Source organism: Apodemus sylvaticus, chromosome 15 (genome assembly GCF_947179515.1).
Source record: "Apodemus sylvaticus chromosome 15, mApoSyl1.1, whole genome shotgun sequence".
Taxonomy (NCBI): domain Eukaryota; kingdom Metazoa; phylum Chordata; class Mammalia; order Rodentia; family Muridae; genus Apodemus; species Apodemus sylvaticus.
Window position 1 is genome coordinate 63,905,456 of NC_067486.1, and position 144,179 is coordinate 64,049,634.

The 144,179-nt window shown below is 42.9% G+C and overlaps 1 protein-coding gene across 4 annotated transcripts; it reads left to right on the forward strand.

The window, feature by feature from the left end:
• Positions 1–4,269: 4,269 nt before the first annotated feature.
• Positions 4,270–68,255, forward strand: Cd86 (CD86 molecule). Of its 4 annotated transcripts, none has more exons than XM_052158097.1 (8): positions 4,270–4,404; positions 38,965–39,011; positions 49,467–49,802; positions 51,828–52,124; positions 55,380–55,515; positions 64,839–64,932; positions 65,402–65,442; positions 66,681–68,255. In XM_052158097.1, exons 2-7 carry the CDS (start codon positions 38,969–38,971, stop codon positions 65,417–65,419), a joined length of 924 nt encoding a protein of 307 aa, XP_052014057.1. In that variant the 5' UTR covers positions 4,270–4,404; positions 38,965–38,968; the 3' UTR covers positions 65,420–65,442; positions 66,681–68,255. The 4 variants fall into 4 exon arrangements, 3 of the variants coding, with proteins under 3 accessions (XP_052014057.1, XP_052014059.1, XP_052014056.1); XM_052158099.1 differs by lacking the exon at positions 4,270–4,404 and adding an exon at positions 21,398–21,402; XM_052158096.1 differs by lacking the exon at positions 4,270–4,404 and adding an exon at positions 26,176–26,417.
• Positions 68,256–144,179: the final 75,924 nt, after the last annotated feature.

Genomic DNA, 144,179 nt, shown 5'->3' on the forward strand with positions numbered 1-144,179 from the left:
TGAAATAAAATTATAGATTAATGCTAAGAAACTGAAAAAAAATCCCCTCCAAGGGGTCATGACCCACTGATTGAGAACTTCTGGTCCAGCTACTGCCCAAAGAGGAACAGCCACAAATAGAAATTTTTACTAACTTATATGCACACCTTAGGCTTATGCATTCCACATATGCTGTCATCCTTAAATCTCTCTCAGGTACTGTCCCTAGTTTATTCTTTGAACAATTTAAACAGAGACAAGATGGAGCCTGGCCACTTGGGCAGACCACTTGGGCAGATGGAAGATTACACAACCAGAATGGTCTAAGTGTTTCTCTTTTTCAAGTAATTGTTACCCAGGGTCATCTTGCCCACTTAGCAGCATTATCCTTTTCTCAAGAAGAGAAATAGGGTTTTATGACAGGCCAGTACTTAATGAGGATTGCTACCCTGTGCTGCCCCATTGAGTTGTCTGTGGAAGGCTTGCTCTCAGGTAGAGAAATGGGGTTAAAGTCAAGTTGTCTCCTTTTGTTATGGGAATGGATCCTGATGGTTGGTTAGCTGGACTGCTTCTGGGGTATTTTGGATGATCATTAAGCTAAATTTTGCTTTGTGTGACTTAACATCCCTGAAGCAAATCTGCCAGTAACATCCTTTGTAACATCAATTCAATTTCTTCGAGTCTCTTCTACACTATCAGAACCATACTAAGTGGATTAAAATTTGAAAGTTTTAAGATGAAGCTGAAGCAGAACAGAAACAAAACTGAAACTCCTAAGTCTTAAAGCTGTGGGTGGGGGAATAGTTATTGTAAATTTAATCCAGAATGCTAAGAAAATGTTAAAAGTGATCTATCTATATTATTTTAATGTACATATCACTGTTAGCTGGAATAAAGGAGCTTGTTTTCTTCAAATTAATACATAGGAAAGCTATCATCTCAACTTTGGTAATTTCATCTAGCTAGATTGAACCTATTTTTTAAAAAAATACAAAGATGATGTGATAAAATACATTTCAAATAAATTAAGGAACCATATTATTATTTATTTACCTATAATTATATATATATATATGTGTGTGTGTGTGTGTGTGTATGTATACACACACACACATAATTGAAGGTATTCCACCTACACTGACAGTATTCTCCACAAGAACCATAAACTACCTGGCAAAATTCCCAATGTCAGGCATGAAAACCACATTTCTAGTTGCTCAGAGCAGTCTAAGAAAACCCTAAACAATACATGTTGTCGCTATTGCTTCTGGTTTCCTCTCAGAGGTTGAAGATAAAGTCCTTATTGCTGAAAACAAGCACTTCAGGCACAAGACTTGAAGACCCTACCTGGGTCTGACCTGAAAGCCTGCTTTCTGAGGACTAGTTTTCACGGGGTCACAGGTGCTATGCATGCTTCGAAGGAGGAAAGCAATGAATACTTTCCTGAGCTATAACACCTATGAATCACAACAGCAGCCACATGGCCAACTGACCAATGTTGCCTAGTTAAGAATCTACTTCCTAGCATTCTCAGTAGAGTAATCAGTAGAGTAATCTCTAATGGCCTAGAAATACTTAAAGAAATGTTCAACATCCTTTTTTCTTTTTTATTATTATTAGATATTTGCTTTATTTACATTTTAAATGGTATCCCCTTTCCTCATGCCCTTCTGAAAACCCCCATCCCATCCTCCCTCCCCCTCTTCACCCTCCATCCCCAATTTCCTGACTTGCATTCCCCTATTCTGGAGAATCGAGCCTTCATAGGACCAATGGCCTCTCCTCTCATTGATGTCTGAAATGGTCATCTTCTGCTACATATATAGCTGGAATCATGGGACCCTCTTTGGTTGGTAAATGTTCAACATCCTTAACCATCAGGTAAATGCTACTCAAAGCAACTTTGACATTCCATCTTGCACCTGTTCGGATGATGGCTCAAATCAATAACACAAGTAACAACTTATGCTGGTAAAGATGTGGAGCAAGGGGAACACCCCTCCATTGCTAGTGGGAATGAAAATGTGTACAGTCACTATGGAAATCAATATGGTGGTTTCTCAGAAAATTGGGAATCAGTCTACCTCAAGACCCAGCCCTACCATCCTTGGGCATATACTTCATATACCTCAAAGATGTTCCAACTCTGTTCACAGAGGCTTTATTCATATTATCCAGAAACTGGAAACAACCTAAATGTCCCTCAACTGAAGAATGGACAAAGAAAAGTGGTACATTTACAAAATGGAGTATTACTCAGCTATTAGGGAAAAATGACTTTATAAAATTGTAGATAAATGAATGGAACTAGAAAAATATCCTGAGTGAAGTAAGACCCAGAAAGACTAACAAAGTATGTCCTCACTTATAAGTGGGTATTAGCTGTTAGGTAAAGGATAATCACACTTTGATCCAGGGACCCAGAAAGGCTAAGTAACAGGAGGGCTCTAGGGGCATACATGGGTCTCCCTAGGAAGAAGGACTAGAATAGATGCTGCTGGTGGACCGGCTGTAGATGGTGGGCAGGCTGTAGATGGTGGGCCGGCTGTAGATGGTGGGCCGGCTGTAGATGGTGCGCCGGCTGTAGATGGTGGGCCGGCTGTAGATGGTGGGCCGGCTGTAGATGGTGGGCCGGCTGTAGATGGTGGGCCGGCTGTAGATGGTGGGCAGGCTGTAGATGGGCATGGGGATGGGGGGGAGGCAGGGAGAGGGATGGAGGAGGAAGGGAGAGAGTACGGGAAGAGATGACTGGAATAAAGGAGCATTTAGGTGGCCCTGTGGAAACCTAGTGCAGTGAAGACTTCCTGGAGCCCATGAGGGTGATCTGAGCAAGGACTCTGAGGAACGGAGGATACGGAGCCTGAACCAGCCATCTTCTGTAACCAGGCAAGACTTCCGGCGGTGGGCCTGGGACACCAACACAGCCACAGAACCTTCATCTGAGCGATGAAGGCTCAGAGCTTGTGAGCATGGCCAAACAATGACTGGTCTAACCTAAGGTCCAAGCTAGGAGAGGGATCCTATGCCTGGGTGGTGGGAAGCTGGAGGGAAGCTGGGTAGCGCAGTCCTAGGAGAGAGCCAGATATGACTGACAAAAAAAAGCCAGTGAAATGATTCCAAATGATTATCTGCTGTCCTCAGATTGGTGACTAGTCCAGTCCTCCAGCAGAGACCCGCTCCCACACACCAGGCAGAGCTCGGGAACCCCTTAGAGGAGGGCAATTTTAGAAGTCAGAGGAGTCAAGAACACCAGGACATAGCCCACAGAGTCAGCTAAGCCGGGCTCACGAGAGGCTCACAGAGACTTGAAGCAGCAATCCTGGAGTCTGTCTGGGTCTTTGCTAAGTGCTCTGCATACACGCTGTACTTGTTTTGCTTGGGGTTTTTGTGGGCCTCCTTAGTGTGGAAATGCAGTAGTCTCTGACTCTTGCTTACAATGGTACTTTTCCCCTTCTACTGGATTGCCTTTTCCAGCCTTGATATGAGGTTTTGTGCCTGGTTTTGTTGGGTTTTGTTATGCTATGTTCAGTTTAAATCTTGAGGTTTCTTTTTTTTTAAACCAAACAATTCAGTGCCTTGAGTTCAGGCTGGATGTTCAAAAAAAAAAAAAAAAAACCTAAGAAGCCCAAGACAAGCGATGTTGTGAAATCAATAGGTATACATGAAAGAAAAAAAAAAAAGCAGAAACCACATAAGAAGTTTCCTCGTCTGCATGAAAAGAGATGGTGTTTAGATGCTGTCGGCGTATAGATACTGTCGGTGTAGAGATATTGTCAGCGCCCGGTTATGCTAGGAGGACACTGCGGGGATATAACAAGCTTCTCGGCAGCAGGGTGGAGCAACTCTGATGAACTGAGTTCCAGAACTGCCTTGCAGAAGAAGCCTCTTTACTATTAATACAAGCCACTTTTAGCAAGTCAATTTCCGAATACCTAACTCCTCATCTGATCTAGGAGTAGTCAGAAGGAACAGTCACTTAAGCAATTCTCAGCCACACAAGGCTTCCCCGTTTGCCAGGTTATGTCTAGGGACTTTAGTAGCTCTATGAGGTGGACAAAGTTGGTCAGCTGATTTCACAACATTGCTCGTCTTGGGCTTTTTAGTTTCTTTTGAACATCGTGTCGGAACTCAAGGCACTGAACTCTTTTAAAAACAAACAACAACCAAAAAATAAAACCAAGATTTAAACGGAACTCGAATAATTTTCAAAGCTAGGAAAGGGTTAAAGGTATCTTCCTCAAGTCTAAGAAAAGAGGAACAACTCTTAAGAAAAAGTCAGCGGGGTTCACACAGTCATTGCTGAGGAAGACAGAGGAGAAGCAGACGCAGACGCAGAGTGGCTCCTGTGGGCAGAACGTACTTGAAGAAGCAGCCTCACAGTAGAGGCTCCAGTCTTACAGGAGCACCCACGATTGATCCCAGATGGTGAGTGGTTGCTTCTCCTCTTTGCACTGTGCCTTATGAATTACGACCTCAGCGGGAGGCTGAGACTGGAGACCACGCTCTCATTTCTGTCCTTCGGGCCAGCCTCCCTAGACCGCTCTCATGTGCAGTGGCTAATGACCCAAAGTGAGAGCGCCGAAGAGGAAGGGGCTACATACGTGTGAGACTGGCTCCCGCATCAGGAAGCGTTTGCTTCTCTCTCTCTTTCTCTTTCTTTCTCTTTCTCTTTTTCTCTTTTTCTCTCTCTCTTTCTCTCTTTCATTCATTCCTTCTTTTTTTTCCTACAATGACTTTTTTTTTCTTCATGGGGATAAGATTTATCTGAGGTACCAAAAGCAGCTGATAGTTGTTAAGTTTTTTCCAAAGGTGATTTGTGTTTCAGATATTAACTATCTACAGTTGTTGATTTTTAAGTCTGGAATGGGTTTTTAAGTATCTGTATAAGTATGAGAAGTGAGAGGAGCCACTTTTTTTTTTTTTTAAGATCTTCACCTTGATCTAAAGGTGAAGAAGTCAAATAGAGATTAGGCAGAAGAAGAAAGGCCAAAGAAAATGCAGAGAAAGGGCACAGACAGTTCTTTGAATGCACAGGTTCCACATCCAGGGACTCAGAGGGCTACCTGTGAGCAGCTTCCCATTTAAGACAGAAATGTAGCTCGCCTACAGGTGTGCCTATGCTGAACAGGCGTGGGGCTCCTGCTGTTACTCAGCTACGTTGTATATGTAATGATATGTAATTGTGTTGTGTGCACTGTATGTAATCTAGGGATAATTTAAAGTACATGGGAATATGCAAATTACGACCTCACTTTATACTGGGCACGTGAGCACCCAAGATTTTGGTATTTGTGCAGATTCTCAGGGGTGGCTGTATGCAAGAAAACAAACAACAACAACAAACTAAGACACAAATAGTCCATGGGAGTAACCCAGTGTCTGTGGGATGTCTGGTGTGCTATGCACTTTGCTAATGTTATTTTATTAACGTCACGCTTCACAGTGGCGTCCGGCAGGCAGTACCACTGTATTAGGTAATAGCTGAGCCAAGAGGAGGTGGAGATCACTCAGGGCTCCCGGCTCCTGAGGATGAGAGTGAAATCCTTTTCACTCTCTTTGCTGGGGCAGGTTCCCAGGGCACAGGCATCCTGGAGGCTTGGGTAGCAGGAGAAATGGTCTGTTGTCGGCGGAGAAATGGTCTGTTGTGGGCCTTTGTTATTTATTACTGCACTTTGGGATTCTCTCTTCTACCCAGTGCCAACTGGTTTGAGAAGTGCCTTTGCCGCTTTTATTTCAAAGGATTAGAGATTAATTTCCAAGTAAAAAGAAGTTCTTTCCTCTCTAGAATAAATTTAAATTTTCATATATAAAAATATATATGAAAAAAATCTCATAACTTAGTGTTTTCATAGAGCTGTGGAAGTGATAGTACTGAATTGTGCTGGCCCTGCGGTGCTTGTTTAAGATGTTCTTTGTTTCGATGCCCCAAGCCAGTTACAAGCAATAAATAGCAATAAACAATGTTGCATCTTAAAGATGAAGTGATGCAGATCATAAACAGGAAATTATCATTTTTTGTCAAGATGGCAATTGTTAAATTTCAAAAGCAAACAAGAATTTGTGGTTCTACTAAGGAGAGAAAGATGCAAACCTATATTTCCCCTTGATGGTTATGTGTTCCTTCTGAGCAAAAATCTGCTGAAATACACCAGCTATCCTCAAGGATCTATGCTGCTTAACTGAACCGATTTTCTTCTACTCCACAGTGATGTATGTTAGTAAAGGTTTGATGCCCTGGATGTTTTTCTTGCCATTTTTTTTTAATAACGTGGGAAATCTTAGAAACAATTGTTTAAAAATAGATGACTGGTTATTTATGAAACACCCATAATGGAATATTATGAAATCACTTTAAAATGGGAAACTGGGTCAAAATACAGTCTCTAATGTGCTTAGCTTACAGAAAAAGTTGGAGGCGTGGTGCTATCCCTTCTGTAAACGGTATGCATGTGCGCACAACATTCACCAGACATGTGAGGGCTTTTACTCTTCACTGTATGCTTTCGGCCTGTAGGGAAAAAAATTAAAAGTAGGCAAAAGAAAGAAAGAAAGAAAGAAAGAAAGAAAGAAAGAAAGAAAGAAAGAAAGAAAGAAAGAAAGAAAGAAAGAAAGAAAGAAAGGGAAGAAGAAAAAAAGAAACCAGCAACTACACTGACTTTCCCGTGTCTGCTTGTGATCACTCAGATTCCTGTAGGACCCCTCCCTCCGCCAAGGGCTTCGGCCTTTTGTTTTGTTTTGAATTATGCTGTTTGGGTTTTGGTGGTTGCTGTGTATTTGAATACCAGTCTCCACAGAGACACATCTTCTAGGTGTGGGCCTTAAACAAACTGCTGAGCCCGTCTAATCTTTAGTCTCCTGCCTGTCAAATGTGGTTGACAGTGGAGGTTATGTGGTTGTGAGGTTTTAATGGAATGACTTATTAAGTGCTTAGAATTTTGCTCTAGGAAGAACTTAGTAATTACTATTATTAGTCATTTTATTATTACTGTTTCATGGTTAAGAAACAGAGGGGAAATTACTTATTAAAATTAAATAACTCTATAATGGCATTCTTAGGACTAGAATTCAGGAAGTTTAATGTCCTGTGTCCTGTCTTCCCTCCCCGAAGTGCTCACTGGCCTTGGTAGAAGGATCGCAGATTAGACTCCTAGAGGGCTGACCTGAAAGAAGCTGTGTCTGAGGAGAAGAGCAGCCTCTATCGTGGGGCTGGCTCCAGTGGGAAGCTAAACACTGGGGGAAATGGTGACATAAGGAAGACTGACAGAGAAGCACGAGTAAAGGAAGACAGGAATGGTTCCAAGACCAGTTATGGTGGCATCAGAGAGGAAAAGATGCATGAACACTAGAATCCACGGCATTTTGCTATTATTTGTTTGTTGTTGTTGTTTGTGGGTTCTTTCTTTCTTTCTTTCTTTCTTTCTTTCTTTCTTTCTTTTTTCTTCTTTTTTGAGATAAGTTCTCTCTACATAGCCCTTGCTGTTCTGGAACTGACTGTGTAGACCAGGCTGGCCTTGAACTCACAGAGATCTATCTGCCTCTACCTCTGCCTCTGCCTCTGCCTCTGCCTCCTGAGTGCTAAGACTAAAAGCTTGTGCCACCATGCTGAGATTTGTTTTTTGTTTTGTCTTGCTTTTTTACCTGTGTGGGGACTGGAGATGGAAGAAGACATAAGTGTGGGGTGTCATCCTTCGTGATGAAGGGCATTGGAACTGGAATGAGTTTGGGGAATGGAGAGAGAGAACAGGTGGTGAGTTCATTTGCTCACAGGGAATTTAAACAGCAAAATGGAGATGCCCACGGAGATAGAACCCAAGCCAGTACCACGCCCAAGAAAGGCTTGGAGCAGGGAGGACATTGAGAGTCCTCAGAGTCTGGTAGTTAAAATTCTCGTGTGGGTGAGTTCTCCGGGAGCAGTGAATTGAGAAGTCTGTGATGGAACTTGGAAAACCTCGGGGCGGGGCCGAGGATGAGGAAGAGCTGTCTAGAATGAACAGGAAAGACAGGCTGGAGCGTCGGAGTGAACCAGGGCAAAAGTGTTATCATGGAAAGCAAATGTAAGAAAACAAGGGCATGTTCCTGGAGAGACAAAGCTTACTGACCAAAGTTCTGCATTGAGATAAATGCTCGGGATACACAATGGGAAAGATGATAAGAAGATTGTGTTAAGGGCCCTTCTCCCGCCTCCCACTTCACGTGCTGAAATAGATCCTGCCATTATCTCAGAATGGGACCATAGTTAGAGACAGATCTTTTTACAAAGATAAAATAAAAATGGGATCACTAGAGGGTGTCTTAATCTAAGCTTGTAAATGTGATGAGGAAATTTGGGTGGAGAAACATTTATAGAGGAAGGAAAAAAACCATTTATGAGGTAATGTGACAGGCTGGGAGCAGAGTCCTCTCTGACAGGTCTCAAAAGAGGCCAACACAGTTGTTAACCTTCATCTAGTATATTTTGGCTTCCAGAAAAGAAAGAAAGGGGAAAATATCCCTGTATTGTTTCTTTGTTTGGTCTCTGGTCCTTGGTGTCCACAGCCCTAGTTTGCAATGCCAGTGAGAGTGACGAGTGAGAGAAACCGAACAAACACATCTGAGAGACTCAAGGGAAACTGAGAAGAGATTAGGTCATCTAAGAGAACAAAAATGTTTCACAAGGGAGAAGGTACTCACGGTGTCCAATTCTCCAGAAAGGTTAAGTGGGATGACTGAAACTATCCAGAGACACTCTCTCTCTCTCTCTCTCTCTCTCTCTCTCTCTCTCTCTCTCTCTCTCCTCTCTCTCTCTCTCTCTCTCTCTCTCTCTCTCTCTCTCTCTCTCTCTCTCTGTGTGTATGTGTGTGTGTGGCCTTTTTGACACTCTCAGTTCAACAGGAGGAACTGGCCCCAGAGAGCCAAGGACAGGTGTGCAACCCAGAGGGACACCTACTTAAGAAAGTTTGATGCAAAATAACACTTGATCCCCACATCAACTCCCTTCTGCCTTTTAAAATGACACAGAGTTGGGAGCTGGAGAGATGGCTCAGCAATTAACAGCACATACTTGCAAACAACCTTTCCAGACCCACACAAGCTACTTCCAACCACCTGTAACTCCAGCTCCAGCAGGATCTAATACCTCTGGCCTCTGAGTACTCAGGTACATAAAGCCACACACAAATAAAGATAATTTAACAAAAATCTTACCGGAAAGGACAGTAAGTCAAGTCCACTGGGTTCAGAGGGCCCTCTCTCCACATTTACAAGCTAAGCAAAGAGAGAAATCAATATTTTTTTTTCCCAATCAAAACTTGTTTGGAAGGATTTCAGTAACAAACAAAACACTGTGTAGCTACCACTTGACACGGTGGATTCTGTGCCAACATAGATTCCACTCTGCATTGTGGGGTTTAGAGAAACTCGCTTATCCAAGGTTTCTTGGAGAAGGATTTATGTAGGTCAAACAAGCATCACTAGACTCTCAGGGGACATTCATACTTTATATCAATAAGCAGACAAAAAAAACCATAACATAACTCATAGAAATAGAGAACAGATGTATAAAAATATCTGCTTGAAAAATTTTGAGTCTAGAAGATTCCATGACCAGGTAAGGTAGCCTAGGCTTTTAACCCAAGCGCTCATGAGACAGAGACAGAGGTGTCTCTGTTAGTTACTGGACTCTCAGCTGTACAATGGTGAGTTCTAGGCCAACCAGAGATACACAGGGAGACCATTTCAACAAAACTTCAAAATTGGGATGAGAGATGGCTATGGGGTTAAAAGTCTAGATGTTATTTGTAGCAACTGAGTTCATGCCCAGCCCCTATACCAGGGAGCTTATAACTACCTGTTAACTCCAGTTCCAGGGAATGTAACACTCTTTTCTGGCCTCCTTAAAAGTACTTGCACACACCTGGCAGATACAGACACTCATACACATAAATAAAGTAAAATAAATCTTTTAAAAGGGAAGAGTCTGTACTATAGGAAGCCACAGGGTAAGCAACCCAATTATCATAGGTCCATATCATAGATCCATAGCAGATACAGTGCTACCAGATTTAATGAGAGAAGAGATCTAATAAAAAATAAAAATGAGTCAACAGTTAGTTTATCTGAACTAGTTAGTAAATGACAGCCTGAAACTGGTAAGCTTGGGGAAAGCTAAAATATTTAACTAACCAGAAAGTAAACCTAGTTTGCCACCCCTATCTTACACTGATTTTTAACCAACTAAACAAGTTTTCGTGGAGAGTCTGAGATTGTGAGAATTTGAAAGCACCAGAAGGAATACAAATGAAATGGATATTGTGTTATTTTATAGTGTGGTTTGGAATACAAACAATGCTCATAAAATAGCTAAGGCCAATGTGGTTAATTATTCAGTAGGCAATCTCTCTCTCTCTCTCTCTCTCTCTCTCTCTCTCTCTCTCTCTCTCTCTCTCTCTCTCTCCCCAGGCTGATATCCTTCTACCTTTACCTCTCAAAGACTGGACTCCAGGCCTGACTCACAGTGCCTCTCTCTAATTTTAAAAAATAAATAGAAATGATAAAAAGTTCTTCTTCCCAGATATTAAATGACTAGCAATCAAAAGCTGTGAACACATTTTCATTTGTCAGCCAGAACGAGAAACAGGCACAACATGTAGCAGGAGACTTCTAAACAACAACAATAATAACAAAAAAAGAGTATAAATGACAAATTATCACATTAAAGGATGATCAGTGTCACTCAATATTGTTGAGATCAAAGAGAACTATTACCAAGTCCCTATAAGAATATTTAAAAATTAATAATGTTTCCACCAGTGCTGGTAAGATGCAGATCAAAAAAGGTCATTCTCTTTTGGGAAGTGTTAAAATAGTACAGGCCCCCTGAAAAATCATTTGTGCTTTCTTACAAAGATGAATATGTTCCTATCATGTAACCGTGTGATTCCAATAGTTGCCATTTACCTCAGAGAAACAAAAACCCAACGTTCACACAAAACTAGTAGGTAAATATTCACATTAGCTTTATTTATAATAGTCAGATTTAATAAATCGACTTTTAGTGTGAGTAGTTAAACAAACTTTGGAACACCATGGAGTAATACTCAGCAATAAAAAGGGATGAGCTATTTGTACACAAAAACTCCGATGAATCGCTTAGGAATTACCCTACATGAAATGCCAGTCCCCAAAGTTACCGGTTACTTCTTCCACTTACCTGCTTTTGCAGCAGAGACAGGGACCAGACTGGGAGTTGCCATGGGTGTGGTGATGTGGGAGGTGGAAGGGAGGGGCTACAAAAAGACACAATTATAAAAAATCAGCACAGGATACACTTGGGAATACCATCAGTCTATAGTGTGTGTGTGTGTGTGTGTGTGTGTGTGTGTGTGTGTGTACATGGATAAGAGTGCAGGCACCCAAGGAGGCCAGAAGATAGAGTTGGAGCCCCTGGAGCTGGAGTTACAGACAGTTATAAGTCTCTTGCTATGGCTGCTGAAAACCTGGCTCAGATCCCCTGCAAAGAACAAGACATACCTTAACTACTGCTCCACCTTTTCAGCTCCGTGCTTTCTGTCTCAGTAACGGCACATGTCACATGGGCCTAGAGAGGTGATAGAACTTTGTAGAACTTCACACAGAGAAAGCCGAGAACATGAAACACTGGTGGAATTGGAATAGAGTTTGTAGATTGTTCATTGTTGAGTTCTTGGCTCTAAAACCGTTATGCAAGACACTACTGTTAGAAGAAATTCAAGATTTCCCTGTAATTTTTTTCTAGCTTCCTTTGAATCTACAATTATTTGAAAGTTTTATAAAAGGGTTCTTAAAAGTAATTTTTAAAAACTGAAAATGCTCACCTTCACTAAGTATTGAACTCATGACAATCCAGCCCCTTCCCAAGTAATTTCCATTTATTGAATTTTCAATTTGTGGAGTTTGCAAGAGTCTGAAAGCAAATGAGCACACATTAGCAGTGCTCTCCTGTGCTTCCAGCTGTGGAGCTACAAATGGTTCCCATGGACAGGAGTGGTGACAGGATGATGTCATCGCGTGTCAGGATGATGTCATCATGTATTCAAGGTCTCCAGTGCTCACTCACACCAGAGGATACCTGTCTGGTCACTGCCTGCCTTTCTTGTTCATAATAGCTTTCAAAATTTCCATAAGCCTGTAGTAGTTTGCATAAGAATGGTCCTCTTAGCCTCATCTATTTAAAGGCTTGGTCATCAGGAAATGGAACTGTTCCCTGATGGGTTCCCTGAAGGATTAGTAGAATGAGAAACTGTAGCCAGGGTGTCACTGGGGATGGGATTAGAGGTTATAAAGCCCAGGCCTGGCCCAGCTCCTCTCCCTCCACTTGTAGATCAGGATGTAGTTCCCAGCTACTGCTCCAGCAGGATGTCTGCCTGCCACCATGCTCCCTGCCGTCATGATAATGGACTAAACCTCTGAAACCGTAAGCCAGCCCCAATCAAATTCTTTCATTTACAAGAGTTGCTTTGGTCATGGTGTTCCCCTCCCCCCACACACACCCTCCATCCCCACCCCTAGCACCGAGCTTTATCTTTTCTGATGAGTTCTAGGAAATAGGAATCTTACCTGTGACCTTGAAGATAGGACAGTTGGCCTTCTAATTATAGCCATGAGGGCAGGCCACATGCAGAAGAAGATGCTGAGCCAAACCACGGAGCCCCCAACTTCATTTTATGTAAGGTGGAATGCCTAAAATACAGCTATAAAAGCCTGCCCTGTGATTGGCAACCTGTAAGTATCTTCCAGTACTGCTTATGAAAAATCTGCTCTTAAACCTTTTGGACTTTAGATATTTTACATCCACTTCTAAGTTTCTTTGAACCTAAGGCTTGGTGAATGTTGGGTAATCTGCTGCCAAGCTAACATCTCTAGCCCCTTTTATACATTTTGAGATAAAGTCCTGCAGAGTTGCCCAGGCTGGTCTCTAACTCACTAGCAATCCAGACAAACCTTTTAATTTCCCTGCCTTACAGTTCATGTATCTGATAGTACACTTGCAGGTGTGTGCTGCTGTGCTTAGCTCTCTAGTTCTAGGTGGTAATGACTTTTTATTTTGAGCATTAGTTTCTATGAATGACTAAATTCACAGTTGTACTTCTAATTCTAGAAGATACATGAATGACCATTTTATTTCTTATAGAATTTCTTATATATCTTGCTATAATTTTACCTCCATGGGGGCACAGATTTTTTGCACAGAAACGAATATCATATCATTATTTAACATAATGAAAACTAAGAATCAGCCTAAATGATTAATGGTGTTTAATAGTCAATGGATCAATAAATTAATCATGAAGCATAAAGTAACATTTTAATAACAGAATATGACACAAGACCTTGTGACTTTAAAGAAAATAATATACAGCCAGAAGCAGAAAGTATGGCTCCCTCTAGATTGTGAAGTTATGAAAAAAGGATTCTTTGACAGCAATTGCCAAATCCACTGTAAACTTGCATCATCCTGCAAACTCAGTGCAATGAAGTATAAATCAGTCTTGTGGTTAGACCAGAGAGTTGGCTCATCAGAGCACAAAAGCACCACGTGTTTCTCTTCCACAGTACCTGGATTTGATTTCTAGCACCCAAGGGTGGCTCCCAGCCACATATAACTACAGCTCTAAAAGATTAGAAACCCTTTTCTGCTGACCTCCTCAGCCACCAGGCACACATGATACACAGACATCCATGTGGGCAAAACACCCATACATATAAAGTAAAGTAAAAACTAAGTGTAAAGTACTCTTGTGGTGAAGTTGAGCTTCAAAATGGGACCGGCTGTCAGAGATCTGAGATGCTGCAAGGTTGGGTGTGTGCTTTCAGTCTAGCCCCTGGGGTACAGATGGTAGGAATTAATTGTACCTGCTGGTCACTAGTCTCCACACTGTCATCCTGTGTGTAAGGAGGAAGCAGGACAACCTGTCTTGTATGTCAAAGAGCCAGGAAGATGAACATTGTAAACATTTGATGAAATGCCCTAGTTTTATGTAATGTCTCGGTGTCTGGAAGGGCTTGGTTTGGCTACTGTTTTACCAGTTTTACCTGACCTCTTAACCTCTATTAGTACAACAGGGATTCACAGGGGACTGAGGCAAATGTGAGTAGAAAGGTTTAGGAAGATACTACAGTGGGACCAAGATGTGATGATCCAGAGGGAGCAAAGAGGCTGGGGCTATGTTTTATTAATTGACCCTGTGATGTTGGAGAAGTGAAGATGGATCAGAGAGGGATCCTGTGCAGAAGCTACTGTCACTGCAGGGAGGGCAAATCACCAGAGCGGGCATCTCTTACTCTCTGGCAAGAATTACACAATATTATGTCCTGTTATCGAATTTAAGCTTCATAACTGCAGATGCTGTTATTCTCAATTCTTCACAAGTAAAAAATGCATCTTGAACATTACAAAGCTGTTATCAGAGCCAGTCTAATACCAGACATTAGCTCTGAACAACTATCTATCTGTATGTTATAGAAGATGTATGTGTGTGTGTATACACGTGTGCATGTATGTCTCTGTGTATGTGCATGTGAGTCTTTGCTTGTGTGTGTGCTGGGGAGGATTACTTTTAGTAGTACAAAAGATTGCGGTTATGTGTAGAGATTTGAAATCAGAGCTCAGAAAATGGATTATTAGGTAAAATTCCTGCTGAGTAAGCATGAGGACTTAGATTTGATCCTTGATAACTTTGTAAAGCCACATGGTACACACTGGAAATCTTAGCACTGGGACGGCAAGGACAGATGGATCCTAGGGGTTCTGTGACCATTAGTCTAGTAGAATCTTTGACTTCCAGGTTCAGTAAGACACACTGTTTCAAAAATGTCTGTGGAGAGCAATGGAGGAAGACACCAGAGATGAACTTCTGGCCCCCACATGCATTCACATACATGTGTGAGATGGGCCTCTGGCTCCCATATGCATTCATATACATGTGCGAGATGGACCTCTGGCTCCCATGAACATTTATATACATGTGCAAGATGGACCTCTGGTTTCCAAGTGCATTCACATATATGTGCACACAAACACAAGTGCTCATGTACTCACATACTCACACCAGAGAAAATGACACAAAACATGCTCTGGTGACCAAGCAATAAAGGCAGGAGCTGGGAGAGAGCCTTGAACAGGAACAAACGTACAGAGGAAGTAGGGAAATTAAAGGCTATAACCTAAAAGTGGTTCCCTTTCATCGAAATAGCAGTCAAACTAAATCAATCAATCAATCAATCAATAAAACAAAAGCTTCATCAAGACTAATTGCATACATGCACATGCACATACACATACACATATACATCCCAAGAATCCACATATCCTGGATATGCAACCTGGATCCTGTTTTCCTCTGAAGAATTACAGTGCCTATTAGCAGGAGGCCACATTTCTCATGGAAAATTCAGTTAGTCAGCAGAGGCTACCTACCTTCAGTAGAAACCTGGTTCCTCCTCCATTTTGGCTGTTCCACTTGAGAATATGACCTTGCTCGGACTTTTCAGACCTGAGTCTAAGAGCCTTCATGCTGAGAGCAGGAATAAGCACTTAGCAGGGCAAAGTAAGCAGGAAGTCTGTCAGAGACAGCCCTGTGCAAATGCAAGTGAGGGTCCTGTCAGCCAGCCTCCTCAGGGAAGCTGGGCCCTTCTCTCCTGAACTCTCTGCCCTGGAAGGAAGGAAGTGTGGAAGGAAGCTTCTCTCAGGAAGAAGGGAACTAGACTGAGAAATCAATGAATGGAGAGTTCAGAAATCAGAGATCAAAAAAGTGAGCTTGCTCCTCATTGGCTGATCACTGCTTGCTCCTCATTGGCTGATCACTGCTTGCTCCTCATTGGCTGATCACTGCTTGCTCCTCATTGGCTGATCACTGCTTGCTCCTCCTTGGCTGATCACTGCTTGCTCCTCATTGGCTGATCACTGCTTGTTCCTCCATTGGCTGATCATTGCTTGTTCCTCCATTGGCTCATCATTGCTTCTGTTTCCAGGATTCTCTGGCTTCAACAGTCATGACTGTCAGGGAAACGAAAAGTCAGAAAAGAGGAGTGGGGTAGAGTGGCCAAACTCAGCCCCTTAAATGCTTACACATGTATTTGTATATGAGTTTGTACCATGGTCCCTTTATTTATTTGGCTATTTTTGAGGGCCTTATCCAGTTCTAAGAGGTCTCGGGAAAAGTATTTTCTCAGCTTAAAGGAAATTTGCACATGTCATTAATATCACAGAACTCTAGTTTTTCCAGGGTTAAGGAGTAAGTCAGCGAAAGGAGGAAGATCAAGCGTGGAGTGGAGTGGGACAGAGCACAGAGTTCCTGCGATAGCCAGGGCACGCTGAGAACTTCCTATAGCTGCCATTCCAAATCCTGGCAGCAGCCAAATGGGTTAGAGCGTTTCCACCAATGGAAAAGAATGAGGAACTGGTTCAGCAGCCAGCTCAAGGTTGCACAGATAGTAAGCAGAATAGAGAGACTCACTCTGAAAAGTGCCAAGTCATTCAGCATTCAGGTATAAAAATAATAATAATAACGTGTATCCATCTGACAACACTCATAAAACAAAATAGATTCAATTCTATACCCTACTGAAGGGTACACAGGTCGTGTCATCCTTGGAACCCAGTTTCTTCATATGTCAAACATTTTACGTACATTGTGAAGATTAGTAACAGCAAGGAGCCCACCTCATTGGTTGACGGATCCTGACTTAGTAGATACACTGAGCCATACTTGGCTCATACACTGATACCTTCAACTAGGAATCAAGTAAGAATGAATGCCAAGGGGAGAGAAATATGGCTCCACCCTAAGATATAAATGTAATTTCTTTTTTAACCTGACATAATTATCATCTCCAAGGCTTACTGCCTCATTCTTCTAACCTAAGACTAGTCCTAGTTCTGGAAGCTTCTAGCCTCTGTATAATCTTGTCTAGGCCTGACATGTTTTCAGCCTTTAAGACTTGCTGCTGAGCAAGCTCACCCCTTCCTAGTTCTCTGGCTGGCTGATTCACCCCAGCTCTTCTGGCTCAAATTCCTCTCCAAGCTGACTGATGCAATCTGGCTTCTCTCATTTTCTGACTGAATTGCTCTGTTTGGCCTTATACTAACTTTGGCAATCTGTTCTAATCTTCTGACTCCTTCTCATTCTCTGGCTTGTTCTGTCTTCACCTGTGTCTAGCTTGTTCTTTCTCTGCAACCTGTCTCTGCACAAATGTCCCAGTAAAATTGCCTCTTCTGTCTGTGTGCTGCTCTCTCTTTAGTAGTTTCCCTTTACTCTCTTTCCTCGTGACAGTTAGTCACATCCTATTCTGTCAAATCTTTCTCTGATTTATCATTTTGTCTGCCACTCAATTACACATCACATGGGTGATGGGTGCTTCCTCCTATAAACTAACTTTACCTTCATTATTTGGGATCAAAGTGTATACTAAGCGCATGTCTATATTCCAGCCAGAGGGATTGTCTTAAAGCTGAACCACACCACAACTAGAAAAAGATTTTTTTCTGGTAAAAAATACAATCTCAGGGTTTGCAGTGTGATCAAATATCCTGCAACACTAAGGCTCTCAAGCCAAGAAAATTTAATACAAGGAGGAGCCGTTGTAAGGGATGAATAAACACTGTTGTCTGATTGTGAAGAAGACACAGGCATCTGGAAAAGAATAGGTAAAGGTGACAGGAAGGTGTTAATGGTAAAATATCCTTCATGTTGAGACACATAAAGACTTGCCATTGAGAAGGCCAGGGAAGGGGTCCCAGGCATGAGGAACAGCCTATGAGTTATTCATGGAAGCAAAAAAGTCTTCCAAGAGCCTGGAGGGCAGAAAACAGTAACTGTGCACTATAACCAGTAGGTAATTTATATAGGATGAGTGATAAAAATAGAAAAGTAAAATTGGATTTAGATAGTGAACAGCATTGCTCAGAAGTGTGACCTAGCTTGTAAGGAACAAGGAACAGGTCTTTTAAGTCAGAAAGTTTCATAGCCAGGAGACTGAGATGTCATAGTCCAGCAACAGGTGACGTGACAAGAACTCCAAAACTGGCCACTAATGAACCAGAAGTCGATGATGAGTAAGAAAGGCAAGGGAAAGTGACATAAACACAAGCCCACACAGGAGCCACTACATGACAATGGCCAGCACACTTCTGCCTGGCTGCCACCATCCCAGGGGACCAAAACAAAAACAAGAGGACACCTCTTTTTAAAAATAACCTCTTTTGTTTGTATGCAAATAGGCCATGCACAGTGAAAGCCACTTAGAAGCAGTATTTATCTCCAGGCAAGACACACCGAGGGAGGTCACAAAACCTCAGCTTTTCCCATTACAAGCATAAGGCTTATTTTAGATTGTTTTCAGTCTAAAGAGAGCTCAAAAGGGAGCCCTTTTCAAAAGTGAAGATCAGGATGAGTGACTGCTGATTTCATCAAGAAAATTTCTTCTAAGGAGCATCACCCATTAGAATCTTCTAAGAAGATAGATGAGTGAGAAGGGAGTAAAAAGGAGCTGCAAATTTAATTAATTCATTAATTAAAAAATACTCAGTGGTCCTGCACCAATAACTTGAAAACTAAATCCAGGTGTGTGAACCCAAGGGTTCACCAATGTCCCATGCATTGCTTCTGGTTTTAAAGATGTCATATAGAAGTGAGTTTTTGGGTCTTCAGAGGTCCTTCTCCCACCCCCTGTGGTGAAATGGAAGCTTAAAAACAATGAGCTTTTTTTTTTTAAAGCAACAAAAACCAAAATTAGTCATTTATCTAGGCTGTGTTCTATGTGCCCGGACCTACTTCATTTTACTTTGCCATGCACGCCTTATTTGGACCCCTACCCAGATATTTTTACATAAGGTACTTTCAAAAATCCTTGGCTTCCTCAAATTTGAAATACACTGCCATTTTTTTTAAAAAACGTGTTACTTTTGTTATGTATGCCCTCCTCTGTAAAGACAGAAAAAACATGGACCGATATCGTCCAGCAACTTTGACATTTAGAATATTACCTCACTCTTGAGTTTTCTAAAAGAGGGTCGGGGGAAATGGCCATTTCTCAGAATGTGTGAGCCAACAGGGCACACTGGATTTGCAGAACCTGAGCTTCCTTAGTTCCCAGGCACGTTCACAATCACACGGCCACAGACACCTGACCTAGCTGGCTAGGTACAGGTTTCCTGCATTCAACTCCAGGCCCCAAGAGGGCAGGGACTATTCTTCACCAGCTCTACTCGAGGCCAAGGCCAGAGATCTCCAACAGTGTAATGACATCTTTCATGTGTTGTTGGGGCACAGAAAATAGAGCAGGAATACAAAGGAATAAAGAGAAATCAGGCCTGTGTGCACTTTGGTGTGTCTCTGGAGTCCGCAGTTAACCCCTGTTCCTGCATAGCTCCTTCCAAGAGAGTCTGGGTGTAAATTTGCATCAGAAGAAAGTGACTAAAGGACAGCCAAAGGCAGCTAAGGAAAAGGAGAAGCGGGTGGGGTGGGTCTGGGGTGGGGTGGGGGTGCGGGTCTCTCAGAGCTTGTGAGAAAGAGGATCCCTTCCTAAGTCAGTGACTCACTTGTACAACAAAAATAAAGACCGAAAAATATCAGAAAAGAAAACCGGAAGCCTAGAATGCTTTTAACTATATAAGATGTGCTAAGATATGCTCATGGGATAGACCAAGACAGCATCCCCTCTCAAAGAGAAAAGAAATCTACCACATTTCTAAGAATGTACCGAGAGAGAGAGAGAGAGAGAGAGAGAGAGAGAGAGAGAGAGAGAGAGAGAGAGAGAGAAGAAAGAAAGTAACTGGGAACTTTTATTTATCTTAAATTTATCTGACTCACAGAAAATGGTAGATTCTTTCTTCTTTCACTTACTTAAGGAATTGACATAAAAACCTATGGTTCTGCACCAGAAATATGCATAAATTATCAAGAGCAGCTATAAATACAACGTTGGAGATTTTTCTCAGCAACGCTGTATGCATGGCATTTTGATGACCAGCGTGGAACTTGGGGAAGTGAACCTTCAAATGCTAATTCACTTTCCCACTAGTGTAGGAGCTAAAATGTCACATCATTGATTTAGTCGTCTTGCCAGGAATCCGTGCATGTGGTTAGTGTGTGTGTGTCTTTAAATTAATAGCTTTTATTTTTAGAACAGTTTAGATCATTTTTTTCCTTTTCATTGAGCAGATAGTACAGAGAATTCCCACCTCTCTGTGTCTACCAGGCACCCAGCTTCCTCTACTTTTATCATCTTCAGTGGGAAATATGGTTGTTAGGACCAATCAGCAGCTCTTAACCCGTTGGTATTGACCAAGCTCACGCTTTACAAGACCAAGCTTCCTTCTTACCCTTTGCGAGGTTTTATCAAACGCGTACTGCCATGACTGACTTTACACTATCATACATGATGGTGTGCACCATCTCTATCCACCCACCTTTGTCCTAACTTAATGGCTGTTTTGGCAACTACCAGTCTCTTTTTATGGTCTCTATGTGTTTTCTTTTTCAGGATATCATGCTATTGGAATTGTATGGTATGTAGGCTGTTCAGATTGGCTTCTCTACTCAAGTTGAAAGCATTTAAGTTTTCTTCATGTATTTCACATCCTGGTGGCTTCTTTCCTTTTGTCATTAACCATTACATCATTTCATGGATGTATAAGTTGTTCATGCACCTATTGAAGAGCATCTTTTTTTCATGTTTATCACTTGAATGTCTTCTTTGAAGAAGTCTATTTGAGCATTTTTTTAATTTTAAGACTTATTTTAATTTTTAATTATATGCGTGTAACTGTGTGTGTGCATTTGTGCATGTGAGCGCAGGTGCCAGCAGAGGAGGGAAATGTCAGAGCCTCCTGAAGCTGGAGCTATGGACAGTTGTGAACTGCCTGACACCAGTGTTGGCAATCACTTGGGTCCTCCTGTTTTTAAGCAATTATAAACAAATCTGGCATTAATCGTTGTGAGTAGGTATTTGCGCGGGTGTTTTTAACTCTACCGAATCAATGTGCTCTGAAATGTGATTGCTGTCTCATACAGTAAAAATATGAGAAAAAAACTTTTTAAAAAGTTTTTAAGAACTTCTAAATGGTCTTCCCAGCCCCATTTGTATCATTTGCTTTCCCAATGTGAATGAGTGGATGCTCCTGTTTCTCTATATGGTCGCCAAGCTTTGATAGTCTCTGGTATTTCTCTTACCATCATTTTGACTGGCAGCTCTGTGGTGCTGGTCTCTTTGCATGAATTATTTGATTATTTGCTTCCTGTATCTTTTCTTCAGCCAGATACATTATCAGATCTTTTGTCCATTTTCACCGTGATTTGTTTCCTTGCCATTATATTTTAAAAATATTTTTAAAAATGTATTCATGTATATGAGTGCTCTATTTGCATGTATGCCTGAATGACAGAAGCCAACATTAGATCCCAGATGGTTTCCAACTACCAGGTGGGTTGCTGAGAATTGAACTCAAGACCTCTAGAAGAGCAACCTGTGCTCTTAACTACTGAGCTATCTCTCCAGCCTGTTGTCATTTTATTTTAAGTGTTCTTTGTATATTTTGGATCAGAGCCTAGGTGTTTTACAAATATTTTCCTCTCAGTCTGTGGCTTATATTTTTCCCTCTTAATGTTGTGTGTATATGCCCTAAGGAGGAAAGCTTCTGCATGTACACTTTTACAGTAACAAGTAAAGGAAAATTCACTGTGAATCTTTTGTGTGTTGTCCCAGAAGATAGGAGGGAAGCATGGACTTAACAGAAGTTCATTAAAAGGGTAGAGTTAGGTCCTAGGGATGGTGACAGCTATCCTGCTTTATTGGAACTTAGTTATCAGGCCTGAGAGCCAGAGAGAAACTCACCTCTGGGCTGCACTACTTCTCAATTAAGAGAAGGGGCTGGAGAGATGGCTCAGAACTTAAGAGCACTGCTACTCTGCCAGAGGGCCCAGGTTCAATTTCCAGCACTCTGATGGTTCACACCCATCTTTTAAAACTCCAGGCCCAGGGCATCCTACACTGTCTTCTGCCTTCTGCAGGCACTGCACAGATGGGGCTCAGACATACATTCAGGAAAAACACTCAACATGCATAGAAAAAAATCTTTAAAAAAAGAACAGTTCAGGAATTATGTTCATTAGCCTCGCATGGGTGATATTCTATACAGGATTTAAACTGTTCAGTAATATAAGCACACACAAAACACTTAGTTCCACACATGTAGTGTGTGTGTACATAGTAGGTATGTGGGTGTGGGTATACAGGAGGTGGGTGGGTGGGATACTTGGATTAGACCCAGTGTTTTGCAGATTCTGGGCAAATATTTTATCAGTATACTATACCCTTTATTTTCACTTTTTCTTTGAGGTGGTCTCACTATGTCACCCATGTTGGTCTCAAATTCATTCTGTAGCCCAGGCAGACCTTGAACTTGATATCCTCCTGCCTCCAAAGTATAGGAAGCCCAGTTCCTATGTTTCTTTTAAATCAGTGTAATCCCACTAGTGAACCAGCGTTCTGATCTGTCCTAGTTAGGGTTTTACTGCTGTGAACAGGCACCATGACCAAAGCAACTCTTACAATGACAACATTTAATTGGGCCTGGCTTACAGGTTCAGAGGTTCAGTCCATTATCATCAAGACAGGAGCATGGTAGCATCCAGGCAGGCATGGTGCAGGAGGATTTGGGAGTTCTAAATTTTGTTCTGAAGGCAAACAGGAGAAGACTGACTTCCAGGCAGCTAGGACAAGGTATCCAAGCCCTCACCTATAGTGGCACACCTACTTCAACAAGGCTACACCTTCTAATAGTGCCACTCTCTGAGCTAAGCATATACAAACATCACCTGCCCCTAGGACAGCAAATTCCATTCTGCTGGTCACCCAAGGAATTCCTTCCCTTGTTTCAAAATCCAAGAAGTTTACCTGGTGTCTGACAAAAAGCCTTGCATCCTTGTTTCTGCTGGCTGATATGGGGATATGAGAACCTGCACTAGCAGAAAGCACCCTTATCTGATGAGTCTGGCAGCTCCCTACCTTCTTATATACTGATGGTAGGAATATCTGGTGAGACTGAAAGATATTCCTGGGCTGAAGCTAGTGCCTTTCTAGTGTGAGTTATACAGCCCTTAGGAAGTCACTACCATGGAAACACAAAGGGAAGGGGTCTTGGGTCCACTGCCCCTTCTACCCACACGTCTCCCTTGTCTTCTCTTTCTCTTGCAGTTCAAAGGGAGAAAAGGATCTAGAGATGCAGGGGGACCTACAGGATCACCTATACCATGGGTGTTCATCTCTCATGTCCCCTTGCCACAGCACACATCTCTGTGTCAAGAACGCTCAGAAAACAGTGACAAACACCGCAATAAACAATCCGGTTACAAGTATTTATGGGAATCTCTTTGTTCTGTATTGAAACCATTTCTACCACCATCAAGAATCCTTTTAGACCATCTTCGATCTCTGGCTACAGAGGGTCACTAAAGTGGGAAAATGAACCTAGACATTTGTGTAGGTGTTCTAAATGTCTTCGGGTGTCTGGCTCTGTCATGCAGAATATAGGTCTCAAGTAGGTACTTCCAGAGGCCATCTCTTGGGCAACGATTGGGTGTGGCATCAGGAAGGCATGCTCCCTGCATGTGCCCAGTGCCATCTCTGCTTCTTTTCCCACTCCTGCTTTCACTGTAGCTTTGGTCTGAGCTGAGAACATCTGGGAATGAGTGGGCAGAAAGCAGCTTCCCAAGGTTCCGGTAACTTCCTCCTTGCCAAGAACAAGAAACCTATCATTCCACTCTGTTCTCCACAGCTAACCACCATCTCTGTGGCACGCTGTTTTCCCTCACCTCTGATGACAAGGATGAGAGTCAGAGAGGACTGTTGATTGACTGAGAACAGATGGGAGTCAGAGAGGACTTTTGTTTGACTGAGAGCTAGCCCTAAACACCAACACAGAGAGGAGAACAGGGAGGAGGCAGAGACACTTTTAACCCAATGTGTTAAAAGAAAATCATATTAAGCCTACTCCCCACCACTGCTTTAAGATGGCGTGAGCTTTGATTCGGGATGATGCTAATTCTACACTGCTGAGTTCACCCTGTCAGAATATATGTTACTCACTGTTGGTGGGGGTGCTGGCCAGAAAGAAGCTGTTGATTAGGGTCCTAAAGACCATAACCAGTGGGGAGTGATTGGGCCAAAATTCTGGCAACTGTCCGAGACGCAGAACTACTGAGGGATTTTGTACCTGCTTTCTGCTAATCTAAAATGGTCTAATAATATATTCTGGTGGTTCTAGGAAGTAGACACGGATGAGTATCTGAATGTTATTTACGGGTCCATCCAGCGCTGAGGAGTGGTGGACTTGGGAGCGTTCTCAAAATGACATTATCTTCCATCTCTCTTAATGGGTGCTACATTTTCTAGTGTGAAAAGCACTGGTCTAGTATGTGCAAGGCCTTGGATTTGATCCCCGGGGAGAGGGGGGGATTTAAATAGTAGCATATTAAATGTAGCTTACCTTGTATTTTAATATATATTAAAATACATTTAATATATATTTTAAAGATTTATTTGTGTGTGTGTGTGTGTGTGTGTGCCCCTGCGTGCATCTGTGTGCCTGTGTCTGTTTGTGTATATGCCTGTGTATTTAGATGCCCATAGAGACCAGAGGAAATGTCAGATCCTTTGGAGCTGGAGCTGCAAGAATTTGTGAGCTGCTTAGAATGAGTGCTGGGGTCCAAACACCAGTTCTCCAATAGAGCACTAAACGCCCTTGACCACTGAGTCATCTCTCCAGCCCCCGTCTTGTATTTTGATTGGTGAGTTCATGGAAAGAAAGAACACTTAAAAACTAAGTGACATATTAAAGAATTCCCCTTCTTTAATTGTGATAAGTGTGTGAATTTTTTAATGTGCTCCAACAAAGAAACTACCATGTACCTTTTCCGATAAATAAAAAGGTATGTTTCTAAAATCCAGAGGACACCACTGATTCCAGTACTGCTCATCCAATAAAGGATGTCTCTAAAATAAGTATGCAGAGTCACTGGTGGGAAGTGATGACCCACAGCCCAGCAGGAACCCATGGGTTTGAGCAGCCCTGGACCGAAGGTAAGCAGCTTTTTAGATCTGTCTGGGAAGAACCACCACGAGCTCTGTTCACAGCATGAGGACCTCTGTGGGAAGGCCAAAGGACTGGAAAATACTCAGAAGGAAATGGCAGAGCAATTAAAGTGAAGACCAATTAAATTTGTGGTATACCAGGCGAAGTACCTGCAAGTCTTACCATCAAACTCTCCTTTGGTTTTCATGACTTCTATCATGCACTACATTTCACAGGCCAGAAGTCAGGCTCCAGGATATCCAGTGATTTGTCCAGAGTCTAGCAGTCAAGCCAGGCTTCAATGGGGTGACCACTGAGGGACCACCCACCCCAAACCACACTCCTTCCCCTGCTCTGTGTCCTTCAACCAGAAGATAACAAATAACCTTGATGGTTTCTGCAGCCCTTTGGAGGGGGGGAAGCAGAGCGAGACTCTTAAGAAAGCTGGTAAGGCACATTCTACAGGGCTACCTCTGTCCTGAGGTCACCTCACAGATGTATGAATGCCCCATCCAACGCAGCTGACTAGAGAGCCAGAGCCTGGCAGGAGAAGGATCCAAGTATCGGAGGAAGAGTCCTATACCCGGATCTCTAAACTCTGTGGAAGACCCAGATTCAGAGAGCACACTTTGCACTCATACGACCTCACACTTCTGCATGTGACTTCCCTCCTAGCTCAGAAGAAACCCTCCCTTCTTTCCCAAGCATGGTGGACAGAAGTAATATTAATATTCTAGAGTTGGACAGTTAGGATTAGGTGAGTGTTATCTGTAGTGAAAACTGGCTTCTAGAAGGATCTATGGAAAGGTCGTTCATGTAGGACTCCTCTGTCCACTGGTCGGGAGTGAGACGCTGCTCAGAGCTTAATTGTTAGCCACAAGACTTCACAGATTTTACTCCTGGGACTCTTGCTGCATAGGGATGTGTCTGTTGTGTTTGTAGAAGGGGCTGTCTTTGGGGTTTTCCTCAGGGCTTTACACTTGCTGGCTGACCAAGGGCACAGTTCTAGTCATTCTCGTCAGTGGAAATGCCCACCTACCAGCAGAAGTTATCTGGAACCAAGCACGACACAACCCCTGTCTGTGGTGTTAGTCTCTCTACTCAGTTCCCCTTTCTGTATCTGAGTTCTTCAGTCCTCAGATTATTTCTCCTGTATAAGGACGCCCAGGAGGGCTGGGGAGCGGACGAGGCTCCTTTTACTTTTCTTCTTCTTTTTTGTTTTTTCCCACCTACTTTTTTCTTCAAGTTCCTGTGATCTTCGGGAATGCTACTGTGCTTGTGTGTGTGGTCTCTGAGCACTGCAGTGGAGAGGCACTGGTGACATGTATGTCGTCAAGACATGTGCAACCTGGTGAGCATGGGAGACAGAGGCTGCAGCTGGGGCAGATGTGCAGAGGTGGGCAGTCAGCTGGAGGGGCGTGAGGGAGAGGGCAGAGGGTGGGTGCTTAAACCTCTTGCCAATCACCACTTGAGTTTCTGACTGTCCACATCAGATGTGGGGCATTACAGAAATGAGTCTCCTCCATCCAGATATGTGCTGTCATGGAGCCAAGAGACAGGACAGGCAAGAGATAGAAACTGTCACTTACCAAATAGCTGGTAACTGCTCTTGGATTGGGGTGCTGGAAGTTCCCAGCAGTTATGCTATGGATAAAGTTTTTGGTGGACACTGGCAATTGTAGAGCTCCTATACAGGGATAATGTGGAAGAGGAAAATTCCCACAGTTCTCTCTGTAGTGGCCTCTGATGCCTGTGTGACTTCCCAGGCCCAGAATGTCTTTCTATTTTTCTCTCCTATCCAACTGCCTCATCTCAACATTACAAACAATGAACTCATTTGGGGGAAAAAATGCTCTTTGGTCAAAAAAGGAGTCCAGGCAGTGGTTTGATGTGTTCCTCATGCTGTGTACACATTTGCATTTGCAAATAGGCTTAAAATATTGCTTCCATTAATAGCAATGTAAGCTTCTGGAGAGAGAGGTGCAAAACGACTTTTGGCTAAGGGAACTTCCCACTCCTCAAATTATAATAATTAAGGAGTTGACCTGTTCTCCTTAGATGGAACTTACATTTCAGGACAAAAAAACGAGTATGTGTCCATGTTCAGATCTGGTGGCTCTGCACTGAGTCTGCTGCTACTGCGATGTACACTGTGGGTGTGACTAAGTGAGATCTGTATGAAACATCAGCTCATTTATGCATTTAGCATTTGCTTGCTGGCTTCTTAAGATGGCCTAGGTACAAGCGAGTATCAACGGCATGCAGGCGAAGTATATTCCTGCAGCTTCTAATGGGGAAGGTAGTATTAATGACGGGGATGCGGCCCTTAGATAAGGAGGAAATGGTTCTGTGTGACTACTGACTGAAACCATTTCTATTCTCATGCCTGGGTGGAGAGGAGGATCCTGTTGTATGAATTTGACCTGGTTGGGAAGAGAGGAAAATCAAGAAAAGTAAACTATTAAAATACATCAGACTCTTCAAAAGTTCTGAGGCCATCCAGTTTCAAAATGAGGTGGAAGTGGTATTTAAGGGGAGATCTCGGGGGCAGAATTGCAACTGAAAACGTACAGGAGGGCCAGGCAGAGTATTAGGGGAAGAGGGAAGAAGGAGGGAACCACAGCTCGGGCACAAAGGCTTTCAGCAGACCGGTGACCTCCTCTCCACTCTGTGGAAGAAAGTTGTTTCTGAATGGCATGCTGGGTGCCCTTAGAATGAGGCTGGGAAAGAGATGCCATTTTCCACACTAGAAGAGGAAGACGAAGCGGGCTTTGAGTGCATCATATCTCCTTGCCAAGGTCTTGAGACCTGACTCACTCGAGTGTCCTGTCCATTCCTTCTCTGTCACACCATGCAGTTCCCTTCTGAGTGTCATGTTCTGTTTAGATAGATTAATGTGAATATAATTCCTGAGAGCTAAAAGCAGATTCGTTTTTTTCTCTTCCACAAAGCAGTTGCGTCTTATGGGGGCTTTCAAACCCTGCCTTGGTCTAAGGGATGATTAATAGGGAATCCCAAAACTGGACTACACTGGAGAATATCATGATGCACAGTAGGGAGAGAAGGGGCTGTCCCATAGATTATGCCCTGATAACATTGGTTTTTCTATGTGACTTTGGTTTGAATTCTGAGACAGACAGAAAGGGGGCTCCCCTGGGCACCAGGGTGGGCAGTTGCCTTTGGGTGAATCGTATGGCTCTTATTCCTGGCAGGTAGAGCTCATGAGTAGCAGGACAGAGACCTAGGGGGAAACCTGTGTCATGAGTTCACCTTTGGGTACTTTTTGGTAAAAAGGGAAAACTGGTTTTGAAAAACCATTAATATTTTAAAAGGGGAATAATCTTCAACTCAAAGAAGCCGGATTGTAGATATAGCTAAGAGAACAGAGTATCTGTTAGTTCTCTTAGCTATATCTAATTTAGTGTTAGGGGACAGGAAAAGCTAAATGTTGTTGTCATGCTCCTTCTGGGTCAGAGAGGGGGAAGTAACCTACGTTTTAGTAGCTTAGTTATATCAGAAGGGAGTGAATGCATCCTTTTGCTATTTGTGAATCCGCTAACGTTCCTAATGTGTGGGCATACTCTGCTCCCAAACGAGTGCAGAAAACAACAGTTCAAGAACAGAAAACAAAATGTAGGCAAGAAAAGAGGACAAAGGGGATTTGTTCCAAGGGGATATGAGAGTCCCAAAGATGACTCGGCCTAGCGTAGGAGACATGGCTGGGGGTGTGGCGGGGCGAGAGGAAGCAGAGCTCAGACTGAGTGACAATTGGCCAGAGTCAATTTCTGCATCTCCAGTGCCTGTCAGACACCAAGAAGCAGGCGTTTGAGTCTCAGTGAGCATCCTGTGTGCTCAGCTCCTCCCAAAGGCCCCCGTTCCTTCTCCGGTTCTTTCCCTTATCATTCGGGTGCCTGAGCCTTTAACAGCGTGGCTCACCACCATTCTGATAGCGGCCCCCGCTCGTGCCAGGCCACAGATGGGCTATTAGCTTAAGCTTTCTGCATTGGCTTTTGTGGTTGTTGTTTGTCTTTCCTTTCTGAGACATTAATCCCAAACTTCCAATTTATTGAACCAGATGCAAATTCCTTATCTGACTTTCCAGCCTTGATAAGTTCTCCTGCACTATTTATAGAAACTAATTTCCCATTATTTGTCTAATCTTTCCCCAAATCCAGTCAGCTAAATAAACAAACAAACAAACAAATAAATAAATACAAAAAGAATTTGCTATGAAGGATTTGGTCACCCCTTCATTTCCAAATGTCCTTAAAGTTTATTCTAGGGTCTGAAAGGATTAATTTGGGGGCTCAGGGATTAAGAGCACTGTCTGCTCTTCTAGAGGACCCTAGTTCCATTCCCAGCACCGGCATGGTGGCTAACAACGGCCTGTAACTACGTTTTGGGGACTCTGATACTCCTCTGGCGTTTGAGAGTGCTGCAGACATGTGTTGCACAGGCTTATGTGCAGGTAAAACACCCAAATAGAAAACAATAAATGTTAAAAAAGATTCTAAAGTGATTCTATTTGTTTGTATCTCAGAACCTTATGAAAGCAATAGAACATTAAATATAAATGTCCCCAAGATGAAGAAATTATAAAGATTTGAGGTGATAGTTGCACTACTTCTCAGGATCTGATCAACACTGCTTGTATAAATGTTTTAAAATGCCACATTGTACTTGTAACGTACACATTGTAAAATACATACAGCCATTATATATCAATTAACAATTTGAGATTGAGCTGGAAGTGCTGCTCAATGCTAGCTTGCAGTACAAGCCCAAGGGTCCATCCCCGGCACATGTGTGTGTGTGTGTATGTGTGTGGTGTATGTGTATGTGGTATGTGTGTATGTGTTGTATGTGTGTATGTGGTATGTGTGTGGTGTATGTGTGTGGTGTGTGTGTGTGTGGTATGTGTGTAGTGTGTGTGTGTGGTGTGTGTGTGTATGTGTTTGTGTGTGTGGTGTGGGTGTGTGGTGTGTGTGGTGTGTGGTGTGTGGTGTGTGTGGTGTGTGGTGTGTGTGTGTGTGGTGCATGTGTGGTATGATATGTGTGTGTGTGTGTGTGTGTGTGTGTATGGTGTGGTGTGGCATGTGTGGTGTATGTGGTGTGGTGTGTGTGGTGTGGTATGTGTGGTGTGTGTGGTGTATGTGTGTGTTATGTGTGTGGTGTGTGTGTGGTGTGATGTGTGTGTGTATATGTGGTGTAGTGTGGTGTGTGTGTGTGTTGTGTGTGTTGTGTGTGTTGTGTGTGTGTGTTATGTCTGTGGTGTGTGTGGGGTGTGATGTGTGTGTGTGTGTGTGTGTAATGTGTGGTGTGTGTTGTGTGTTGTGTGTGGGGTGTGTGTGTGTTGTGTGTGTTGTGTGTGTGTTATGTGTGTGGTGTGTGTGGGGTGTGATGTGTGTGTGTGTAATGTGTGGTGTGTGTGTGGTGTGTGTGTGAAGACTGTAATTGTAATGTTTGATGGTGTGAAGTCATCAGCATTTAAAAGTGGCTTACTGATAGAACTTCTTTGATTCCCATTAGGCAGATGTGTAGGGTGTCTAGTGTGAGGACCATTTCATAGAGTGTCTTGGAGGGGAGAGGTATTGGAAGCTTGCAAAGCCTTTCACAGACGAAACAGTGCCAGCCACATCAAGTTCCTGGAAATGAACAGTTGTTGATGCTACAGGAGATCTTCTCTCAGAGGAGAATTCTTGAACAGTGCAGTGGCTCAGCCTGAAACCTTCATGGGCAAAAGTCTCAGAATGAGTGGCCCGAGTCAACACTATGTAGGGAGGGTTCCATCTGCCCACTGAGCTCCCTGGCTCTGAGACCGGCCACTGTCCTGGCCCAGTTCTATAACCCCCACTGTCTCTCATCTGGGGGAGTGGGGCAGGGGCAGCTACAGGTGGGAGTGCTGCGCTTGCCCTTGACTCCTGGAAGATCACTGTTAGTCAGCTCATGGCGCTCTGTAGTTGGGGACATCCTCAGAGGATATCACACTGCCCACTGTGTTAAACTAAAAGAAAAGGGCTCTGGTGGGACAGAGGGAGACAGGGTGCCAGGAGACATCTTATGCTTTTCCCAGGAATGTGATGAGATGCTTGGATGTGGGATTTTAAACTTAAAGAGGTCAACCACACAGCAATTAAGAATCTCCTCCTTAGAAGGTCTGTTCTCTACCACTGGCCTGTGTTTCACTTGAGCTGTTCTGCTGATGGAATGAGCACACCTCAGGAGAAATTCCAGACTCTGGTCATGGCTGTTAAAAGTTCTTCCCCTGGAGCTGAAATCTGGCTCCTTTCACTTCCAGCCACCGGAATTGCTTGCCCTTCCACAGCAGTGCACCCCCTTTCTTCTGGAGGAGCCCTCAATATTTGCCCTTGGCTATCACAGAGCTGCAGCCCTCTCTCCTTCAAGTTCGTTTACCTCGGTCTTTTCATTGTTTCTCGTTTGACATTTTCCCAGCATCCCCCAGTAAACCATGCTGACTTTCACTTGATGTGCTCCACTTCTGTCTTTGTCACTCAAGACTCTCGCCTTGCTGCACAAGATGCCACGGTGATGTGGTCTGATTATCACAGATGACAGTGGGCAGATGCTAGTTAAGACAGAATCAATGCGGCGTGGGGCGTGGCTCAGTGGTGGGACTCTTGGCTGGCATGCCTCTGGCCCTGAGTGCTAGCTCCATCATCCTCTGCCTCCAATGAAGAGGACTGAATTAATGTGGATGACGATTGTGTGACACTAACATGGTATAGCTTGTTGTGCACAAGGTATTTCTTAACTTGTGTTACTCCACTTAAACACAGTCATTATCTTAAAGGCCAAGTTTAGATTGCCAAGCTAACCCTTACAGGGCTGGTCGTATTCCTGTCTCTCTCTTAGGTTTCATGACTATTTGGTTGACTGGCTTGCAGTTAATTAGTATGTCATTTGCATATTTGAATTGAACGGTGTTTTCTATTGTTTTCATTCACAGTTTTACTAAATGTCTGAAAATAAAACAACAAAAAATGGAAAGTCCCATTGCACCTAGAGAACTTGTTAGGTTTTGGTCAACTTGACATAAACTGGGTCATCTGAGAAGAGGGTCCCTCAATTAAGAAAATGCGTTCCTCAAATTGGCCTGTACGCAAGTCTGTGGGAGTGCTTTCTAGACTAATGACTGATGTGGGAGGGGAGGTGGTGCTGGGGAGTAAGAAATGTGAACCTGGGGAGCAAGCCAGGAAGTAGTGTCCTCCCATGCCCCTGCCTTAGGTTTGCCTCGCTCGCTCACTCGCTCGGGGTTCCCGTTTCTGCCCTCACTTCCCTCTATGACGGCCTGTGATGGCGACATGTAAGCCAAATAAACCCTTTCCTTCCTAAGTTGCTTTGTGCCTTTTATCACATCAGTAAAAGACAAACTGGGTCACCCAGACAGATATGCTAAGAATGATCCAACTGTTCAATGAATGAATGAATCAACTAACCCTTGGTCGTTAAGATGTTAATCCATCAGCATTGATTGTAGTCCTATCTCTTGATTAATCTACTTCTACGTTTTTTTTTTCCCCCATCTCAGACCAACTAGCCATCAGTTTCACTCAAACACACTTTCACTCAAACAATCACCATGAGGCAGGCTTTTCGCATCTTTCTGGCTTCTCCGATACTCATATGTTATAACAACAACAACAAACAAAACATAAAACAAAACAAAACACCCTTTTTTGATGTAGAATTTTGACTATGTCACTCTGCTATAAATTCTTTAGTTTTAATAAAGAACAAAATCTTTAACCCACAAGGCAAGCATATTCTGGCCTGTGCTGAGCTCTTCTGCCTTGCCTCCCACCTGCTGCACTTCAACCACAGACACTCTCGCATCTCCATCCACCCCCTGCCCCAGTGCCTTTGTATGTGATCTCACTTTGGCTCAGAATCCTTTGTAGCTTGCCACCCCACCCAGCCCTTCGCCTGGTCAGTACCTCTGGATCTATTTCCTTTAGATGTATATCACAAACTTTCCTAGAGGGAGGGCTGGACTATTTCACTCATATAGTTCTGGGGGTCAGAATTAGGCCTCAGGGGATCCTCCAGTTCTCTGTGCTCACAAGGGCCTGATTTGACTGCAAGGAGTGTATGGCATTTGATTTGTTTATCTGGTAGCTAAACTTATGCATGGGATCTGGCACTGTGACGTCAGGGTAGAGGAGTATCTTTCCTGGTGGGTTCAACCCCTAGAAAATACATTTTTAAAAGGCCGTGTAGGGTGGGAAGGCTTTTCGTGACCTGATTTCAGAAGTTCCAGAACATCTTTTAATGCTTCATTCTAATAATGGATCAAGTCAACTGTGGGCCGACCTTGGGGGTCAGGAGAAGTGATTGGACTCCATCTCTTTGTGGGAAGGTGTTAGAACACAGCCGGCAGTACTGAATCTGCTACTCCAACCTTCAAATAGCACTTTAGACAAGTCTTATGAAAACTTTCTTCAGAACCATGCACATTTCTTTGGTAGCACTTCTCATAGTAAAATGTTATATTTGTTTATGTTTAATTGCCAATCATCTTGCTCCGTTGCCAGACTGAGCAACTGTGCTAAGAAAAGCCATTTCTGGCTTTGTTCATCACTCCGTCCCCAGCACTGAGCACGGTGTCTAGCTCAATACATGCTTGTCAGAGCGTGAAAGAACGTAGAACCAGCCAAATCTTGACAGCAGTGATCCCACCCTGTTCTCAAACACGTCACTGGGCCAGAGCCTTGTTAATGGTCAAAAGCACGGGATCCCAAGCAATGTCCCTTCCTCACAGTTCAAAAACTTCAAAGGAGAGGAAATGACTCCACCCTCTTCCTCTCAGAGCCTCAACAGCAACACTGTCCGCTGTTAGCAGGAGGCTTTAGCTTGGGGACTCTGTGAAGAACCTCAGTACATTATGACACAGTAGAGGCCAACAGAGGCGCCAGCAATGGGTGTTGTTGGCATCTGTGTCCGAATCCACCCACAGTCAGCTTATTCAGCCATAAGTGTTCACTGGCGTAGAACAGCGGTCAGGCCCTAGTGTGCTTGCGCCATCCAATAGGGTCCTTCCTGTAGTGGCTGTGCCGTCGGCTGTTTTGCTCATAGCAAGAACTCTGTACATTCCTGGAGGAGCTAAATGCTGCGGCTCTCCACAGTGTGTTTCAGCCTGACTTGTTCCTGGCCATTCTGCCTTTCTTTTTAGTGATATATGAGGGACTCAGGCCTACATACCTTTACCTCTCCCTAAACCTTTAGAAGAACTCTAATGCTGAAAATACTCAGTAAATATTTGCCTTTAAGAATGTGAATGAGCAACCTAGTCTAGACAATGCCCCTCCTAGTAACATTTCTCTAGTACCTGATTACGGCTGTGTTTCAGAACAAAGTCTTTTCCATTGCTGGCTTCCTGATTTCTGTCAGGGAACGCCTTTCCCACTGCCTTTTTCAGAACAGCATAGTCCTTTGTATCACCTCATCTCCCCTCTTCTGCCTCAACTAGATCCCAGTGCCTGCGCTACAGCCTGTTGCCTGTGACGAGCGGAACAGAGTAGAGTTCTCTACTTGACACAGAGTTGTAACTGTAATTTTGGCTCTGTTACGAATTGTAAATATCTGATATTTCTGATGTGAAAGGGTCATTTGTTCCATGAAGGCCACCCACAGGTTGAAAACCCCATCATAATGGTTCCATGTGATGATCTGAGTGAAACTAATCAATTAAGCTTATAGCATAGGGTTATTTGATTTTATGTCCCTGTATGATTGACATGTCAGGTGGGGGAAAGTTCTTTGATTAGATTCGGTGTCTTGAGTTTTCAGGTATTACACAGACTGTTATAGTTAGGTAGGAATTCAGACCTTAAGAGGCCCCAGCTTTCAGACCCATGATAAACAGGATACTGTGAGTGACTCAGTGTGATGAGATGGACACCCATCCTCAGGCTCCGCCTGCATGCCTTGTCGGCAACAGCTCAACAGACAATGCTAAACCCTAACATCCCTTACAGTTTCTGGGAGAGAGGGAGAAAGCTGCCGGGAACCAGACATTCTGTTCGTACACACATCTAATATTTTGGCAGCTGAACTTACTTGTAACATTATCACACACTGCTGATTTTCTATATGGGGAAAAAAAACCTTCAACAGTTTAACAAGAGAAAGACTCAAAACAGGATGCAGGGAGGGGTTGGGGGAGAGGGCTACTTGACGTATGCGTGGTGTAAGAAATACCAATGTCTTAATCATTTGGCGGGATACTCCGATTCATAAGAGAATTTTGTTTTGAAATAACAGCGGAAACCACCCAACAGACATGGCTTAGACGCTGAAAACCAAATCAGAAAAAAATGTCACCAAGGATTTAGAGAACTCAGTTATTGGGTGCCTTTGATGGGAATGTGAAGTACTGCTGGACAGTGGTTCCTCAGGGGGTTTAAAATAGAATCTCCATATGACCCACTCTCCCACTTCTCAGTTTATATCTAAAAGAAGTGAAAGCAGAAAACTGGGGAGAAGTTCGTACATCTCATGCTCACAGCAGCATTCTTCACGGCACTAAACGATATTCATAATCCAAGCAGCCCTCTGTAGATGGGTGCAGATGCTGAACCCAGAGCGAGCATCCTCAGAAGTACAGAAATTCCAGTAGGTGCTGCAATATATGGATGGGTCTCTAAGGCCGCACTAAGAGAAGCAAACTGCTGTAAGATTCCACTTACGCCCAAAGAAGTCAGGTACATGGAGACAGAAGGGGCTTTCTGAGACAGAGGCAGGGGGGAAGGAGGAGGAACGATCTCTGTTTACTGAGTCCAGAGTTTCCATCTTGCAAAATGAAAAGACTTTGAGATATGATGATGTTGATGGTTGCGCAATGTGAATCTTTTATGTTTGCTGCAAGTTTGAAAATGATCAGTCTAGTATGTATTTTACCACATTAAACAACAACAACAACAACTGACAATGAGAGGGCTGAGGAATTCAGTCGGTGGGGCACTTGCCTGGCAAGCACAAGGCCCTGGGTTCAATTCTAAGCACTGTCAAAAATGTATAATGAAGTGTCGTTTTAACCTTTAAATGGTACAGATCAAAAATTCACAAGTTAGGAAACATTCCCAAAAATGTATGTCATAGTAAATAGTCTCCTGTTGGTAGAAGTTTTAATGTACAATTGTGGAGGAAAATTTGTATCTGTGAAAATTAAAATTCCATTACTCCCTCGGTCAAGAGATTCTCCTTCTGGGCAGTAGCCAGCTCTTGCAGGTATGAGATGGAATATAACTGGGATTTTTCTTTACAACAGAAGATTAGGAACAACTTATCTGGCTATTTTTATTAAGTAGATTACAGTAGAATAGTGTGCAGCTGCTAATATCATAGTGCTAATTATTACAGATATAAAATAATCCCCAAGCTGGTAGTATGTATGTAAAAGTATGTATTGAATGCTTCTATTTGTGTTTTAAAATAAAATACTGATACGTATGGATCTGAGTTATTTATTTTATTTTGTCTAAAATAACTCTAAGTGAAGGCAAGAAACTGAAATAGGTATCTGGTCATTCCAGGCACATCTTTGGAAGAACATTAGATGTCCAGGGACCAGAGTTCATAGGGACCCTTACTTTCAACCGTTTGTCACTCTGATAGCTAATAATGGCTACCAATTTGAATCACCAATCTAGAATCCTGGGATGTTGTGAGTTTCTAGACTGGGTTAATTCAAGCAAGGCAAACCATCTTGCCTGCAGCCTGCACCATTGCATGGGCTGGGGTCTCAGGCTTAATAAAGATGGAGAAGACAACATAAGGAGGGTACAAGAAGATCAGGGGCCTCCTACTCCCACCCCATCACCTCCCTGCTATGACAGGCTACACCCCAAACCTGTAAGCCAAAAAAAAAAAAAAAAACCCACCACCACCAACAACAACAAAACTCCCTTCCTTCCTTACATTGCTTTTATCATAATTTTGTTACAACAACAGGAAAATTAACTAATACCTCTCCTTTACTTTAAAAAAACAAACAAAAACAAAAAACAAAAACCAAGATCTTACTATGTACCCCAATTGGTTTAAAGCTCACTGGGTGGGCCAACCTGGCCTAGTACTCACTGAGATAGATGATTATTTACCTCTGCCCCCCCAAGTTCTGGGACTAACATGCATGTGCTATCATGTCCAAGACTCAGCTTAGCTTTGCTTTAATATTTTCTTGTTATGTACAGACATAATCTCTAAAAATTCTTAATTAAAAAATTACCGTCTCGAAGGAATAAAACACACATGAGCAGTGGTGGCACACGCCTTTAATCCCAGCACTTGGGAGGCAGAGGCAGGTGAATTTCTGAGTTCAAGGCCAGCCTGGTCTACAGAGTGAGTTCCAGGACAGCCAGGGCTACACAGGGAAACCCTGTCTTGAAAAACCAAAGCAAACAAAGAACACACATACACACACACACATACTGTTTTAGCCCACTGCCTTGTGCCAAGCACGTAAGAGAGGAAGGAAGGGTACCGACACAACCTGAAGGATGGAGAACAGCTGTAGACAGTCCACCTTCAAGGAAGAAATGACTGCTATTGAATGAATAATATTTGTGTGTCTTCCCAAAGCACTGCTTTCCTTTTATATACAAAGCTGTGTGGCAATCCACCTGCTAGGTTTCCCCTTTTACATCAGTCATTAAAAAGCTACAAGCCACACCAGGCAATGGTGGCACACACCTTTAATCCCAGCATGTGGGAGGAACAGACAGGTGGATTTCTGAGTCCAAGGCCAGCCTGGTCTACAGAGTGAGTTCCAGGGGAGCCAGGACTACACAGAGAAACCCTGTCTCAAAACACCACTACCACCACCACCAAAAAAAAAGCTACAAGCCAAATTTGAGTGCCACTCAATACCAGGTGGTTTATTCCTATGGTAAGCAGTTAGCATTGGCCTTATCTTGGGATCTGCTCCAAACTTTGGTAATTGGTTTGTTTCCCCGCCAGCCCAGTGTTGGGCCTTATTCTGTGCTTCCAGTAAGCTTTAACATCCTTTTGGTCTTTACTGAGTGGTTGACTAGAGAAGTAGAGAGAAAGCAAGAGAAGAGGCTAGACTTTATAAAGCCTTGCCTGACGTTTTCTTTAGTACGTCGTACAGATAAGTATGTCAGGCAGTTATTCTCAAAGTGTGGCCCTGGTAATTGCTAAACATAAGCTTCATCTCAACTTATGGTCAAATTCTCTGTGCACAAGGCCTAGGAAAGTGTTTCGCATGCTCTCCCAGTGACGTCCGTGCACGCTAAACTTTGAAAACCATGGGAAAATCAAAGGAAGTTTGATTTAACTCAAGTGTCGCAGTGTTCTCATATTCCCTACATTGATTTCGAAAAAAGTAATGCCTTGCTCTACAACAGAATATCGCACAGCCGCGTGGCCTAACAGTAAATACATCTGGCAAATGTCACAGTCCTCGATCAGCGTGGGAGGGGTGTGGAGGGTTGGAGAACACTTTTTAATACTACCGCAGTCTGGAAACTAAGTCTTTAGCTTTGTGAGAAGTGAGCATCGTATCGGCCCTTGGACTTCTCCTTAGGAGCTCCTGAGTCTGGGAAGGAAAAGGAGAGAGGAGTGGGGAGGGAGGACGGAGGAGGGAGGAGGGAGAAAAGAAGAGGGAGGAGGAAAGAGGCCTCTGTTACCATGTTTAGAAGCCCTTAGTAACATGGCCTGCCTCACTGCAAAGGAGGCTGGGAAATACGGCCTGTGTGTGGAGCTAAGCGGGAGAAATGACTTCAGTGAATGTGGGAACCTCCATGAATTTCTAGGTGATATTATATCACCTAGGTACTATTTCTAGGTGATGTTTCAGTGAACAACTGTTTTCAGTCTCACTTTCTAACTAAGTTTTGTCTTGTCTTTTTAAACTCCAGCACCATGGACTGGGCAATCCTCTTTGTGACAATCTTCGTGCTCTCAGGTAAGAACCGTTTTCTGTGTAAAATCCTGGATTCCTTCTGCTGTCTTCCAGTGAGTCAGGCCTGAGAGTGGCTGATGGCACGGTTTGCTCATGTTTGACTTGAGTTGCCTAAAACTCCATAGCAAATAGCTTTCCTAGAGAGTACGGAAGCATCAGAACCGTGACCTGGTGTCTCCAATCTGGGCATCTTCCTCCTCTGCAAACAAACCCCCAGGATCTTGACACACAGGGCAAGGTAGAGTGTCCTGTCCAGGACTCCTATAGAGGCAAAGAGGGCCACGATAATAAATCCTCCGATTTGACTCCACACATACACGTCTGGTCTCCCCAGTCCCCATTTCAGTATTCTCAAGCCCTTAGGAAACAGCTGACAGCTTTCAAAGGCTTCTTCTTGCAGTACGGGTTCACCACCATGCCCCTTCTTCCTTAGCTTGTGTCCTAGTTCATACTGGTCATGCTTTGTGACTCTGGACCTCCAGTTAATCACCCCAGCCAATTTACCCTAAAGCTAACGAAGCTAAGGCTTCAGGGTTTCCCCTTACACAGCCTCCCCCTCTCTAACCCCTAAAGACCCCAGCAAGGCCCTGGTAAGATTTGGATAAGATAACCACAATTAATTAAGATTGCTTTTCCCTCCCCCCCCATCAGTCTCCTGCTGGGTGACATTTTGCATTTGAATTGTGTGTTGTTGTTTTTTTTCTGAAAAGCTCCCTAAAGTTTGGAAGTGTGAGACCTGGAGAATTAGCCCTTCTTGGCTAACTGCTCTCCGGGATATACCTATATGCAGCTGGCCTGAGGCCCTGCCATGCATCCCGCAACTGAATGTCATTTTGTTTCTGCTGGCCAAACTTTCTTGTACTCACTATGTCCACCTCAGCACTGACAGAGAATTCATCTAAGTCTTGGTGACCAGCAGTGGGGGCAGGTGAGCTTGTGGTGTGCCTGCAGCAGCTGCAGGCCACCCCTGACCACCCAGTCTCTGACTAACCAGCTCAGCCACAAAACCACCTCCTCCATAATTGTCACACAACAGTCCCTTGGCCACTGTCCCTAGTCCTGGCAGGTAAAGAGGAGGAGTTGAGTATTGTGAAGAAATATTCCCTTAGATCTCAGCAGACAGAGACAGGCCTTTTGTGATGTGTGTTTTCTGCCTAGTACTCAAGGCTTGCAGAGGCCACCAGTTGTGATGTCTACAGGTACTCAACTACCTACCGTCAATGTAGATGAGAATGGCAGTTTTCACTTGGCAGGGCCAATGACCCAGAGTCTCAGCTCCTAGGGAGATGTGTACACACACAAATATCAGAGGTGAGGGAGATAAAGATAATTTGTATGTGTGTATGCATTTGTGTGTGTGCATGTTCCCCCCCTCTCTCTGTATATCTATGTACCTGTACGTGTCTCAATGTATGTGTGTGCATGCATGTCTTTGTGGGTATCTGTGTGTGTGTGTGTGTGTGTGTGTGTGTCTGTGTGTGTGGTATTTGTGTTTCATGTGTATATGTGTATGCATACATGTTTGCCTGTATGTGCATGTGTGTGCTTTTGTGTATATGTCTATGTGTGTATGTGGTGTTTACATGTGTGTGCATGCACATTTGTGTCTGTGTGTATGTGTGTACATGTGTGTGTGTGTTTGTGTGTACATGTGTGTGTGTTTGTGTGTCTGTGTGTTTAGTTCAGGTACTGTTCTGAGCACTTTATAAATAGCAATTCATTTAAAAACCACAATAACTTGCTGCAATTAGATCTCGTCATTATTCCTCATTTTAAAACAAGGTCCCTAAAGTGCAGAGAAAGCTAAGTAATTGACTCAAGATCAACACAGCTCCTAATGAGAGAGGCCGGGTTCATGCAGGGCAGACTGAACACCACTGATGTGAGATACCAGGCTATTTCTCCTAGCTCTGCTCCTGAGGCAATTACCAGTGGCAGGCTCTGCTTTTGGGGTGACTCAAATAGCTTTGGTGGGTGATACTGCTTCAGTTTGGGCCTTCCTTGTTGACGTGTTGCCTCCTTTGCTTCCTAATTCTATCTTAAGCCACACCCCAGCTGTCATTAAATCTTAGGCCTTAGCACTGCCGGTTAGAATGCTTAACTTAGCTTAGCTTTTATGATCTGGAAGACAAATGCCCTGGCAACAAATATTCAGTAGCAGCTTAACTGAGATATCTTCCCTGTCCCCAAACATTCGGGCTCAGCCCTTTGAAAGTGAGTAGGTAAAGCTGAGAAACCCATCAAAACCAAGGACAGGTGTCACTTTTCTTTTGACCTGCTCTGAAACCACGTGGAAATTCCTAGCTCCTGAAAAGGGGGTCAATGAAACCATAAGAAAAAAATCTTGAGTGATAACTGATTAGGTTTCATTATAGCAAGGGGATATATGTGAAGAGGATACAGCTAGGGACAAAGAGATGTAAAGACGACAGGCAATTGGCATCAGCCACTAGAAAACAAACTTGTCAATCGTTCACCAATAAACACAACAATAATAAAACTGTCAGCATCCATTTCCAACATTTTATTACTTTTACTATCTTAACCACATTTAATCATTGATGAATATACTTGTTTAGCTTATTTTTTTTTTAAATTTCAAAGATGCATACACAAGTATCTTGGTTATATCCATCCCCTTCCTTCCCTTCAACTTCTCAGTCCCCCCAAAATAGCTCCCATCTGCCTTATAACTTTGAAAACACATATATGGAACCACTATGTCCACAACCCCAATCCCAGAGGCTCATCAAACTTACCAGAGACAAGAAGGGTAGAAAGAATTTAAGAGCCAGAGAATGGGGAGCAGTTCTGTGACCACTGGCCACTGGACAGGACATGTCTGTTTCACATGTGAATTCCCAGAAGCTGTGGTTATCTGCATAAGACAACTATAAGATTAAGAGAGTTAAAAGTTTCAGCAGGAAATAGGGAGGAAGGTCTACTCCCAATCCCTAGCTCCAGAGCTAATAGCAGTTGATTGCTACTGAGGGAGAGATACTTTGCTTGGGGTAGGGACATCCGTATCTATGCCTAGTAGATGACCCGCACAGATGTAGCACACATATAGCAACACTATATGGCCTTAGAGTGTATTATTAAATTAAAAACCACCCACTTTTAAACACAGTACATCTATCTATTTGATTAGAATCTGTCTCTCCTTGAGCTATGGAGTAGAGACCTACCCCAGGGTATGCATCCAAAGAGAGAAAGGGCACTAATAATCCACAAGGGAAAAATTGCAAGGCTGATAACTTATGATGACACATAAGACAGAGCAAAATAGTTCTGCCCTGCCCTCTTTCCCTCTCACGTGCTTTGCCTGGAAATTAGAAACCTTTGTTGCTGCCCCTGATCAATTTCTACGAGTGTGGCAGACAAAGGACAACCTTGTGGGGTCAGTTCTCTTCTTCCACCTTTACGTGAGTCCTGAAGGTTAAACTTAGGTTACCAGGCTTGGACAGCACCCTTCTGGACCATCGCATGGGCCCTTCGCTCTGGGGATCCTCCAGCCCAGCCTTCGAGTAGCTATGACCATAGGTGAATCCACCATGCCTAGTCTGATTGGACAGTTGGCAGCTGCTTTCTTCTTGTCTGAGCCTCCAGGTTCTAGGGTCCTCACTTCACCTGACCAACACCACTGATCATCAATAACCCTGGAGAGGGAGAGTCTTTCTTTATTTAATGATGTACCTAAAACAGCTTTAGACTCTTGTTTTATGGTGAGGCCAACTGTCTTCCTCCAGATTCTGTAGATTCTGGCTTGGATGGTAGATGAAAATAGCATTCTTTCTGTTCTCTCTCTCTCTCTCTCTCTCTCTCTCTCTCTCTCTCTCTCTCTCTCTCTCTGAAAAGCATGTTATTTTATTGAAAAAAGAAGTAAAAACATTTTATGATAAAAATTGAAGATTTACATGGAAAATATTTCTGATAAAATAGAAGAGATATATGGAAAAACATATTAAAATTGACAATGTTCATGGAAAATTAAAGAGTAAAGTGGTAGACATAAAAAAATTGCTAATTAATTGAAAAATGAAGTGGAAACATTTTATAGAATAAATAGAATAGAATAGAATAGAATTGAAGATTTATGTGGAAAATATTTCTGATAAAATTGTAGAAAAATATAGAGATACATGTTAAAATTGAAGATTACCATGGAAAATTTTATATAGATGTAATAATGGTAAGCATAAAAGTATTCCTAAGTTGATTAAAAGTGGAATTATAAACATTTTCCGATAAAGGTGAAGATTTACATGAAAAATATTTCTGATGAAATTGAAGAAATATATAGAAAAACATATTAAAATTGAAGATTATCATGGAAAATTATATAGATAAAATGGTAGGCATAAAATTAATTCTAAGTTGATTGAAAGTGGAATTATAAACATTTTCAGGTAAAATTGAAGATTTACAAGGAAAATATTTCTGATAAAATTCAAGAAATATGTAGAAAAACATGTTATAATGGACTATTTCATGGAAAAATGGTAGACATAAAAAACCTTTCTAAATTAATTGAAGGTGGAATTAAAACCATTTTGTGATAAAATCAGAGATTTACATGTAAAACATTTCTGATAAAACAGAAGAAAATATAGAAAAACATATTAAAATTGAAGATTATCATGAAAAATAATGCAGATAAACTGGTAGACATAAAAAACATTACTAGATTAATTAAAAGAGGAATTAAAAACATTTTCTGATAAAATTGAAGATTTACATGAAAAATATTTCTGTTAGTCTATGTCTTTTTGGGGGGGAATTGAGTCCATTGATATTAAGAAATAGTAAGGAATAACGATTGTTGCTTCCTGTTATTTTTGATGTTATTTTGATGTTTGTGTGGCTATATTCTTTGGGGTTTATTGGAAAATTACCTTTTTCTTGCTTTTTCTAGGGTGTAGTTTCCTTCCTTGTGTTGGCGTTTTCCATTAATTATCCTTTGCAGGACTGGATTTGTGGATAGATATTATGTAAATTTGGTTTTATCGTGGAATATCTTCGTTTCTCCATCTATGGTAATTGAGAGTTTTGCTGGGTATAGTAGTCTGGGCTGGCATTTGTGTTCTCTTAGGGTCTGTAAGAGATCTTCCCAGAATCTTCTAGCTTTCATCATCTCTAGTGAGAAGTCTTGTGTAATTCTGATAGGTCTGCCTTTATAAGTTACTTGTCTTTTTTCCCTTACTTCTTTTAATATTCTTTCTTTGTTTAGTGAATTTGGTGTTTTGATTATTATATGCCAGGAGGACTTTATGTTCTTGTCCAGTCTGTTTGGAGTTCTGTAGACTTCTTGTATATTCATGGGCATCTCTTTCTCTAGGTTAGGGAAGTTTTCTTCTACAATTTTGTTGAAGATATTTACTGGGCCTTTAAGATGTAAATCCTCGCTCTCATCTATACCTATAATCCTTAAGTTTGGTCTTCTCATTGTGTCCTGGATTTCCTGGATGTTTTGGGTTACAAGCTTTATGCATTTTGCATTTTCTTTGACTGTTGAGTCAATGTTTTCTATGGTATCTTCAGCACCTGAGATCCTTTCTTCTTTCTATCTCTTGTATTCTGTTGTTGACATTTGTATCTATGATTCGTGAATTCTTTCCAAGGTTTTCTATCTCCAGAGATGTCTCACTTTGTGATTTCTTTATTGTTTCTACTTCTACTTTTAGATCCTGGATGGCTTTGTTCAGTTCCTTAACTTGATTATGTTTTCCTGTAATTCTTTAAGGGATTTTTGTGTTTCCTCTTTAAGGACTTTTGTCTGTCGACCCATGTTCTCCTGTATTTCTTTAATTGTTTAAGTCTTTCCTGAAGCCCTCTATCAGCATCATGAGATACGATTTTAAATCCAACTCTTGCTTTTCTGGTATGTTGGGGTATCTGGGACTTGCTATGGTCGGAGAACTGGGTTCTGGTGTTGCCAAGTAGCCTTGGTTTCTGTTGGTAGGGTTCTTGTGATTGCCTTTCGCCATCTGGTTATCTCTGGTGTTAGTTGGTCTTGCTGTCTCTGTCTGGAGCTTTTCCCTCCTGTGGGCCTGTAAGCCTGTTTCTGTACTCCTGGAAGACCAACTCTCTTCTGGTAGGGTTTGTGCACAGAAGGCTGTGGAGCCACCTGGCTCCCTGGTACAAATGATGGCAAGAATACTTCAGTCCCAGCTGTTCCACTGATTGTAAGCTCCATGTACTCCTAGCTATTTCCTTCTAGAGAGAAGGTGGAGATCTCACCTCCTCGGAAGTGAAAGTGCTGCTGAGAGATCTCTTTCTCCTGGCAGGCTGTGCACAGAAGGCTGTGGAGATGCCTGGCTCCCTGGTGCAAAATCAGAGCACTTGTTTCTTGGTGCAAGTTTAATTCATCTCTGTTCTATCTCTTGTCATTGTCTACCATCACTAAATCAAGTACCTGGGGTAAACTAACAATTCAAACTTAATCTACCCAAAGTCATTAGTTCAACCGCTATCTTAGTGTCTTTTCAGATTTAAGAGTAAGTATAGTGTATCCTTGCTAGCTACATGAAAACATCCAACAAGCCATCAGGACTCTACTGATGGCTGTGGACTGGAGATACACACCTCGTCGTAACTTATCCCTGAGAGTTCAATCAATGGGTATACAGAATAAATCCCAGAGTGAACAGACACATGGACCAGGAAGTCAGACTGAGGAAGTTAATTCCAAGTAAGCTAGAGTTCAAAACCTTGCTACATTTGGTACAATGGCCAGATGGGGTGAGGTCAAAAAGAGCATGGAGTTGCACTGATGGAAGCTGGTAACGCCTTTTGTCAGAAAAGCTTCAGGAGAGAGGAGTGAGGCACGTAGAGAGGAGAAAGCTATCTCTACTCAATGGCGAATCTAACAGAAAAGAAAAGCAAGGGCAGAGGAGAGCTGTTTGAGAAAGGATGAGACTCCGCCATGTTTAGAGAAGTAGAATATCACAAATTTCAAATGTTACCTATCTGTTCAATTAAATTCTTTCCTATAAGGGTGCTTATCTACCATCTGATCGTAAAATCAGATTTGTAGATTCAAAAGCAGTTTCTTTAATATAACTTCTATCAGGGCCAAGAGGCATATTTACTGGCTTTTTACTGTTGAGAAATGGTTAAAAAGCTGTATTATTTTGCTTGTGCTTTCCAATATAATAGCCACTATCCATATGTGATTCATTAAGCTTTAATTAATTGAGATTAAATGAGATGAAAAAAATCAATTTCTCTCTCCAACACTGTAAAAAAATGAGCCAGTTTCTTGGTCATATTTACTACTTGTTGAGGATGCACATTGCTCAAAACCAGTTAAGAATTCTCTCCTCTCAAAGAATTCTTTTGGAGGGATAATAGACTGAGGTAAGAGAGCTAACATCTCAATGAAGTTGAAGAACAGCTATGAAGAAAATGAGAGTGAAAACTGGGGGTATGGGCTGAGGGAGGGGGTGAATTGCAGGCTATGGGCCAGATCTAAGGTATTAAGGCTCCCAGGACACTGCTCAGGATTGAGCCATGGGAAACAGAGAGTTGAAGAAAAGGTCTGGGGGTGAAGGTCTCTGTGGTTGATGAAGTAAGGAATGTTGACACGAGGTTGTTGGCAGGCTTTTTATGGATGAATAAACTGTTAGTTTATCTCTGCACTTATGTTAAGAATTGGTTAGAAAGAACAGCCTTGAATATAATGCCAAAACCCTCCTTGAATGAGGACATAGTGATCAATAATTAGTGGTTCATAACTATGAGATAAGAGATACCTCTGAGTGGAGAGGGGCTGCTCCAGGCCCATGATGAGGAAGCCAGGAGTGTCTCGTGGGCCACGTGGAGTCCTTTGGGTAGAACCAGATGCCATGGAAAGGACATTTAGGGTAGTATTTATTGAAGAATTGAAGAGAGTCAGCTATAGCAGGATCTACTAGAATGGAACGGGGCATTCAGTGGGCCTAGAAAGGCTTCAGGCAAAGTTTCCAGAAAGAACAAACCCCCTGGAGTGTGATAAGCATATTGAATGCATAAGAGATGCTGAGTTGGGGATACTGACCAGACATTCTGGTGAGGTCATAGACTCTCAAGGTGGGACACTCTGATGGTTTCTTTCTGCAGAGGTCCTTTAGTATTCTTGATCACTGTTTCCTGACTGGGGAGATCTATGGCTGAATTCTTGTGTCCTTGGCTCCTGGCTGTATCATAACAACCAGTCACAGCTAAATCTAAACCATTTCTTTAGCCCACATGTTAGAAGAGGGAGGATTTCTCAGTGCTTTCCACCAATGGAATTCCAGGGAGTTCACTTGCAGATTCTGGGGACCATAGCCTAAAGCCACTGGGAAAGAACAGACCATCAGTCAAATCTTCCCCCTATGTCACAGTTAAGATGTGTCTGCCTGGTTCAGAGTACATCAAGACAACCAGAGTCTGATGACAAGCCAAAGCATGTGGAATGTGAAATACTTTCAGTTCCACTCAGGATGGCGACAGAGTAGTTTCCACCACGTGGGGAGGAGAAGAGGATTGAAGAGGGCAGAAGTGAATATACTCAGATATCAGCTCTGATTCCCTCAGCTTCCCAAATAGGAGTTCTTGGTAAAATGCAGGTTCTGACTCAGATCTTGCGTGGAACCAGAGAGTCTATGTTTCCGACCAGCCCCCATGTGAAGCCAAAGGCTTTGGCCTACTGTTTATTGGTAGGTAAAAAGGTTGTTGAGGGAAGATGACGTCCCTGTTATCTTTGAGAGGGGGGGCTGAGTCAGAGAAGTTGAACGGGGAATGAATGGAAAGGAAAGTAAGTTCTTCATCTCCACAAAAGAGAGAGAAAACCTGTGTGCCAAGCCGATGTAAGAAACTCAGAGTGAGTTCACTTCTAGACCCAGAAAGTACAACTGATAACTGAGCAGAAGCATCAATCACACCAACCAATAGCTGGCCAGTGCTTCAGCTGCCTGATTGGTTTGTTCTGCCTTCCACAGTCCATCAGCCCTCACCAAACCACAAACACTTACAGTAGGTGGCACTCTTGCCTCTCACTCAAGAGATTAGCAGAGGTGTAACGGAAAGCCAAATGCAATACATTTTCCTTAGGTCCCATTTTGCTATTGTGGGAACTCAGTGATCTCCCTCTTTCCTCTGATGCAGATGTGCATGCTGTACTTCACCAACGCCTGGAGTATCCTCCCGGACGATAGGTTCTCATGGGTTGGTCTGCAGGTAGTTGAGCTTTGCCAAATCCACGCCATTGTACCTGCCTATCTATTTCCTGTTTAAAGGGAAGCCAATTTAAAGGTCAGGCCAATTTAACTTCTCCCGACCCACCACCACTTTGAGTGGGACTCATCTCTCATCTCCCTCGCTCACCACTGGCCCTCCCTTTCCTCCCTTCTTGAAGTCTTGAAGGACAAATGGTTTATACAAAAACTCTACTCCAATCTTCTCCCCACGGCAGCTTCCAGTTTCATATGAACCAAAAAACGGCTCACATAAAGGCACACCCACCTCACCTCTCACCTCTCACCTCTCACCTTTCATCTCCCTACATTTATTTTCTTTGCCGAGTCTCCAGCAATTCTGTGGTCCAGAAAAAGTCCCAAAAGTTGTCTTATGCCTGTGTGTCCTCTCTCTGAACTTTTACATCATGCTTCTTTTGGGTTCTAAAGGTTTCCAGGGCAGTGCAGCTTGGGAGAGGCCATTGGTTTCTCTGGGGTTTCTGCAATATGGCAAGGCACATCCTTACCTTTCCACATAGAGTTCCCTCCCAGCAGCTTACTCATGTTCTTTAAATATCCTGACCACCCTAATATCCCAAGAGCCATTACATTTACCTGGCTTCCTTTCTGGTCCCTGAAAGATCCTAGAGAGGTCCCTGAGAATAGGGACATTGCTTGACACTTGAGTCACTTCAAAACCCCTTTTCTGGCTCTGGGAGTAGCAGTCATGAGAACAGGAACGAGTTGAATGTCAATGAGGCGACTCAGTGGAGGTCCCAACTTAATGAAGACCAATCAAAAGTGGTAGCAAGGGTGTGACCATCATCAACAATCTTTTTTTCTAAAACCATAGCAGACCAAAAAATAAGGGGATCTCATGGAGCAAGCAGGGTTTAGAGGGACGGCATGGCAGTTATAGAGGCCTGTAGCAACTGTGGTGATAGTGGTTGATGCTCTGGTTTAGAAATTCACAGAAGCACAGTACCAGGAAGAATCCCAGAACATTACTTCAGATTACCTCCTTAATTAGATGAGAGAACCGAGATTCACAAAGGTTGCAGCCTGCACACATGAACAAAGAGGAGCAAAACCAAAGGTGTACACTGCAGACGGCCAGCATGGATGCCCGCTTCCAGATCCGAGCATCCAGCTCTCCAGTACTGCCCTTGCCTGACAAGCTGGAGGCTGGGTGCTGTGTCAGAGCAAGAGCACTTCCCCCTTCTTGTTTCCTCTTTCCTAATTCTCAGTTTTTCTTTTTTAGATGCTGTTCCCATGAAGAGGCAAGCTTATTCCAATGGGACTGCATACCTGCCGTGCCCATCTACGAAGGCTCAAAACATGAGCCTGAATGAGCTGGTAGTATTTTGGCAGGACCAGCAAAACTTGGTTCTGTATGAGCACTTTCTGGGCACAGAGAAACTTGATAACGTGAATGCCAAATACTTGGGCCGCACAAGCTTTGATGGGGATAACTGGACTCTGCGACTTCACAACGTTCAGATCAAAGACATGGGCTCATATACTTGTTTTATACAAAAAAAGACACCCACAGGATCAATTATCCTCCAGCAGACATTAACAGAGCTATCAGTGATTGGTATGTGGACAGTTCTGTGTTTAGATCGTTGGCTGCTCAGATGAAACTATGACTGAGCAAAGAAACATTGACAGTGTGGTTATTTAAACAGACTGGAAAAGAAGGCAGAAGAGAGCCACTTCTAGGAAGTCCATTTGGAGGGAATGTGGGGTGTGAGAGTGGGGAACTGAGAGTCCTTTGTACCTTGACAGTTTGTTTCTTGGGAATCAGTGAGAATTTTTTTTTTAAGAGACAAGATAGAGCTAACTGAACAAAAAGCAACACAGACAGATTAAGACAACAGGCAGTGTGGCCATGGCTTCTGTTTTCTCCTTTTAGTCCAAGATTTTTTCACCCATGGTAGCCTGGCTCTTGCTTTCACTCTTGGGGTTCTGTCATTCTGAGAATAGCATATAAAATGGAGATAAACGTGTCTGTTTAGCCTTGAAGATGAACTTCTTCTTTTCAGCAAAATGCCTTTTGTGTTTGATCTAAGTTGAGCATATCAAAAATTTGGAAGTTTTTTTTTTTAATTGATGAATTCCATTATACTGTCGATCCCTGAAAGACACTGGGTTGTTTCCACTTTGAAGCAGTGACAAGCTGAGCCTCGACACACGTGTCGACCTCCGTGTGGATGCTGCATTTCTCTAGTGTACATTCATTCCGAGGCATGATATCGTTCTTCATGAACTTGGAAAAGGCAGACTGACACCTTTTGAGAAATAATCCTCCTAGAATGAGCCTTTTCTAAAACCACAGGATGAAGCAGGCAAAACCAGACGGAGCATGGAGTGGTGCTCTCCTTGAGTTTGACTTGATTTAACCGTGCCTACAGGGCTTCCATTTGACAAGGTGCTAAGTCTGGGTTCTCAGTGTGTGGCTGGCACCTCTGGAGAAACAGTATGTTTCAGGAGGGGCACGAGGGGCACAGACCAGCCTTTCAAATAGGTTGTGTATTTATTATAATGTGTATTAGTACTACAACTTAACTCATGGCTGCAAAAGGTATTGTTGATGAAGCTGAATAGACTCTAGTAATTCTTACCAAGCATCAGCAGAATGTTCGAGGAGTTTAACAATATTGCAAAACTCAGGAGAGGATGACATGCAAATGATTTCCATTGTTAGGAAGAATACATGGTACTATCGTTTTGCTCATGAGTCAAGCCTTTAGTAGTTGAGTCATCTCTCCAGTTTCATACTCAATTATCAATTAATATGTAGAATACACACATGTGTCAGGTCCAGGATCTTTGTGTCAGCATTTTAGCTCTCAAGTGGAAAACAAAGAGGAGAGAGCTTTGAATTTGCCCCCATATGAATGAATTTTCTCAGCACAGTGGTCCTCAACCTTCCTAATTCTTCAACCTTTCGATATACTTCTTATGTTGTGGTGACCCCCAACCATACAATTATTTAATTTCTCCTTCATAATGGAAATTTTGCTACTGTTATGAATCATAATGCAAACATCTGATATGTAGAATATCTAGTACATGAATCCCCCAAAGAGGTCGTAACCTACAGGTTGAGAACTACCACTGTTCTAGCACATAAAGTTAGACTAGGATAGTCATGTCAAAAACCAACATTCTGAGTCTGTAAACACAAAGACCTCTCTTATTACTCTTATGCATAGGTTCTTAAAGATGAGACCCGGAACATGCAAGGATCATAAACCCTGTGAGTTCTCGATGGAAATTTACCTCATCCCTGAATGGGAAAGTGAAATGTTTCCCTATGGGAATGTAGGCCAGATAGTTAGAGCAAGTCTCCATTGAGACCCCAGTTCTTAGAGTACTGGTAAGATAATTTTGGCTAGCCTGTCTCTCAGAGAGCACTCTCTAGAGGAGCAAGTAGATGTCTTGAAAGATAAATATAGGCTTACTATGTAGCCCTCACTACGGGCTGAGGCCCACGCAGTATACACCTTGAGATGGCCAGGTCAACTCCAATCAGGGAACTGGATGTCAGCCATTTGCCATTCCTTTGCAGAGATGTCTACACTTAGGTGGACTGATTCCATCCCTATTCTGCTTCCAGCTAACTTCAGTGAACCTGAAATAGAACTGTCTCAGAATGTAACAAGAAATTCTCCCATAAATTTGACCTGCTCGTCTAAGGATGGTTACCCGAAACCTACGAAGATGTATTTTCTGATAACTAATTCAACTAATGAGCGTGGTGATAACATGCAGATATCACAAGACAATGTCACAGAACTGTTCAGTGTCTCCATCCGCCTTTTTCTTCGATTCCCGGATGGTGTGTTCAATATGACTGTTGTGTGCATTCTGGAAACGGAGTCAATGAATATTTCCTCCAAACCTTACAATTTAGGTAAGGCTGCTTCCTAAGATTATTTATTTCACAAGGTGCTATATTCAAATCTTTTATTCCAATTATCCAGTGTTCACTGCTTGCTGAAAAACCTTCCAGTAGGCTACTAGGAAGGAGCCAAATAGAAGGCTCTTTTTACATTTGCATGACCCAAGGTCAAAGAGTCTATGAACCTGAGTTATTCTTGAAGAAACATGGTCTTAGCCCTGAAACTGATCCAGTCTTTGGGGTTATCCTTGGATGGACACAAAATAGATATCTTCTAGCAAGAAGCTTTCAACTGACTAAACACTAAAACACGTACTTGTGCATGCACACAAGCACGCACACACTATATATATACACATATATACATACATATATATATGTATATATGTATATGTATGTATGTATATATATGTGTGTGTGTGTGTGTGTGTGTGTGTGTGTGTGTGTGTGTGTGTGTGTATGTATACCTGCCTCCCAATGGTACTTATTATGCATATGGACTCACTGTCATTGTTGGCTGTAAAGCTGAAAACTCAGATAGAAGATATCTTCTCATTCTTGAGACTTTGCCAGGAAAATAAGAAATCCATGACATACATATATGAGGAACTGAGTTTCTTTTAAAGATGAAATGCAAGTCTAAATTATAGCTCATGGAAACAATTGCCTAAATTTAAAAGAAGTTGATAATCAGTTCTGTGAGCATTCAGAGGCAGGAAAGATCTTTGAAAGTCAGGTAAGTCTTTCTAAAGGCACTGGAGCCTTATCCTACTGTAAAAAGGACTATTGGACCTAGTCAAAATGGCAAAAAATAGAAGGGAGGAGGAGATAGAGTTCTGTATGAAAGACCCTCACATTTGCAGTGACTTTCTGCACGCTCAACTTGTGAGAGAACCACAGCGAATCAGCTGTACCCAAAAAGGAGCAGGAAATATGTTCAAGGCAGACTCCGTGAAGGCACGATTGCAGCATCGTCCTCATGTGCTTCCAGTGCCAGCTTTACCCCAGAGAGAGATAACCTACACCTGTACCCCATCTGTGACAAGCAAGCATTCCTCCTAGAATGAAGGCCCTCTCTTCCCACTTGACACTCATCGCTGCTTATTCTGAGGCTCGTCCCCTCCCACACCCCACCTCCAAACCCAGAGCCACCTGACGTCTGCTTCTAAGGCCCCTTCACCAGCCCTTCAACTATGATTTGCTCCTTCTGATGGCACCCACCTATCTCTTTCTGCCTCCCCTGGCTTTGCCTCATTCTTGATCCTAGTCCCTCCCCAGTAACTTGGCCTATGGACCTACTCTGAGAAACATCCCCATGGCTAGCACCCACAACCCATTTTACAACTGAACCTACCACCCTTGGTAGTACTTATTTTCTTTTGGTCAGATATCTCAGCCACTGAGAATGTAGTAAAAGATGTGGACACCCAACTGTCCTAGTTGTTTCTACTGCAGCATTTCCTAGAAATATGGACGGCACTTCAAGCCATGCCTGAAGCTTATCACCTTCAGGTAACCACCAGCATCAGCTCCCCATCCTTATCTGTAAGTGAGCAGGCATTGGTCAACACCATAAGCTCATCATGACTCACCTCTACTAGTTTACTATTTTAGAACTTGCCCAGGTACAACCTTGAGAAATGCCTCGGTCCTGGGTACCTCATCCAAAGGGCTTGCATATCTGTGTCCCTAAATCTATGCCCTGACCAGAGATAGGTTAGCTACTATCTTAGTTAGGGTTTTATTGCTGTGAAAAAACACCATGACCACAGAAATTCTTATAAAGAAAAACATTTAATTGGTTTAGTCCATGATCACTATAGCAAGAAATATAGTGGCACGCAGGCAGACATGGTGCTAGAAAAGGAGCTGAGAGTTCTACATCTTGATCCACAGGCAGCAGAGGAGACTGTATGTCACACAGGTAATAACTTCAACATAGGAGACCTCAAATGCCTCCCCAGTGACACATTTTGTTCAACAACGTGATACCTACTTCAACAAGGCCACTCTTTCTAACAGTGCCACTCTTCATGGCCAAGCTTTCAAACACACGATCTATGGAGACCATTACTATTCAAATCACCATCACCACTGGATCTTTTTATGTATCAAAAGGCAGAAGTCTCCATATAAGAGCTATAACCTCCTTTATTAGAAATCTCAAATAGATTCAAGTGAGACAAATAGGGACACACTCAAAAGGTATTAAATATGGTCCACAGTGCCAATCATTATTTTCCTTACTATTCTAGGAAGAGAGCATGCACTGAAAATTTGTATCTAAACTATGGTATATTTTGATCCTAATTTTCCTATAATTTAGGATTAAACATAAGGACTGTTTCTTTAAGTGTCTGTGAACTAAACTATTCAATTTTCTATTAATTTCTGAGACTGCTGTTTAGACTTTCCTATTCTAGGAAGTAATTGCTGACCTTCAGGAATCTGATTCTCCAGGAAATGAAGAAATAGCAAAGGTTTCCTAACAGAGAAGGCAAACTAAAAGGCAGGGTGAGGAAGCATGAGGTTACCTCAGTAAAAATAATAATCAAATACTTTGAAGTAGTTGTTCTATTTTTCCAAATGAGAGGTGATCTAGAGGGTGACTTCAAGATGATGGTGGATGGAGGAACCATTACCAAAGTCCCTCTAGGTTTCCTGTTGTTGATTTCAGTTTCCTATGGCCCTAGAAGCCAGGAGGAGATGAGAGAGAGAGAGAGAGAGAGAGAGAGAGAGAGAGAGAGAGAGAGAGAGAGAGAGAGAGAGAGAGAGAGAGAGAGAGAGACATAGAAAGAGCAGTGGTGGCCCATGCCTTTAATCCCAGCACTTGGGAGGCAGAGGCAGGCAGATTTCTGAGATTGAGGCCAGCCTGGTCTACAGAGTGAGTTCCAAGACAGCCAGGGCTACCCAGAGAAACCCTGTCTTGAAAAGCCAGAGAGAGAGAGAGAGAGAGAGAGAGAGAGAGAGAGAGAGAGAGAGAGAGAGAGAGAGAGAGAGACAGAGACAGAGACAGAGAGAGACAGAGAGAGACAGAGACAGAGAGAGACAGAGAGACAGAGAGAGAGAGAGAAAACAGAGGGAAGGAGAGAGGGAAGAAGGAAGGAAGGATCGAAAAAGGGAGAGAGGGATGAAGGCAAAGAGAGAAAGAAGGAAGGAGGAAAGGGACAGATGGAGAGAGGGGAGGGAGGGCAGGCAGGCAAGCTGTAAATTTAAACCTTTCATAAATGAGTTTCTTCCTAATGGAAAACTTGTCATTTCTTGCAGTCCCAGAGTCCCAATTTGTTCGAGAGAATCAGATCCAGAGTGTAGCTTCCATTTCAGTTATGTGCTGCTCCGTTCTGCTGCTGTTTGTCTTCTTGGTGGCAAAAAAATGTTGCAAGAAGCAGAACCAGCCTGGCAGGTGATGAGTGTCTTTGTTCTGTCTGATGATCACCACGTAAAATGTGTTTTTAATGAGCATACAAGATAAGGAGGCAGCTTGGTGTTACATAGCACGTACAAGCCAAGTGTCTCCAACACTGAAGAAAGTGTTTTTACATTAGAATATGAAACAATAGGGTTTCTTGTGATATTCACACATGCTAGTGCTGAACTTTGCACACATTCAGTTCCCCATTGTCATCTCTTGTCCCCCCAACACACACACACATACCACACCAGTTACCCTCTTTCTTCTTGATAATTCCTCTACTCTCAGGAGATAGATTGCTAGATCTAGACTCTGCATGACAGAAAACACATTACAGTTGCTGAGTCTGGATTAGTTTGTTAGCAGGATCATCTCTGTTCATTTTACTTTAAGGTGACATAATTATGTTCTTAACAATGGCTCAACAAAACTGTATAGTATACACACACATGTATCTCATGTTCTTTTTACTCATTTATCTGTCGATAGTTCTGTATTTTGTCTACTGTGAATAGTGGCATAATAAATACGGTCAATATGTCATTATCTTTGTGGTGTGCTGACTTAGAATTCTTTATAGACACAGGGATAGTATAGCTGTGTCAGATGGAAGTTCTATTTTTAGTCTTTTGAGTTACCTCCATAGTAGTGGGTACCCTAATTTGCATTTCCACAGTGTATAAACTTCCTTTTTCTTGTATCTTTTCTGTCATTTTTCCCCTCTGATGACAACCATTGTTGACTGAGATGCCACAGTAGTTTGCTGTAGTTTTGACCTAACGGGTAAGGATGTTAAGTAGTGTGGGGGATGTTTATTTATTGGCCATTAGTTCTTTTAAAAATGACTGTCCAATTCATTTATTAATTGGGTGCTTTGGGGGTTTCTTTTGGGTTTAGATTTTTAAATTTTATTTATTTTTTAAAAATCTCCTACATGGCTGCAACACAATGTTTCTTAATCCTACTCACTCTTCAGACCTTAACTTCAATTCTCCTTGCCTCCTCCTATTGCCCCCACAAAGGTTTGTCCTTTTTAGCATGTATTTACTTATTTAACCCACTGAGTCCAATTAGCGATACCCATATACACAGAGTCACGGCTCATCCACTGGAACATGGATGACCATGCAGTGCCACATATATAAAAATAAGTAACTCTCCCTCCCCAGCAGCCAGCAAATGCCAGTAGCTTCTCAAGTAGTGGTGTGGACTCCCAAGCTCCTCCCCTATCAATGATGGAGATTTTGACTGGTTTGATATTGTACAGATCTTGTGTAGGTCATCACAGCTGCAACAGCCATGCCACGTGCAGAAGGCAGAATTTTACATGGCTCCTCTCCATGGCCAGGCTCTTACATTCTTTCTGCCCCATCTTCTGTGAAGGTCCCTGAGCCTTGGGGTAGGGATACAGTGGTAGTTATAGGTGTCCCATTGATGACTAAACAAAGTCACTTATTTTCAGCACTTTGAACAACAACATGTCTCTGCACTAATCACTATCCAGTCCAATAACAAACCTCTCTGCCAACGTTAGGAGCAATATAAGTCTGTGGATATAAATGTAAATATTTAGAGGGCAGTCTGATAACAACCACTTAACAGAGCAAGATTAGTAGATTTCCTCCTAGGGTCTACCACTTCCTCCATCCAGTTCACTGCACTAGACATGAATTCACCCCTGCAAAGCAGACCTCAAATCCCATCAATAGACCAGTTGGTAATTAAAATGTCTTGTTACAGTTTATGCTAGTGAGCATATTTGGTCTGGAAAGAAGGTGTTGCAGAGTGCAGGGACCAGTGCTGGATGAGGCCATTGATGGTTTTTCTCTCTGAGCAGCTTTTCCGGAAACTTCTAGAGCTATGGAAGCTATCTGGCAGGGAGAGAATTTCCTGGGCAGTTCAAGATTTATTCCTCCGTGACTTGAAACCACTTGTGTTATGTCTTCAGCAATAGAATCTGACTATCCAGTTCAGATGACCAACTATGAACAACAGCAATACCCTGTATTGTTTGGGATGTTCCTGGTACTCTCTGATGAATTTTACTTCATTCAGATTTTTGCTTGTTTTTTCCTCCTAAAGTTTATTCACACCCTCTATGACTTGCCTGAACATAATCACTGGAATTCTGTATGTGGAAGTTCTTTAAGCTGTTTTCATTAGAGGTATATCTATTAGGGGATTGGGAATTTGGTAATAAGATATGTTGTCTTGAGTCTCTCTCTCTCTCTCTCTCTCTCTTTCTCTCTCTCTCTCTCTCTCTTTGTGTGTGTGTGTGTGTGTGTGTGTGTTGCTTTCTCTTTTTCTGTACTGGGTGGGTCTTATATATGCAAAGTGGTATGTTGATTGACATGCCCTCCTCCTTTCTTTATTTCCTTCTTGTTTTTGTTGGGTTTTTTTGGGGGGGGGTTGTTGTTGTTGTTGTTGTTGTTGCTGAAGTCACCCTTCTCTTTCAATGGAGGTGTTCACAGTGTTCCAGGAAACCCAGGATTCTCTACTCCGTTCAGGTGGCTGTGAAGCCTGTGTTACTGGAGGGAAAACCCCAAACCAGGTCTTTGTGTATTTTCTATGTAACTGTCCTGTCCCAGAACAGTTGGTGAGGATTTTCTCCATGCAGTAGACTGTCTCCCCACCCTGCTGTTGGCTTTACTCTTCAGCGGCCGTTTAGCTTTGTGCATGTCCACTTATCAAGTCGTGCTGTTATTTCCTGAGTTAAGGGAGTCCTTTCCAAAAGTCCTTGCCTGACCCTATTTTGAGTGTTCATCCTGTGCTTTCTTCTAAAGTGTCAAAGAAGGCAGTTTGTTTTCATTAAGATCTTTAAAACTCCATTTTAAATAGAGTTTTCTTTATAATGTGCAAAATAGCGATCTAGTTGTGGTCAGTACATGGATATCTAGTTCTCTGGGCATCATTTATTCTCTTCTTCTCTAATATATATTTTTGAGACATTTGTTTAAAAAAAATTAGCCTATAGCTGCACGGGCTAATTTCTGAGTCCTTTATTCTATCCCATTGGCCTACCTGTCTAGTTTTGCACCAGTATCACACTGGTTCTGTAACTATGCCTACATAATATAATTTGAGGTCAGATACTGTGATGTGTTTCAGCTATGTGGGGTCTTTTCTGTATCAATTTTATGGATTTCTTCCTATATATATGAGAATGTCATTAGAAATTTGGTGAGATGGAGTGAAATCTGTATAGTGCTTTTGGTAATATATCCATTTTCTATCCTTTTCCAGCCTGCCTGTGAGCACGGAGTCTCCACTTCTTCTTGTACTTCCTTTCATTTCTTTTTTTCTTCGGTGCTTTGGTGTTCTCATTGAGGTCCTTCACCTTCTGAGCTAGGCACACACCTAGGTTTGTTGTTGTTTGGTTTGGGGTTTTATTGTTTGTTTGTCTGTTTGTTTGTTGTTTATGCTAGTGCTAATTGAACTCAATATGTAGACCAGGCTGGCCTCAAAGCCATAGAGGTCTTCTTGCCTCTGCCTTCCAAATTCTGGGATTAAAGGCGTGCACTACCAGGCCCTGCAAGACAGTGTGCTTTGTCATTGTTTCTCCACAGTGTATGCCATGCTAGAGGGCTCATGAAGCTGTGAGGATTCTCCTGTCTCTGGCTCCCATCTCCCCATAGAAGCACCAGGGTTGCAGATTCTCCTACTACTCATCTGTGTTTTTACATTGGTTCAAGAATTTGAACCTGGGTCCTGGTGCTTGTGCGGCAAGTGTTTTTACCCACTGAGCCCTCTCCTGAGCCCCTGATGCTCCTCCTCAAGCCTTACCTACATTGTCTAGTCTAGTGGCTTTCCAAGGGACTTTTAAAATTCAGTTCATTGGGTTTTCATTTCCAGCATTTCTGTTCATTTTCTTTCTCAATTTTTTTGTTGTTGAGGTTTTTTTGTATGCTGTTGATTTTCTTATTCATGTCCTGAATTCATTTCCTTAAATAATTTTAGTTTAGTTGTTTATGCCTTCTTAGAGGTCATTAATCATTTTTATAAATAGGCTTTTCAATTATTTGCCCAAAATATCTTCGTGTTTACAAGTTAAGGAGTTATGATCTTTTAGAGGTACCATGCTATCTCGTTTTAATTTATTTCTTTTGCTTCTGGGTATGGTGTAGTATCCATTGGGATATATGTCACTTCTGCTTTTCTTTGGATGTCTACTTGGCGGGTAGCCTTCTCTCGATGGCTCAGTCTCCAGTATCACTTAAAGAATTAGCCGTAGAAGTAGAAACAATTTCTAGATGTGAATGAGTAGTTCCCCAAGTTTCCTTTCTCAGTGTAATGAACAATTTACAACAGCAACAAAGGAGAGATGGAGCAAAAGAAAAAAATGTTTCTTTCCTCATAAGGTAACCAGAAATATTTAAAACTAGATTAAGAAAGTCAAGGATGATGTGTGTACATGCAAGAGAGAAGCTGGAGGGGGATGTAGAGAAGCAAAATGTGTGTGTAAGATGGTCACACTAAACTATGTTATCAGAAGGCAGAAAATGAGAGCACAGCACACAGATGTCCCCCAGAAGAATGGGGTACAGTTACTGATAGCAAAAAGTTATGTGTGCTGACACTTAGACGTGACAGTGAGTTTGGTCAAAGAAAGGATCCTTGACAGCTCCAAGAAGGAGACAGTCCATGAATAACCAAGCCATGTGGATATAAGACGCTCATGAACTTGGGTTCCGGAATAACTTTCTTTGCTTTGTGGATTCTTCCAATCTTGACTGCAATAAGTAAATTAGTATCCCTTTCAAAGCTTCTATTTCCTATACCTAAAACTATGTTAGCTTTAAAATATGTATTTGTTTTTTTCTATGTGTATGTGCATTTTGCACTTATGTGTATGTGTACTGTATACCAGAAGGGTACCAGAAGAGGATGCCAGACAGTTATAGGTAACTATCAGCTACCATGTGAGTGCTGGGAACTGAACCAGGGTCCTCTGTAAAAACATCAAGTGTTCTTAGCCACTAAGTCACCTCTCCAGACCCTCTATATATTATCTTATAAGGCAAAAATTTGTATGAGCCACAGAAACTTACCGGGGTAGGTTAGAAAGCTATGCTAAAAGAAGAGGAAGGTGTCTGAGATTTGGAGAAAGCTCAGTCATCATTGTTGGCTTTGAACTTGGGGGAAAAGGCCATAAACAAGGAGTGTGAATCACTTCTAGAAGTTGGAAATGGTCCTCACTTGACAGCTAAGAACCGAGAAGTCCATTCAGCTCTACAACCTCAGAGAGCTGAATTCTGCCAACAGACAAATCAGGAGTGAGCATGACGCATCCACGAAGACCTCAGCTCATTGACAACCAGTAGGAATATATCCCTGAATGGAACTTCCTCCAAACATGACATAAATCCACTTCTCAGAAGAGAGAGCCTTCAAAACAAGTAACTTGGCATTAAAAGCCCTGTCCAGGGTTCATCTGTTAATTCTGCTATGTTTAATAGCTATAAATTGGCTATACACATTTATCCTATTTAGAACATTTAAATGAGTTAAAGGGAAATACCAAGTCCATTCTAGGTGATTTCTTACCCCAGTCCTAGATTCATAAGAAAGAAAAAGGAGGAGATGTGTAACTATGAATTATTGCCTTCATCTACTCTGAAGTTATCCTATCAGTTTGTCCATTTCGGGAACTGGCTTGACTAAAATAATGTATATACCAGTGCTCATGGAGCTAATAGTTTTTACAATTTGCCTCCATTACAGCAAAGTTAGAAGACTCTCAGTTTTTGTAGTAACTTTTTGTCTTTTGGAGACAAGGTCTCACTACATAGCTCTAGCTAGCTAACAGGGACCTTACTCTGTAGGCTGGGCTGGGCTTGGGCTCACAAATGTCTGCATCACTCATTCCCAGCTGTTTCCTCTGTATCTCTTGCCTCTGCCCCTTGAGTTCCAAGGCTGAAGGTTTATGCCACCGTATCTGGCTACTTAAAATTTCTTAAAGAACAAGTGTCCTTTCCAAAGTGACTAATTTTCATCATAATTTAAACAGAAACCTCCACAGAGTTTAAAAACTGAAAGTTGGGGATCTCATCATATTTCTACATCAAAATACTGATGTTAACATCCATTCCAAAAGTGTGTGTCACACTTTGTATCTTTTTGCCTGCTTTCATTTTTAAACTGAGGCTTTTTGTAATTATTCTGCCTTTGCCATGGGTATGAAAGGATCATTTGATTATTTTCTGTTCTATATTAATGTGGGACACCACACCTAGCTATAAAGCACCATGCCCTTAAAGAGGAATCTAGGCAAGTATAAAAATCTTATCAGATTTATAAAGAATCCAAGAGCTCAAATAAGAAACAGCTCAAATGGCTCAGTTCCTTTGTGTGACTAAAACAATATACCAAAGACTGGATACCTTAAAGGAAGGTTTATCAGGGTTTATGGTTTGGGGCAGAGAGGGGTCAGGCAGCTATGTTGTGCTGCATTGTGACATACAGGTGATAGGGTAAGAACAGTGTGTGCGAATGTTATGTGGGTACAGAACTGATACCAAGGTGAGGAGGGAGACATTATAATAACCTGCTTCTATAGTTCCAGTCCCTATGGAGTTAGAGACCTAACTCACTCCCATGGGGTGCATTGTAATTCTTCCAAGTATGGCCCCCGTGACCAAATTCCATCCAATCAGGACCCACCTTCAAAGGTTACTAAACTTGTCTTTGCCCCTACAATGTGCTTCAAAGTACATGAAGCCTCTAAGGCTAGACCACATTGTAAACAGGGCATCAAATAACCAAAGAATGCCCAACCTGAGAAAAAAACTAAGGAAGAGAGAGCCTGCTCTCAAACATCAGAAGGAGTATCTGTCTCCAACCACAAAGATCATACTCAAAACTGTAGTCCAAAAATGTATCTCAGAACCTGAGACTATATAATATGAGGATATAAGAGCAGACTGTCTAACTACTAATTCTCTCTTGAAATTGTATGGAAGAAACAGACTTTTGCTTCCTCTCAATTGTTTCATGAATTGCTCCCTGACACAAACATCTAAATGCCAGACAAAATGTGAGTGAAACTATTGTTTCCAGACATTGGACATTAGCAACAGAAAACATATATGTAACTATGAGCAGAGAAATAGTAACATCATGATTGCTCACAATATAATCAATGGCCAAGCTGCTCCAAAGGCAAGGAAGGAATCCTATAAAAATCCCATATGATACACAGAACACAGATGTCAAAAATCAACAAAATTAGAAATTAAAATCTAGTAACACATTACAAGTACGCTACACCATGTCAAATAGAGCATAGTCTAGGAAAATAAGAGAATTGAACACTCAAAACCCCAAGGAGTGACAGTTACAAACAGACTGAAAGAAACCCAATGTGCTCCTATCAATCATTAACACCCATTCATAATTTTAAAGAAGAAAGGAAAATGCTCACAAATGAGGAATTCAAGGAGGAATTTCTCAAACTGACAAAGGATGTCTACCAGAATCATTCTGATAGTATGGTAGTGATAAAGGAAAATTGCTCTTCCCCTAAGACTGGGAAGAAGGCATGGATGCTGTGTTTACTGTTTTTGTTTAGCATTGCGCTGCAAAGTCCTAGCCAGTGTGATAAGACTCAAAGGAGGGCGTACAGATTGGAAAAGAAAGGGGAAAAATATTTCTATCTTTGAGGCAAATAATATGATCACGTTTGTAGAAAAGCCCTTAAAAGGTATTAGACAGCTGTTAGAATGAATAGTGAGAGTAACAGAGTCTTATGTTGCAAGGTCAAAAGAATCAAGGTCAAGTATAGTCTATCTAATAACAATAAACAAACACTGAGATGATGAGGTTTTGTTTGTTTTTCAAGAAAAGCTGTGGTGAACTCGCAGAGCTCTGCTTCCCAAGTGCTGAGATTACAGGCATTCACTGCCACCACCACAACCAGGCCAGATGAAATGTTTAAATCCAGTTTCTAGGATCATCAAATAATAAAGTTTTGGCTATACATTTAACAAGACAAATGCAAACATTACAATGGACAGAAATTGAAGTAGACCTAATTAAATGGAAGCGTATGCTGGGTTCATGGATTAGGAGATAAAATATTGTTAAGATACCAATTTTTTTCCAAATTAATTAATGGATTGAAGTAATCTAAATCAAAAGCCTGGAAGGCTCATTAGTAAAAATTAAAAAAAAACAAATCTATAAAGATAGGGAGGAATGCAAATAAACCACAGCTGGTAAAATGATTTTGAAAATTAAGAACAAATGGGGAGTCAATCATGGTGATACAGAGCCATAATCCTAGCAGTCAGGAGATGGAAGCAGGAAGACCGAGTTTAAGGCCAGCCTGGCCTGTATGGTAAGACCTGTTTCTCAAAAAATAAAAACTAAACAGTTCCAAAAGAGTGATTATAAACCAGGTGACATTGATAAAAGGACAGAGATATCAGTCAATGAGGGAAAAGGGGCGAAAAAGAAGATAAAATCAAATGGTTAATTGCTTTCGATTAGAAAAAAATACCAGGTCATTCCATGCTGAAAGAGCAATATTTTCAACTATTTGTATTGGAATAATTAGAATTCAGATGGGAAAATATGATTTACACAAAATAAGATAAATTATAGACTAAATAAAGGAGCTAAAGTTAAACATATCTGAAAGAAAAATGACTTTGTATCTTTAGGTTAATTAAGCAAGTATTTTTCGGTAGGATACATTTACAAACAGAAAAGGGTAAATGGATATAGTAGACCTCATCAAAATTAAAATATTTGTCCATTGATTTTTTGTCAAGAAAACAAAAAGTCACAAACTTGGAGAATATATAAATATTTCTACATATACATTTGACAAAGGAAATATATAGAGAAAATATACAGTTACATGTTGCTAATCAGAGACAATCCATCTGCAAAAACAAGGTACAGTCATGTAGTAAAAACCCACGTAGCCATAGAAACAAATTTCCAAAGTTGTATGCTGAATGAAGGCAAGAGAAGACTTCATTGTGTAATCCTTTTGTGTGAAGTTCAAGATAAAGAAAAGCTAAACAAATCAATGATCAGGAACAACAGGAAGGGATAAAGGGGTTGGCTGACCAGATACAGAAAGGAAACCACATAATGCTTTTGATCTTGATTGTGCCAGAGTTCTATACCATAATCACTTGGTAAACTCATCAAATCCTTTTCATGGCTATACCTTCATGAGGATGATCATTCTTGAATACAGAAGAGAACACCAGAGACAGGAAGGGTTCTGGAAGACTCTATGTGGTAAAGGCTGTATCACAAAACCACTGGGGTATTGTTGAGTGGTCCCTATGTTTTCATTGCAGACCCAGAGGCACGACATATACATTGGAACAGGATGGCAGTGCTGACAGAAAGTCAATCAACCTGAAGGAACTTGAACCCCAAATTACATCAGCAGTAAGTTCATTCAAAGAGCAACTCAGCCTTTGGCCAGAGGTTTCCTACTTTAGTCTGTGCAACCAACACAGATGGTATTTGGCAGCACCATCTGCCTAACCTATCTAGGCATCACACTTGGGATTGATTTTTCTCCTCTACCTTCTAAATCCACTTAAACCCACTTAGATTTTTTTTTTAAAAAGGAAACTCTTTCCTGGTCATTAAATGACTGGTAAAACTGAATGTGTTACCCTGATGCCTCACCATTTCAATAAGGATATCAGTATATGAGGGTAGAATTAGGTCCAGCAATAGAACTTAAGATACAGTTATCAAAATAATACTGTTATCCTGGGGATGCAAAGAACTTCCCAGCCTGCACTTGTAATTTTTCTCCGAGATCCAAGAGTCTAATGCCTCCTCACATCCCCTCTTTCTCTCTCTGAGGGCTTTCCTGGCTTCTGAAGTTGTTTTTTATCTCTTTCAGAAACCAAATGCAGAGTGAAGGCAGTGAGTGACCGAGGAAAGGTGAGTCTTGACTGCATCTCTGTTGAACTAGGTTTGATCCCCCCCAGTGCCTATAACTTGCATAGGCTTTAAACTGAGACATGGTGTGACTTACGATGAAGCTAGTGAGGATGGGGAGAGAAAGCCAGGGAGAGCAGGAAGGAAAGTGGCCATAAACAGGTGGTGGTGTCCACTGCACAGTGCCCAAGGGCATGCTGAGTCAGTCAAGGTCAGGGAATAAGCAGTATACAGGGAAGTGATTTGGCAAGCATATAGCCTGATTCTCATTCACCAAGGCAACTTCAGCACCTAAAAATGACTCAACGAGACCACCCCTGGTATAAGTAGAATGAATAAAACAAAGAAATGGGGAGTGATAATATGTTCCCTTCAGCCCCAGTGCCTTTGCACCTGCTGTGCTCAGTACTTGGGAGTATATTCTACCATTTCTCCCTGTCATTTTTCTGTTCTTGTCCTTATTAGCATTAGCACTTTAAAAAAACCTTTCCCCAAACTTACTCATGACCACTTGCTACAGTATTCTGTGGATCCTTGCTCACATACCTGCAATGACCCTAGGAAACACTATAACTCACTGCACTCTATAGATGGCAAAAGCCACAGCAACTGAGAGCTGTGTTGTGCTGCAGACCCCAGAAGCCATTACAATGCTGGGCATATCTAAAGGTTTGTGGTGACCGACAGGCTTCTGACAGCATGACACAATCGGGTTTTCTGTTCCCCCATCTCCACTGAGGAGCTGGGGGTTCAAGAACACCAAGACATTGACTATCTGGCTATGGGACGGGAGCTGCCTATTGTCCAGAGCCTGATGGAAGAGACAGGTTATAACTCCAGGATGAAAGGGCCATAAAGAGCCAGGCACTTACCAGACACTAGCAATGAGACTCACTCTTGGAGGTTTGCATAGAGCCACTGTTGAGGTGCAGCTGACTGTAAGACTGGGTTCAGAAATGATCTGGAAGGACAGCAGAGGGAAGAAATAGAGGAATCGGCACAAGGGCAGAGTGGGGACCAGCAAACATCAGGCCAAAGCAGAGGGTAGTTGTTGAGGGAAGCTTGGCTAACAGTGTATCAGGGCTGGATTTCCTCTGACTTTCTTTTCCTGTCTTGCAATACTTTGTTTCTATTGTTGTGTGGTATCCTACTTGTGTCTTATCTTTGAAATCTACCAAAAGAAAGCCACCCAATTGTGAAATCTCACTCAACCTCTCCTCCTCTTTGTCTTTTTTTTTCAGAGTTAAAATCTGTGTGCCTGAAATAAGAAGTCCAGAGTTGTTCACAATCCAAAATGTCCTCAGATGACTGGAGTACTGCACTTCATTAATTAAAGAACAAAATCCACAATGGTCTCCATATTTTATCCTGTTTCCTTTCCAAGTTTTTGGGCAACCTCTTTGATTTCCCAGAAGACAAGAGAATATAATTATTAGGTTAGAAGATGCACTGAGACTCCCTCAAGGTAAAATAGTCCCCTGTGATGCCAGCTCTGTCCCCTATGCCATAAACAGACATTTATTTTGTCTTGCTTTGTTTAACTCAGTACACACTCATGGGCCAAGTGCACTGAAATGGCTTCTTTCCCAGGAATAACATTTTGGATCAACCTCTCCTACTTTAGATCAGATTCCTCTCCTAATTTTGCAGTGTGTTTTTATATGGAACTCCTTGTAGGAATACTGGCTTTTATCAGTCTTGTACACTTGCATATACAAGTATACTTGTATAGTTGCACCTGGACAACTACCTCTTCAGTCAGGATGGGAGTGGTGTACTTGATGATATTATTTGATGTGTTTGTGTTGATATCTTAAAATAGCAAGGAGTATATACTCTAGTAGCTCAACTACAATGATCTAGAGAAAGATCCGGGACTTATAAGGACACTGTTCCTCCATCAGGATCAGTAACAAATGCAATAACCTAGATCATATGCAGGTGACAGCATAGAGTTCTCAATGCTGGGAAATTGAGAAACACATATATGGAACCATCTCTGGATTCAAGAGCTGATCCTACACAGGCTGCCACAGATACTGGGAGAATTCACCTGCCCAGCCAGCAAGTCACAAACTTTAGCAGGCAGCACTGAAGAGAGCAAGACATACTACATGCCCCGACTCTTATTTCTCCTCTTGAGAAAATGGGCTGCTGGGAACAGTCTGGAGACAGCTGTGCAAGAATGAGACAGCCACACACTCAAAACCAGGGGAAAGCAACAGAATCCAACCAACAAATGTTTGCAGAGGGATTGATCTGTGTAGTCCATTGAAAAGTCAAGAAGCCAGAGATAGACTGGTGTGTCTCAATGGATGTAGCCACCAGCCACCTCAGTGCTCAACAGGTGTTTTACGATCTCCGTGTTTCAAATTCATCTGGACATAGAGCTAGAGAGAGAGCAGTCACATTGGTAAAAAGCTAGGACTCTTCTCAGCTCATGGTTTGTGTAGAAGGAGGAAAATCACAACACTCTGAGGCTACCTTAGTCTGCAGATACTCCAGTGGGCGTGGCTTGGCCCTTCAAAGAAGAACAAAGAGCAACTGATGCTGAAAGCACAGGGTGTGTCTATAAAGCTTGGAGTAGTCACCACCCAGACTTAAGGAGAACTTTGGCAGGTCTGAGCATCAAAACACTGCTCTTTACATTTTATATAAAGGACCATGGAGGGTTGTAACTGTTTCCATAGCAGGGCTCATGCTTGTAATGTTTCCTTGTATACATCTTGACCCAGCCTGTGCAGACTCTTAGGATCTGGCCAGAAACTAACATGTTCTGTATGGAGTAGATTTCAATAAAGTTTTCTTGAATTTTTTTTCAAGTACATTTTTTTTGGTTCCATCTCAGTAGCAACCTTATGGGATAATGTTCCTGTTCATCTCCCTTATCTCTTCAGTGTAAAGTCTCTGACTCCTCCTAAATCCTTTCTTTCCATCTTCTCTATCTACCGTATAAGAAATGGGGCTTGTGTTTGTCTAAATATATATCTCAATAATGAGACATCTCTAAAAATTGAGTAATATTTATTTTCTAAGCATTAGTAGGAACCCTCAGAATAAGGAAGCAACACTTTTCAGCTGGTTATTTTTCAAGTTGAGCAATTTTAAAATTATGTGCATATATGTATGAGAAGCAAAAGCTTAATGATTGCCCGAAAACACACCCTTGATAAGTTTATAATCTAATAATAAATGTCACACAAAAATACATGAGAAAAGCCAACAATATTCTGGAACAGAGAACCTGTGTGGAGTATAGGGACAGAGCTGTGTCTAAGTTCTTCACCAGAGGAAACCCAGGTACTGGGTTTGTATGTTTGTTTGAAGACTGGATGAAACATTAACAGTCCCTTTAGTGAAAACATCTTCTTTGCATATTACATTTTCTAGACTTCTTGTGCTCCAAGTCTGAGGGCTAAGCAAAGCATAGGAGAGCTGCCGCAGGCCATCAGAGAGCACACTAGCCAACACTGACTGCTTGTCACGGGCTCAACTCTTTGATACTACTCTTCCACCCAAGCCTCCCCATGACTATGAGTTGTAGCTCATAAAGTACTGTGCCCATTTTGCTCATGAAGAAATCTAAGCAGAGAGTGCCAGAGGAGTCTGGTGTCTGTTGTGAACCCTCTTGTTTAGTGCCCCTGCCCCATGCACAGACACCCCACTTTCTATTCTCTCCGGGCATAGAAAAAACAGCATTTTGCTGACCCAGGTTGACTACATTAGTCCATGTCCTGTGCTACCCACTCCCAGTCCCCAGAGGAGGTGGCTACGGAAGTCAGAGGCTGTGGCTAAGGAGGCACGTGGGGAGATGACTATTAGATTCTGTCAAAGGGAAAGTGAAAGAGAGAGGAGTCAGCACATCTTATTCATGACTGATCCTGAAGGCCTCCCACTGCTCCCTCTGCCTGCTATTCGTCATCCTCCAGTTGACATCATCCCTTCCCACCCACCCACCCACCCCACTCCACCCCACCCCTGCCTTCTGAGACAGCTCCTCCCATGCCCTGGCTTCACATTTTCTAATTTAAGTCTGAAAGCCAAGAGTCATCTTTGACACCAACCCTCTGACCTTTCCTCAGAACCCACTTCAAAGCCTACCCTCCTTCCGGCTCATAACCAGGTTGGGGAAAGCATTTCTCCATTGTGGGCCCTGCCCTCTGTCTACTCATTCCAGCTGATCAGTCTGTTTCTCTCACTGTACTCTGACCAAAATGCCCAAAGAAAGGGAATTATCCCTCTCTCCCTCTCATTCCTTTTTCCCTACACATGTCATTCTGATGTTACAAACCTTACCATAAACACATGCAATATCTATCTATCATTTATCATCTATCATCTATCTATCTATCTATCTATCTATCTATCTATCTATCTATCTATCTATCTATCTATCTTTCTTTCTTTCTTTCTTTCTATCTATCTATCTATCTATCTATCTATCTATCTATCTATCTATCTATCTATCTATCTATCTATCAATCTTTCCATCTATCTATCTATCTATCTATCTATCTATCTATCTTTCTTTCTATCTATCTATCTATCTATCTATCTATCTATCTATCAGTCTTTCCATCTATCTATCTATCTATCTATCATCTATCTGTGTGCACACATGTGCAGCCTTTTTGGGGGGCAGATCATTCTTGCTAGGATGATTAAGAAAAGGATCAGTCTCACATGTGCCCTGACAGCAGCTTTGGTGTGGTTATTTGCACAAAACTTCAGCATGTATGAGGAGGACCTACTGAGGCCCCACCCTTGGTTGAGGAGCTATTGGCTGTTGCTGTGGTTGCTGGAAGAGGAAAAGTTGCTTTTCTCTCTTGAGGCTGAGCATTGGTAGGTTCCCCATGTCCCAGTGGATGATTCTACATCCATGTGTATATAAGGAGCATTAGACTCAGGGTGCTAAAAAATAAATGTATATACGAATAAAATCAAAAGACAAATGACAATAAAAATATCAAGATAATATAATTTCCTGATTCAAACAGATCTGGGTTTGAATCACCTTGGATAAATTACTTATTTATCTATAAAATGGAATAATGGCAAAATCCTGTACATCTTTATTGTATTTGTGTTCAATTTTACCAATATTGTTAGTATAATGCTTAGCTTCAGCTATTAAATTAATGTGACTTAGAGTCACCTGGGAAGCGTCTGAATAAGAGATTGTCCACATTAGCGTGGCCTATGGGTATGTCTGTTTGGAACTGTCTTAAGTTAAGGGCACCACTTTGACCTATTCACCCCAGGAGAAAAAATATGGAGTCCCATGCTGTCCCTAGACACCTTTCTTTTTATTTATTTATTTTTTTATTCTATATATTTTTTATATACATTTCAAATGATTTCCCCTTTTCTGCTCCCCCCACTCCCTGAAAGTCACATAAGCCCCCTTCCCTCCCCCTGTTCTCCCACCCACCCCTTCCCACTTCCCTGTTCTGGTTTTGCCCTATACTGCTACCCTGAGTCTTTCCAGAAGCAGGGGCCACTCCTCTGTTCTTCTTGTACCTCATTTGATGTGTGGATTATGTTTTGGGTATTCCAGTTTTCTAGGCTAATATCCACTTATTAGTGAGTGCATACCATGATTGATCTTTTGAGACTGGGTTACCTCACTTAGTATGATGTTCTCCAGCTCCATCCATTTGCCTAAGAATTTCATGAATTCATTGTTTCTAATGGCTGAATAGTACTCCATTGTGTATATATACCACATTTTTTTGCATCCATTCTTCTGTTGAGGGATACCTGGGTTCTTTCCAGCTTCTGGCTATTATAAATAAGGCTGCTATGAACATAGTGGAGCATATATCCTTATTACATGCTGGGGAATCCTCTGGGTATATGCCCAGGAGTGGTATAGCAGGATCTTTCAGAAGTGACATGCCCAGTTTTCTGAGGAACCGCCAGACTGATTTCCAGAGTGGTTGTACCAATTTGCAACCCCACCAGCAGTGGAGGAGTGTTCCTCTTTTTCCACATCCTTGCCAACACCTGCTGTCTCCTAAGTTTTTAATCTTAGCCATTCTGACTGGTGTAAGGTGAAATCTCAGGGTTGTTTTGATTTGCATTTCCCTGATGACTATTGAAGTTGAGCATTTTTTAAGATGTTTCTCTGCCATCCGAAGTTCTTCAGGTGAGAATTCTTTGTTTAACTCTGTACCCTATTTTTAAATAGGGTTATTTCGTTTTCTGGGGTCTAACTTCTTGGGTTCTTTGTATATATTGGATATTAGCCCTCTATCTGATGTAGGGTTGGTAAAGATCTTTTCCCAATTTGTTGGTTGCTGATTTGTCCTTTTGATGGTGTCCTTTGCTTTACAGAAACTTTGTAATTTTATGAGGCCTAGACACCTTTCTAAGCCTTCAATCTTGTATCCAATGTCATTAACAATATGACTTTAAATCTAATTTTTTCAAACCTTATTTTCCCCTCTCATTCTATTAGGAAACCATGATGCTACAAGATTTATTTGGCTTATATTATCTGAGTTATCAACCACCTATGTCATCCCTTCATTCTGAAATACTTCTCATCATCTGTCTCTGTTTATTACAGTCTCACACCAATATTCACACCAGACCTGCTCTTCCCAGCCAGTAGTAGCATCAGGATAATAGAGTAGATAACCCTCTACTCAGGAGGAAAAACTGTACTGTGTATCTACCATTCCCTTTTGGTAAAATCTTAAGTAAAGAAAAAGACTTTCATATCATGGTATCATATATTTTTAGGAGTCAAAAAGGGGAGTCCAGTTGTGCTTTGTCCTCTTGGGAGATGTAAGCAAGGCACTACAGGGATTGAGAAGCAGGGTCTAAAGAGAAAAGACACAAAAAACAAATATCCAGAGACAAGCATGTGCAAGGATATGTGTGGTTTGGCAAGGATGAAACAGAAAAGAAAAACCACCCATTTACAGCAAGAGCTCTGGACCAGACTGGACTGGTTTACAGCTCCTTGTAAAGACAGTCATTTCTGAATGTTCCCTGTGAATTTTTAAGAAGGTATTTTCTTGTGACCAGAGCATTAAAGATATAAGGTGTGAATGATGAAGAAGACAGCAAAGAGAGCCAAACCAGTAGGTTTCACATATTACTAATCAGCACTTAAAAGAGTCCCCACTTTTCAAAGTGTTTCCTAGTCATCTACAATTTCAATTACAGTAATTGATAAACTCTTACTAGCATTTGTGAAAACTCACACCTGACATACCTTTTAGTATTCTTAAGTACACTCTATACATGAAGTGTCTAATTCAGAATGGTGAGGTTCAGGCAACCATAGACACTGTGTCTACTAATGATGTTTCCAGGACAAACAAAATGCCTTCCAAATTCCTCACTCTAGAACCCCCACCCATCTTCCCTGTTTATATATACACAAACACAATGGAGTATTTTTATAAACAAATGTTATATGATAAAAATTATTTTGTTATTATTGCGAAAACATTCCTTTGAAGCATAGACATGATCCTGGCTTAGAACATGGCCCTCTACCCTAGCCATGGTGCTGGCTCGAATGTGGCTGTGATTTCTCTTCTTAGGATGTGATTGTGTGTGTTCCATTGATCCCATAATTACACATTGTGAATTCATGAAGTCACTAAATGCCAGAATTAAGAGGAAAAAAAGCATTACATTGTTCCTACAGTCTATCACAAATGGAAGAAATGTGCAGAGCATCCGGACAGCCATCCTATTCAAGAAGCAAAGAATACAAAGTGATCGCCCGACAGCAGAGGAATACATGAACAGGACTCCATTTTTATCTATGTAGGGCCCTTTGCACCCTACTGTGTCTGACCCTCCAGGCTTCCTATTAGCTAGAAAGTGAACATCAACATGTACATACATATCTAATCTAGCAAGGGCCTGGCCTTTCATCCAGACATGGCAGTGTCATGTGACCTGGCTGTGAACTTCATCTCTCCGACTCTGGTCCCTTGTTTGTAAAACAGAGTCAATAATGCCTGCTCACCTCGTGTAATCAAAGGGAATCCTAAAGATGTAACGATCAGGTCACAGGTAGCAGAGTGATTTCCTAGCTTAAGCAAGGCTCTGGGCTCCATCTTCAGGTCTGCCAGGGACAACAACAAAGGCAATGACTGTAGTTCAACTAGTGAGAAGAGAAAGTAAAAGGAGGGGAGAGAAAGTGAAACAGAAAGAGCCTTATCCATGAAGCAGTTAGATCATTTGTTTCCACAGGGTGGGGCTGGGGGTGCCGATTGAGCATCAGATAAAAAGAGAAGAGCCCATCCCACACTGCAGAGCCATTCATATTACTCAAAGCCCAGAAAGTCTGAGCATCCTTTTTGTTTTAAAAGAATTACTTAGTTTATATATATGAATACACCGTAGCTGTCTTCAGACCTACCAGAAGAGAACACTGGATCCCATTACAGATGGTTGTAAGCCACCATGTTGCTGGGAATTGAACTCAGGAGCTCTGGAAGAGGAGTCAGTGTTCTTAACCTCTGAACCATCTATCCTTTTGAAAGTCAGAAATATTCCCACAATTCCTCCTACAAGTCTCAAGGCAGGTCTGTCTCTCAGCCCCTCAATCAGACACAGCACTCCGGACTCCCCTGTCCCCTCTGACTGAGGCCACCTTTCCAGAATCTCTTTATCTTCCTTGTTATTTCCTCCCTGACCTCCAAGACTATCAACTTCTCTGTTAAAGTGACAAGAGGCTCTGTCCTTACCGAATGGAACACACAGTTATATTTAGTAACTAAGTGGTCAGGCTGAAGTAAAAGGAGAAGGGTCCAAAGCTCAGAGGCTCCCGGGGAAGATTTTCGAAGACCATTGTTCTCAACTTTCCTAATGCTGAGACCCTTTAACCCAGTTCCTCTTGTTGACCAGCACTGCCCCCATCATAAAATTACTTCTGTTGCTACTTTGTCTATAATTGTTCTACCGTTGTGGATTTTAATGTAGATATCTGTGCTTTCCTAGGGTCTTGGGCGGCCCCTGTAAAAGAGTCAACCCACAGGCTGAGAGCCACTGGCCTATGGGGAAGTCATGTCTGGGGGCAGGTAACCCAGCAAGGAAGCTGGCAAGGCTAGGCTAACAAGATCAGAATCCCTGCTAATGAGCTAGGTCAGGCCACCTGACCCTTACACATGGATCTGGTGGCAGCGTTTGCCAGGCCAGAGAAGAGTCAGGATGAACTTCAAAACAGATGTAAATAGGGGGCAGTAGAAACTGGGGAGCCACCAAGCTTTCTGTATGAAATCAGAACAGGAAGGATGAAATCCTAAAACCAGACATTGGAAAGTCTGGATAATCCAGGTGGAGTCGGCAAACTGGAGATAGAGTTAGAAACCATACTCTTTGGTTTAGTCACATGGAGAAAAGATCTTTTGTCATTCACAGATCCAGCCCAGGACCAGGGCAGGGGTTAACTTTGGGTATGGACCATCGGACACAAAGCACAGAGCAGAGCATGGGACCTGACTTCTTCAGATCGCTGCCAACCACAAGTACAGCTGAAGCTTATTATTAGAACATGTCAGGCTATGCTCCTGTGTTGACTGTTATGCAAACTAGTTCCATGCTGTTTCCACCAGTTCACCTGCCACTTTTTAACCACACATTTCAAATATTCGCCCCCCAGGCTTCAGACCTTCCAACCTCATCAAGAATAGTCAAGCTGTGTCCATTTAGTGGGAAAACATCAAGTCTGTCCTACTGAGAGAAAAGAAGGGAGGGGACCCGAACAAATGAGTTCACACACTTCATAGTTATCTAATTACTCGGTTTTCTGTCCTCCAGTCTTCAATATAGTTGTCAAAAAGAGACTCCAAGACTCTTAGTGTAAGGGTTATAGTTAAGACCATTGCTAGGTAATTACAAAGAAAAAGAGGAAAAGGAATGCCACCTTTAATGTTAAAAATACACCCCCCCCCCAGTCCAACCTGGCCATGCATATTAACAGGCACGAATGTCCCCAGGGCTTAAAGAATTCTAGTTGGCAAGAGTAACAGGGAGTGTCGTAGAATTATTAAACAGGGGGCAAAGCCATGAGCCTTGAGAATTTTCAATGTCCCCAAGGAAGCATCATGTGTAGAAAGTATTAATGTGGTTTATTTTCAGCAGGAAATACACATAAGAGATAATGGAAATCTTGGTCTTTGGGAGAAAGCACTGGAAACGGTTGTCAAGTCTTTCCCAATCTGGGTCAAGAGACAGCAGAGAGCCACTGACGATCACGGTCAACACCAGCAGCAGCAGCAGCACCACCACCACCACCACCACCACCACTACCACCAGCAGCAGCAGCAGCAGCACCAGCACCAACACCAGCAGTACCAGCAGCAGCACCAGCAGCGCTGAGCGCAGAGCTGAGCACTGTGTGTGGAAACAGCTGTGTGGGAAGCTAGAGAAATGGCAGTTTCTTAGCCTTGACCACACTTGCGGCTCTTGCAGAGGATCTGGGCTTGTTTCTAGTATCCACATAGCAGTTTATAACCATCTGTAACTCAAATTCCGGGGGACCCAATGCCCTCTTCTGGCCTCCATGGAATCCTACACATATGTGGTGCTCACATTGCATACACATATACAAATAAAATTACATAAATCTTAAATCTGTAGACATCATCTTGGTGGAAAAAGAAGAAAGCCTAAAGTGGTCTTCAGAATCTTTCAAAGTCATTTAAGAAGAGTAGGTGACTTAGTCAGGGTGGAGAGGGTTTGTTTCACTTTACAGTTCTTGGGTCATACTCCATCACACAGGAAGTCGGGACAGGAGATGATGCAGAGGCCACAGAAGATTGCTGCTTATTGGCGTACTTCTCAAACCTGGCTCCTGCTTCTCTGAGCAGTGTGTGTGTGTGTGTGTTTGCTCCAACATAGTTCTCCTTAAGGGAGAGCTGTTTGAGGCTGCTTGGATTACAAGTTCTAGAAGTAATATGGAGATTTTAACATTATTAAACAGCTGGAATGTCATTCTTCCCAGCTATCTCCAAAAAGTCCTGGGGGAAGCTTGTGAATCCTGCTTTTTTATAGCATCCAGGACCACTGCTGGGTGGCACCACCCACAGTGAGCTAGAACCCCAATCACCCATCAAGGAAATGTGCCCCAGACTTACCTACAGGCTAATCTGGAGGGTGGAGCATTTTCTCAACTGAGATTTCATCTTCCCAAATGTGTCAAGTTGACATAAAGCTAGCCAGGCCAGCACAAGCAAGAGAAGCAAAGGGGACTAAGGGGCACTGGACAGGAGGGGACAGGAAGAAACGCAAGGAAGGCTGGGTGTGGCTCGCCACTCAGGAGCCTGGCTTGTTTGCCTGGCTTGTATCAGCTCCTAAACCTGGTGCTACCCTGAAAGGGCTTTCCTTTTACTTTCACTAAGAACAGAAGGAAACTTCTGAGTGTGGTGGAACACGGAGGGGACGATGTTTATTGTGTTTGTTGTCTGGGCAGGATGAGGAAGACCAATTGGTTCTACTTTAAGAGAGTTTTAAATGATTATGATGTGAGAAATTGACCTGGTTAGGGTGTGAAAAAACACCATGACTGGAAGCAACATAGGGTAAAGGGGTTTATTTATCTCACAGTTCCATATAACATTTCATCATCAAAAGCAGTGAAGGCGGGAACCTGGAGGCTGATACAGAGACCACGGAGGGTCTCTGCTTACTGCCTTGGACCCCAGAAGCTGATGCAGAGGCCATGGAGGCACGCTGCTTACTGGATTGCTCCCCATGGCTTGCTCAGCCTGCTTTCTTATAGAACCCAGAACTACTAGTCCAGGGGTGACCTCACCTGTAATGGGCTGGGCCTGCCCCCATCAATCCCTATTTAGGAAAATGCCCTACAGTGGGAATCTTATGAAGTTTTTCTCATTCAAGGTTCCTTCCTTTTAGACAACTCTAGCTTGTGGCAAGTTGACATAAAACTAGCCATCATAGAAGTGGTGTCAGAAAAATATGGAGTCGGGAGGGGTCCTGAAAAGAATTCATCCTAAAGGAAGGGAGAATTGTGTATAGGTATTTGACTTTGGAATCTGGAGCTCTTGTCAAGGAGGAGTGGACTTTTTTTTTTTTTAAGTGACTAATAGCTGTCACTAGGCTGGGAAGAATGACTCCAGAAACCTGGCATCTGCTTCTCTGAGCAGTGTGTGTGTGTGTGTTTGCTCCAACATAGTTCTCCTTAAAAGAGAGCTGTTTGAGACTGCTTGGATTAAAAGTTATAGAAGTAATCTTCAGACATGGAGATTTTAACATTATTAAACAGCTGGAATGTCGTTCTTCCCAGTTATCTCCAAAGAATCCTGGGGGAATGGGGTCAAGCCAAACATATGGAATTGGGGGACAGTACCTAAAAGAAATGTTGCTGGTACTGACCCAGACTCACTTCACTGGACCAACACAGCTGTCCCCCTGAGGCTGAGAGTGTTCACTGATAACCCATAGCTCCCTCCTCTCTGAGAACTGGCCTTGGTCAAACAGGAAACTTCCCCCTTAGGCCTTTCTTTAGTCCAGCTTTAAAATTTGATTTTGTTCATCATAATTTTTTGGATTTATTTGATTTATTCAAAATATTGCTTTAAAATAACATCATCTTCATTTCTGGGTTTGGAGAACTCCCTCAAGCCGTATGCTGTTCCCCTCACCTTAGGCCCGGGCCTGCTAAGGAGTTGTGCTCCCAGCTCCCATCACACCTCTAAGGGCAGACCACAGACAGTGATTAACTAATGTAGGGTACAAAAGTTACCCCCTCTGCCTCAAGGCAGGATTAACTCTGGTGGGATTGCTGTACCATGGCTCCCCATCCCTCAGTGAGGTGCTAACCTCACTGGGATCAGCTAACCTCAGCTGGGATCACATTCTTGATGAGTTTTTTCCCTGCATTATGACTGCCTCCCTTACTTCTTCTTCCTTCGATGGCTCTGCAGAGATCACTGGGATAGCACTCCCCATAGGAGAGCCTACCAAAGAAAGCTGGTCCCAGGAGGATTTCTACAAAAGAGATGGTAAGGGGGCAACTTTGCCATTGGCTTTTGAGATAGACGGCAGAACAACCAGCTGCTGTTACCTGGATGCTATGTGCCTTGAATGGACCTGTTCTCTGAAAACACATATGTTGGAACCTACTATCCATAGCGACTCTGTCTGAGGTGGGGATTTGGGAGACAAGATAACACTGTGGGTGTTCTCCCATCAGGTACAGGGTCAGTGCTCTAGAAAGGAGGTTGAAGGCAGTGCTGTAACTTCCTTTGTCTTTCTGTCTTCTCCCATGTGGGGACATGACCAGAAAGCACTGCCTTAGGAAAAAGAGCGCAAGCTTTCACCTGCAGTGTTCCTGTATCCTGAACTGTAAGCAACGAGTTTCTGTTGTTATCCAGTCTAAGGTGTTTCATTGTAGCAGCAGGAAAAGACTAAGACATGAGCTGTGATGGGATGCAGTGTGATGGGATACAGTGTGATGGGATGCAGTGTGATGGGATGCAGTGTGATGGGAGGCAGTGTGATGGGATGCAGTGTGATGGGATGCAGTGTGATGGGATGCAGTGTGATGGGATGCAGTGTGATGGGATGCAGTGTGATGGGATGCAGTGTGATGGGGTGCAGTGTGATGGGGTGCAGTGTGATGGGGTGCAGTGTGATGGGGTGCAGTGTGATGGGGTGCAGTGTGATGGGGTGCAGTGTGATGGGATGCAGTGTGATGGGATGCAGTGTGATGGGGTGCAGTGTGATGGGGTGCAGTGTGATATGATGCAGTGTGATGGGATGCAGTGTGATGGGATGCAGTGTGATGGGATGCAGTGTGATGGGATGCAGTGTGATGGGAAGCTGTAATTGTTGCATTACCCTGGGCCCATGGCTCAGATGACTACCACAAAAGTCACCTGAGATGCTGTTAAAACTGCCTAAGCCCATCCACACATATGGCCAGCTATATTACCTTTCCTGGAGCAGGTCTGGGCTCTGAGCATAGTAGGAGCTCCTGGGTGGTTGCTTTATGTTGATCAGTTTAGGAGCGATGATCTAGTCACCATGTATTTGAGGAGTAGCAGGGAAAGTGTCTAAGGGAGGACCGTGGAAGTGGATCACTGTCATTTATTACTACTAACACTTTCTAGACAGAAAAAAGAGAGAAGACAAATGAGAGGATTTGAACATCTTCACAGCACTAAGGACATTGCTTTCCTTCAGAGGGAAAGCAAGCACAATTGAACACGGGTCTGAGAAGCTGATGGGCATTTTATTTACTTGTGTGAGAGAGAGAGGTCTGTGTGCATGGCTGTGTGTATGTGTATGTGCCATTAAAGATAGTGATCGCATTACATCTTCTTTCCCAATCCTTGCTCAGGGCATTGTCTAAGATTTCCACTACAGTCATGATTAGACATAATGGGAAGCATTAGTTTCTCTTTGTTTCTAAACAAAAATGTTTCCAATGTTCACCATCATGTATGGGGTAGTGGTCCTTAAGATGCTATTTATCATATTAAATTTGTTCTAGTTTTTGTGTGGTTATTATAAATGGATATTAAATGTGAATATAGGTTTTTTGTATTTCTAAATATGATTTTCTATATTATTCTGAAAATGTGATAAATCATGCTGTGTTCCTGAAGTTCTTCAACTTCATGAGATAAAGTCAACTTGGTCTTCATGCTTTTTTCTGTTTGGGGACTTGGTTTCAGGCTTTTGCATCCACTTTAAAAGACATTATTTGGTGCTTCCCCTTCTTCAGTATTGTTTTAGTCCAGTTTTATATCAATGGTGCATTTGCTTCTGGAAGTGAGCTGTGGGCACTGACATCTCCTTGTACTTTCAGGAAACGTTTGAGTCATTCTGGATTCTGCATTGAACAGTTGTCACACCTCTGATGAAGCTCCCTCCACTTGGGTTTTTTGATGAAGAGAGTTTTTGAATACTGATTCAATTCTTCTGTAGCATAAAGTTATTCAAATTTTTTCCTCTCTTTGAATCATTTTTTAGTTGTGGTTTTCTAAGAATGTTTCTATTTTATCTGAATTTTCAAGTATATTGACTTAAAATTGTTCCTACAATCTTGTTATCATGTCAATGCATGCAAGACATGTAATAGCTCCTTTTTCATGCACGACATCAATTATTTTTATCTTCCTTTCCTCTCTCCCTAATCTTTCTCTTGTGTGTCCTTAATCCCAACAAAATTTTCTCGATGCATTGGTCTTTTCAAACTATGAACCTTTGGTTTTGTTGTTCTCTCTCCATTGTGTATCTGTTTCCTACTTCATTAATGTCTGCTTGTATATTTATTATTTCTTTCCATATTGTTTACTTTCTCATCACTATGGAAAAATACCTCCCAAGGCAACTCAAGGAAGCAAAGAAGGGAAGAAGAAAAGAATGAAGGAGAGAATGAAGGAAGAAAGGAGAGAAGGAAGGAAAGAACAAAGGAAGGGAGGAGAGAAGTAAGGAAAGAATGAAGAAGAGAACAAAGGCAGGAAGGAAGGAAAGAAAGAAGGAAAGAAGGAAGGAAGGGTCTATTTCAAAGGCCATACTTTGTCAGTACAGTCCATAGTTACAGGAAAGGCACAGCAGCAGGAGCACTAGGCAACTGGCTGCATTGCATCTGTAGTCAAGAAGCAGAGAGAGATGGCCTAGTGCTCAGCTTGCCTTCTCTCCCTACTTAGTCAGGAACTCTACCCCATGGGATGGATCCGTGATCCAATTTAGAGAGCCTCTCATGAGGCTCTCGTACATAGAAATTCATCACCAAGTGATAATACTAGATCTTGTCAGGCTGACAGTCAACACTAACAACAGTCATTCACCTTCCTGATGCTCAAGCTTATCACTTTTAAACCCTGACTGTCCACCCCTCGTCCCAATAGGCTTATGGCTATAATGTAAAAATGTATTCAAGTCCAAATTCAAAAGTCCCCATATTCTTTACCAGTTCCAGCAATGTTTAACCATCCAAAGTCCAAGTCTTATTATCTGAGACTCAAGGCAACCCCTCAACTGGGATGTCCTATGAGATAAATAATTTACACACTTCCAATATACCATGTCAATAAATAAAATCCCAATTCAAAAAATAAAATAAAGTAAAATAAAATAAAACAAAACAAAATAAAATAAAATAAAATAAAATAAAATAAAATAAAATAAAACAGGGGCCTAGGAAGAAAAGGTCAGCCCAAACCCAGCATGACAAACACCAAATCAATCGTACAGGTCCATGATTGTCATCTGGGGCTTGTGATGGGATTATCTGGAACCCAAAGGGTTTGGGGAGCCCTGCCTTTCTAGTTCTGACTCCTGCACCACACACAATCTCTCTCTTGGGCTAGCTCTGCTCCATGCCTACAGCTTTCTGCAGCAGATATCCCATGGCCCTGGCATCTCTGACATTGTGGAGTCTCTATTTAAACTTAAACCTCATCTTCCCAGATTTATACAATATCCCTTTAGGGCGTCCTTATAGAAAGGAAGCCAACAAACATTGCCTGGCCCCAGTGACCTTCAGGAATGTTGGTACAAACTATCGTGACCCCTTCATCCTTAACTCTTTCATGCCTGTGAAGCTAGGAATGACGTGAACAATATTTTCAAGTTCTGCTGCCAGTTTGAGATCTAGTCTGACCCCTTTGGATTACATCGCCTTTGTGTGCTGGTCCCCAGAGAATATTTACCAAATTTCTTGTTTCTTAGAGGGTTGTAGAGGAAGTTCCTCCAGCAGCTCTGTTCCCATAAACTCTTCCTTTCAAAGGCATTTGCAGCTGCACAAGAAGGAAACTTTAATGGGTGGGATCTTGCCCTCAAGGCCCCTTGTCTATGGCCCCAGTGCAAAATGAGACCTTCTGTTCCCTGGGGAGCAGGTCTTGAGCAATTGCAACTTCGTTCTCAGTTCCTGTATGAAATGGAACTTTAAACTCACTCCCCTCAACCCACAAACCGTGTTTTTCCTCTTTCTGCTCCCTCCATTGTTCCTCTCGCTATAAACTAAGAGCAGCGAGCAGAAACCACGACACAACCTTAGTGTTATTTGTCTAGATATCTCCTCTGCCAAACAAATCAGCTCACTCAGGTCCTTAGAATACAGGCAGATCGCAGCCAGAGTCTCTGTCATAATATACCATGAATTTCCTCTAACCCTTGTCCCTTGTTCCTCTCTGAAATCTTATGAACTGGACCTCTCTTTTAGGCATTTTCTCTCTGAAAGGGTCTTTTCTAGCTGAAGTTCCAAGCTATTCCACCATATCCAAAGGCCTAAGATCCACGAGTCTATCACAGCAACAAGCAGCAGCTGCACTCCTTAGTAACAAGTCTTTTGCCTTCTGCTTTCTCTTGCTTACATTGTTTCTGCCTTTGTAAAAATCATTTGGGGGAGTTGGTTTTTGAGACAGGGTTTCTTTGGGTAGCCCTGGGATATCCTGGAACTCACTCTGTAGACAAGGCTGGACTTGAACTTAGTGATTCACCTGCCTCTGCCTCCCGTGTGCTGAAATTAAAGATGTGTGCCACCACTGCCTGTCTAACAATTTAGATTGATGAATCTGTTTTCAGACATTCTTTACTGCTCTACTTAAGGTTATCATTTCCCCTCCCCTAAAAACTGCCTTGACTGTATATAAATACCACACAGTATTTCCCTTATTACTCACTTCAAAATATTTTCTAAAGTTCCTTGTGATTTCTTCTATTAACCATGGGCTTTTTAAAACTATATCTTGCATAATGTAAAGATTTAGAGATTTCAAACTGTTGTGCTTAGTTTTCCAAGGTTTAGCTTAACCACCCTGTGATCAGAGACACATTTGCATGAGACCCAGCCTTTGGTTTTGTTTTGACTTCTTTGTGATTCAACATATGATCAAAAGTTTTCATCTATTCTTTATGAGCTTGGAATGGAAATGCACACTACAGTCACTGGAAAGTGTGCTCTCCATGTGTCCATATGATACCACACAAGCCACATAGTAATTATATCAGTCAAGTGTCTGTATTATTACTGGGATTTGATATTGTTATCTATACATATCTAAGAGAATTTTCTTTATTACAAAATATTTTTAATTAAAATATGTTTACATCACTTTCTCCCTTTCTTTTCCCTCTTACAACCCTTCTTTCCCACCTTACCTCATCTCTTTCTGTCAAATTCATGGCCTATATTTCTTTAATTGTTGTTTCTCTCTCTCTCTCTCTCTCTCTCTCTCTCTCTCTCTCTCCCTCTCTCTCACACACACACACACTCACACACATATTAATTCCTAAATATATAATTATAATCTGCTTTGTCCATATAATGTTAACATATACATATATGCATATATATTATGTATGCCTATATATATATAGTGGGCTAGCTCTGCTCCTTCCTATACCTTTCTGCAACAAATGTCCCATGGCCCTGGCATCTCTGATATCCTGGAGCCTCTATTTAAACTTAATCTTCATCTTCCCAATTTTATACACACATACACACACACATACGTGTATATATATATATATATATATATATATATATATATATATTCCTACTTTGTGATGTTCATTAACACTACATCTTTAATTGGATTGCTTTTGTATGCTATAGACAAAAATACCAGCACCAAGTAGGGAAAATGGAAACAAAATTCCACCCTTGATCAAGAAGCTAGTCACAACTGATAACTTCTGAGGAAAGGAAAATCAGTTTTCTTCAGTGCAGTATCTCTGGGCATATCAATCACAATCCAGGGCAGGCCCCCTGCCCAGGAATACTTGACCAGCACAAGACAGACTCCATATTTCATGAACTTTATTTAATTTTTTATTTGTTTTTTTTATTTTGATTTTTATTTCTTGTTTGGGGGAGTCGATTTTTGGTGGTGGTGGTGGTGATTGTTTTTGGTTTGGGTTTTAGGTTTTTGGGGGTGGGGAGAAAGTGAAAGAACATAAAGTTGGTGTAGACAGTGAGGTGGAGAGGGCCTAGGAGAGGGGAAAGACTGTGATCAAAATACATGACATGAAATTGTTCTTAATTAAAATATATGACATGAAATTGTTCTTAGTTAAAATATATGACATGAAATTGTTCTTAATTAAAAAGCATTTGGATGCTGTGTCCTTTTTATTTTTTAGACTTTTACTTTAACTTACCAGTATCTTTATGTTTTAGATATATCTAACACTTAGTCTTGGTTTTTATAAATCTGGTGATCAATTTTACTATATTCATGTAATTACTGGTATATTTCTGATTAAATCTATCATTTTAATTAGAACTTATTTGTCCCACCTTTATATACATAGTTTTCTCTTCCTTCTTCCCTTCTTTTAGATTGATTTCCAGACTTCCAGATTTCTTTTGTCCTTTATTATGTGTAAAATAAAGCATTCTGCTTCTATTAAAGGCTGCTGTGCACATTAAAACATGCAAAGTCAAACCTTAAATACCCTCAGTTAATGAGTGTGTCTTTTATAAAGCACACAGCCCAAAGAACAGTTTAATACTATTTATGCCACTCTCTTACAGATTCTTTTGCCATGTATTTCATTTTTCAACACATGCATGTTATTATTTTAGATTGCCTTCACCTTAAGCCACCCTGTTTCTTTCTACACTGTAAATTTGTCTCTGACACCACTGCTTTCTGAAACATATGCAGAAGAATTCCACTTGATGAAGGCCAGCTGTAGGAAGATAACCTCTGTTTTAACACATCTGACTTTGTCTGTAGATGACAAAAGTTCATGTTAGCAATTATTTCACCTGTATTAAAGGTATCCCACTGGCTTCTAGCTTCTTGTGATATCTGGAACTCAACTGACAGATTATTGCCGTTTCTCTCTGGCTCCTTTTCAAATTGTTCTTTGTCTTTGGAGTCCTAAACTTTTCAGTATTATATATCTGTGTAGATTTCTCTTTGTTTGTGGTATAAACAGCTCATCCACCTTCTTGAGTCAACACATGGTGTATCTTTTCTGTTGTCGGTAAGGAATTTTCAATGTCTCTTAGATGATATTCTTTGTCTTTCTACTAAAACATTTAAAATGATTTAGAACTTCCCATATCACCCTCCTTTATAAATTTTAAAGATTTATCTGCTATGTGTGTGTATGTGCATGCGTGCATGCTTCCTATTCCTGTTGATATTTGTTAGTCCATTTGATGTACTATAACAAAATGCCATTGTGGTGATTTGAATAGGCTTGGTCCCCCATAGATTCATATGTTGACTGCCCATGGAGAATGGCACTATCAGGAGTTGTGGCCTTGTTGGAGTAGGTTTAGCTTTGTTGGAAGAAGTATGTCACTGTGGAGTAGGTTTTGAAGTCTCCAATGTCAAGCTATGTCCAATGTGCCACAAAGTCTCCTTCTGATGCCTTCAGATCAAGATGTAGAACTCTCAGCTCCTTCTCTAGTACCATGTCGGCCTGGATGCTGTCATGCTTCCCATCATGATAATAGACTAAACCTCTGAAACTGTAAGCCAGCCCCAACTAAATGTTAGCCTTTATAAGAATTGCCTTGGTCATGGTGCCTTTTCACAGTAATAGAAATCCTAAGACAGATATAAACTAGATGGCTTACAAACAATAGAGATATATCTTTCACTTTTCTAGAAGGTAGAACACCTAAGAGCAAGGTCTTCATTCAACATCTGATGTCAGCCTCCTCATGGTTCACACCAGCCTATCTGTCTCTTAAAAGGTAATGTCTCTGGGACAGTGTTTGACAGAGAGAGAAATTAACATCTAGGACCATATAACTCAGTTCTGTCTTTGGCTCCTGGAAGTCTTAACTCACTTCTGACACATATAAGGTCAGTCTTGTCAGGGTTCCAGAGGAAAAAGATGAATCAACCTCTATAAGGCCAGTGCTTTTACTTAAAAAGCAAAAGCAAATTTATCCTTCACTAAATACAAATGCCGGACTTTTTGTATCAACTATTGTATTAATTTCCACAAAATTGGTGGCTTAATACAACAGAAATTTACTCTCTGACATTTCTAAAGGACAGCAGTCCCTTTAAATGTTTTTAAAGATATATGTGCAGTGTGTGTGTGTATGTGTGTGTGTGTGTGTGTGTGTGTGTGTGTGCATGTGCCCACATGTGTCCCACAGCATGCATGTGGAGGTCAGAAGGTAACTATGGCAGCAGGGCCATGCTCCTCGTAAGGCTCTAAGAGACAATCCTCCTTGTTTGGTCAAGCTTCCTGTGCCTCCAGACGTTCATTGGCTTCTGGTTCCTTCAGTCAGCATCTACAGTCCTCCCTTGGCCTTTTTTCTTAGGTCTGATTGCTAGAATGTATATGTGTATGTGTATGTGTATGTGTGTGTGTGTGTGTGTGTGTGTGTGTGTGTGTGTGTAGCTATTTTATTGGGTTCTTATACCTCCACCTTCCTTCCAACCCTTATTCTACCCTAATCCCTTTCACACCCCACCCAACACTAGGTAGGCGAGAAAGAAGGCTAGAGAGGAAATTGGGTGTAGCCCTCTATAGACTACTTCCTGCTGATTAGGAATGTATTTCTAAGGGCAAGTCCAATCTTTGTTTTCAGAATACCAAAAAAACCCAGCAAAACAATAACAGCAAACACAGCAGCAAGATGAACCACCAGCAGGAGGAGAAACAGCAGCCTCTCCAGGCCCTCTCAGGGCTCTCCCATTTTTATCCTCTCCAGAGTCCCCAAAACTAAACTATCTGCAGCTGGCAAAAAATCATGCCCCTGCTAATGCATGAGGCAAATCATAATCACCTTCTGGGAAGCAGCCTCTTATTCTACACCTGGGATTAAAGCAGAGACATATTCACTTAACATAACTGGGTTTTTTAAGAAACCCAAACCCTTACTACATGTGACTTCTTCCCTTCTGTTGCTTGCTGGGGCTCTCCTTGTTGGTCTTACATTACCTACAATAATGCAGGTCTATCTCTTCTCCTGAGGATCTCACTCCTTAATTATGCTTACAAACATCATTTTCTAGATTGGGCTGAGTCCAATCATTTTGGGGACTAGACTCTCCCTCAAATTTTTAGAAGTCACCTCAATCTACTTTTAAAGTTTGTTTTTGAGGAATGGAAATACACCTATTGAAAGCCAGCTGTTTCCATAGAGGCCAAGCATGCCTTAGGCATCAACATTGTTCTTTAGTCTACAGAAGGATGCCTGTTTTTTTAGAGTATGGTCCAAACAATGAGATAAATTTGATTTTATTATTCATTTTATGTTTTCATTTAAAAAATACACAGACTTGAAATAAATTATTGAAATACATTGAAAATACTGTTAATGGCTGTCCTTGTGTATGTCTCTGCAGCATACAAGCAAGTTTTTCTCTACACTGTTGATAAGAAGGATTACTAGATAAGACTTTAGGGTTTTTAATGAGAATTGCCAAATTGCCTTCTATGTTAATCAGTTGTATACACCTCTAACAAAATAACGGAAATAATCAACTTAAGAAGAAATGTTTATTCCAGAATCATGTTTTCAGAGATTCAGTCTACTGCTGCTTGTCCCTATGGCTTTGGGCCTGTGCTGAGGCAGGAGAGCATAAGAAAATGTGGTGAGCCACACTGTTCACCTCATGGCCCAGAACTGAAATAGAGAGTCAAGGGAGGCATGGAGTCCCACTATCACCTTAAGAACAACCCCACAGATATCACAAGTCTCTAACTATGTGTCACCTCTTAAAGCTTTCAACTCCCCCATGTAGGCCTTTGGGGGTCCAACTAACTCTTCTCTGAGTAGGATATGACAGCAGCTCTCCTCTCAGGCCCCCCAGCAGCTAGACACTATCTATCATTTACATTGCACAGGATGGAAATAGATGTTGTCTGAGCATGATAGCCAGTGAATTCCAGTTCCATTTTTATGTCATAGAACCCTGATGTTTCTTCTACCTCCCATTTCCCTAACTGATTCTGTCTTATGTACTCACTTGTAAGAATTATTCTTACTTATATATGCTGTAAGTCATCTGCCTATTACATGTGCTTTAATTGCTTTCTTTCACATTGTTGCCTCTTAGCTTTGTTTATGGACCTGTATAACGGTCTCTTTGTTTTTTATTTTTAATGAAATGTAAAGATTTTTGTCTACAATAGCATGACATAAATGAAAGAATAATGTCTATGCTCGTGGCATGGTCTCAGTTTCTATGGAAACAGCTTGTATTCAACAGCTATGTTTCTACTCCTGAAAAATAAACTTTAAAAAGAAAAGGGAGCCAATTACTGGAAGGGAAAGGTGGCATGTAGAGATTTTAAGTTTTCATTTCTAATGTAGCCAAATTTAGCAATGTTTCTTTTACCTAGTGTGGTGGTTTGAATGAGAATTGTTCCCATAGCCTCATACATTTAAACACTTACTTGGGCCCTAGTTAATAGAACTGTTCAGGAAGGATTAAGAGGTATGGTTTTAGGAGAACCCCACAGAAGAGGGGGAAGAAGGATTATAGGAGAAAGAGGGGTGGACGACACCATGAGAACATGGGCCACAGGATCTACTAAGCGGGGCTCATAGGGGCTCATAGCAACTGAATTGACAATCACGGTGGATCATGTATGGGTCTGAGCTAGGTCCTCTGCATATACCTTATAGTTATAGCTTGGTGTTCTTGTGGGTCTCCTGCCAATGGAAGTGGGGATGTTTCTGATTCTTTTGCCTGTACTTGGATCCCCCACATGCAGCTGTGTGATGTGCCTAGTCTCATTGTATCTTGTTATGAAGTGTTTCGTGAATCTCCCTAGGCTCTCCTTCCTTCTTTCTTTCCTTCCTTCCTTTTTTCATTTCTTTTTTCTTTCTTTTTCTTTTCTGAAGGGAAATAAAGGACTTAGTCTAGAGGAGAAGGGAGGTAGGAAGAGAGACTGGGAGGAATAGAGGGAGGGGAAACTGTAGTCAGGATGCAATGTGTGAGAGAAGAATACAGTTTAAAAAGGATGTGCGGTCTTGTTGGAGGAGGTGTGTTACTGAGTGAGGGCTTTGAGGTTTCAAAATACTCATATTCTCAGTCTCCATCCCCCTCCTCCTCGTCGTCCTCCTCCTCCTCCTCTTCTTCTTCTTCTCCTCTCTCTCTCTCTCTCTCTCTCTCTCTCTCTCTCTCTCTCTCTGTCTCTCTCTCTCTCTCTCTCTCATTCTGTGTCTCTGTCTTTCTCTTTCTCTCTGCTTCATGGTTGTGTCTCAGGCTGTGAACTCTCAGCTCCTGCTCCAGTGCCACGCCTGGTCATCTGCGGCCATTGTGGCCATGGACTCTAACTCTCTGAAACCATAGCCCCAATAAACTTCTATAAGTTGCCTTGGTCATTATGTCTTATAACTAGAATAGAAAAGTAATTAAGATACTTTCTTTCAGTATCTTATTGGAAAAGGCTTTCTCTAAAAAATATGAATGTACTGTACTAGGTTCACAAGTCACCCAAGGGCTGCCTTTGCCTATAATTCCTTTGCTGAGACTCTCCCACAGCTTGTGCGATGCAGTCCTTGGTTACTTTCAGGGAGAAAGAGTTGGCATATGTTTATGTATTCAATTAACATTTACTGCACACGTGTGAGACCCAGTACTGCTGGCATCTGTGGAGATGCAGTGGGGAGTGAAAGAGAACAGGCCCTGTGTTTCTGGCCTCATGGAGTCTATTGGACCGAGCATACATCAAACATGTATATCCCTGACACAGCCTGCCTATTCCTGACTCACCACAACAAGCACGAAAAAGGCCAGAGCACCTTCTGAGAGACTGATGCAAGGTTACCTCTGTGACAACTCTCTCCGGTCTACATTCTACTCCCTGACTGACCTCTCTTGCTTTGAAATGGTAGCCACCAACACACTGTTTGTTTTCAGAGCCATCCTACCTGACAGGGTCAGCACTCCAGGCTTGACTGCACCCCTTCTCTCCCAGGGTGGCTGACTAAGCACAGAGTGAGTCGCTTTCTCAGAGAGAAACCAAGTTCTGAGAAACTAAGACGATGACCAGATGACAGAAACAGCAAACTCCTGGCGTAAGGGATTTGGAACATGTAGGGGTGGAAAAAAAAGCACTCTGGACTTGTCAGATGAACCTGATCCAGGTAAAACACGGGCGCCAGATGAACTACAGATAACGAAGTAAATAAAAGTGCATTTTGACTGCAGCAAGGAACAGTGGCATGCAAATGCCTTCAGGAGCCCCTTCTAGTAGTTATGGTGACCTTGTTACAAAACAAAACTTAATGCCTGAGTTCTCAGTGAAACCAGACACAGAATCTATGAGCCCACACTTTCTGTTTTATGAAGGGCAAGTCACCAGCTGCTACAAGATTCATGACCCTGGAAGAAAGTTTAAACTGGCAAGTGAAGACTCTCTCACATCTTCCTCATGCTGCCTTGAGAGGCTCTTTAACCTCACTTACTCTGCCTGTTTCTCCACATGGGACAGTGGTGATAACAAGGGTCTCCTTGATTCTTTTGAATGTTTAACACACTATATGTATTATTTTACAAACTTTTGGCCCCCAGCCTAGCACAAGTGTAAATGGTGAACAGTAGCTTGATTCTTTGATTAGCTATGCTTTCATCATCGGGGGCTTTCTCAAGTACTGGGGGTACAACTCCCCAGTGCATGTGTAGCTCGTCTCTGCAACCTCACAGAGGCTCCCTGAAGCCTGAGATATATTCCACAGTCTGCAGTCCCGAACTTAAAGGAACCTGAGTGGAAAGAGATCTCTGACTCAGTTGACCCCTGTTAACCTTCCACCTTCTAAGTAATGAGCAAACAGAATATGGATTATTAAACTAACTAAATATAAAGCAATGGTAAGACCTGCACATAAGCCTCCTCAGTCAGGCTTAGGAAAAAAGAGAAGAAAGCTCAAGCCAGCCACACTATTTCATCACCCAGCTCATGGTACGAAAGAGTGCCTGGTGCAGGTTTTCCCCAATACAGTGTCAGGCCTCACATTCAAACCCAAGGCTCTGTCCTACAACCTGGAGGGCTTGAGTCCACTCTAATATTTTGACTCTTCTATTTGTCAGTCTGCCTTCTCTCCTCTAGGTATGAAACACCAAACTGTCTGATGATGTGTGACACCACCTCTGAATCCTTCCCTGGGTATTCAGTGATGACCTTAGCTTCGCTGCCAAAGTAACATAGCACACTGCTATGCAAGACTGGCACCCACAGTAGAGAGGGACTCTGTCAGAACTACATAAAGCCAGCCCTCAACCAGCCAGGGCATGGAATACCAAGGGATTCTTATACAAGTAAATCCTGCAAGTTTTTCAACCTGAAGGGATAAAGTTCATTCTAGAAAAAAATAAAATAAAATGTTTTGGTGACTTCAATTAACAGCTCATTTATAAAACCCAAGGAGAGTTGCTCAGAAAAAAGGATAAAGTTGGAATGTTTCTTCTCCAAAAAAGTGTCTTCAACCAAAGCATCTTGGCAGTTGTTTGGGAAGGGAGTGTGCTATTTCCAATTGCAATTTTCTTAGCAATCATTCAGAAGCAACTTTAAAAACCAAGGGCTGGGTCAAATGCATATTGCTCACAGTTAAGGTCAGGCCTGTGACAGTAAGGTGGTTAATCCTTGGTTCACAACTGTGAGGCCAGATGGAAAAAAACATAGTTTATAGAAATAGTCCTGGAAAATAAAAGCTACTTTCTCTCTCTAAACCTAGAATACATTACTCTGATAAATAAGGAAGCTGTGCTTATTATCAGAAGCTTAATAAGATTGTACCCTCAGATACCCTGGAGACACTGCTGCTCTCTTCCTCAGAAGCCAAGGGTGGTGGGCAGCTCGGGGTCACTTCCTGCCCTCTCCAGAGTGCTGGCCACAGCCTGTGGACATGGCTGACCGGGGCACAGAGCCACATGACTCATCTTTCTTCCATCATTTGGATGTGAGGGCAGCTCTGTCTCAGGAAGACATAGTTCTATTTCATTTCTCCTAATGTGGCCATAGACAGCATGAAATTGAGACTGGGGGTTCTGATTTCCTGTCTTACCTGTGACAATGGACTCACCACACAGTCCCCAGTCAGTCTCAAGATGCTAACTCTGAACTGACTGAGATGATTCAACCTGAGACCCTCCTGAACACAGCAGACAGCAGAAATCGATGCCCTAAAACCAGGCCTAAGCTCAGAGACACTTTCTTCACAGTTGGCACCAGCATCCCACTGAGGGAAGGCAACAGCTAGTTTGATCAATAGTAGCATACCTTCATTTCAATGGTTCTTTTCAATCCTCCTCTCTTCTGTGCCCTGCCCCTTCCTAAGTGCTCTGTAAGAATTTAGTGCAGCCACATGATTAATGATGGTTGATGGTCTGAGAAATATGTGGGCGGATGATTTTGTAAATGTATGAAGCAGAGTGTATCATGTTTACATAAACCTAGACAGTATAGCCTGCTATACCCTGAGGCTTATAACCTGTTGCTCCAGGTTGCAAATAGATGATACTGTACTGGGCATAGGCAATTGTAAAGTAATAATAACTATCTGTGTATCTAAACATAGGAAAGGCACAGTAAAAACCATTGGTGACAGGAATTTTTCAGCCCTGTTATAATCTTATAGGTTCACAGACGTATGCGGTGTGTTCTTCAGTAAAATATTGCTATGCCTCATATAACTGTGGCAAGACGAGACTGTATCCTTTAAGTCTTAGAGAAGAGGTAAGAATGGTGGTCCCTGTGAAGATGGAGAAGAAGGCAGAGTCATCTGCAGATGCTGAGAGAAATAGCAGAAGCCAGGGATGAGCAGAGAGGGAGTCTGCAGCAGAGCCAGACTGAGAGGAGCTGACTAGTGAGCAGAGTGGCCCCACGCCCTGCAGCAGGAGACAGAGAATGGGGAAACAGGCAGACCTGAGTAGGCAGCCTTGGAGTCTTTTCATGGACAGGGGCTTTCCAAGTGGCCACCATCTTAGTTCAATAGTCTGAGACAATAACCCATGGATGGCCCACTCGGTGACTTTTCAGAGTATGATCCCCAAAGAAAGATGTGCTATCTTCCTAAGCATCAGCCTCAGTGTTACAGTGACAGTCTATTGTACAGATTTCCCATTGTTCGGTAGATGTTTCCACTAGACTCTTTGTGAAATCCCTGTGTTTTGCTAATAAGGAGAATGAGCTCAGAACATTTCTGGTAAGAAGCTTTTTTTTAAAATCAATATTATGGTAATTTTATCACAATAAAAATTGGCAGTAAGGAATTTGCCGTGTCAAAAGATACAGAAGTTTTACATCTTTGGTAAATATTGATAAATGGGTTTCTATTGCTATTGGCAGGAATAGGAACCCCATTTTTCTGTCCAAGGAAAGTTCTCTACAAAATACATCACAGAAAGATGTTCCTATGGATGAAGTATTTTAGACATTCTTAAAGATCAAATTATTAAACGAGAAATATGAAAATTTGGGCTTTGGGATGATAATGTCACTGTGGCAGTTACTCTTGATTATTGTTTTGATGATATCAAGAGTTACCTGGGAGGAGAACCTCTGCGCATGCCTGTCAGGGATGATCCTGGCCAAGGGAATCCAAGATGATCCCAAAGAAGAAAAAAATTAGAAAATTTGATATACTAGATTTCAAGATTCACTATAAAGCTACAAAAAAGAGAAGAGTGTGATATTGTTGTTGTTTTCTTTAAAAAAAATAACAGCCAATAGACCAGTGAAAAGCAATAGAAAATGTGTGGATGTGGGGGTTTCATAACAGAAGTGACACAGAACAGTAGGAAAAGAGCGTCCTTCGTAACCAGTGCTGAGTCCATTGGATATTCTCTTGAGGAAAAGTAGAAAAAGAAAGTTGGCCAGGCAGTGGTGGCACATGCCTTTAATCCCAGCACTTGGGAGGCAGAGGCAGGTGAATTTCTGAGTTCAAGGCCAGCCTGGTCTACAGAGTGAGTTCCAGAACAGCCAGGGCTACCCAGAGAAACCCTGTCTCAAAAATACAAAAAAGAAAAGAAAAAGAAAGTTGTCCCACAAAAAACAATTCCAGGTGTATCACAGATCTTAAAAGGAAAACAACAGGTTCCTGGAATATAATAAAAGAGAAAATATTCCTGACTTATGAAGGTTTCTTAAGCAGAAAAACAGAGTGAACATCAAGGAAAAGATGGATAAGTTGAGCTACAGTAAAAATGGAAAGGTCTGCTCATGAGAGGGTACCAAGAGTACCCAGGTCTGAGGGTGATGGGCCCAAGGCATGAGGACTAGGTTTCAGTCTGAGGCTAACCTACTGAGTGGGGACCTTGTGATCTAAGAGGTTGCTGACAACATTGCCCTTTGGGTAAAATGATTCTCCTGGCTAAACTTTTAGTAGAAAAATAAGGGTCTGATTACAGTAAGTCCCAACATTCTTGAGGTTGAAGCCTCCAGGTAATATCTAATTCCCAAGGATTTACCTATAGATTAAGTAATTCAGGAAATAAAGGAAAGGCCATTACCACTTTAAAGAGATCTTGGGAGGCCAAATCCAGGGAAAATTTTAATGACCAAAAACTTGGGTGTTGCAAGGTGACAGCAGGGGAATTTAAAAGTCCCTTACAGAAGAATTTACCGAGGACGGAAGGCTTTCTGAGGCAAAATCATTGTTCACAGTTAGGAAAAGTCCTTTAACCTGGCATGTCTGTATGGAGGTTAGTAGGGATACATATATATGAGGACTGAACCAATTTTGTCCTTTTTAAAAACCACAGTCCAGCCATTTTGTTGGGTTTCATTCTCTTTTCTTACCAGTTGTTTTGTTCTTTGTTGTACTTTCTTGCTGGGTATTGAAGACCATGTAGGTGACCAAAATCTAACCTTACAGTTTTTTATTGTTAAGGTCAGTTGGGATACACCCTAGGGGAGACTTATCACTTAGGAGGCCCAAACCTGTGGTACCTTTGGGTTTTCCTTTACCAGTTGAGCCATCTGCAGGGATGGGTCAATATCTTGCAGATGTGTGGCTTCCTTTGGAAGAGCTGAGGCATTTTCCTCTCTGAAGAATTCACGCTGGTTAGAGGGCGGCTTCGTAGATTGCATGGCCTCTCTAATCAAGAGAATGGGGAACTGTAGGCTCCTTTTAGAAGTGTCCCATCATCCTCTGGGACCTGGGTTACAACAGCATAAAGGGTAAAATATTGGCTGTTTCTTACGTTTATACTCATTGGCCTCCAAGTAGGCTGTAGAGCACTCAGAAGGTCAGTTATACCAGTTTTAAGGAAGGAATAACTAACCTGGTGTATGAGGAGCATGCATGTGTGTGCATGTGCATGTATGAATGCTCCAAGGTCTGTGAGAATCAGAGACAACTTTGGGGGTCAGTCCTTATCTCTCACCTTGGTTGAGATGGGGTCTCTCCTGTCTCACCTCTCATCTCACAATAGGAGCACTGGCAGTCCAGATGTGTGCTACTGGACTCAGCCTTACGAGAGCTCTAGAATTTAAACTCAGATTGTCATGCTTGTGTGCCAAGTGTGTCCACTGAGTCATCGCCACAGCCTGACTCTGGAAAGACATTTCTAACGCAGAGAGTTTCCTGACAGCTGGGCACACTTTCCTTGGATGCAGCTAATTAATCTCGGCCAGTGGAAGGAAGCTGCAAACCCTTCCATGGGGTTGTGGAAATGTTCTGTCCATTCACTCGCCAAATAACCTCCTACAGGGCCAATTTTTGGCAGCTGGTAGTGGTGTTTAGCAAAAATAAAGTCTTTTGCTCTCACACAATAATCCACAAAGAAAATTTCTGTGACCCCTCAAAAGGTGTCAGGATCTCTCTCATCAGTAAGCAAGCATCCTTGGGCAGATTCCAGCTGAGCGTCCTCTAACTCAATTCAGTTCCGATACTGTTCTAGTTTTCTATTGTGATAAAACTCTGACCAGAAAGCAACTTGAGGAGGAAAGAGTTAATTTGGCTCAAAGGTTACCATCTATCATTGAGGGAAACTGAGGCAGGAACTGAAGCAAGGTTATGGAGAAAAACACTGCTTACTGGCTTTCTCCATTCTCATATAGCCCAGGCTAACCTGCTCTGAGATGCTACCACCCACAGTGGGCTGGAGCAATTAAGTAAATGCCCCCCACAGACAGGCGTGCCTACAGACCAATCAGAGGGAAGCAATTCCTCAGGTAAGATTCTCTCTCCCCGGGTCTATCATGGTTTGTGTTAAGTTGACCAAAACTAACCAGTACAGGTCCCATGTACACAGAGATAACACCGGACCCCACAGGATAAGGACCAAGTCCTCAAGGTTAACCTCACTTTAAATGTCACTCCGACATCCTAGGCAGTCTCCTTTTAACTGTTGACTGCTCTGCTATAAATCAAGGTTCTTAGAATCCCCTCCTTTCATTCAATTAACTTGCCACAGCAGATCACAAACTCAAGAAAAGAATTGTCTGCCAGGGTGTAACAAAGGCTCTTACAGATTCCAGACAAAGATACATGGGTGAGCTGTGGGAGACCCATGGGCGAGCTGTGGCAAATGTGTGAGTGAGATGTGTGAGACCCATGGGTGAGCTGAGGGAGGTGTGTGGGTGCTGTGACAGATGTGTGGGTGAGCTGTGGGAGACCCATGGGTGAGCTGAGGGAGGTGTGTGGGTACTGTGACAGATGTGTGGGTGAGCTGTGGCAGATGTGTGGGTGAGCTGTGGGAGACCCATGGGTGAACTGAGGGAGAAGGATCACTTTACACCCACATCTTTTCTAGGTACACAGGCTCTTCCATTGAGAAACCTTTACCCAGAAGATCTCTGAGCTCTGACCTTTCAGCTTTCCGTGGAGAACTTATTACATAGCAGGATTGCTAATGGGCTGGGTGGGGACCAGCAAGGCCTGTCCAGATTCTTAAGATGTACTTTCAGATGAAAGAAGTTAGAAAGTTTCCTTGCAGTCAATTAAAGCTAGGAAAATATTAGAATATTTTTATGACTTGCCTTAAGGAGGGAGTTACAAGCCAGGAACTGTGGTGGCAAAGCAAAATGTATCATAAATAAGACCCGGGTGATGCTCAGGCTACCCTAAGCATCCAAGCATACAGAACCAATGGGCAACTACAGGGTACCTCGTGAGTTTTCAAATCACTCAGTTGTACCGGAAATATACCATAACTATTTGGAGTGCTGAGAGTTCTATGTTCCTTTTTTATTATTATTTTATAAATTGCACATAGAGGGATCCAAAGGATTAAAGGGACAGCCGTGGAAGCTGCCTTGGAGACCACAGAAGCCTCCTGAAGTACAGCTTGAAGACCAGATGTGTGAAAGAAAGGAGATGCTGGTCCTGGGTTTCCTATGAGGTGGTTGTAAATAGGAATGAACAGAATAGGGTGCAATTAGGGCCTAAACGATTGGAATACAACCAAGCACCCCAGGATTTCTAAACCCTGCCAAATGTTTCTTAGCAAAGTTACCTCAGGAAGCAACTGCAGGCACTCTGTTAACTGTGCCGTGGTCACACTGTGATTCTGCAGCTGTGGGCACTCAGATTTCTGGGAACTTTCCTCCCGGCTTTGTTCCTCCAAGGGAGCTACCAGAAGTGACTCTACAGTCTGTCTTTCTAGAGCCAGGCTCCTGGATAGCTCTGCTGTCCAGACTTGCTGGCAGGAACTTAAAGCCTCTACCTATCATGTAAATTCTCCCCACAAAAACGTTATTGAGCAGCATTGGAAATCTTTTCTTCAACTCTTCTGGAGTAAAGAGCATGTGGTACAACCAGGTGGTGGTGGTGCATGCCTTTAATCCCAGCATCTCAGGAGACAGAAGCAGGTAGATCTTTGTTAGTTTGAGGCCAGCCTGGTCTACAGAGAGAGTGAGTTCCAGGACCCTATCTCAGATAAACAAAACAAACAAAAAACAACTAGAGAGAGAGAGGGAGAGAGAAAGAGAGAGAGAGAGAGAGAACACGCACATGTGCACGCTCCTGTGCACAGCAGCCCTTTAGCATCTTCCCCGCAATTCTGGTTGTTAGAAAATACCATTCATTATGGCTGCTTCAAACAAAGCTATGTATACTGGGCTTAGTGGAATGTAGGAAGCTGTTTTCCAAATTTCAAGTATCAGTTTCCATAGGTCATTTCAATGGCCCTTTCTCCTACTTACATAAACTTAGCTCAAAATTAACCACATAAGATTGAAGATTGAGGAAAAAGTGATGATATTAAATTCTACTTAGGAGCTGTTGCCTAGCAAAGGCTCTGAGGGAGAGGCAAGCTCTGTTGTTAAAACAAAAGATTAGCAAACATTGGGGAGGTGCAAAGATAAATAGCACAAAAATCATCCTTCCTCCTTGACCTAATCCACAGGTACAGGAGAATTAGAAAAGACTGGTAAGACACTCACTGTCCACACTACTCAAAAGCAAGCCCAAGTGGGAGACGCATATTCATGCACACTGTCCAGGTGGCCACGCCCCACACGCGTTCACGCTGACCGAGGGTCAGCCTCAACTCTATAGCTTCCCAGCTCTTCCATCCTCCACATGTCACCTCCCTGTGATCCAGTCTCACCTGTAAAATGGGACTAGCAATTGCTCCAGGGAGCGAAACTCGGCCAAACCCCAGTTCAAACATCATTGGAGAGTATTCGTACTACCTAAGATCTGGGGTCTCTCTCAGCGGCGAGGTTGAATTATGCTGTCTAGTCCAAGCAACCATAGTGTTGAGATTCCATGGGTGATTTCTCCCTTTCGAGTCTAGGAAACACGATCTCATATCAAGCATCATGAGCCTCTGACTCTTACAATCTTCCCCATCTTTCATGATTTCCCATGAGCCTTAGGTGCAGTGGTTTTATGGCAGATGTATCAGTTGGGGTAGGGTGCCCCATACTCTCCTATTTTCTGTATCATGTAATAAATAGTCTATCTGTTGAAATAAAACTTCCTTTTTTTATTTTCTATAAAGAACTACACTTATCTGTAGAAACGTGTAAGCCCTGAGTTCTCCTCTCAAGTCTATGACTTCTCTAAACACACGTGGTTAGGTTTACAGTACCAGGCAGGACTCCATCCCTATTGAGGGAGTCTTAAGTTCACTGAGACAACTGATGTTTATACCCATGATAAAAGCACCATTATTGCACCACGGTGGATGTCTGCCTGAAACACTCATTGTGGATCAGAGGAATAAACACTATCTGTTCTAAGAAGACTGGGAAGCAGCAAAGTCTCCATGTCTGCATTATAATTGTTGTGTAGTGTAGCTGTAAGTCACACTACCTTATGTTCTTCGGCCTATTTCCTATTGGTAGGTTTGGAGTCGTTAGCTTCTTATTTTTATCTTGGCGCGCGCGCGTGTGTGTGTGTATGTGTGTGTGTGTGTGTGTGTGTGTGTGTGTGTGTGTGTGTCTGTCTGTCTGTGCACTCTGTGTGTGTACATGCACGTGCACACACACATTCATATGTGCTGGCCTATCACATTTTTTCAGAACAGTGTCTGTGGCGTTGTAAACATGCTAGCTGCCTTAAGGTTCCCCATCTTGACGTAGGAGCCCTGAGATGGCAGACACACTACCCAGTGGGTTCACGTGGATTCCAGGAACTTGAATGCAGGCCTCTCTGCATGCATGAGCAAAGCATTTTACCCACTAAATCATAACTGTAACACTATTGCTTAAATATTATTATTTTATGTTAAAAATGAACCCGTTATGTATATTTGCATCTAAACGTTATTTTATTCTGGAAATTACTACAAATTACTGCAAAAAAAAAAAACCCACTTTGACTGTTTCTATTTGTTTGTTTAGTTAGTTGTGTTTGTGTGGTGTGTGTGTTTGTGTATGTATGTATGTTGGCTATCAAATTGCCTACACCAAGGAGTTAATAGGCTTTAGGGCAGAAAAGCAAATGCTGGGTTTCTACCAAATAAATTGATTTTCCACTTCATTCAAGTATCAGGATGAGTGGCAGCGCTGTGCCAGAGCCTGAGAGCAGCTATGAGCCAGGCTGGGCTCCCCTGCCTTCCAGGAGGACAGCCCGATGCTGGGCAAGGCTTACCAGATCTCTGGGACGGTGAAGGGAGGGAGCTGTTTGTGTGCAGCTGACTGAAGCAACACTGGAGTCTAGCAGAACGCCTAGAGTGTTTATTATTCTGTGAGTTCTGGATCTTTATTAGGAAAAAAGTGCCCCATCCTCTGGCACAGTTGCCTTGTGATCCCCTTTCCATCTCCAGGGAGGAACTGGAAGTGTGTGTGTGCGTGTGTGTGTGTGTGTGTGTGTGTGTGTGTGTGTAGGGGGGGTGTCTTCCAGACCAACAGCAGGAGCAGGAGCAGAAGCCAGGGAATGGCTAGAGCCTCATCGCAGACAGGAGGACTCCAGCGCTGGACCTCGGTCTCCCAGGTACCAAACCCGACGGGTGGCCTAGGGGGAGGGACATCGCGCCCGCAGAGCCCAGCTCTGGAGCGCGCAGCTCAAAGGCTGACCTGAGAGATTGGATCAAGGGAGCCTGGGAGGCTCCAGGAGGGCGAGGGCGCCGACTGTAAGTGTATTTGGAGGGATTTGGGGGCCTGGAGACCCCTGGAAGCAGGCAGGCGGGAGCAGGCAAGGGGCGGAGCCCCGGGGCCGGGTCACGGTGGCCATCAGAGGGTCTGCGGGGTGGGGGTGGGGGGCAGTGGCTTGACCTAAGGCGAGCAGGGAACTTCAGACGCCACTCAAACAACTTAACTAGACATCGCAAGCCTGGCGGGCTGGTAAGAAATCCTGAGCTCCGCATCCAGCTGGTCCTGGGGAGATAGAGGGCCAGCAGGTGTTCCTGTGGAAGGAGCCAGGACAGGACGACAAGGACTCCAGGTAGGACTTGGGGACACCAGAAGGGCGGGCACAGCGAACCTGGGTAGCAGAGGGGGGCAGACCTGAGAGCCCTGAATGCTGGGCTTCAGGGACAGTGGGATCTGACACCTGTGAGGATGAAGAGTTCACACTGAAACAAGGCTGTGGGGTGTGTCTTGTGCCTCCGGTTCATTTATCCCTGTGACACAGTCAAAGAGAACTTTCTCCAGTGTCAAGGAGAGAAGTAGCTTTCTGGAGTGTGTGTGTGTGTGTGTGTGTGTGTGTGTGTGTGTGTGTGTTACCAGCTCCCTACCAACTGCCCTACCAAGGTATTTGCCTCACTGGCACCAAATTAGGGTGTCTGGTTACCAGCCTCCATATTCTGTGGAAGTTTTAAAAAAAAAAAGTACATTGACGGAGTTATCATTTTGACATTGTAGTTTACGATTGATAATATGCGCATTAAACTAGGAAATAACGCCCTGCATATAGAGAGAGCAGTTTCCTTTCTAACTCGAGTTTGTTTACTCATTGTGCCTGCTCTGTTTCTGATTCTTTTTTTTTTTTTTCTGTTTCTGATTCTTTAATCTCCCTCCTCCATGATCAAGGAACTTACAGGGAAGCATGACGTCAACCCGCCTCCCTCAGTCTCCCCATTACCCACTTCCCTCCGTCTCCAGTATTCTTCCTCAGAATACTGAGGAAAAGGGAGCCAGCTCAAGGCAAGCCTGATTCCCTTGCCTTCCAGAGACTGAGAAAGAGGCACGTTGGGGAAGAGCCCTTGACAAGTTCCCACCCGTTCTTCTCCAGGATTTCTCAGTGCAGTAAAATAGTGCAGTTCATTGTTGAGGGAGGCTAAGGAGGGGTGTCTCCCCAAACTCTCTGCCACCTAGAATTTATTTCCCCTAGAACTCATTCCCCCTCCCATCTGGACTCCAGGCTCCCAAAGTGGTACGCTTGGGGGTTTTCCCTCTGGAGGACCTGGAAAAGGGAATTGACCCCATGAATGGGGTGAAGCTTTGTGATAGATAGGCAGGGGAAAGAGAACACACAAAGGGAGAAATTGAGGAGACCAGGAAACAATGAGGGAGCAGCAGGCCAGCATCTTTGAGAGCAGAGGAATCCCCTACCAGGCCCTGTCATTCAGGAGCTGACCCTGAGGAGTTTTGTTAAGGGAACACACATGTGATCTTCATGCCAACAACTCATGTCACGAGCTCTTTCCCAGGATCAACAAATCAAACCATGTTTGTATGTTAAGACAGAGTAATCGGTCTTATTTTTCACTGATTTGAGGGGTTCTTTAGAAGCTGTGTAAACTGTTTAAAGTAACCTCAAGCTACACGAGCTTCCCTTGTTTTCCTCATTTTTCCTTCATATGCCGCCATCTTGAACTGGATCCCTCAAAGTTCAGGCATCAGCTGCTCCCTCTTCTGCAGACCTAAGGATGATGTTGGAACTAGAGAATGAATTGGGCAGAGTGCAGGTGCAAGGCTGGTGAGGGGCAGTGCATGACTTATAAACAGAGATACAGGTGGATAAAAGGTGGAAAACATCAGGATTCACTTAACATGTTTGTAGAGCCTAGCTACACACCAGCTCCTGGGAACAGGATGGTAAATAAGACCAGACAAGGACCCTGCCCTCCTGGGGCTTACAGATGCTTGGGGGAGGGCAGCTGTCAATAAAATGATTATTGACTAAGTGATTGTAAGCTAAAATAAACCCTCTGAGGGAAAAACACAAAGTCCTCTGCAGGTGTCCACAAATGGGTCTATGAGACCTCGGAGGGCTTTCTCGGTGCTCACTGATAGTGAGGTTCTAGGGTGATCAGGATGTTGAAGAAATCTGAGTTTTGAGGTGAGGTCAGACTGTTTCGGTTAGGAATAGTGTTTGGCTTCTGGTCACTAAACAGACTGGTTGCTGAGGAGCATTTGGCCCTTGGTGTGTGTCCACGTGCTGTCAGTGTTACCGGCATGAAGGGAAAGAGTGTCTTGTCATCATGGGCTGGATGTGCTGTCTGTTGGCCATGTTTTCCATTGCTATAATTCTTGCTTTTAAATGAAATGTTCAGGGGATTAACTTAATTCCTATGATTTCATTTTATTGTGTACCATAAAATGTGCACTGCAGTATAAATGTGAATTATCCACTTTCACGTTGAGAAGGTAAATAGAGAGATAACTCGGATGCTGCTTATGTGGTGACAGTTCGGTGTTATCACTGAATAGCATCCCAGGTAAAAATAACTGTGGCAGGTGGACTGCAAATATCACCCTTCTATCCCTAGCTACTGCTCTCATTGGAAGGATGTATCTCCTCTGCACACACATACACATGCACCACACACACACACACACATACACCACACACACGTACACACACACCACACACACACACACACACACACACACACACACACACACACGGAACTAATTCCTAGCCTTGTACACTAGAAGCTCCAACTCTGCCCTGAGCCACGACCCCAACTTATATTTTTCAGAAGAGATGGGTATTTAAAGATTTGTGTTTTAGTTACTGTAGATTTTCATAATTAGCCTTTTAGTAAAGACAAATATAATATATTAACAATTGCAATGATGCTGTAATGAATAAAAAGCTCACAATGTAAGGTCACAGCACAGATACTCTAGAAAGCAATATTCTCCACGTTCATCGAACACAAACTTTCATTCATTGAACATTATCTGCAGTAAGATTTCTATGTGTACATAACTATGCTAACCTTTGTGGTAAGGAGGCTTAGAAAGCCATAGTCCCAGCATTTAAGAACTCCATCCCTCCTCTTAGGGACAGAACTCATATACAGAGAGAGTAATTTGTTTGACAGGTGGAGGTATCATTAGCAGGCAAAAGGGAAGAGAAAAGTCAGTTATACCAACCAGGGAAGAAGGTTCAGTTCATAAAGAGGCACCACTTGAGCTGAACCTTGAAGGATGATGTACTCCACCAGTTAAAGAAAGAGGAGAAGGTGCTAGAGGGGTGAGAGTCCTACAGGAAAACCAAACCCATTGCTAACAAAACCTGAGGTCTGCAATGGCCAGTTCTAGGATTTTTAAGTGGTTTTAAGCAAGGTACAAAGAATAAAAGAGTGCTTACATAGGGATTTAGATGATTTCATTTAAAAGTATCAAAACCACTCTGATTATGATGACTGTATCCCAAACGTGGGGGTGGGGTGGGCCCTGTAGTAGTGGCACTGAAAAATAACTATTCAAATGCTCCTTCCGTGCAGACTGAGGCACAGTACTCAGTGACTCATTGCAAGTGGGAGCTGAGAGAAAGAGGGTGGGGAGACGGTGACCCCCACAAAGTCCAAGTCATCTTGCCTTAAACAAAGGGAAAGTAGACATCATGCAGGACTGGGAAACAGGAATCTGAGTGGTGCTTATATAAGAGAACTCCTTGACTGAGCTCCAGAAAACTGCCTTCCTAACTTAGAAGATCTGGCAACTCCTGTGCCAATGTATAGCATGGTATAGAGGGGCTGGAGAGAATGGCTCTGTAGTTAAGAGCACTTGGTGCTCTAGCAGAGGACCAGATTCCATTCCTAGCATCCATGCAGAGGCTCACAACTGCCTGTAACTCCATTTCCAGGGCATCCAGGGCTCTCTTCTGGCCCATGAGGTACCAGACATGCACATGGTACACATACAAGCACTTATACCTATACATAAGATGAAAGTGAATCCTAAAAAAAATAAGATCAAGAAATCCTATTGATCCCTAATAAATATAATCTCCTCCCCTCCCGCACCCCTGACTTTCGTTCAAGTGAGTGAACATGAGCTCTTTGCCATGAATCGCATAGCCCTCAGTCACGCCTGGGCTGTTCTCACACTTACACACCAATCTGACTGCCTTTTCTTCTCCCCTTATGTCTTCTTTTCTTATTTAATTAATTTATTTCTTTATTTTAATGAGAAGGGTCTCTGCATAGCTCTGATCATCCTGGAACTCACTATGCAGAACAGGCTGGCCTCAGACTCACAGAGCTGTACCTACCTCTGCTTCCTGAGTGTTGGGATTAAAGGTGTGTTCCACAACACCCAGCCCCCTTTTTTCTTAAGTGACTCCACAGTCTAACAAGCATGGGCTAAGATACTGACATGAACTTGTTAAAACCAGGGAAAAGCTGGGTATGGTGCTCACATCTGCAATCCCAGCACTTGGGAAGCTGCAACAAAAGAATTGTCACTTGTCAGAAGTCAGGCCTGGGCTTCAGTGAGAGACAATAGATAGACGGATGGATGGGTGGATAGATAGGTAGATAGATACATAGATGGATGGATATATGGATGGATGGAATGATGGGTAGATAGGTAGATAGATATATAGATGATGGATGGATGGGTAGATAGATAGATATATAGATGGATGGATGGATAGATAGATAATGGATGGATAGATGGATGGATAGATAAATAGATGATAGATGGATGGATAGATGGATTGATAGATGATAGATGATAGATGGATGGATAGGTAGATGATAGATGGGTAGATGGATAGATGGATAGATAGATGATAGATTAATTGATGGGTGATAGACAATAGATGGATAGATAGGTAATGGATAGATAGATGATAGATAGATAATTCATGGATAGATGTATGGATAGATAAATAGATGGTAGATGGATGGATAGATGGATGATAGATGGATAGATAGGTAATAGATGGATAGATGGATAGATAGATAGATAGACAGATGTGTTGTTGGATTGAGTTGCTCAAACAGCTGTATTACTGCCTGAGCCACATTAATGAGTAAACATTGTCATCAGGCAAAACCGACTGAGGGAGGAGTCTTAAATGGAACTAAGGAAAAAAAGGAAAACCAGCCAGCCTCAGCTATGGATGGTCTAGGATAAAAGTAGATTTTCCAGGCTGGAGGTGGAGCTCAGTAGTAGAGTCCTTGCTTATTGTGTATGGGATGCTGGGTTCCGCTCCCAGTGTAGCACCACTCCCCACAAAATCTATTTTATCAGGTGAGGTGGATCATGAGTTCAAGGCCAGCCTGGGCTGTGTGATGACATGCTTTTACCTTGGGAAAATATTAACCTAACTGACCCTGGTGGTACTGGTGACATCCCTTTGGTATCTGAAATATGATTTTATAAATTCTTAAAAATATGTACTTTAGCCGGGCAGTGGTGGCGCACGCCTGTAATCCCAGCACTCTGGGAGGCAGAGGCAGGCGGCTTTCTAAGTTCGAGGCCAGCCTGGTCTACAGAGTGAGTTCCAGGACAGCCAAGGCTACACAGAGAAACCCTGTCTCGAAAAAAAAAAAAGAAAAAGAAAAAAAAATATGTACTTTGGTGTGTGTGTGTGTGTGTGAGAGAGAGAGAGAGAGAGAGAGAGAGAGAGAGGTCATATATATGTCACAGTACATGTATGGAGGTCATAACTTTCTGGGGTTCAATCTCAACTTCCACATAGCTAAGGCAGAGTCCATTTCAGCTGCTTCTCTGCGTCCTTCAGGGCAGCTGGTCTGCTAACTTAAGGAAATTCCCTAGCGTCGACGGCGTCTGTTCCATCTTGCTGTAGGGATGCTGGGATGAAGGGAGTACTGCGCTACAACATCCAGCTTTTGACGTGCATTCTGGGATGGAAGTTGGCACCTCAGGTTTATGCTGTAAGGCTTTTACCATGAGGCTGTCTCCCCAGCCCTGGGACTGTAGTGAGCTATAATCACAGAAAGAGTTCAACGCGTTGCCTGTGGCTAAGAGGCACCTGCCCCATCCCTTTGCCTCTCCCAGGCTTTTCAGTCATGACTTTCTTTTCATTGAAAAAGCAGGACGAGTGAAGATATCTTAAGTTAAATAACTTGAATTAATTTTCCCTTATGTGTCTCAATTCTACAATTGGCAACAACCCCCGCCCTCCCCCCCCACACACACACACTCTGGAAAACCTGGGTAGAAACCTGTTTTCTTCCAGTGCTTATCAGGGATGATGGAAGCAACCGTAATCCGATGCCTGCAGAAAGGAGACTAATTTTAGCTACTCTTCTGTCAACACGTCTCTCACACACTAAGCAAAATCGCCACCAAAGAGAAAAATAAGGTCATTTGACTTCTTGCTTCCATGTTGACTGCTGGTAACACTGGTCCGCGACCCATGTTCCCTGGTGCTCTTTGTATTTCTCACACAAAAAGAAAAAGCACTCAGGAGCAAGGAGAGTGTAGTGCCCCACCCCCATCGCGGTGACCTATTTGTCCTTAGAAAAGCATTTGGTTTTCCTCTTCTTACCGTAATCTGGCGGTTGGAAGTATTTTGATTCCTCACTTGGTCCTCCCTAATGTTCTATGGCATAAGCTCTTTCTTAGCTTAGTTCATCTTTTCTGTGTGTCAAACACAGAGTTGGTGCTGCTGGCACAGCGGCAGAGCCTTGCTGCTCTGGAAAAGCAAGGGCAGGGTAAGGAATCCCTGTTCTGTAGTCCAGAGCCACAGCATTACACCCCCACCCCCACCCCGAGTCAACTCGATTGAGAATTCCTTTCCATCAGTATCTGGGGATTGGGGCTGCCTGTGCCCCAAACCACCGCCCCGGAAGCCCTTTGGCGCTGCCTATGGATGAGAGAAAAGGTGGTGACTCTTACTCAGCACTGCAGCTCTAGGATCCCACATGGTGCCTGGAACCTTGGAGGAGCCAGAGGAATCAGTAAAGCAGAAAGTGAATGTCTAACTTGCCAATGACTGAATCTCAATGTGTAGACTTTAATGCTGAGATGTCAGGACCGTGACAGACAGGTTTCTTGTCAACTCACTGAGCAGCAGAGCACCAGCGTCCTGGGAGTTTGACAAAAACAAAAAAACAAAAACAAAACAACAACAACAACAACAACAACAAACAAAACAAACAAACGAAAAAAAACCCGATACCATCGTCTTCATTTTACACACTAGGTCACCAGGTCTCTGGAAGGTACGAAAGCTTGCCGAAACCTGTCTGATGCGGCAGACTCCATGCCAGCCTAAGAGTCTGTCTCCTCACGCCCGGTTGCCTCTTCATCTTACACAAATTTGTTGGAACACAAAGAATATTCACATTCAAGAAGGGTGTTTCTGTAGCATTGAAGACACAAGCTTCTTGCTGTAAATAGACTCAGATTGCTTATCCAAATTAATAATAGCATTTGATTGTTTGGGAAGTTACTCCCTTATAGAAAGATGAGCAACAGACACTGTATAAGGATGAAGACATTTCCAGAATGAACATAATAGAATTTTGAAAGAAATATTGATATATTTTATTACATAAATATTTTAGCTACTTACAAGTAATAAGTTGTATTTTTTAAAAGGGAAATAGGTTAACTTTTGTAATGTATGGGCTGAGGATATGGCTCAGTTGACAGAGGCTAGCCTCCTATGCACAAGGTTTTATCCCCAGCACCGTATAAACCACATGGTAGGACACACTTACAACCCATGCCTCTGAGATAGCAACAGGAGGATCAAGAGTTCAAGATGATTCTTGACTATATCACAAATTCAAGACCAGCCTGTGGTATGAGACTTTCTCAAAAAATAATAATGTGTAAGGAACACAAAGAATTTAACAAAAAAAACATGATTTTTCAAAGGTAAACAAATGACTTAACAGTTTTCAGATGAAGAAACACTGGGTAGCAGAATATAAGAAAATATGTTAATTATGAAGGGAAATAGGACAGGGGAGAGAGTAATCAGAATAAACTATGCACATGGATAAAATAATAGAATTATAAAAGTAATTTTAAAATTCCAGTAAATAAAACTAAAAAAGAATGTTAAGACTAGATCTAATGTTAAACAGTCTTGCTCCAATAAAATACAATTTTGGAAGTGTTTTTAGGTGCATTAACTTTATTTCAATGAAAATAGTAAACGTTTTAACATTTGTTTTTATTTTTTGTGTATGGGTGTTTTGCCTGCACCGCGTGCCTGCAGTACCCTTTAAAGCCAGAAGAGGGCATCTGATCCTCTGAGACTGGAGTTGCCATCAGTTGTGTGCCATTGTGTGGGTGCTGGGAACCCAAGCCAGGTTTCCCTGGAAGAGCAACAAGTGCCCTTAACAGCTGAGCCATGCTCCCTCCAGCCCCAGAAATAAGCAGACATTTTAAAGTGAAGATACCAGTCAGCCTACCAAGTAAACTAAGATGAAAGACAGTGCTGATCAAATGGGGCAACTTAATTAATCTCAGAACAGACTATCTAGAAAGCATCTGCCTTGGAACTTCTCATCGTTGCTTATATCACCCCAAAGGATCAGAGCTCTCTCAAGGAAGAAGGGACAGATACAAGTGAAGAAGGTAGAAGGGGCCATTGTGGACTGCTGACTTCTCACTATGATATGGCTGTTAGGCACACAGCAGCTGTGATTTTCTGCACAAAGCATAACTTAGCAAAGCTCTTACAAATGAAAGACGCAGGAGATCATGGGTCCTAGCTCTCCCTGAGGATTTGAAAAAGGGGTGTGTTTGAGAGACATATCTTTAAGTGCTGTAAACACTGTTAAAGTACCCATGCTCCCTTAAGGAGCCCTAATGAAACTCACTGAATAGGGAGAAAATAAAAATAAATAAAAGATACAAAAGTAGGAGAAGGACAGGTGTGCAGAGTTGTTTGCTCAGTGGTTAAGAGCACTGGCGGCTCTTACAGAGGACCTGGGTTTGGTTCCCAGCACCTACTTGGTAATTCCCTACTGTCTGTAATTCCAGTTCCAGAGGATCTGGTTTCTTCTGGCCTGCATGGCTCTGATGCACACGGTGCCCAGACGTACATGCAGGCAAACCTCCTCTCATACACATAAGATAAAAATAAATAACATGTATTTTAAAAAGACAGTAGAAAGTGGCTAGTTGGAAAGGGGATCAGCAACAGTAGGAAGGTAACGAAAAAGGAATAAGGGATGGATATAATCAAAATACGAGATGCACATGCATGGCAATATAGTGAAATCCATCATTATAGATAATCAAGATATAGCAACAAAAATCTCAAAATTATTCATCACTTTTGACCAAGGCTTCTATTTCTGAGATCTTATCATAGAGAAATCATCAGAAATTTCCTTAGGCTTACGACCAGAGGTTCTCTCCACAGGGTGTTATCTGAAAGGGAAACACACCAGGTAACCTATGCTCCCAGAGTAGATGTGATGGCTAACTAAGTTATAGTGGGTGCAAAAGAGCATTAGCTAGCAACTTAAGACGAGTGTTACCCTGTAACCATAGTGATCTCTCTATGCAGACTCCACTTTCCTTACAACCTGGGCATGCCAGACATATTCGTTATATGGGACTGATATGTAAGTTTAACGGATCAATGTAAGTCTACAACTTCAAATTCTCAAAGTTCTAAAATTGTAAAGAACGTTTTGTGACTTAGCTCCCAAGTAGATGGGACTTGCACAAATACACATGCTCCACTCCCTGTGGCTAGACTCAGGTGGAATCAACTGTGATTCTCTCTCATGCCATTGCATGGAGAACCCCCAAAGCTTCTTTCGTAAATAGATGACTCTTCTCATACGGTGCGAAGATGGATTTTGCAGTCGCAGATGAGTGGAGAGATTTGGGATTAATCTCTTTACCAAGAAACTTTCTAAATCATCTCCCCCAGTGCTTTCTAATTTTAAAGTGACATGGGCGGGGTTATTATAACAAATAGATTTCTGATATCCACTCCTAGAAATGCTAATTGAGACAACCAATTGCCTCAATTGGAGTGGGGCCAAATGTCTGTCTTTCCTACAGTTTTTGTGAGAAACTGGTGATGCTGGTCTGTGGACTACCGGCTCACAATCCTGCTCTAATTGTTTTGTCTTTTAGTGGTTCTAACACTGTCCATTGTTTATTTCAAAAATTTCATCCCTGAAATTTTTAATTTTTCAGGGTTCTCGCTTCCTGTTGTCCAATTTCTAGCCGGTGCCTTTAGAGCTAACAGTAGTGCTATAAGTAGCACTTGGGCTCTGGGCATTTATTACATATTAGGTACCGGTTTTTCAGTTTATTTTGTTCATCCCCTCGACAGCCTTGGAGGGGAGGAGTTGCGGTGAGAGACTGGGATTCTGCTGCATGCCATGTGCAGGTGATGTCGGACCCAGAGCCCTCGCACGCGTGCACTCTTCCACCCTTCCGGTTTCAGTAGTGGCTATGTCCCCACATCTGCATTCGGCAAGCCTTCCCAGCCTGACTCATTCACAGCCTGGAACCTCCGCTCACAGCACCATTTGTCCAGAGGCCTCACAAACCATCTTCAACCAGGAAGCTGTTCTGAGCAACACCTGCTCAGCCTGCTCTCCAGCTGCACTATTTTTCCTACACGGCAATTCATCACGTTTGTGTTTTTCATGATGAGGGACTCAGTTTTCATAATTGGAATCGAGCTGCCCCTAGGCAGGGCTCATCTCCGGCATCTGCCGGAGCCATGGGGGACCTCTCCATGCTCCCTTCACCCTCAGCCCTCGCTTCTTCTTCTCCCTCCCTTCCTCCCATCCACCCCCATCTTGGTGCAATCAAGACACAGAAAAGAAAGACCAGGTTTCTCGGTGTTGAGCCCCTCCCTGTGTCCAGCCCCGTTTTGGATGTTGGCATGTGCCCCCTTGTTCCACGGCTTCATGGGGGGAACTCTTTCTTTCGCTCCCCGGAACTTAACCACCTTACACAGAAGCTTGTAACGCAGCACCCTTCCTTGTGGATATGACATCTTTGGAACTCCATCTTGATCCTTCTCTTGGTGAAATAGCAATTCCACCGCCTTGTAGATTCTCTTCTCCACTGCCCTAGCAGGCAGTTTGGGAAAGAATAATTTACGCTGAAAATATTTGCACAGAGCTAAGTTCCGGTCTGGCAGTGTGTCTGTGGCTCCTCGTTGGTTAGATCAAAATCCTCTTTGTGATCTAACCGGTCCTCTCTGCCTCCTCCCGCTAATGTGATTTGGATCAGTGGACCTAATCTTTTCCTCTTGAGTAAGAGCTGTTTTTCTGTTCCCAGTGGGGGGAAGAATCCGTGCTTTTAAATTTTAAAACAGCCATGGTAGTATACAATCAGGAGGCTAAAGTAAGAGGCTTGAGTTTGCAGACAGCCTGGGCTACGATGAAAGTACGCTCTTGATCAGCTGAGGCTACACATTCAGAGCCTGTAACAACAAGCAACAGAAGACACAGGAAGGAAGGAAGGAAGGAAGGAAGGAAGGAAGGAAGGAAGGAAGGAAGGAAGGAAGGAAGGAAGGAAGGAAGGAAGGAAGGAAGAAGGAGGGAGAGAGGGAGGGAGGGAGGGAAGAAGAAAAGAAAGAAAGAAAGAAAGAAAGAAAGAAAGAAAGAAAGAAAGAAAGAAAGAAAGAAAGAAAGAAAGAAAGAAAGAAAGAGGAAGAAAGGAAGAAAGAAAGGAAGAAGGAGGGAGAGAGGAAGGGAGGAAGGAAGGAGGAAGAAAGGAAGAAGGAAAGAAGGAGGAAGGAAGAAAGAAAGAAAGAGAGAGAGAGAGAAAGAAAGAAAGAAAGAAAGAAAGAAAGAAAAAGAAAGAAAGAGGGGGAGGGACAAAGGAGGGCAGGAGGGGCGGAGACACAGCTAGTACAGGTCTTTGTACACTGTTGCTATTCACCTGTCCCCACCCCCCCCCATTTTATGCTCATGATGCTCCCACAAACAACCAAGCTCATACCTAGACATTGGATGTCAGTTCCTCTGTGTCCTTAGGGCCCTCTATTTTCCTGATGAAGGCTTTGCATAGCTTTGCCCTGTTGTCTCTGTTCTGTCACTTCCCTACCACCTGGTGTCCTTGGCTGGGAATCTCCACCTGCAGGCTGGCTCCCTTTCCTCCAGCTCTAGTGAGGAGGTCTTTGGAAAGTACTGTCATCCTCCTCCACTCTTTCTCCAGCTGTACCTTCTTCTCTCTTCACTTTGAGTCTGTCTCTGATGGCATCCTTCACTGATCTCACTTCTGCCATTTCTGAATCTAGAAAGCCACTCCTGTGCCTCCTCCCTGATTGATTCCTCTGTGGCTGCTTCCCTCTGCGACCCCTTGCCCAGCCATTTAAGCCTTTGACTCATATGTCCCTAAAGTACACTCCCATCCCCCATCTCTTTCTACAAGCCTCACTATTCAGCCCCCTCAGGAGTGGGATAGAGTATTTGAGGCCAGCCTTCTTTAGAGTGCAGTCAGTCACAGGAGGGCCAGGCTAACCTCAGGAGGAGTGGGCTAGCCTGGGAAAACAAAAAACAGATCAGTAGTTCTTCACCAAACAAAGTGTTGGTTTAAAAGAAACACAATTTATGAGAGTTGTGAGAGTTGTATATTGTCTCTGATACTACCATCCACAACCCCCGATGAATTTATGACACAGTTTTTTTTCAACACTTGAAGTGAATCCTAGCATTAGACAAATATTTGAAACCAGAATTGTGGTGTGTGCCTGCAATCCTAGCACGTGAGAGGCTAAAGCCAGAGGCTTGGGATCGGGAGTTTGAGATCATCCTGAGATGCACATCTAGACAGTCTCAAAGACAAACTTGAAAATAGGCTAACTGAGATGTTGTGTATAACTGTAACAATAAAAATTTAAATTTCCCAAGTAGGCAGATGGCTTGCTATGATTTCCAGTCATGCCTACTGGGACCCATTGTGAAGTCATTAAACATGACCATTATGCAGTGATAATAAATACACATTGATTGTGAAATGAAATAGTCTTATAGGCTGGCATGCATAACATGATCCAAGCTCTGCAGGATCCTGTGTGTAAGTAGAGTCACTGAAATAAGGTCTCTTCATGATAGTCTTTTAAGAAGATTCGACCTTTTTACCTTCCTCTTTTTTTTTCTTCATTATTGTATGGTTTTTCTCTTTAAAAGATTATTTTTAATCCAGAAATATCCTATTTTTCTTTCTCAGTAATTTACTTAGCTAAGTTTAATTTTCGATCATTCATTTTTATCTTAACATTTTTACTGTGAAAATACTCACTTTGTCTTAGTTTTTAACCATTGAAATAAGCTATTCAGGTTGGTCTGTCTGTCTGTCAATCTAAAGGAAAACAACAAAAATGGATGCTTGGGTTTCCCAATCAAGTCTTCCTGTTTCTTCCTAGAAAAGGGTAGCCAGCCCCTCCTGAATTTCTCACTGTCCCTTTTCTGCAGTCATGTGACATCTACATGCTGAATTCCATAAGCTGCAGTTTATGCGGCTGTTATGCACATTAATTCACATGCAATTGGCAAAGGAGGGACTGTCAACACACCCAGCGGCCACCGCTTGCTAAAGATGGTCTTCAGCACATAAATGTGCTAAGCCACCACGGAAGTGCAGCTGGTGTGGAAGCTGAGACTGTCAAGTCCTCTCTGTAGCGAAGCCCATCCCCTCTGCTTGTCACCACAGTTCACGGTTCACTTTGGCCTTGTGCTCTGTTCCGGAAAGTGCTTTTAGCCTCCAGAGTTCCAGGGTGCTTTTAGCATCCAGTCTGTCTAGCTCTTCAGTCCCTTGGTCCTAAGCTTCAGAAATTCGAAGAGGCTATCTTTTGAGATGCAAATATGGCTCTTGGGGAAATGCTTTGTTTTGCATGTGCACGCCCTTGGGTTCAGTTCCCAGCACCACACACACACACACACACACACACACACACACACACACACACACACGGTGGAGGGAGGTATATTTTTCCCTTGTCTAAAAGAAGATTTTTTTATCTTGTTAGAAATTTAGTGCCAAAAAGAAAAAAGAAGAAATTTAGTGTCTTGAGGCTGGGGTGGAGGTGTAGCTCACTTGGTAGAAAACTCATCTAGCTAAATGGATATTAGCCCAGAAGCTCTGAATTAACATATCAAATGATTCCCAAGAAGAAGGAAGGAGAGGGCCCTGGAAAGGCTTGATGCAGCAATGTAGGGGATTACCAGGACAGAGAAGTGGGAGGGGATTGATTGGGGAATGGGTGGAGGGAAGAGGATTTATGGGACTTGTGGAGAAGGGGGAACCAGGAAAGGGGAAGTCATTTGGAATGTAAACAAAAAATGTAGAAAATAATAACAGTAGTAATAATAATAATAATAACAACAACAACAACAACAATAATAATAAAAGGATAACAACACCGAACACGCCAAAGTAATCAGAGGAAAGGTAGAAAGGTCTCAGTTCTACAAAAAGAACTACAACAATTGTGGAAAGCCAGGTACAGAACTGGTCTTCCTTGAATAAACACCTAGGACTCAAAATATGCTGAGTGCAAATTTCATAAGTTATGTTATGATTTCAGTTATATGACATTCAAGAACTGACACAATTTAGAAAATATAAATCAAAAGGAGCAGCTATATAGTAAATAAATATTTTCTGTACAAAAAAAAGAAAACTCATCTAGCATGAGCAAAGCCTTAGGTTCAAGATTGTTCAGGACTACGTAAGGAAGGCTCCGTATGCCAGTACTCATGGTGCTCAGGAGGCAGATCAGAAATAAGGGTATCTTGGCTACTTAGACAGTCCAAGGTCAGCCTAGATGAGATTTAATGTCTTGAATTATTGTTTATAGGTATGATTGTTATTGGTTTTATTAATATTCTAATAGAAAAGTTACATAGACTTTTCTTCCTATCTTTTTCATAGAAAACAATAAATCTGTTATTTTATTCTTTTTAAAGATTTTATGTATACAGGTATTTTGCCTGTGTGTATGTATGTATACCATGTACATTTCTGGTGACCATGAAGCCCAGAAAAGGGCATTGGATCCCCTAGAACTGGAGTTACATACAGCATTGCCAGCCACCTTGTGGGTTCTGGGAATTGAACCTAAGTCCTCTAGTTTAGCAGCCAGAGCGCTTAACTGTTGAGCTACCCGTCTGGCCCCAGCTTCAGCTATTTTTATTACTTCTATTGTTGTTTTGTGATTATAATATAATTATATGGGAGAGTTTGGAGGAAGGAAAAGGGAGTCAGCAACAATTTATCTTTCATGTCCATGGCCTCTTCTGTCATTAACTATAGTTACAGTCGTAGATTATATATACATATATGCTCCTAAATACATTTTTTTTAGTGTAGCTCCTCAAGATCTTTAGAGAACTGGAGTAAAGGTGTAAAACATAGAATCTGAACATCTTCGTGTTTGAGGATGATGCAAAATGAATATCCACAAATAAGTTCACTAGTGTCAACTCCCTCCACTAGTGTACCAGAGTGCACATGTAAGCACATCTTTGTCTACCACTAAATTACTGCAAGATGGGGAAGGGGGCGTCTGGCTGCCTAAGAGCCTGTGTGTCTTTCTATTCACGTATTTTCTCTCTCGAAGACCTGTTGATGTCCAGCAACAACCCGCTGCTGTCTATCTGTCTGCCTTTCAGCAGAATTCCTTCTCTTCTGCTGATGTGATGTGTCTTCTTCCATCACATTGCACTGGCCCGCCCAGCTCGCCGCCTGTCACCTTCACTTCAAAGCGACAGCAGTTCTGTGCCCAGAAGGTCTTAGTTGACTACAGCTGAGTTCATTGTGTCTTTTGTTACGATTTTTACCTTTTTTCTTTTAAAAACAGTGTATCCATAATTGTAATCATCACCACATTCTGTATTTTCTTCTAAAGCACTCCAAATCTTGCCTGTCACGGTCCATGCTTGAGCTCCTTGATATTTGTGTATAATCTGCACACAGGCCACCAGCACTCCGCATCAACTGTCAAGTGCTGACATTCTGTGTATGAAAACAGCCTGTGTGTGCTGTCTGCTGGTCTGTGGGGTCTGCCTGTCTGTCTGTGCTGTCTGCCCGTGTGTGCTGTCTGCCTGTGTGTGTGGTCTGCCTGTCTGCTGCTTCTAGAAGACCCAGGTTCAGTTTCCAGCACCCATGTGGCGTGGCTCACGACCGCCTGTGACTGAAGTTCTAAAGGATCCAAGCCCTCCTCTGGACTCTGCAGACACTGCGTGCACTTGGTGCACAGACACACTCAAATAAATAAATATTTTTTAAAGAGAAGTTCCAGATGGTTCCCCATGCTGTGGGGCTTTGACTTCACCCTTTGAAAGACATTGTCCAGCTGCTATCTCCTTAGGGAACCGCCATGGTGTACTGTTCAGAGTCAAGGAACCAAAATGATTCCAGTGACTGAGAAGGAAGAGGAGTGTTACACAGAGTGACAGTAAGCCCCGCCCTCACAGGATGACAGGTGACATCTAGCATGGTAGAAGAAAGAGGGGAAGCCAAGAAACCCCAGAGAAGCTAGGATAATGAAATAAACACGTGAGCAAGTACAGAGGCAACCAGACAGAAGCCAAGGCGTCAGGAGGGCTGACTATTGAGTCTACATTCCACCGCGGTCTGAGATGGTCCTCTGTTAAGAAAGGCACTAAGTGCTGGACATGCCAGGAAGCCACACCCCAGAACGTAAAAAACAAGTTCCCCCTTAAGGGGATCAACTAGATTTGTTCTAAAAGTTCTTTGAAGAGAGGTGCTGTGAGCTAGAGGGGCAGAAAGCCTCTTATCCCAGGAGCCACAGTGCTTGCCAGAGGCCCTTAGATGGGGAGTCAGGCAGTTGGCGTAAGGCCTAGGGCAGGTCCTAGGGGAAAGGAACAGGGGACCGTTGCCTCAGTGCATGGAGAGCAGAACCCCAGGCACCTAGAACAGCCAAAGCCTGACACCACACACGAGGGTCTTTCATCCAGCAGCAGAGTGCACAAACAATAGAAACAGGAAGGGCGTGTCCTTTTCCACTCGTCCTTCACACCTGCTGGGGGCCACTCTCTGACAAGGGCTGCTCTACTCTCGGAGACCCGCACACCCGGAATGCTACCTCTGGCTTTGTTAGTTAGCACACAGGACAGAGCTGGAGCAAGCTATATACATAACCTGCACAGGTCCAGCTAAGCCAAGACAGCAGCTGTGACTTGACAAAGTAATGATGTTCATTTACCTTTTTTAAAAATGTATTGGTCATTAGGATAACTTGGGTTTATGATCTCATATTAAAACATTTAAGTCTTCCCATTAAGAAAAATTGAAGCCGGTCAGTGGTGGCGCACGCCTGTAATCCCAGCACTTGGGAGGCAGACGCAGGCGGATTTCTGAGTTCGAGACCAGCCTGAGTGAGTTCCAGGACAGCCAGGGCTACACAGAGAAATCCTGTCATGAAAAAACCAAAACAAAAACAAACAAAAGAAAATTTGAGGCATTTGCCCTGGATTTATGTTGGTCTTGTCTCTGGAAAGATGCAAGTGTCTTCATACATATAGATATAGATAGAAACCAATTTAAATCACAGCAATAGGAAGAATCTGATCCCATATTTAATACAGACAGTTCTTAAACAAGTTGTTTCATTCTTCTCTGGTGCACTGAATCACTCAAGGAAAAAATGCTTTAAGTTCAATAAAGAAAAGTGTGATGCAGATTCAATAGAGTTCTTGGAACTGCAGTTTCCTCTCTGGGACAGGTAAATCCATACTTTCCCCAGGCAGTTGCCTCTAGACACCCTCACACCCACTCATCCAGCCTGCTTGTGAACATAACTACACCCCATGTGTATCTCCACTATTGCCTGCTCCTAATGATTGTCCTAGGAATTTCTCTCATGCTGTGTTTGAAGCACCATGCATTAGTAGACATTTAAAACAATGCTTTTGAGAATTTGATACATGGTTCCTGTATTTATATCACTTCCATCCCTCATTCCCCCCCCCCCTCGACTCCCTCTGTGATCTCAACTCCCTTTCAAATTCATGACCTGTCCTTCTCTAATTATTACTGTTGCATAGATACATATACACATACACATAAGCATACACATACACACACACAAACACACATACACACATGGGCACTCTTGAACAGTGTTGATGGTTAAAAGAGTCCTCTTCACACCAGAACAGAATGTATCATCCTGAAAGTTCTGCATTTTGTTTCTGTTGCTGTTTTTGAGATAGGGTCTTACCATACAGACCCATGGAGCCCGAACTGGCCTCAAATTCCCAATCCTTCTGGGCCCCCCTGTTGGGTAGCCATGATTCCAGGCCTGCACGGTCACAGTCATCTTCTAGTTGGCAACGCCATCTACACTCACCTAGAAAAGACTCAAAGCCTCCTCCAGCATTCTGAAGCTTCTAGAGATTCACTGGCACAGCTCTTTTCTCCAGGCGAAAGGCCAGGCTGGCTCTACAGTGGACCCCTTCTGCTGACATCATTTCTCAACTCTCATTATTCTGTTTGCCTGAATCCTCTCTTGAAGACAATACCTAGGTGATACAATACCCCACGTGCAATCTGGGCCAAGCCTGACCGTGCCGTAGTTCTTGGTCCTCCTGGTCTTTTGGAATAGCACACTTCTTCTGGGGTCCCCTGACCCGATGGCTCACACATCACCTATAAGCAATCCAGGCCTTACTATCTATTTTCTTGCAATTAAGCTACAGTTGATTAAACATGTGTTTGGAATGCTGAAATAAGAGCTCATTTCTATCATATATTTTTGTGATCACAGCATGAAGGAGTGGTGGGTAACCTGTGGTAACTGCTCAGATGCAGGCTGGCTCCACCCTAGGATTGGTTTTAAGAAGTAAAGTCCTTCTAGCTTCTTCCCTGGAGTTATTTGTCCAGACCAGGGCTGGCCTATTTCTGAAGCTGCTATCAATGCCTTGTTCCAAACCATAAGCCCAACACTTGATCCTGAGGCCTGTTTTCTTGAAAAGGGCTAGGGATTTTTGTTATTGTTTTATACTGCTTTCCTGGCTCTTCGTTCTGCTCCATGTGCCACTAATGTTTGGTCCATTTAGGTTTGATTCTACTTTATGGCTCTGTTTCCCCCGAATCCATTTAGAGATTTGTTAATGGAGACTGTTCATTTATCATTAAAGCCTCTTATTTGTGATAGCCTCTAATAGCAATAAAAGTGTATTTATAAGAACAAGCATACAGATTAGCTAGATGGATAGATAGAAAGAAAGATAGATAGATAGATAGATAGATAGATAGATAGATAAAAGAGGTAGACATCATATACAAATTCCTATTCCTATTCATCATATACATAACACATATACTAACATATATTTGTATGGCTCAGGGCTTAGACAAGAGGATAAAGACAAGCAGAGTCACAGCCTGTCTTAATGCAAATGTTAACAAGGCCCAGGGTGGGATCTGTGGTGGATGTGGAGGGCAGATCACTGGAGGTCATGAAACATCGCAAACTGACTAGAGCGGGGTCCCAACTCTGACCCCAGGGAAAAGTATCCCTGCCATACAGATGGACTCTGCTACCGCTCACTTTATACACAGCCTAAATAGAAACTCTAATAACTAGAATTTAGTCAAATAAATCTTGAGTTTTTGCAAAGAAGATCATAGCATAGGGCTACTAAGAATAGTTTGTGTCCTCTGACCAGACACGTGGCAGTACAGTAGTGAAGCAAATTCCTGTTTGAAAGCTCACAGAGCACAGTATTGTTTTTCATTGACTGGACTAAGGGTCACACAAGGCCCATGATAAATGACTTGCTTTCTCTGGTCATTTATTAACTTTGAAGGTGTGAAATGGCTCACCAAGAGACTAGCCTAGGCCACACACTCGACAGCTAGAGTTCTCTGGACTGGTATTTCAGGGGATGGAAAAAAAGTAGTAGGCTTAAGCTATAGCTAGAGTTTTCTGGACTGGCATGTGGGAAAATAGGTTTATTTTTGTCTTTGTTGCTATTAAAAACATGGCCACCTCAAGCACCTTGGCTGGCCTGTTAATCAGCTTTCAGTAACAATAACGACATGCCCGAGAACATCAGCTTACAAAGAGGTAGAGTTTATGTCTATATCAGGTGATAATTTTTATTATTTTTCATTAGTCATAGAAAACAGTGAGCTTCCTTAACATCATTTGTATTTGCCTCCATCACCCTCCCAAATGACACCCTTTCTGGGGTCCACCACAGCTCCCCTCAGAGAGTTTCCCCTCTTTCATCTGTTTCCATGGTGCAGGCATACCCAACCCATGGCCCATAGGCATCAAACATCTAAAGATAGCTAAGAATGTGCCCAACACAACATCATAAGCTTACCTAAAATATTGGAGTTTTTATTTAAGAACATTTATTCTTTCATAACATTCATTACACATTCACTTAGTATACTTTGATGACCTCTCCCTTATTAAATATCTTATTCCCTCCCTCCTCCTGCAAAATCTATCTCCTTCCTGACAAGTGTGTGTATGAGTGTGTATGTGTGTGTGCGCATGTCTGAGAGTGTATTACCTGAGTGTATATGAGTGTATATGAGAATATGTGTGAGACTGTGTGTGCATATGTGAGTGTACGTGTTAGAGTGTGTGTATGTGTGTGGGGGGAGGGAGAGAGTAATCTGATTGCATGGTTCTTGAGTATAAACTTTATACATGGCATGGCATATCTCAGTGTCTAAAGGATGATGAGCTTGGTTATAGTTTGGGGGTTTTTGCTCTTGACTTTGGAGGTTCCCATAATAATTTGGGGGTTCATAATAAATCGACCCTGTCACTTTAGACCCATTGAGAGGTAACACATCGTAGTGGGAGTATGTGACAGAGTGAACCACTAGAAAGCAACAAAGAGGAAGAAAGGCCCCGGGGTAAGATATACCTCCAGTGACCTAAAGGCATTTTCATGCTCCACCATTTCCTGAGAGTGCCAGGGTGACAGTCTTTTCCTGTGGGCCTTTGGGAGACATTCAAGATTTAGACTACAGCAGGTTGATAATGAGGCGTCACCTACACAGTTGGGAAAGCGCTGTGTGCACGCTCTGACTTCAGGAGTGAGCCAGGAGCATAGCTTGGCCATGGCCGAGCAAAGAAAACTACACAAAGGAAGTGCCTGTCCTCAACTCAGAACCAACCGTGCTCCTCACAGTCTGGTGCTTCTGGTTTCAATGTTTTTAATCTTTCTGCTGGGTGTGGAAGGACTTGCTTTTAATCCCAGGAGGCAGAAGCAGGTGGATCTTTGTGAGATGGAGGCTGGTCTATACAGTGAATTCTAGGCCAGCTAGAGCTACAAAGTGAGTACCCCATCTCAAAAGAAAAAAAATTTAAAAATCTTTCTATTGCTTCTCATTTAGATAACTTAGGATGGATAAGGATAAGGCACACAATTGTGAAGAAAAGAACAAAGCTCAAAAGGCTTTTTTTTTTTTTTGAAGCTGGTAGGAGCCCATCACTAATATTTGCTGAATGTTGTTCTATTCATCCTGTTCTTTTCAAATCATTGCTTTGGGCAAAGCTTTTACTCTAGGGAGGGGATTTGAATTTTTGAAATAGTCCAGGGTTGCCGGGAGGCATTTAGGTCTGGTGAATGGGTAATGATTAAGCTGAGGCACCAGGTTCCAGTGCCAAGTCAGGTATAATTGGTTTTCTTGGACAGCTCAGAGACTGTCATGAGGGGACCCATGTCGGAAGTGACCAAGGAGCACTGCCCTCAGAGAGACTCTTTGAAGGACATGTGTTAGAAGCCTTGAGGTCCACAACCTCTGGAAAAGAGCCAGAGCTGAGTTACTTGAGGGCTGTGGCCTCTGTCAAGCCCCTCCCCCACAGAGCCCGTGCTGTTTACCCATCTCTAATGGGATGTTCATAATGTCTGCTTTTCATAACCTGTTATGAGAGTCAAATTAGGTCAGGCCATGAAAGCTCTTTTGCAAACTGTCAAGCACTATACAAATGTCAGGCTCAATTCTTTAAGCATATTTGTCAAATTAATCTTGTTTCTTGATGGGCACACAGTTCACAGACAGAATCAGTCAGATAGGTCATTGAAGCTTTGCCGGGTGCGGCTGCTCTCCCCCTTTCCGTTCTGTGCAGGCTGCTTTGCCCTTGACCTGACATCAGTTTACCCGGTTTATTCCAAGTACTGAAGTGTGGGCAAGAAGGGGTAAGAATAGATTGGTGAACACAGTGTGAGAGGAAGGACCACTTACTATTTCTGGCTTCCTAGAGCCTGCGAAGTTAATGGGATCCACCTGGAAAATCCACTTTGCCAGAAGGACTGAGGCAGTTTCCTATTTTCCTGGGAGTTCTTTGAGGATTAGAAATTCATCCAGATGTTGATCATGAGCTTGGCTTGGTGGCATGTGCCCAAACCAGCACTCAGGAGGTAACGGCAGGCAAGTCAGGGATTTAAGTTTCACTTGGGCTATTTAAGAAGAACTGATTTGCTTGCATGTGTTTTTGTCTTCAATTTTTAAAACTCAGCCACCCAGAAGTATAAGATTGCTGTGAGTAGTGCCCTCTGAACCCTTAGAGCAGAGGGAAACCACTGAGGTGATTTAAATACAACTGTCTGTATTCAAAAGCCATGCCACTGTGAGGAGAATGGGTTGAGGGGAGCTGAGGAGGGGAGCAGGCAGTGACTGTAAGAAGCTCGTGGGCTGATGGTGCTTTAACCTAGAGTGCGATGGTGAAGCTAGAAATAAGTGCAAAGACCCCTGGGGTTACCTCAGAGACACCACCTACAGGATCTGTCAGAAGTAAGAAGGGCAGGGGTGTGGCTCCAGGGGAAGAGGCACTTGTGGCCAAGACTGATGACCTCAGTTCAACCCCCCAGGACCCACATGGTAGAAGAAGAGAGAATAACTAGCAATCTCTTCTCTAGCCTCTACATGTACTCTGTAGCACGCACACACACACACACACACACACACACACACGGGTATGCACACAATAAATAAATGCAATTTTAAAAAACGTTCTAAAAAGATCCAGAAATGTGAAAAATCGTTTATTCACTTATTGATCCCCTACTAAATTCTACACCTGTAATGAGGATTCAGTTGTGGACAAGATGGACAGTCCTCCCCACCCCTGACTCCCTTAAGGTCATAGTTTGGGTTTGGAACTGGAAATTTGATAATAAACTACTAAATAGAGAAATTAGTTGTCTTAGCTATAAGTTAAATATTATGGAGCATGTGAATACAGATAAGTGTTATTAAAAAATAAAGAGGGTTATACTAGAAATACTATCTTGAGAAAAGATGGCACTTAATGGAAAACATGAGGGCAAGGGGAACAGCCTGAGAAGCCAGTGGAAGGGTCTTCCAGGTAGAAGAAAGAGCAAGGTTAAAGAGGCCACTGTGTTTCAGAAGTGGGTAGGAAGCCACTGTGGCTGGACACAGTGACGCACGAGAAAGAGAGTTGTTCCAACCTGGCCTGGCACTCACTTGGGTCATAGCTCAACATCTGGAAACTTCTCTCTCTTCATACAGCCCCTGAATGATCTGACCGATACCTCAAAGACTGCTCTGTTACATGCAAGTGGGCAGAATGGATTATTTCAGAGTAAGAATAAAAGCAGAGACCAGTTAAGAGGCAGCCATTCAAGATAGGATAGCGGAGGGCAGCTCACCACCGCTATGGCGGTGAATCAGAGGTGGGCCGATATCAGGTGTGCTTTGCAGATAAAGTCAAGTGTCCTCCAGGAAGGTCAAGGGGGGAAAGTGGTGGCATGATTCATTTTTAGAGATTGAGAGCCTGCGTTGCCTGTCTGGAGAAACAGAATGTGTGATGCATCTCATGAGCCCGGGCAAGGGTGTGGCTGTAAGTTTCTGAAGATCCAAAAGATCCAGTCTTTAATATTGATGAGACACAGCCCAGCTCAGGAATCAGTAATAATCTTGGTGCCTGGAGTAGTAGATTAGATCATGGGCCACAAGACTGGGTTCATCAATGTCACATGAGGGAAGGATCTGTGGAGCCAACAGAAACTGTTTTTGAAACCTGGGTCTGGGAAGGGCTGGACCATTGGAAGGTCAAAGTGACAAAAGTCCTGCAACCTGGGATGCTGGTTGGAAGAGATTTATCCATAGAACAGAACACAGTAGGAGCTCAATGTCCTTTAGCATTTTGCGGGCTAGGACGAAGGAGTCCTTGCTTTGCAGTTTGGCTTAAGTGGCACATTTGGAGGAAGTCTTTGTAGAACTTTACTGGTTCTTATTCTCACTTTTTTCTACAAGCTCCACATTATCCTGCACATGGGGTCAAGCACATAGCATCCGGTGGCAAGCATCAGGCTAGTGCACCTACATGTTCATGTAGATATGAAGGCGTACCTACGATGGTGTATCTTCCTATCTATGATGTGCACTAGACTGTTAAAGACTCCGATAAAGGGGCTGTGGATGCAATTCATGTGAACACATGTAGAATCTGAGCCACAAGCAATGGCTGCCTCTGGGTACAACATGTTAACCACAGAGCAACAGGTGCCTCCATGCTACGAGTTACGTATGAAGCTAAGGGATTTCCCAACGCTATCTAAGACCCAAAGGTTGGCAGCAATTGAGGATATGCTTGAGTGGGAGGGTTACTGGGGAGCTTTCTGGAAATGTTCATGGTTTCAATCTGGATCTTTGTAACATGGATCTAATCTAGACAAAAAAAAAAGAGTCGCAACCACAAACTTGATTGAAGTAAATTATCAGTTAATAAAAATCATCTTCAGCAAGACTAGAAACAGACAGGACAAAGAAGAAAGGTTTGTCCTCCAAGAATCTGTTCATAGCTGACCACTCTTTGCTGTTCTTTCTCCAACCTCCATCCCCAGCCAATGCTGCATTCTACCCAGTGTCATCTAGGGGATGTTGTCAGCAAGAAGCCATGAAGGGTCATGGAGTACTGATTCTTTTGGGAATCCAGCGTGGCATGAACTGAAGTTTTCTAGAAAAATACAGAGCAACATTGCACATTGTTGGCATCCTTGGTGATCATAACCAGCCACAAATGACTCAAGCAAGCCACAGAATTCCACCCACTTAATACTTTAAGGGAAAAGTGGGGGGAGGGGGAAGACCTAACAGGATGGCCCTTGCTTTCTTGTTAACTCTCTGATTTGCTTGCTAGAGCCTCCTCTTAAAGATTTTATAATATGCAGTAGACTGTTAAAGACTCTAATAAAGGAGGTGGGTATACGGATCAGTTGGTAGCAGCACTAGCATACAGGATTGAATGCCTGGCTTCAATCCCCAGCCGGCATAGACCAAGCATGGTGCCACATGACTGTAATCCTAGCATTTGGGAGATGGAGAATGAGGACCAGAAGTTCAGGGTTATCTTCAGCGGCATAGTGAATCCGATGCCAGACTGGACTGCACGGAACCCTGTCTCAATGAAAGAGAAAATCTGATAAGTTTAGATGTATTTAACACGGGTTGGAATATGTGCTTGGCCCAAGGCTCTCATCCACTCTCGCCACTCGTGCCCTGCCTGTTGAAGTGCCAATCCCTAGTCTTCTAGCTGTCTTGATGCTACTCCCTCACTCAGTCCCTGCCCCCATAGCCTGACTCCCAATCCTCACTGCCCATAGTCTTCACCCGGCTGGTCCACAGTGGGGCCGAGTGGAGATCTACAGACGTTAAGAAGTTCTGAATTCTTCAGACTTGAAAAAAACAAACTCAACGGTCTTTGAGCATTAAAGATGCAGAATCTTTAGGGATCTATTGTCAGAAAAGACAGGGATAGAAATAATATACACGAAACTCTCTGGTGTGCCTGCCAGGTCTCCTGGGAGCAGCAGCATCTAGTTTAAACCTGTTCTTCAGCATTATTAGTGAGTCTTGCCCAAGTCTCTTCACCTCTCTGAGACTCCCCCAGTTCATCCATTTAAAACTAGGGACAGTGTATCTGTGAGATCACTGGAGTCCTCAACCAACAAAGCTAGCAAACACATGGTACCTTTTAGCTACTGCTTAACCCCTTTGCTTTATTTATCCATTAAACACTCATCTTCTCCCCTTCCTCTTACATCCATTAAGCTAGCACAGTCTCCACGCAAACACTTGACTCCACATCTATTTGCTCTGCTCTCTCCCAAATAAGCCCATTCACAGAGAATTCTCCAGAAAGGAAGAACTGGCTCCTGGCTTTCATCTCTTTGTGCAATAGCTTTTCCAAGACAATAGCCTTATATCAAAGGAGATGCTAAAAAATGAGATCACTCGTCCCGGAAAGAAGCTCTTTCCCTTCTGACTTGGTTTTCTCTTCCACTAAACAGTGGTACCTACCAACATCTCTTACTCAGTGAACATAGAGGCTTCTTATCACATTGCTTTGCCCAAGAAAGGTTTAGGAAGAAGGGGAGAATGTCCACAACATCTCACAAAGCAGAAACCATGTACACAATGACAGCTGTGACAGTGGGCAGGGACCACTGGAGTCTGCACCTCTGCCCAAACTAGGTAGCAGCTAATGAATATGTTAGCTAAATGACTTCCAGTTCCTTTTCAAATATAAAATTGTCTCATCTGGACACATCCTAATATTCCCAAGAGTGGGCATTTTCCACTGTGGCTTGTTTCCTTCCGTGTAAAGTTTGCGCTGCTCTGATAATTCGTAATAAGATGGCTTCTATCCATTACCACTCATTCCACTCAGAATACTGCCCCACCCCCACCCTACCCCCTATCATCGCTACAAGTCTCTTCCCTCTTGGAATCTCATTCCACCACTCGTAAAATGGGACACCGACACTGAACTATTCTGAGACAGCTTCCAGGCACTAACTTGGACCCTAAGCATTCATTTGGTGAGAAGTGTCTCCGTTCTAGAGGTGTCTAGGAAACAAACACTGAAGCTCAGCCTCTGTGGGCTGAAGAAGACTCAGGAGAGAGGGTTGAGGTTGTGTCCGCTAGCCAGAGCGCCACTGCTCCAGACAGATGCCTTACAAACCAAACGGACCTCTCCAGCCAAAGCCAAGCCAAGCCGGGCAAAGCTGCAAACTGAGCTGAGATCTTTCTGCTCTGGTGAGGCAGGTGCAGGCGGATGCGGGCTGCTGATGTGGGGAAAGGAGCTACGGGGAGAGGAACTGCCAGGCCCTGGGGAGAGGGCAGCCCAGGGTTGGTGCTGGGAAGCACGCAGAAGGAAGACCCTCACTTGGACAGGCCATCTGAGGGGACAGAGCAGCTTCTAATTCAGCCTCTACTGAGGCCCATGCATCAGGCCTAGCCAAATCATTATCCTACCAAGAGACCCAGAGCCCAGAGCCAGCCACTGCCACAGACCCCTTACCCTTCTCGTTCTGGTACGCCCTCCAGGCCTTCTCAGCCAAGGCTCTCTTTTTAGAAGAGCATGCTTCCAAGGTGTTCCACAGTCCCGTTGAATGGAGAATCATTAAAGGATGGGAAAACACACCTTTGGAACCTGGAATTCGCCCCCTGCTCCCAATCTCTACCTCCATCCCCACTCACCCCTGCACACCTTCAGACTTTCTCTACTGTCCCACTTCCCATAAGTTCGACCCTTCATAGCTCTCTGAGTGGCATCAGCCAGCTGCAGATATTTTAAAGACACCAGAAAATGTCCTTTTGGATCATGACCCTGTGGTAGGGAAGTGTCGCATTGTTAGACCTTCCATGCATGCCTCACAACACTGGACACATGTTTCTGATCCAGTGGTGTGGTTTTCATGGCTTTCTGCCCCTCCTGTCTTGTCGTCATGGAAGTTGGCTCCTCTAGGAAGGACTAAATCAATAGCATCCTGTCATCTGTGGGGAGCTATTGAGTCCTTTCCCTAGGGGATCAGCTCACCTAGTAAGGACTCTCGGAAGCCCTGGGGAAGGTCACTGTCACATCCTCACATTAAGACATAAGATCCTCATTTTTAACAGTAAGTACTGTTTACTGAGTACTTTTCTGTGTTGGGACCCATGCTAAATGTTCACAAGTGCCATTTTAATATAACCCTGCCACTATTACTCCTGTGTTACAGAATGGGAAACTGAGGTACAAAGACTGAACAATTTAGACCCATGCTGCCAGCGAATCATTGCTAAAACAGAGGGTTGAACCCTATCGCCTGTGCCTTGTGCCCCGTTGTGCCTCAAGGTGGAAGTGACATTTGGTATATGAGATAAGAAGCTTGCCTTCCGTTCTTTATCATTTATTCCTGTGTGTGTGTGTATGTGTGTGTGTAAGTGTTTTGCCTGCACGTATGTCTGTGTACCACGTGGAATGCAATGCCCATGAAAGCAGGAAGAGAGACGGCATCAGATCCCCTGGAATTGGAGCTACAGACTGTTGTGAGCTCTCCTGTGGGTGACGGGAATTGAACCCAGTTCCTCTAGAAGTCAGTCCATGATATCACCAGCAAACACCCATCCCCATTGTTGCTCTGCCTGTGTGACTTTGGGCAAGTCACTTCATCTTGTTTTTCAAATACATGAAACACCCAAATTGGATCAACTATGCATATGAGCATTTTTTTCTGATAAGAGCAGGCTTAGTTTTCATTAACACTGAGGAGACCACTGCCTGCTTCCACAAGTAGACTCGTGACTGCTCAGGGCTGTATCACCCTTCCACCCTGTTCTGCTGCATGGCCAACCCCAGATTCTCTCTAACAGGGGCTTGAGCATACCAGCTGCAGGCTGCTGCTACCTTGAGCCAGAATCCCCTAGTCATGGCCAGTTCTTCCAGCATACCCGCATGTCCAGATAGCCATCACAGGAAGGGAAGGGTGGCCCAGAGATCATCAGATTCACCCTGCACCTGTAACACCTCAGCATTTTTACTGGGCCTTTTGTGTTCTTTACTCTGTTTACTCTATGTTTATTTTATTTTATTTTATTTTTAGTTATACTAAGAAAAGGATGGTCTAAGCACCTCCTCCATCCAGTCTTGGGATGAAGCAGGTGTGCATTATTACAGTTATTACAGGATTGCTAGGAGGACATTGTATAGATTTAAGACAGACCAGGACCTGACTGCAAGGCAAGGACAAGAGACTCTGAAATAGAAATGCCAGGCAGAGGCTCAGAACACTGAGAATTGGGAAGGGCATTGTACACGAGATGTGGATTCTGAGCCCTTCCTAAAGGGTGAGGAGGAACTGATAGACCCCAGAAAGTTACCCAAACTTTCCTTTCAGGCTCTGACTGCTTCCCTTTCTTTGACTTCACAAAAACTCAAATGGATAATGGTGTGAGGAAAGACTTTGAAAATCATCTAGTTCCAACTCTTTAGGTTCAAGGAAATGGAAGGTCAGAGATGTTATGTGGCTTCCAATGTCACACAGCCAACGAGTTTCACCACTCGTGACCTGGAATCCCCACCAGCATGGGTCTGGCTCCATCAGGGCTTCTTTCCTATCTCTTGACTCCAGCCCACATAGCCTTTAGTTCTCAATTAGCTCCAAATCGTCAGGTCCTTCTCACCAGTTGCTTTTTTTTTTTTTTAATAACAAGAAGATAACTTTATTCAGAACAATGCAATAGGAATGATCAGAAAAGAGCACAAGAGAGCAGTAAGCCAAGAGATACACAAACAAGGGCCTGCTCAAGGCTTTGTCTGTTGTTTGGGATGCCCTTTTAGCCCGCTGACCCACAGTTCACCTAGGACAAGCCCAGTCCTTTATCAGGATGCTTGACCTGCAGCTCCTAGGCCATATACATCCCAGAATATCTAGAAACATATTTGTAGATGACAACATATCTCCATATTGATGAGTTGGACTCCCCTGCAAACCCTTTCTAGAATCTTCTTCATGTGCTAACCTACAGTGGTCCTCCTCTGCCATGAATAAGAATCTAATTGGTCCAAGCTCAGCAGTAGGACAGGACATGACTGAGGGTGTGTCAGCATGGGGCTGGCTGGGCCAAGCTGTACAACCCTTCATCTCCCACCTCTTGTCTAAACCTGGTTCCCACCCGTCCAGGAAGGTTCTATGTGAAGGACATTGATTGCTCTCCTCAGTTCTCTCCAAAGGGACCCTGCTCTGTACCTCAGGGTGTTACTAAGAAGAAAATGAGGAAGAGAAACACTCAGTGAGAGGATTCTCTCCCCTCTCTGTAGATGTGGCTTATTTATGTGTTTATCTCCCTCCCCCCGGCCAGTTTTAGGTCAGCCTGGGCTGCTTGATAGGTGGCATTTCTACTTACCAGTCAAGTCCCAGCAAGCAAACTATCCCTTTAGGTCATTTCACTGGAAGGCAACCGTATACTGCAGAACTGGCTCTCTGGGCAATCTCCAAGGGGGTAAACTCTGTGCCTTGTTGCTGAGTCAGAACCACAGCTTGATTTCCCTCTTTTAGCTGAAGGTTTCCCAGTGATGGGGTTGGGGAGGTCCCATCTCGGGCCTCTGTTCCGTTCCTGTCAACAGCCCAGCTCCAGGTGATTGGGGTCAGATGACAGCCAGCAGAAAGAGCTGACATCCATCCCTAACCACAGTCAGACCACCAGTCATTCCTGGTAAAATCAACTCCTTTTAAATGGCAGAAGGTGCAGCTCTCTCTAGGTGCATCAGCTGTCAGAGCTGGGTTGTCTGGTGATGGGAAAGAGTAAGGGTTTTGTGCTCAGTCGCATGCAGGCCTCTGCAGATTTTTCTATAAGGGGCCAGACTGTAAACATTTTAGACTTGGCGGGTAAATCAGTCTTTGCTATAACTAGTCAAACTACCCTTGCAACACAAAAACAACCATAGACATTACTAGTGTAAGCTGGGGCAGCGTGCTTGTATTTTAATGGAAAGTGTGTTTACACAAACAAGCCACCCATGAGCTGAATTGGGTCCTGGTTTAATGAAATCAACATAAAGTGACCCAAAACTCAGAAAACATATGGTGGCCTTTGTACTTGACCTTTAGACAACTTACAGAGAGATTAGAAGACTTAGAATCCGTTTGGAAACTTCTGGAAGATAGAAGAGGGATGGAGGAAAGCAAGAGTGAGGAGATCAAATCTTATTTCAAAGGGGAGTGGAATCAAACCTCGGTGGCAGGGCTTCTGAGTAGCAAGGCCACCTTGTGACTTTGGAAGGCTGGTCATCTGTTCTCAAGCTGGCCAGTTGTGACCAGAAACTGTGCCTCACGGAGGCCAGGTGCAGGCAAGGCAGAGAGGCAGAGCGCACTGGGTAAACAGAGCACAGACTGTTAGCAGGGAGCCCTGGAAGGGCCCTACGGACTCCTGGGAGAGCAGACGGGCAGGGAGTGATGGACAGGGCTTTGCAAAAGGGTCTTCTAAAAGCCTGCTTAGAGAGTCTCAGGCCATCCCATTTGGGACCAGTGGATAAATTGTGAAGAAAAAAAAAGAAATGTAGTTATTTTGCATATCAGAGAAAGGGACTAAATAGTGAGATTCAATTTGCAACTAGATCTCATGAGGCATCTTCTGGGAAAGGGTGGAGGAATGTGACAACCCCACAGGTAAGTCCCTCCTTTTCTCTTCTGGTAGAGCTTCCCTTCAGCTGTCTGCGATGTGTGTGGGGGTGGGGGAGCTCCTGTGGGTGGGGGTGGGGAGTTCCTGTGGATAGTGACTGTGTTTCTTTAGCTCACAGAAATTCATAAGGCTGTAGCGTCATGTTTCCTGAGACATGTCCTAGAATGCAGTGTCACTATACTGCTGCTTGTTGCATGAGAGATTTTAGGGAAACTATTTTGGTGTTGGCAGGGACCGGAAATTCTTTTGTCTCTTCAAGGTGCGTATTTTTGGAGGAGATTGGTTTTTGTTTTGTTTTTGTTTGCTGGTTACATTGAAAAATTATAATGCTGAAAGAAAAAGATTCACTTAAAAGAAAAAGAAATCACTCTTGGATTCAGGGGGCTGTTGGAACAGACTAAGACCTGGTACAAATGCAGAAAGGAGATACTTTGGCTGTGATGCTCAGACTTGAACGTCCACCAGTTACACACAGAGGGCTTGTTAAAGCTCGGGCTTCCGGTTCTGTGGATGGAAGGACCAGGAAGCCTCAGTTCTAACCAGTCTCCATGCTCATACTGCTGCAGGCTCAGGAACTGCATGCTAAGATCCAGTATCCTGCCCAGCCTGTGGACCGCGGCTCTTTAACATCAGGTTTCTGAAAGATGATGCGCTGCGCCTGAAGTCGGGGGCCCTGGCTTGGCAACAGAGGGTTTACTGTTATGGCTAACGCCCTAGATTAAATTCCTAGTGCTGGGGGGGAAATGCTTCTCCATTTACATTAAAGTCAGCTTTGTCTAGGGAAGGGACAGTCAGGACTGTCCCCCCTCAGGACAATTTCAGGTGCTGTCACTAATGGAGACTTCATGCAGGCAATTGATGTACTCCAGGATTTGTTTTAAAGGGTTACCCTGGGTACTCCTGGGAAAATCTGGAGAGGCCAGCTAATAAGCCTATAAATATTTCCTGAGGGAGAGACATGTTCCTTTAAATCAGGGAACAACATTCAAAATGAATTTAACCAAGAGACATGGTTCCTCAAAAGTAAAATCAAACTGTTTTACCGGTTGCAGTGTGGTTATATTTGGAGATTAAAACACTGACAAAGATTCCAAAAGGACTTCCCCAAAAGGCATACAATGCACAGCTAGGAGGACCTGGGTGACAGGGATGTGGGAAGTGGTCGGCCACATAATGACATCATTGGGAACAGGCACACACACGCCCAGAGATTAGCTAGGCTGTTCCTCTCAGACTGAGGTCAGTTAAAAACGCATGGCACCCATGTTTATTAGCATGCCCTGAAAGATGATGGATGGGTCTATAGGATATTAATAGAAATCTCTAGAAAAAATATAAAATAATTTAAAGTTTTTGAAAATAAAGTTCCTTGAGTTGTTAGGCTTGGAACAAGAAGATTGACTTAATTCTACCTCTACAAGAAATGAGCATTTTGTCTGTTGTTTCACGGCAGTGGTGACCAAGCAAGAGAAACAGACCTAATTTTAAAAGACATGTGGTTTTCAGTTAACATTTCAGGCAATTTTTATTTATTATTACATAATTTCAAACACATATAAAATGTACTTTGGACCTGTTCCTGGAGTCCTTAAAAGTTTGCAAAAAGTTAATAGCATTTGTGTTTCATAGAGGTGGTACGTGGAAGTGATGCTTGAAAAATCTTAAATAGCCTTTAGAGAAAACATGAATGGGTGGACTACGATCTAGTCACACAGTGAAATACTATATAGCAAGCAAAATCATGACTTAAAATGGAAACTTACAGGTGAGTCTTATGAAGTTTCAGAAGATGGTGTAAATATGGTATTCTTTTATAAAGTTTGAAATAATTAAAATGTTCACATGCTTTTAGGAATACAGGTAAACACAATATAGAATATGAAAAGAAGACAAATAAATTAAAAGGAAATCTAGAGGAAAGTGGGTGGAGCTAGAAGACACTACCTGAAGCAAGGTAACCCAGGCTCAGGAAGACTAAGGGAACCTGACACCCCCATCTGACCTCTGAGGGCACCGGGCCACACATTGTACACAAACAATCACATGGGTGGTACATCATACACATAAAATAAGTGACAGACTTAAGCCTCTGTGCATGTGTGAGTGCAAAGTGACTGTCGTATCCTCCCAGCATGAGACCATGCCCCACTGCTGACTGACACCATGTGTTACTCAATGGAGAAGAGCTAACAGGTTCCACAATACCACATGGCTGGGTTCTGCAAACGTATGACAAAAGAAGCCAGGCACAGAAGAAAAAACTTAAAGCTGGAGAGAGTTTACTGTTGGAGACCTGGCTTCGTGTGTGTGTGTGTGTGTGTGTGTGTGAGAGAGAGAGAGAGAGAGAGAGAGAGAGAATGAGAGAGAGAGAATACATAGTTCTGGGGAGACCTGGGTCAGCCTCTGAGGTTCCAATTCTCTCTTAGCTTGGAAGCCAATTCCAAGGCTGTTTTCAGTCTGAGAATTCACTTGTAGTTTGTGGGCGTGTCTTGATGTCTGCCACATTTCAAACAAAAGTTTACCTTAACAGGGAATGAAAGATAAAGAAGAGAGGTGGGCAGTAAGGGAACTGGGCCAGATACTCAATGCATAATCCATAAGCCTAGACCGCCAATATCCAGTGCAATATCCATGTAATAGACCCCAAAATACACCTGAGGACTGTGCCATGTGACTAGCACAAGACCCTTTGGCTTTTTGTGGTTAATATTTGTGTTCATTTCTACAGCCATTTTTAATGATGTAAAATTGCATCCCTCAATTTTTGAGAGGGATGCAAGAATGTACCTACAGAGGGTGTTGGGTCCTGTGGAGCTACAGTTATGGGTATTCATGAGCCACCTATTCTTGGGTGCTGGGGACTACACTCAAGGCCTCTGGAAGGATGCCTCTTAGTCCTGGAGTCAGCTCTCCCTGTTGCCAGACCTTTAGTAACATTTTACAGGACATCACTTCTGTGTAAAGGTAACACAGGCTGGTGGAACATTTAGCAAAGAAAAGGCCATGGGTCCAAGCCTTGGCAGCTCACAAAAGGTAGCGCATATTATTTCTCATAATTTCATAACCAAAGTCCAGAAGTTCATCGCCCGGGTCTAACAGCTCTTTGATGTAATAAACTCTTCTTAGAATGTTTTAGAGGAAGCCTGTAATCCCAGCACTTGGGAGGCAGAGGCAGGTGGATTTCTGAGTTAGAGGCCAGCCTGGTCTACAGAGTGAGTTCCAGGACAGCCAGGACTATACAGAGAAACCCTGTCTCGAAAAAACCAAATCCAAAAAACAAAACAAATAAAAAAACAAAAAAAAGAATGTTTTTGAGGATTTTTAAAGACGTTCATAGCACAAGATGAGAGGGAAGCAAGGTGTGGTGAATCTACAGTTTTGGGTTCACTGCCTTCTAGTTGGAAAGAAACAGGAGAACTCTTTCTTCAGGGCAGTAGATTCATTATAAAAATAACAAAGAAATACAAACAGGAGGCAGAGATTAGTAGGCTCTGACTATTCATAATCCAATACTGTACACCAATTAAAATGGAATTCGTCCAATTAAAATGGAAAGTAATCCCATGCTGAGTAGATTTTATGCTGCAACTGAAAAGAACTTCTTTTAAGACCCAAACCAGCATTTTTAAGAAATGCTATACTGACAAATGTTGGGGCGGTAGCGAGGGGGTGGGGGAGGGGTGGTTGGTTGGGGAGAGCATTGTGTAGTGACAGCCCTGTTGGCTCAGCAGAAAACACTCTTTCATCACTAAACCTAGATGTTTTGAGCCCCGACTCCTGATTCTGGTGGGATTGGCCACTGTGATTTTTGACATGATAAACCAGTTCCCAGGAAGGTAGATAAGCTGCCCCTGTCTCTTTTGCATGTAAACTTTTACATCTTAGATTAATGATAGGACAAGATAGTCTGCTTAAATCTGTTCCTTCAGCTAATGAGGCCAGAATGGCTCCTGTAGCCCCTGCCTGCTCATGGCACACACGTTTCACCTGATTTCTTCTCATTGCCCTGGTCAACACTCCAGATTTGCACAGTGATTTGTGTTTATGTCTCTATCACTGAACAATGAAGTGTAAAAATGGGGGTCTAACACAGCAGGAAGAGATAATGGGTTTGTTGTGGTCTTTGGTTGGGTTGGGTTGGGTTGAATTGGGTTGGGTTGAGTGTTTGTTTGCTTGCTTGCCTGTTTCGTTATTGCTTTTGATTCATAGTAAACTCCACAGTGGCTGGGCAGTGATGGTGCATGCCTTGAATCCGAACACTTGGGAGGCAGAAGCAGGCAGATTTCTGAGTTTGAAGCCAGCCTGGTCTACAGAGTGAATTCCAGGACAGTCAGGGTTATACAGAGAAGCCCTGTCTCAAAAAAAAAAACAAAACAAAAAAGAAAAAACAAAACAACTCCACAGTGCATTTTTCAATCTCTGTCTTAATGATAGGCAAAACAAAGAGAAACTGAGGAGTTCGTGGTACCTGTAAAATACTTCAGGTCATTTAAAAAACAAAACAAAAACAAACCCTAGTGATTGCATAAGCCACCAGGTCTCTGAAGGCCCTTGCATGGGTGAGCCACCAGGTCTCTGAAGGCCCTTGCATGGGTGTGCATACACAAGGTACAGCCCAGCTGAACCCAGGATCTCTGTATACTCCAAATCCTGCACCTCCTAAGGGCTAGTGATGCAATGCACAGGATTTTTGCAAATTGGTTATTATACCATTAGCAGCTTGAAACTGCCCACAGAGGGTCTACTGCACGCACCATCTGGATCCTATCTGAAAGCTGACCACCACGGGGAATAGTTAAAGTTTAATTTAGTAGGTCTGCAGAAACTTTTATGTCCACCCCCAGTTTTGCTTTCCTTTCCTCACATACCTAGTTGTCTAGGACATCACTCCACGTAGACCCTGAACAAGGTGCAGATGGGTAAGAGACGGGTTCCTTATGCAGGCCTGTTAAGTGCAGTGGAGGCACTCTTGGAGAGCACTCTTGGGGAGCACTCTTGGGGAGCACTCTTGGGGAGCAGATGGGAGCCGGAACCTACCCTTGAAATGATAAGAGAGTATGCTGAGACATTCACTCATCCCCTTCCCTCCAGGGCTTCCCTTTGGGATCTCATAGCTGCTATTTGCAGACCATGTGAGGCCCACCGAGGGGAAGACATGTCTTATACAAAATTTGTTCAGAGAGTCCGGAGGGAGAATCTCAGATTCTGGGATCTTAGGCTTTCTACCAGGTCAGTGCTTCCAAGTCCATATTTTATAGCATTGTAAATGGAGGTAGATGTCTGGGTGCAAGAGGAGGTGAGCTCTTCTGCCAGGGCCTTTTGGAGGTAAATTCATCCAGTGACAGAGTGCATATCAGTTCCTAAGCTTGTTTTAGCCAGGACCCTAGGTGGTGGCAAGTGGATGATATGTCCTCCTGGGAGTCAGGGACCCCTGTGGTTTGGAATGGCAATTCTATGATGCTATTCCACAAAGGCATTTCTTGGTAGGACTGGGAGCTCTGCTATATTTATAAAGACATCTCTGCAGGTTATCTCTGCAGTTTAAATGAACCATTTCACTAACCCTGTGGTGTGCACACCGCCATCAGCAGAGCTCACTCGGGCATGAAGTGCTGTGGGACAGGAGAAAAGACTTTCTAATTCTTGACCTGTGCCCCTGGTAACTCACCCAGGTCTACCTGGAAACTAGTCATCAGTAGGGTCCGTGCATCGATCCCCTTACACTGTCTGCTCTTAAAAATCCAGTCCTGGTCATGTTTTAGCCTTGAACTTAACATACGTCTCGCCTTCCATTCTTCTTCTTCTTCTTCTTCTTCTTCTTCTTCTTCTTCTTCTTCTTCTTCTTCTTCTTCTTCTTCTTCTTCTTCTTCTTCTTTTCTTCTTCTTTTCTTTTCTTCTTTTCTTCTTCTTCTTCTTCTTCTTCTTCTTCTTCTTCTTTTTCTTCTTCTTTTCTTCTTCTTTTCTTCTCTTCTCTTCTCTTCTTCTTCTTCTTTTTCTTCTTCTTCTTCTTCTTCTTCTTCTTCTTCTTCTTCTTCTTCTTCTTCTTCTTCTTCTTCTTCTTCTTCTTCTTCCTCTTCTGTTTTCTTGAGGCCATTACGAGCTCCTCACATAGCACTTGTTTTGGGCACACTAAGTGTGGTTGTGCATGCCGATAGTCATACAAGTAGTCCTGCACCTTGAGCCACCTCTGCCTGTCAGAACACTCCTAAGGCAGAGCTGATGCATGCCTGCACCCTGGCCTGCTCCTCCCCTTCATCTGCTTCCTCTGGCTTCTCTCCATGGTGCTCCTTGTCCTGGGATGCCCCCCACCCAACCCCCCACTCCTGGTCACCCATCTCCTTCCTCCCTCCCTCCAGTCCCCAGCTCAGCTATTTTTTTTTAATCATGCTCCAGTCCTTGCACTTTTTCCAACTCAATTAAGCCATTACCTGAGTTAAATGAGGCGTGGGCTCTCCAAAAATCACACCTGCTGTCAGGGAGATTTGGAGGAGGGGAAAGCAGAACCAGGAGGGAGGCAGCAGAGTGTGACCAGGAAGTTTGTGCTCCCTGTGGTGCTGAAAGAGGCCCCCATTATAAAAAACAAGAGATGTCCCACTTTGCAGTAGAAGAAACAGAGCCTGACCCAGGACTGGGGACAGTCATGTTGATAGGGAATGGTCACATGGATGATGGCAGAGAGACTGTCCTTCCCTAATTCTTAGGCAACAAGTTTGCACAGAACCTTCATCATCCCCAGCAGGAATAAGGCAAGCTGTAACCAGAGCCAGGTACTGATCATTGTTCGAACTCTCCAGTTACTCTCTCCCTGTTCATTCTTGTTAAAACATACACAAGTCTCACCTTTCCACACCAGTGGTTCAAACCCCATAGACTTCCACAAAGAGGGCAAAGATTACAGTCAACCAAAGAGAAATCCATGTGCTCAGCTTACAAAGACAGGTGACCTCCATTGGAAATCAATCTGGCGTTGTAAACATTTCCTGTTCCATTTTCTTTCATGGGCAACCTAGAAATATTATTTCTACCACCCAGAAATTGAGAACTTATAGTTTCTGAGCCTGTCAGGCCTTTAATATATATGCAGGTTTTGTGTTTGGAAGACCTGAGCCTCAGTTTTTTCTAGGTGGACAGAATCATCTGGGTGGAGAATTACACTGTTCCTAGAAACGTTGAAGCCAAAGGCAGATAAGGGAGGATTTTACTTTGATGAAAACTGAAAGTCAAAATGTTCATTACTAGCCTGTCTTTATCCTCTGGCAACTTGATCTGAACTGTGAAGCTTAGACCAGACAAGGACTACCTACATTTTTGCACAAAGGCAAGTTCAACTGATAGATTTTTTTTAAACTATCCATTTAGTTCCAGTCCCATGTAAAAAACTACAGATGCAACTTCCATCATGAAGAAGCCCCACCCAAAGGAATCTTGAGGCCAAGTACGGTGACTGTTTCCCTATTCCCTCTGCAAATTGTTCTACCAGACCTGGTCTGTACCAGTCACCTACCCTTTAACACACTTGTGTGTATTATCTACTAAATTTCCGATTTGATGCTTGGGGGTACTTTGTAGTAAGCTACAATAATGAGGAAGAGACAGGCCCTGTCCCCAAGATGCTGCAGGTCATTCAAAACTGTGGCTCAGCTCCTCCCCAGAGCCCAGTCTGCTCACGTCGCCTTCTGATTCTCTTGGGTAAGGAACTCAATGAGAAATCACCTGTCTATAGTGAAACACCCCTCATGACATCCTCATGATGGCGAGAGCCTTCTAACCATGGAGCCAGCTGCTTCCGATATGCGTCTGCCAAGAAGAGAAAAAAAAAAAAACAAATATTAGCATTGGCCTTGTGTGTGGTGCTTTTTGGAGGAAGGCAAACAGGACTGATGTGATTTAAATGGAACAAACTTAGTGTTTGGGTCACAAATGAGTTTGTGACTCAGGACAGGTACTGTTTGGAATAATTAGTTAAGGAAAAAAATATAGAAAAACTCTCGCTTAAACAAGTGGGAAACGTGTTCTCTGCCGCATGAAAGTTGGGATAGTTCAGTGATGTGTTTCTGATCTATAGGATTTTTAACCTAAAGAGCCACCATTCCCTAAAATGTTGCTTTGTATTCCAGCTGGGCCTCAGCTGTCACATACACCTCTGTTCAGCACAGCAAGGAGGCAGAAGCAGAGCTGAGGGGCTGGCTCTCCTTAGCAGGTTTCTTAGAAGTTGTCACAGGCCTCCACCCTAAATCCTGTTGACTGGGACATAATACATGAACACAGGACATCAGAAATGAGGGCAAGAGCAGGGTAGACTTTATTTTAGCCACTTTCCAGCTAGCAATGAATTTGTTGTGGCATAAAATGAAGGAGAATACAAGATACAAATATTAAAACTGAAGCCCTGGGGCTGAAGAGATGGCTCAGTGGTTAAGAGCCCTTACTACTCTGAGTCCAGTTCCCCGAAGCTACAGTGGACAATTCACAGATGTCTATAATTCTTCCTCCAGGGGATCTGATGCCCTCTTCTGACCTCCCCAGGCACTGACACACACACACACACACACACTCACAGAGTGAGAGAGAGGTACACAAAAATAAAATAAATCTTTTAAAAATACAAAGTGCTTTTAGTAATTATTCACAAACTTTTATAGTCTCATTCCTACAAGCCACTGTCACAGCCATGAACACCCAAGATTAAGCGGATAAACTTGGTCCTGCTGCCATTGTCATGCATAGGTGTAGGGCTAGAGAGGAAAGAAGGATGCTCTAGAAGGGAAGATGATGGAAGTCTGATTAAGGGACCACAGCAAGCAGGAGAAGGCAGAGGGAAGGATGAGTTTAGCATTGCACAGGAGGGTCTCCATGTGAGAGGAGCTGGAGGAGAGGCCCTAGGATGACTCTCAGCTCTGAAAGTAAATCAATCAGTAGTCATGACCCACAAGGGCTGCACAGAGACTACATTAGCCTGGCAGCCTTCATTGCTGCTGCAAACTGACCCCACGTCTTCCAGTGTCTATTACTTCTCAACATGAATTTTCTGTTGAGTGAATTACTGAAGTTCATAAACTTCCCTTAGGAGCTAATCTGTCACTGGAAAACCTTAAGACGTCTTAGTGGTTCCAGCCGGCCACAATGTTCTCACTTCTACCTAATTCAGAGCACAGAACTCCTTAAAATTCTGAGCTCTTGAGGCATACTTAATTCAAGGGCCAGCCTTTCCACTTGAGTAAGCCACATATACAGAGAAACTATTTCTCACCTACAAAGTGGACCTTCTTTGCCAAATCATCGCCCAGTTTAAAATAGACTGGAGTTTGTAAGAGCTAACACAATAACTTAACAACACAGAAGTGTCTGTATCTTCCCAAACACCTTTTCTTCCTAAGTATTCATTTGGCAGTTAGCATTTACTGGTTTAGATATTGTACTAAGGGCAGGGCCTGAGTTATGGTTGGATTTAGTCTGAAGAAAGACATTTCAGTTTTTTGTTTGTTTGTTTGTTTGTTTGTTTGTTTGTTTTTGTGTGGGAAAGCTTGTTCTTATTTCTTTTCGTTGAGATAAACGCTGAAGCTCCTCAACAGGAACTACTGCTTCCACCCACTGGCCTTGGACTCCTAAGGACAGAATTATGTATGATTATATATGTCCTTACCATCTTTATGCTACCAGGCCACTGTACACATTTATATTAAACTATATAGATGAACATGCATAGGTCCACATGATGAAACCAAATATCCAAAACTAAGAAGGAGTTCAAAACCTAGAGTGATCATGGATGCTTGGGCATTTCTGGAGTTTATTTCATGGAAGTTCACCATCTCTGATTTATCTTCCCTTGTGGATTCCATGGGAATTCACATTTAGTCATTCCATTTAGTTATTGGCTAAATGATTGTCAGAGACTCTTAGGAGGCTGGGGAGTGGGAGCTCAGTAGGGCTAAGAGCAGAGTTCAAAACAAGCACCAGCAGTCTAGAAAGCAAGCAGTCAGAGGCACAGCAAGAAAGGGCTTGTTCCCTGGGCTGCCTCTCCACTTCATTTCCTTTGCTGTGCAGAAATCCTGTTTCTCTATTGGTGGTGTTACCTGAGTGACTGGAATTCCAGCCATAAAGTTCTTGTCTATGCCCAGGGCCCTAGCAGTGTTTTCTGAACCTTTTCTTCTATCAGTTTTAGAGTAATAAGTCTTAGCTTAAGGTCTTTGATCTATTTGGAGTCAATTTTTGTCCACAGTGAAAAATAATGTTGTAGTTCCATTCTGTGTGCAGACTGTCCAGTTTTGCCAGCACTATTTGACGAAAAAGCTGTCTTTTCTCCAATATATACTTCTGACATCAGTGTTAAAAAAGAATTAGTAACTAGACTTCAAAATATTGAAAAACCCAAACAACCAATAAATAGGCTAATGAAGTGAACTGACTTCTCGAAAGATGAAGTAAAAATAGCCAATGAGCACACAATAATTTGTCAGCATCACTCACTCTCAGAGAAGTAGATATAAAATCTACACTGAGAGCCTGCCTCACTCCAATCAGAACAGCAGGCATCCAGAAAACAAAGAACAGCAAGTATTGGCAAGGTTGTAAGGCGGGGCTTTTGTGGAGGGGGTGAGACTGCAAAATGGCCCCACCTCTACAGAAATCAGAGTAAAGTTTCCTCAAGAAAAAAAGAACTAAAAACAATTCTACAATATGCTCAGCTCTGCCACTTCTGGGGATTTACCCCAAAGACCCCAGATCAGCATTCACACAAGTACCTGAGCCTCAGCACTGCAGCAGTGTCCACAAGACCAAGGCCTTCCTGGGCACACATTTGCACATGAATAAACACACAGAGACACACATGAACATAGACACATACCACATACAGTCACACAGACACACACAGGCACATACACTCACACAGGCACACATATACAGACACATATAGACACAGATACCACATATACTCTCTCTCTCTCTCTCACACACACACACACAGACCACATATACTCACAGACATGCTCATACTCATCAACTTAAAATTTTTAATGAAGAGTGACTTGCCATTAGCAAGGAAATGGATGCAATTGGAGGTAAATACATTAAGACACACATAAAGTCATGTATGTGCAGGTGACAAGGAAGCAGAAGTAAAACTGTCTGGGGACAAAGGGAGAATGGGAAGGGGGAGAAGAGACAAGTATCAGGCAGGGTGTAAGGCAGGGTGTACTTGGTGACAGACTGTGCTCCAAGTACATCCTATATCTGTATGAGCATGGCCTTATGTGACTTTGTATAATACAAAAACTTCCAAGAAAGAGGTTTGTCACAGCTAACCATTTCTAGAGGTTTACATGTGCTGACGGTTCTCTGTGCATTGTATTACTGACTTCATGGAGAATTCAGCAATTTGTCCATAGTCTCACGCTAGGACTGTAGAAATAAAGTCAAAGCCAGGGCTAACTAGAGGCCTGTGCTCCTCCCTTCCTTCTGCTAACTGTGAGAACTTGCAGACACACTGTAGTACCAACACCGAAAGTGGGTCTGAGTGTGGTGGTGCATGCCTATAAACCTGGAGACTGGGCCAAGCAGGACAATCTCAAGTTTGAAGACAGCCTGGGCTACGTAGCAAGTTGTAGGCTGGTCTAAACTACCTAGCAAGACCTGTTTCAAAATCCAAACAGAATAAAGGAAGAAAATAAAGATTCCCCCACAGTGGGACGGCAAGCCAGGAAGAAATGTTTAAGTTCAGGTTAGGGAAAAAAAAAAGACTTTAGATGCCCTTGAAAATAGGGATAATTGGGTAGATTCCTGGGAGACTTAGAAAGAAGACTCTGGGGGTGATCATGATGCTGAGAGGGACAAGGAAGAAGCTTGTTCCGTGGTGGGTAGCAAATAACTTTCTATAATAGGAAACAATCAAGGAGGAACAAGTT

What these genes read in the sequence shown, in the direction of transcription:
- Cd86 (XM_052158096.1), top strand. Translation starts at nt 26,389, where the DNA reads ATGTATGTCGTCAAGACATGTGCAACCTG. An exon ending in AACAGAGCTATCAGTGATTG is followed by an intron (nt 49,803 to 51,827) that starts GTATGTGGACAG and finishes TTCTGCTTCCAG; the next exon opens with CTAACTTCAGTGAACCTGAA. An exon ending in CTCCAAACCTTACAATTTAG is followed by an intron (nt 52,125 to 55,379) that starts GTAAGGCTGCTT and finishes CATTTCTTGCAG; the next exon opens with TCCCAGAGTCCCAATTTGTT.